The 139,726-nt window shown below is 44.6% G+C and overlaps 1 protein-coding gene across 1 annotated transcript; it reads right to left on the bottom strand.

The window, feature by feature from the left end:
* Positions 1 to 1,353: 1,353 nt before the first annotated feature.
* On the bottom strand, positions 1,354 to 72,951 carry LOC137504747 (mucin-3B-like). The gene is made up of 4 exons (XM_068233332.1): positions 72,802 to 72,951; positions 36,297 to 36,357; positions 20,463 to 35,309; positions 1,354 to 20,333 (listed from the first exon to the last, which is right to left on the bottom strand). The coding sequence occupies exons 1-4, from the start codon at positions 72,949 to 72,951 to the stop codon at positions 1,354 to 1,356; spliced, it is 34,038 nt and encodes an 11,345-aa protein (XP_068089433.1).
* Positions 72,952 to 139,726: the final 66,775 nt, after the last annotated feature.

Genomic DNA, 139,726 nt, shown 5'->3' on the forward strand with positions numbered 1-139,726 from the left:
TACCCTGGTGGTCCCTCGATCACTGGGACCACCAGGGTAGGAGGCAGCCTGTATAACACACTTTGTATACATCACAAATTGTACTATACACTTTGTACAGGGAGATTGGGCTGTTATCAACCCGCCAGCACTGCTAAATGACTGGAGGGTTGACGTCGCGGGTGGGTGGAGACTAATGCCGGCGGATGTGCACGCATCCCTGCGCGCGATCCCCGGCTGCTCAGTCCCCCAGGTGCCGATCGGTGTTACGCGGTCCTGGGGTTGCCACTTTGCCGCTGCCTATTGGTAGTGGGCGGTCGGCAAGTGGTTTAAGAGAACCAGAGGTGGGTTCTAAATATGCTATCAGCACACAGAGGCTGTGTCTGAATATAATGCCCAGCCTTTGTTGCTATACTGCTCCCCCCAGACCCCCCATGCGCTCTGCTATGCCCCCATAAATCACATAGCCATGCTAGTGACACGCAGTGTGTCTCAGTCGGCTGTTTACCTTTTGCAGTGTCAATCTCGCCGCTCCCCCGCCTCCTCTATGTCGCCGCTCCCCACCTGCGTCCCTTCCCTCCCCGCTGATTGGAGGGAAGGGACACAGGTGAGGAGTGGCGCTATGGAGGAGGCGGTTAGCAGCGAGACTGACACGGCAAAGGGTAAACAGCTGGCTGCGACACGCTGTGTGTCGCTAGCACGGCGTTTGTATTTTTGGTGGTACCAAGTGCCAGTTAATGCGCATGGTACTACATGATTTTTTAAAGAAAACCCAAGGTTGTTTTTAAGAATGCTATCAGCACACAGAGGCTGGGTTTGCATATAATGCCCAGCCTCTGTTGCTATACTGCTCCCCCCCAGGACCCCATAAATCACATAGCATGCTAAGGACACGCAGCATGTCTCAGCCGGCTGTTTACCTTTTGCTGTGTCAGTCTCTGCACTCCCCCGCCTCCTCCATAGCGCCGCTCCCCGCCTGCGTCCCTTCCCGCCAATCAGCGGGGAGGGAAGGGACGCAGGCAGTGAGCAGCGACATAGAGGAGGCGGGGGAGTGGCGAGATTGACATGGCAAAAAGTAAACAGCCGACTGAGACACGATGTGTGTCGCTAGCACGGCTGTGTGATTTATGGGAACATAGCAGAGTGCAGGGGGGCCTGGGGGGGGAGCAGTATAGCAACAGAGGCTGGGCATTATATGCAGACCCAGCCTCTGTGTGCTGATAGCATTCTTGGAAACCAGCTCAGATTCTCTTTAAAAAAAAATCATGTAGCATCATGTGCATTAACTAATACTTGGTACCACCAAAAATGCAAACAATTAAATAAACATATAAAAAATGATCTGCATTGAAGAAATAGTACACTGTTTAATTCTCAAGAATGGAAGATACCTGTCACAATAGAAGTGGTAAGAGTAGTTGAACTTGCAGATGATGAAGGCAAAGTCATTGCAATTGGTACAGTAGATGTAGAAGCCAGTGATGAGGTTCTTTCTGCGAAAGACACTGGAAGGTTGATAGTTTCAGAAGTTGCAACAATAGCCGAATTTCCAGTTTCAGTAGAAGACAAAGACTTGCTGTGGGCTGAAGTAAATGAAGCCGGGGTAGTGTTAGTTTTAGTAGTTTTAATGCTGGATGTTGTTTCCTTAGAGGATGGAGGCAAAGAACTCTTCATAATTTCAGAAAGTGGAGTTGAGGATTCAGATGAAGTGACTTCAGGGTTATAAGAAACCAGAGTGCTTGATGATTTCATTATTGCAGAACTAGACGTTTGCTTTGTTTCATCATTAGTGATAAGTAATGTACTTGCAGACGCTGGTGATTGATTCTCAGCTGAATTGACTGGGGCAGTAGAAGTAGGAGCAGATTGACTGTTCATTTTTGAAGAATCTGTTGGATTCTTGTTGCTTATAGCACTTTGAAATATACTAGCTGAATCTACTTGTGGTGTTGATGAGGGAACATTAGAGCTGAGTTCTGAAGTAGATGAAGATATCATAGTTAGTGGCTTAGAAGATATAAATTTAGACACAGTTATTTTCTGTGGTATCAATGATGTAGAGGGGGCCGTTGCTTCTAAAGGTGAGGTCAGTGGATGATTTGATGTACTTTTAGACATTGTTGTACCTTTAGATGTGGAAATGATTGAATTTTCTTGAGATGATGGTGCAGAAGAGACTATTGCTTCAGAGACTAAAGAAGAAGTTAGGGGTAAGGTGGTTTCATGGGGGATAGAAGGTGATGCCGTTAAATGTGTCGATTCTGAAGAATGGAATATACTTGACGTGCTAGCAGTAGTAAGAATGGTTTTACGTGAGGACACTGAAGGGAAAGTTTTAAATGTTGTCATTAGTACAGCAGGTGTAGAAGAAGGTGAGGAGGTACTTTCTGGAAAAGAAACTGGAAGGATACTAGTTTGAGAAGTTGCAGCAACAGAAGCTGAAGTAGTGGTTATTTTAGTAATTTTAAGACTGGATGTTGTTTCCTCAGAGGTTGGAGGCATAGCACTCTCCACAACCTCATAATGTGGAGTTGAGGATACAGATGAAGTAGCTTCAGCAATATAAGAATCCATTGGAGTTGTTGTATTCATTATTGCAGAACTGAAAGTGTGTTTTATTTCACCATCGGTGAGAAGTAATGTACTTGCAGAAATTGGTGACTGAATCTCTGCTGAACTGACTGTGGCAGTAGAAGCAGGGGCTGGTGGACTGTTAGTTTCTAAAGATGTTGGATTCTTGTTGCTTACAGCACTTTCAAATGTACTGGCTGTACTTGTTTGTGATGTTAATAAGGGAACTTTAGAGCTGAATTCTGATGAAAATGAAGCTGAGGTAGTGGTTATTTTAGTAGATTTAAGACTAGATATTGTTTCCTCAGAGGTTGGAGGCATGGAACTCTCCATAACGTCAGAGGGTGGAGATGAGGATTCAGGTGAAGTAGATGAGGATTCGGGTGAAGTAGCTTCAGGGGCATAAGAAACCAGTGGAGTTTTTGATTTCATCATTACAGACGTTTGTTTTGCTTCACCTCTAGTAATAAGTAATGTACTTGCAGACATTGCTGGTTGAATGTCAGCTGAATTGACTGGGGCAGAAGTAGAAGTAGGTGGACTGTTAGTTTCTGAAGATGTTGGATTTTTGTTGCTTATGGTACTTTGAAATATTATGGCTGTACTTGCTTGTGGTGTTGATGAAGGAATATTTGAGCTGAATTCTGAAGTAAATGAAGGTAATGTAACTAGTGGCTCAGAAGATGTCATTTCTGACACTGTTATTTCCTGTGATATTATTGATAAAGAGGTGTCTGTCACTTTCAAAGGTGAAGTTAGTGGTTGATTAGATGTTTCAGGCATAGCTGTAACTTCAGATGTTAATTGTATTGTATGATTTTCAGATAATGGCATGGAAGACACGATTGCTTCAGAGACAGAAGGAGAAATTTGGGATAAGGTGGTTATAGTGGAGCTAGACATTATTTCAGGTAAATGTGTAGATTCAGAAGAATGCAAAGTACTTCTCATGCTTGCAGTAGTTGGCATGCCAGGTAAGGGCTTGAGTGTTGTGATTGGTTCATTGGACGTAGAAACAGGTGATGAGGCATTTTCTACAGAAGTCACCGAGAGGTTTCTGGTTTCAGAAGTTGCAACAATACTGGAAGTGATCCCAATTTCAATAGAAGATGGAAGAGATATATTGTCAGGGGATGTGAAAGAAGATGAGGTGCTTTTCGCTTCAGAAGAATAAATGTTGACTGTTGCTTTCTCAGATGTTGGAGGCATAGAACTCTCCATAACCTCAGAAGGTGAAGAGGGAGATTCAAGTGAAAAAGCTTCAGGGGTATAAGAATTCACTGGAGTTGTTGATGTAATCATTGCAGAGCTAAAAGTTTGTTTTGTTTCACTATTGGTAAGTACAAACATATCTGAAGACATGGGTGACTGAATCTCAGCGGAAGTGACTGGCACAACAGAAGTAGGAGCAGATGAACTGTTTGTTTCTGTAGAAGTTGGATTCTTGTTGGTTACATCACTCTGAAATGTACTGGCTGTACTTGCTGCTAGCGTTGATGAAGGAACATTTGAGGTGAATTCTGAAGTAAATGCAGGTAGCGTAACTAGTGGCTCAGAAGATGTCATTTCAGACACTGTTATTTCCTGTGATATTAATGATATAGAGGTGTCTGTTGCTTCCAAATGTGAAGTTAGTGGTTGATTAGATTTTTCAGGCATAGTTGTACCTTCAGATGTTGATGATATTGTAGGTTTTTCAGATGATGGTACGGAAGATCCCATTGCTTCAGAGACAGAAGGGGAAGTTTGGGGTAAGGTGGTTTCAGGGGAGCTAGACATTATTTCAGGTAAATGTGTAGTTTCTGAAGAGTGGAATGTGCTTGTCATGCTAGCAGTAGTTAGGATGGTTTTACCTGTGGTTAACACAGGTAAGGGCTCGAGTGTTGTTATTGGTTCATTAAATGTAGAAACAGGTGATGAGGCATTTTCTACAGAAGTCAACGAGAGGGTGCTGGTTTCAGAAGTTGCAACAATACTGGAGGTGATCCCAATTTCAATAGAAGATGTAAGAGATATATTGTCAGGTGACGTAAAAGAAGATGAGGTGCTTTTTGCTTCAGAAGTATAAACGTTGGATGTTGTTTTCTCAGATGTTGAAGCCATAGAACTCAGTGAAAAAGCTTCAGGGGTATAAGACTCCACTGGAGTTGTTGATTCAAACAGTGCAGAGCTGAAAGTTTGTTCTGTTTCACTGTTGGTAAGTACTAACGTATCTGAAGACGTTGGTGACTGAATCTCAGCTGAAGTGACTGGCACAGTAGAAGTAGGAGCAGATGAACTGTTTGTTTCTGTAGAAGTTGGATTCTTGTGGGTTACATCACTCTGAAATGTACTGGCTGTTCTTGCTGCTAGCATTGATGAAGGAACATTTGAGGTGAATTCTGAAGTAAATGCAGGTAGCGTAACTAGTGGCTCAGAAGATGTCATTTCAGACACTGTTATTTCCTGTGATGTTAATGATATAGAGGTGTCTGTTGCTTCCAAATGTGAAGTTAGTGGTTGATTAGATTTTTCAGGCATAGTTGTACCTTCAGATGTTGATGATATTGTAGGTTTTTCAGATGGTGGTACGGAAGATCCCATTGCTTCAGATACAGAAGGAGAAGTTTGGGGTAAGGTGGTTTCAGGGGAGCTAGACATTATTTCAGGTAAATGTGTAGATTCTGAAGAGTGGAATGTGCTTGTCATGCTAGCAGTAGTTGGGATGGATTTACCTGTGGTTAACACAGGTAAGGGCTCAAGTGTTGTTATTGGTTCATTAAACGTAGAAGCCGGTGATGAGGCACTTTCTACAGAAGTCAACGAGAGGGTGCTGGTTTCAGAAGTTGCAACAATACTGGAGGTGATCCCAATTTCAATAGAAGATGCAAGAGATATATTGTCAGGTGACGTAAAAGAATATGAAGTGCTTTTTGCTTCAGAAGTATAAACGTTGGATGTTGTTTTCTCAGTTGTTGAAGGCATAGAACTCTCCATAACCTCCGAAGGTGAAGAGGGGGATTCAAGTGAAAAAGCTTCAGGGGTATAAGAATCTACTGGAGTTGTTGATTCAAACAGTGCAGAGCTGAAAGTTTGTTTTGTTTCACTGTTGGTAAGTACTAACGTATCTGAAGACGTTGGTGACTGAATCTCAGCTGAAGTGACTGGCACAGTAGAAGTAGGAGCAGATGAACTGTTTGTTTCTGTAAAAGTTGGATTCTTGTGAGTTACATCACTCTGAAATGTACTGGCTGTACTTGCTGCTAGCGTTGATGAAGGAACATTTGAGGTGAATTCTGAAGTAAATGCAGGTAGCGTAACTAGTGGCTCAGAAAATGTCATTTCAGACACTGTTATTTCCTGTGATGTTAATGATATAGAGGTGTCTGTTGCTTCCAAATGTGAAGTTAGTGGTTGATTAGATTTTTCAGGCATAGTTGTACCTTCAGATGTTGATGTTATTGTAGGTTTTTCAGATGATGGTACGGAAGATCCCATTGCTTCAGAGACAGAAGGAGAAGTTTGGGGTAAGGTGGTTTCAGGGGAGCTAGACATTATTTCAGGTAAATGTGTAGATTCTGAAGAGTGGAATGTGCTTGTCATGCTAGCAGTAGTTAGGATGGTTTTACCTGTGGTTAACACAGGTAAGGGCTCGAGTGTTGTTATTGGTTCATTAAACGTAGAAGCAGGTGATGAGGCACTTTCTACAGAAGTCAACGAGAGGGTGCTGGTTTCAGAAGTTGCAACAATACTGGAGGTGATCCCAATTTCAATAGAAGATGTAAGAGATATATTGTCAGGTGACGTAAAAGAAGATGAGGTGCTTTTTGCTTCAGAAGTATAAACGTTGGATGTTGTTTTCTCAGATGTTGAAGGCATAGAACTCTCCATAACCTCCGAAGGTGAAGAGGGGGATTCAAGTGAAAAAGCTTCAGGGGTATAAGAATCCACTGGAGTTGTTGATTCAAACAGTGCAGAGCTGAAAGTTTGTTTTGTTTCACTGTTGGTAAGTACTAACGTATCTGAAGACGTTGGTGACTGAATCTCAGCTGAAGTGACTGGCACAGTAGAAGTAGGAGCAGATGAACTGTTTGTTTCTGTAAAAGTTGGATTCTTGTGAGTTACATCACTCTGAAATGTACTGGCTGTACTTGCTGCTAGCGTTGATGAAGGAACATTTGAGGTGAATTCTGAAGTAAATGCAGGTAGCGTAACTAGTGGCTCAGAAAATGTCATTTCAGACACTGTTATTTCCTGTGATGTTAATGATATAGAGGTGTCTGTTGCTTCCAAATGTGAAGTTAGTGGTTGATTAGATTTTTCAGGCATAGTTGTACCTTCAGATGTTGATGTTATTGTAGGTTTTTCAGATGATGGTACGGAAGATCCCATTGCTTCAGAGACAGAAGGAGAAGTTTGGGGTAAGGTGGTTTCAGGGGAGCTAGACATTATTTCAGGTAAATGTGTAGATTCTGAAGAGTGGAATGTGCTTGTCATGCTAGCAGTAGTTAGGATGGTTTTACCTGTGGTTAACACAGGTAAGGGCTCGAGTGTTGTTATTGGTTCATTAAACGTAGAAGCAGGTGATGAGGCACTTTCTACAGAAGTCAACGAGAGGGTGCTGGTTTCAGAAGTTGCAACAATACTGGAGGTGATCCCAATTTCAATAGAAGATGTAAGAGATATATTGTCAGGTGACGCAAAAGAAGATGAGGTGCTTTTTGCTTCAGAAGTATAAACGTTGGATGTTGTTTTCTCAGATGTTGAAGGCATAGAACTCTCCATAACCTCCAAAGGTGAAGAGGGGGATTCAAGTGAAAAAGCTTCAGGGGTATAAGAATCCACTGGAGTTGTTGATTCAAACAGTGCAGAGCTGAAAGTTTGTTTTGTTTCACTGTTGGTAAGTACTAACGTATCTGAAGACGTTGGTGACTGAATCTCAGCTGAAGTGACTGGCACAGTAGAAGTAGGAGCAGATGAACTGTTTGTTTCTGTAAAAGTTGGATTCTTGTGAGTTACATCACTCTGAAATGTACTGGCTGTACTTGCTGCTAGCGTTGATGAAGGAACATTTGAGGTGAATTCTGAAGTAAATGCAGGTTGCGTAACTAGTGGCTCAGAAAATGTCATTTCAGACACTGTTATTTCCTGTGATGTTAATGATATAGAGGTGTCTGTTGCTTCCAAATGTGAAGTTAGTGGTTGATTAGATTTTTCAGGCATAGTTGTACCTTCAGATGTTGATGTTATTGTAGGTTTTTCAGATGATGGTACGGAAGATCCCATTGCTTCAGAGACAGAAGGAGAAGTTTGGGGTAAGGTGGTTTCAGGGGAGCTAGACATTATTTCAGGTAAATGTGTAGATTCTGAAGAGTGGAATGTGCTTGTCATGCTAGCAGTAGTTAGGATGGTTTTACCTGTGGTTAACACAGGTAAGGGCTCGAGTGTTGTTATTGGTTCATTAAACGTAGAAGCAGGTGATGAGGCACTTTCTACAGAAGTCAACGAGAGGGTGCTGGTTTCAGAAGTTGCAACAATACTGGAGGTGATCCCAATTTCAATAGAAGATGTAAGAGATATATTGTCAGGTGACGTAAAAGAAGATGAGGTGCTTTTTGCTTCAGAAGTATAAACGTTGGATGTTGTTTTCTCAGATGTTGAAGGCATAGAACTCTCCATAACCTCCGAAGGTGAAGAGGGGGATTCAAGTGAAAAAGCTTCAGGGGTATAAGAATCCACTGGAGTTGTTGATTCAAACAGTGCAGAGCTGAAAGTTTGTTTTGTTTCACTGTTGGTAAGTACTAACGTATCTGAAGACGTTGGTGACTGAATCTCAGCTGAAGTGACTGGCACAGTAGAAGTAGGAGCGGATGAACTGTTTGTTTCTGTAAAAGTTGGATTCTTGTGAGTTACATCACTCTGAAATGTACTGGCTGTACTTGCTGCTAGCGTTGATGAAGGAACATTTGAGGTGAATTCTGAAGTAAATGCAGGTAGCGTAACTAGTGGCTCAGAAAATGTCATTTCAGACACTGTTATTTCCTGTGATGTTAATGATATAGAGGTGTCTGTTGCTTCCAAATGTGAAGTTAGTGGTTGATTAGATTTTTCAGGCATAGTTGTACCTTCAGATGTTGATGTTATTGTAGGTTTTTCAGATGATGGTACGGAAGATCCCATTGCTTCAGAGACAGAAGGAGAAGTTTGGGGTAAGGTGGTTTCAGGGGAGCTAGACATTATTTCAGGTAAATGTGTAGATTCTGAAGAGTGGAATGTGCTTGTCATGCTAGCAGTAGTTAGGATGGTTTTACCTGTGGTTAACACAGGTAAGGGCTCGAGTGTTGTTATTGGTTCATTAAACGTAGAAGCAGGTGATGAGGCACTTTCTACAGAAGTCAACGAGAGGGTGCTGGTTTCAGAAGTTGCAACAATACTGGAGGTGATCCCAATTTCAATAGAAGATGTAAGAGATATATTGTCAGGTGACGTAAAAGAAGATGAGGTGCTTTTTGCTTCAGAAGTATAAACGTTGGATGTTGTTTTCTCAGATGTTGAAGGCATAGAACTCTCCACAACCTCCGAAGGTGAAGAGGGGGATTCAAGTGAAAAAGCTTCAGGGGTATAAGAATCCACTGGAGTTGTTGATTCAAACAGTGCAGAGCTGAAAGTTTGTTTTGTTTCACTGTTGGTAAGTACTAACGTATCTGAAGACGTTGGTGACTGAATCTCAGCTGAAGTGACTGGCACAGTAGAAGTAGGAGCAGATGAACTGTTTGTTTCTGTAAAAGTTGGATTCTTGTGAGTTACATCACTCTGAAATGTACTGGCTGTACTTGCTGCTAGCGTTGATGAAGGAACATTTGAGGTGAATTCTGAAGTAAATGCAGGTAGCGTAACTAGTGGCTCAGAAAATGTCATTTCAGACACTGTTATTTCCTGTGATGTTAATGATATAGAGGTGTCTGTTGCTTCCAAATGTGAAGTTAGTGGTTGATTAGATTTTTCAGGCATAGTTGTACCTTCAGATGTTGATGATATTGTAGGTTTTTCAGATGATGGTACGGAAGATCCCATTGCTTCAGAGACAGAAGGAGAAGTTTGGTGTAAGGTGGTTTCAGGGGAGGTAGACATTATTTCAGGTAAATGTGTAGATTCTGAAGAGTGGAATGTGCTTGTCATGCTATCAGTAGTTAGGATGGTATTACCTGTGGTTAACACAGGTAAGGGTTCGAGTGTTGTTATTGGTTCATGAAACGTAGAAGCCGGTGATGAGGCACTTTCTACAGAAGTCAACGAGAGGGTGCTGGTTTCAGAAGTTGCAACAATACTGGAGGTGATCCCAATTTCAATAGAAGATGTAAGAGATATATTGTCAGGTGACGTAAAAGAAGATGAGGTGCTTTTTGCTTCAGAAGTATAAACGTTGGATGTTGTTTTCTCAGATGTTGAAGGCATAGAACTCTCCATAACCTCCGAAGGTGAAGAGGGGGATTCAAGTGAAAAAGCTTCAGGGGTATAAGAATCCACTGGAGTTGTTGATTCAAACAGTGCAGAGCTGAAAGTTTGTTTTGTTTCACTGATGGTAAGTACTAACGTATCTGAAGACGTTGGTGACTGAATCTCAGCTGAAGTGACTGGCACAGTAGAAGTAGGAGCAGATGAACTGTTTGTTTCTGTAAAAGTTGGATTCTTGTGAGTTACATCACTCTGAAATGTACTGGCTGTACTTGCTGCTAGCGTTGATGAAGGAACATTTGAGGTGAATTCTGAAGTAAATGCAGGTAGCGTAACTAGTGGCTCAGAAAATGTCATTTCAGACACTGTTATTTCCTGTGATGTTAATGATATAGAGGTGTCTGTTGCTTCCAAATGTGAAGTTAGTGGTTGATTAGATTTTTCAGGCATAGTTGTACCTTCAGATGTTGATGTTATTGTAGGTTTTTCAGATGATGGTACGGAAGATCCCATTGCTTCAGAGACAGAAGGAGAAGTTTGGGGTAAGGTGGTTTCAGGGGAGCTAGACATTATTTCAGGTAAATGTGTAGATTCTAAAGAGTGGAATGTGCTTGTCATGCTAGCAGTAGTTAGGATGGTTTTACCTGTGGTTAACACAGGTAAGGGCTCGAGTGTTGTTATTGGTTCATTAAACGTAGAAGCAGGTGATGAGGCACTTTCTACAGAAGTCAACGAGAGGGTGCTGGTTTCAGAAGTTGCAACAATACTGGAGGTGATCCCAATTTCAATAGAAGATGCAAGAGATATATTGTCAGGTGACGTAAAAGAATATGAAGTGCTTTTTGCTTCAGAAGTATAAACGTTGGATGTTGTTTTCTCAGTTGTTGAAGGCATAGAACTCTCCATAACCTCCGAAGGTGAAGAGGGGGATTCAAGTGAAAAAGCTTCAGGGGTATAAGAATCTACTGGAGTTGTTGATTCAAACAGTGCAGAGCTGAAAGTTTGTTTTGTTTCACTGTTGGTAAGTACTAACGTATCTGAAGACGTTGGTGACTGAATCTCAGCTGAAGTGACTGGCACAGTAGAAGTAGGAGCAGATGAACTGTTTGTTTCTGTAAAAGTTGGATTCTTGTGAGTTACATCACTCTGAAATGTACTGGCTGTACTTGCTGCTAGCGTTGATGAAGGAACATTTGAGGTGAATTCTGAAGTAAATGCAGGTAGCGTAACTAGTGGCTCAGAAAATGTCATTTCAGACACTGTTATTTCCTGTGATGTTAATGATATAGAGGTGTCTGTTGCTTCCAAATGTGAAGTTAGTGGTTGATTAGATTTTTCAGGCATAGTTGTACCTTCAGATGTTGATGTTATTGTAGGTTTTTCAGATGATGGTACGGAAGATCCCATTGCTTCAGAGACAGAAGGAGAAGTTTGGGGTAAGGTGGTTTCAGGGGAGCTAGACATTATTTCAGGTAAATGTGTAGATTCTGAAGAGTGGAATGTGCTTGTCATGCTAGCAGTAGTTAGGATGGTTTTACCTGTGGTTAACACAGGTAAGGGCTCGAGTGTTGTTATTGGTTCATTAAACGTAGAAGCAGGTGATGAGGCACTTTCTACAGAAGTCAACGAGAGGGTGCTGGTTTCAGAAGTTGCAACAATACTGGAGGTGATCCCAATTTCAATAGAAGATGTAAGAGATATATTGTCAGGTGACGTAAAAGAAGATGAGGTGCTTTTTGCTTCAGAAGTATAAACGTTGGATGTTGTTTTCTCAGATGTTGAAGGCATAGAACTCTCCATAACCTCCGAAGGTGAAGAGGGGGATTCAAGTGAAAAAGCTTCAGGGGTATAAGAATCCACTGGAGTTGTTGATTCAAACAGTGCAGAGCTGAAAGTTTGTTTTGTTTCACTGTTGGTAAGTACTAACGTATCTGAAGACGTTGGTGACTGAATCTCAGCTGAAGTGACTGGCACAGTAGAAGTAGGAGCAGATGAACTGTTTGTTTCTGTAAAAGTTGGATTCTTGTGAGTTACATCACTCTGAAATGTACTGGCTGTACTTGCTGCTAGCGTTGATGAAGGAACATTTGAGGTGAATTCTGAAGTAAATGCAGGTAGCGTAACTAGTGGCTCAGAAAATGTCATTTCAGACACTGTTATTTCCTGTGATGTTAATGATATAGAGGTGTCTGTTGCTTCCAAATGTGAAGTTAGTGGTTGATTAGATTTTTCAGGCATAGTTGTACCTTCAGATGTTGATGTTATTGTAGGTTTTTCAGATGATGGTACGGAAGATCCCATTGCTTCAGAGACAGAAGGAGAAGTTTGGGGTAAGGTGGTTTCAGGGGAGCTAGACATTATTTCAGGTAAATGTGTAGATTCTGAAGAGTGGAATGTGCTTGTCATGCTAGCAGTAGTTAGGATGGTTTTACCTGTGGTTAACACAGGTAAGGGCTCGAGTGTTGTTATTGGTTCATTAAACGTAGAAGCAGGTGATGAGGCACTTTCTACAGAAGTCAACGAGAGGGTGCTGGTTTCAGAAGTTGCAACAATACTGGAGGTAATCCCAATTTCAATAGAAGATGTAAGAGATATATTGTCAGGTGACGCAAAAGAAGATGAGGTGCTTTTTGCTTCAGAAGTATAAACGTTGGATGTTGTTTTCTCAGATGTTGAAGGCATAGAACTCTCCATAACCTCCAAAGGTGAAGAGGGGGATTCAAGTGAAAAAGCTTCAGGGGTATAAGAATCCACTGGAGTTGTTGATTCAAACAGTGCAGAGCTGAAAGTTTGTTTTGTTTCACTGTTGGTAAGTACTAACGTATCTGAAGACGTTGGTGACTGAATCTCAGCTGAAGTGACTGGCACAGTAGAAGTAGGAGCAGATGAACTGTTTGTTTCTGTAAAAGTTGGATTCTTGTGAGTTACATCACTCTGAAATGTACTGGCTGTACTTGCTGCTAGCGTTGATGAAGGAACATTTGAGGTGAATTCTGAAGTAAATGCAGGTTGCGTAACTAGTGGCTCAGAAAATGTCATTTCAGACACTGTTATTTCCTGTGATGTTAATGATATAGAGGTGTCTGTTGCTTCCAAATGTGAAGTTAGTGGTTGATTAGATTTTTCAGGCATAGTTGTACCTTCAGATGTTGATGTTATTGTAGGTTTTTCAGATGATGGTACGGAAGATCCCATTGCTTCAGAGACAGAAGGAGAAGTTTGGGGTAAGGTGGTTTCAGGGGAGCTAGACATTATTTCAGGTAAATGTGTAGATTCTGAAGAGTGGAATGTGCTTGTCATGCTAGCAGTAGTTAGGATGGTTTTACCTGTGGTTAACACAGGTAAGGGCTCGAGTGTTGTTATTGGTTCATTAAACGTAGAAGCAGGTGATGAGGCACTTTCTACAGAAGTCAACGAGAGGGTGCTGGTTTCAGAAGTTGCAACAATACTGGAGGTGATCCCAATTTCAATAGAAGATGTAAGAGATATATTGTCAGGTGACGTAAAAGAAGATGAGGTGCTTTTTGCTTCAGAAGTATAAACGTTGGATGTTGTTTTCTCAGATGTTGAAGGCATAGAACTCTCCATAACCTCCGAAGGTGAAGAGGGGGATTCAAGTGAAAAAGCTTCAGGGGTATAAGAATCCACTGGAGTTGTTGATTCAAACAGTGCAGAGCTGAAAGTTTGTTTTGTTTCACTGTTGGTAAGTACTAACGTATCTGAAGACGTTGGTGACTGAATCTCAGCTGAAGTGACTGGCACAGTAGAAGTAGGAGCGGATGAACTGTTTGTTTCTGTAAAAGTTGGATTCTTGTGAGTTACATCACTCTGAAATGTACTGGCTGTACTTGCTGCTAGCGTTGATGAAGGAACATTTGAGGTGAATTCTGAAGTAAATGCAGGTAGCGTAACTAGTGGCTCAGAAAATGTCATTTCAGACACTGTTATTTCCTGTGATGTTAATGATATAGAGGTGTCTGTTGCTTCCAAATGTGAAGTTAGTGGTTGATTAGATTTTTCAGGCATAGTTGTACCTTCAGATGTTGATGTTATTGTAGGTTTTTCAGATGATGGTACGGAAGATCCCATTGCTTCAGAGACAGAAGGAGAAGTTTGGGGTAAGGTGGTTTCAGGGGAGCTAGACATTATTTCAGGTAAATGTGTAGATTCTGAAGAGTGGAATGTGCTTGTCATGCTAGCAGTAGTTAGGATGGTTTTACCTGTGGTTAACACAGGTAAGGGCTCGAGTGTTGTTATTGGTTCATTAAACGTAGAAGCAGGTGATGAGGCACTTTCTACAGAAGTCAACGAGAGGGTGCTGGTTTCAGAAGTTGCAACAATACTGGAGGTGATCCCAATTTCAATAGAAGATGTAAGAGATATATTGTCAGGTGACGTAAAAGAAGATGAGGTGCTTTTTGCTTCAGAAGTATAAACGTTGGATGTTGTTTTCTCAGATGTTGAAGGCATAGAACTCTCCACAACCTCCGAAGGTGAAGAGGGGGATTCAAGTGAAAAAGCTTCAGGGGTATAAGAATCCACTGGAGTTGTTGATTCAAACAGTGCAGAGCTGAAAGTTTGTTTTGTTTCACTGTTGGTAAGTACTAACGTATCTGAAGACGTTGGTGACTGAATCTCAGCTGAAGTGACTGGCACAGTAGAAGTAGGAGCAGATGAACTGTTTGTTTCTGTAAAAGTTGGATTCTTGTGAGTTACATCACTCTGAAATGTACTGGCTGTACTTGCTGCTAGCGTTGATGAAGGAACATTTGAGGTGAATTCTGAAGTAAATGCAGGTAGCGTAACTAGTGGCTCAGAAAATGTCATTTCAGACACTGTTATTTCCTGTGATGTTAATGATATAGAGGTGTCTGTTGCTTCCAAATGTGAAGTTAGTGGTTGATTAGATTTTTCAGGCATAGTTGTACCTTCAGATGTTGATGATATTGTAGGTTTTTCAGATGATGGTACGGAAGATCCCATTGCTTCAGAGACAGAAGGAGAAGTTTGGTGTAAGGTGGTTTCAGGGGAGGTAGACATTATTTCAGGTAAATGTGTAGATTCTGAAGAGTGGAATGTGCTTGTCATGCTATCAGTAGTTAGGATGGTATTACCTGTGGTTAACACAGGTAAGGGTTCGAGTGTTGTTATTGGTTCATGAAACGTAGAAGCCGGTGATGAGGCACTTTCTACAGAAGTCAACGAGAGGGTGCTGGTTTCAGAAGTTGCAACAATACTGGAGGTGATCCCAATTTCAATAGAAGATGTAAGAGATATATTGTCAGGTGACGTAAAAGAAGATGAGGTGCTTTTTGCTTCAGAAGTATAAACGTTGGATGTTGTTTTCTCAGATGTTGAAGGCATAGAACTCTCCATAACCTCCGAAGGTGAAGAGGGGGATTCAAGTGAAAAAGCTTCAGGGGTATAAGAATCCACTGGAGTTGTTGATTCAAACAGTGCAGAGCTGAAAGTTTGTTTTGTTTCACTGATGGTAAGTACTAACGTATCTGAAGACGTTGGTGACTGAATCTCAGCTGAAGTGACTGGCACAGTAGAAGTAGGAGCAGATGAACTGTTTGTTTCTGTAAAAGTTGGATTCTTGTGAGTTACATCACTCTGAAATGTACTGGCTGTACTTGCTGCTAGCGTTGATGAAGGAACATTTGAGGTGAATTCTGAAGTAAATGCAGGTAGCGTAACTAGTGGCTCAGAAAATGTCATTTCAGACACTGTTATTTCCTGTGATGTTAATGATATAGAGGTGTCTGTTGCTTCCAAATGTGAAGTTAGTGGTTGATTAGATTTTTCAGGCATAGTTGTACCTTCAGATGTTGATGTTATTGTAGGTTTTTCAGATGATGGTACGGAAGATCCCATTGCTTCAGAGACAGAAGGAGAAGTTTGGGGTAAGGTGGTTTCAGGGGAGCTAGACATTATTTCAGGTAAATGTGTAGATTCTAAAGAGTGGAATGTGCTTGTCATGCTAGCAGTAGTTAGGATGGTTTTACCTGTGGTTAACACAGGTAAGGGCTCGAGTGTTGTTATTGGTTCATTAAACGTAGAAGCAGGTGATGAGGCACTTTCTACAGAAGTCAACGAGAGGGTGCTGGTTTCAGAAGTTGCAACAATACTGGAGGTGATCCCAATTTCAATAGAAGATGTAAGAGATATATTGTCAGGTGACGTAAAAGAAGATGAGGTGCTTTTTGCTTCAGAAGTATAAACGTTGGATGTTGTTTTCTCAGATGTTGAAGGCATAGAACTCTCCACAACCTCCGAAGGTGAAGAGGGGGATTCAAGTGAAAAAGCTTCAGGGGTATAAGAATCCACTGGAGTTGTTGATTCAAACAGTGCAGAGCTGAAAGTTTGTTTTGTTTCACTGTTGGTAAGTACTAACGTATCTGAAGACGTTGGTGACTGAATCTCAGCTGAAGTGACTGGCACAGTAGAAGTAGGAGCAGATGAACTGTTTGTTTCTGTAAAAGTTGGATTCTTGTGAGTTACATCACTCTGAAATGTACTGGCTGTACTTGCTGCTAGCGTTGATGAAGGAACATTTGAGGTGAATTCTGAAGTAAATGCAGGTAGCGTAACTAGTGGCTCAGAAAATGTCATTTCAGACACTGTTATTTCCTGTGATGTTAATGATATAGAGGTGTCTGTTGCTTCCAAATGTGAAGTTAGTGGTTGATTAGATTTTTCAGGCATAGTTGTACCTTCAGATGTTGATGATATTGTAGGTTTTTCAGATGATGGTACGGAAGATCCCATTGCTTCAGAGACAGAAGGAGAAGTTTGGTGTAAGGTGGTTTCAGGGGAGGTAGACATTATTTCAGGTAAATGTGTAGATTCTGAAGAGTGGAATGTGCTTGTCATGCTATCAGTAGTTAGGATGGTATTACCTATGGTTAACACAGGTAAGGGTTCGAGTGTTGTTATTGGTTCATGAAACGTAGAAGCCGGTGATGAGGCACTTTCTACAGAAGTCAACGAGAGGGTGCTGGTTTCAGAAGTTGCAACAATACTGGAGGTGATCCCAATTTCAATAGAAGACGTAAGAGATATATTGTCAGGTGACGTAAAAGAAGATGAGGTGCTTTTTGCTTCAGAAGTATAAACGTTGGATGTTGTTTTCTCAGATGTTGAAGGCATAGAACTCTCCATACCCTCAGAAGGTGAAGAGGGGGATTCAAGTGTAAAAGCTTCAGGGGTATAAGAATCCACTGGAGTTGTTGATTCAAACAGTGCAGAGCTGAAAGTTTGTTTTGTTTCACTATTGGTAAGTACTAATGTATCTAAAGATGTTGGTGACTGAATCTCAGCTGAAGTGACTGGCACAGAAGAAGTAGGAACAGATGAACTGTTTGTTTCTGTAGAAGTTGGATTCTTGTTGATTACTTCACTCTGAAATGTACTGGCTGTACTTGCTGCTAGCGTTGATGAAGGAACATTTGAGGTGAATTCTGAAGTAAATGCAGATAGCGTAACTAGTGGCTCAGAAGATGTTATTTCAGACACTGTTATTTCCTGTGATATTAATGATATAGAGGTGTCTGTTGCTTCCAAATGTGAAGTTAGTGGTTGATTAGATTTTTCAGGCATAGTTGTACCTTCAGATGTTGATGTTATTGTAGGTTTTTCAGATGATGATACGGAAGATCCCATTGCTTCAGAGACAGAAGGAGAAGTTTGGGGTAAGGTGGTTTCAGGGGAGCTAGACATTATTTCAGGTAAATGTGTAGATTCTGAAGAGTGGAATGTGCTTGTCATGCTAGCAGTAGTTAGGATGGTTTTACCTGTGGTTAACACAGGTAAGGGCTCGAGTGTTGTTATTGGTTCATTAAACGTAGAAGCAGGTGATGAAGCACTTTCTACAGAAGTCAACGAGAGGGTGCTGGTTTCAGAAGTTGCAACAATACTGGAGGTGATCCCAATTTCAATTGAAGATGTAAGAGATATATTGTCAGGTGACGTAAAAGAAGATGAGGTGCTTTTTGCTTCAGAAGTATAAACGTTGGATGTTGTTTTCTCAGATGTTGAAGGCATAGAACTCTCCATAACCTCCGAAGGTGAAGAGGGGGATTCAAGTGAAAAAGCTTCAGGGGTATAAGAATCCACTGGAGTTGTTGATTCAAACAGTGCAGAGCTGAAAGTTTGTTTTGTTTCACTGTTGGTAAGTACTAACGTATCTGAAGACGTTGGTGACTGAATCTCAGCTGAAGTGACTGGCAGAGTAGAAGTAGGAGCAGATGAACTGTTTGTTTCTGTAAAAGTTGGATTCTTGCGGGTTACATCACTCTGAAATGTACTGGCTGTACTTGCTGCTAGCGTTGATGAAGGAACATTTGAGGTGAATTCTGAAGTAAATGCAGGTAGCGTAACTAGTGGCTCAGAAAATGTCATTTCAGACACTGTTATTTCCTGTGATGTTAATGATATAGAGGTGTCTGTTGCTTCCAAATGTGAAGTTAGTGTTTGATTAGATTTTTCAGGCATAGTTGTACCTTCAGATGTTGATGTTATTGTAGGTTTTTCAGATGATGGTACGGAAGATCCCATTGCTTCAGAGACAGAAGGAGAAGTTTGGGGTAAGGTGGTTTCAGGGGAGCTAGACATTATTTCAGGTAAATGTGTAGATTCTGAAGAGTGGAATGTGCTTGTCATGCTAGCAGTAGTTAGGATGGTTTTACCTGTGGTTAACACAGGTAAGGGCTCGAGTGTTGTTATTGGTTCATTAAACGTAGAAGCAGGTGATGAGGCACTTTCTACAGAAGTCAACGAGAGGGTGCTGGTTTCAGAAGTTGCAACAATACTGGAGGTGATCCCAATTTCAATAGAAGATGTAAGAGATATATTGTCAGGTGACGTAAAAGAAGATGAGGTGCTTTTTGCTTCAGAAGTATAAACGTTGGATGTTGTTTTCTCAGATGTTGAAGGCATAGAACTCTCCATAACCTCCGAAGGTGAAGAGGGGGATTCAAGTGAAAAAGCTTCAGGGGTATAAGAATCCACTGGAGTTGTTGATTCAAACAGTGCAGAGCTGAAAGTTTGTTTTGTTTCACTGTTGGTAAGTACTAACGTATCTGAAGACGTTGGTGACTGAATCTCAGCTGAAGTGACTGGCACAGTAGAAGTAGGAGCGGATGAACTGTTTGTTTCTGTAAAAGTTGGATTCTTGTGAGTTACATCACTCTGAAATGTACTGGCTGTACTTGCTGCTAGCGTTGATGAAGGAACATTTGAGGTGAATTCTGAAGTAAATGCAGGTAGCGTAACTAGTGGCTCAGAAAATGTCATTTCAGACACTGTTATTTCCTGTGATGTTAATGATATAGAGGTGTCTGTTGCTTCCAAATGTGAAGTTAGTGGTTGATTAGATTTTTCAGGCATAGTTGTACCTTCAGATGTTGATGTTATTGTAAGTTTTTCAGATGATGGTACGGAAGATCCCATTGCTTCAGAGACAGAAGGAGAAGTTTGGGGTAAGGTGGTTTCAGGGGAGCTAGACATTATTTCAGGTAAATGTGTAGATTCTGAAGAGTGGAATGTGCTTGTCATGCTAGCAATAGTTAGGATGGTTTTACCTGTGGTTAACACAGGTAAGGGCTCGAGTGTTGTTATTGGTTCATTAAACGTAGAAGCAGGTGATGAGGCACTTTCTACAGAAGTCAACGAGAGGGTGCTGGTTTCAGAAGTTGCAACAATACTGGAGGTGATCCCAATTTCAATAGAAGATGTAAGAGATATATTGTCAGGTGACGTAAAAGAAGATGAGGTGCTTTTTGCTTCAGAAGTATAAACGTTGGATGTTGTTTTCTCAGATGTTGAAGGCATAGAACTCTCCACAACCTCCGAAGGTGAAGAGGGGGATTCAAGTGAAAAAGCTTCAGGGGTATAAGAATCCACTGGAGTTGTTGATTCAAACAGTGCAGAGCTGAAAGTTTGTTTTGTTTCACTGTTGGTAAGTACTAACGTATCTGAAGACGTTGGTGACTGAATCTCAGCTGAAGTGACTGGCACAGTAGAAGTAGGAGCAGATGAACTGTTTGTTTCTGTAAAAGTTGGATTCTTGTGAGTTACATCACTCTGAAATGTACTGGCTGTACTTGCTGCTAGCGTTGATGAAGGAACATTTGAGGTGAATTCTGAAGTAAATGCAGGTAGCGTAACTAGTGGCTCAGAAAATGTCATTTCAGACACTGTTATTTCCTGTGATGTTAATGATATAGAGGTGTCTGTTGCTTCCAAATGTGAAGTTAGTGGTTGATTAGATTTTTCAGGCATAGTTGTACCTTCAGATGTTGATGATATTGTAGGTTTTTCAGATGATGGTACGGAAGATCCCATTGCTTCAGAGACAGAAGGAGAAGTTTGGTGTAAGGTGGTTTCAGGGGAGGTAGACATTATTTCAGGTAAATGTGTAGATTCTGAAGAGTGGAATGTGCTTGTCATGCTAGCAGTAGTTAGGATGGTATTACCTGTGGTTAACACAGGTAAGGGTTCGAGTGTTGTTATTGGTTCATGAAACGTAGAAGCCGGTGATGAGGCACTTTCTACAGAAGTCAACGAGAGGGTGCTGGTTTCAGAAGTTGCAACAATACTGGAGGTGATCCCAATTTCAATAGAAGATGTAAGAGATATATTGTCAGGTGACGTAAAAGAAGATGAGGTGCTTTTTTCTTCAGAAGTATAAACGTTGGATGTTGTTTTCTCAGATGTTGAAGGCATAGAACTCTCCATAACCTCCGAAGGTGAAGAGGGGGATTCAAGTGAAAAAGCTTCAGGGGTATAAGAATCCACTGGAGTTGTTGATTCAAACAATGCAGAGCTGAAAGTTTGTTTTGTTTCACTGTTGGTAAGTACTAACGTATCTGAAGACGTTGGTGACTGAATCTCAGCTGAAGTGACTGGCACAGTAGAAGTAGGAGCAGATGAACTGTTTGTTTCTGTAAAAGTTGGATTCTTGTGAGTTACATCACTCTGAAATGTACTGGCTGTACTTGCTGCTAGCGTTGATGAAGGAACATTTGAGGTGAATTCTGAAGTAAATGCAGGTAGCGTAACTAGTGGCTCAGAAAATGTCATTTCAGACACTGTTATTTCCTGTGATGTTAATGATATAGAGGTGTCTGTTGCTTCCAAATGTGAAGTTAGTGGTTGATTAGATTTTTCAGGCATAGTTGTACCTTCAGATGTTGATGTTATTGTAGGTTTTTCAGATGATGGTACGGAAGATCCCATTGCTTCAGAGACAGAAGGAGAAGTTTGGGGTAAGGTGGTTTCAGGGGAGCTAGACATTATTTCAGGTAAATGTGTAGATTCTAAAGAGTGGAATGTGCTTGTCATGCTAGCAGTAGTTAGGATGGTTTTACCTGTGGTTAACACAGGTAAGGGCTCGAGTGTTGTTATTGGTTCATTAAACGTAGAAGCAGGTGATGAGGCACTTTCTACAGAAGTCAACGAGAGGGTGCTGGTTTCAGAAGTTGCAACAATACTGGAGGTGATCCCAATTTCAATAGAAGATGTAAGAGATATATTGTCAGGTGACGTAAAAGAAGATGAGGTGCTTTTTGCTTCAGAAGTATAAACGTTGGATGTTGTTTTCTCAGATGTTGAAGGCATAGAACTCTCCACAACCTCCGAAGGTGAAGAGGGGGATTCAAGTGAAAAAGCTTCAGGGGTATAAGAATCCACTGGAGTTGTTGATTCAAACAGTGCAGAGCTGAAAGTTTGTTTTGTTTCACTGTTGGTAAGTACTAACGTATCTGAAGACGTTGGTGACTGAATCTCAGCTGAAGTGACTGGCACAGTAGAAGTAGGAGCAGATGAACTGTTTGTTTCTGTAAAAGTTGGATTCTTGTGAGTTACATCACTCTGAAATGTACTGGCTGTACTTGCTGCTAGCGTTGATGAAGGAACATTTGAGGTGAATTCTGAAGTAAATGCAGGTAGCGTAACTAGTGGCTCAGAAAATGTCATTTCAGACACTGTTATTTCCTGTGATGTTAATGATATAGAGGTGTCTGTTGCTTCCAAATGTGAAGTTAGTGGTTGATTAGATTTTTCAGGCATAGTTGTACCTTCAGATGTTGATGATATTGTAGGTTTTTCAGATGATGGTACGGAAGATCCCATTGCTTCAGAGACAGAAGGAGAAGTTTGGGGTAAGGTGGTTTCAGGGGAGCTAGACATTATTTCAGGTAAATGTGTAGATTCTAAAGAGTGGAATGTGCTTGTCATGCTAGCAGTAGTTAGGATGGTTTTACCTGTGGTTAACACAGGTAAGGGCTCGAGTGTTGTTATTGGTTCATTAAACGTAGAAGCAGGTGATGAGGCACTTTCTACAGAAGTCAACGAGAGGGTGCTGGTTTCAGAAGTTGCAACAATACTGGAGGTGATCCCAATTTCAATAGAAGATGTAAGAGATATATTGTCAGGTGACGTAAAAGAAGATGAGGTGCTTTTTGCTTCAGAAGTATAAACGTTGGATGTTGTTTTCTCAGATGTTGAAGGCATAGAACTCTCCACAACCTCCGAAGGTGAAGAGGGGGATTCAAGTGTAAAAGCTTCAGGGGTATAAGAATCCACTGGAGTTGTTGATTCAAACAGTGCAGAGCTGAAAGTTTGTTTTGTTTCACTGTTGGTAAGTACTAACGTATCTGAAGACGTTGGTGACTGAATCTCAGCTGAAGTGACTGGCACAGTAGAAGTAGGAGCAGATGAACTGTTTGTTTCTGTAAAAGTTGGATTCTTGTGAGTTACATCACTCTGAAATGTACTGGCTGTACTTGCTGCTAGCGTTGATGAAGGAACATTTGAGGTGAATTCTGAAGTAAATGCAGGTAGCGTAACTAGTGGCTCAGAAAATGTCATTTCAGACACTGTTATTTCCTGTGATGTTAATGATATAAAGGTGTCTGTTGCTTCCAAATGTGAAGTTAGTGGTTGATTAGATTTTTCAGGCATAGTTGTACCTTCAGATGTTGATGATATTGTAGGTTTTTCAGATGATGGTACGGAAGATCCCATTGCTTCAGAGACAGAAGGAGAAGTTTGGTGTAAGGTGGTTTCAGGGGAGGTAGACATTATTTCAGGTAAATGTGTAGATTCTGAAGAGTGGAATGTGCTTGTCATGCTATCAGTAGTTAGGATGGTATTACCTGTGGTTAACACAGGTAAGGGTTCGAGTGTTGTTATTGGTTCATGAAACGTAGAAGCCGGTGATGAGGCACTTTCTACAGAAGTCAACGAGAGGGTGCTGGTTTCAGAAGTTGCAACAATACTGGAGGTGATCCCAATTTCAATAGAAGATGTAAGAGATATATTGTCAGGTGACGTAAAAGAAGATGAGGTGCTTTTTGCTTCAGAAGTATAAACGTTGGATGTTGTTTTCTCAGATGTTGAAGGCATAGAACTCTCCATAACCTCCGAAGGTGAAGAGGGGGATTCAAGTGAAAAAGCTTCAGGGGTATAAGAATCCACTGGAGTTGTTGATTCAAACAGTGCAGAGCTGAAAGTTTGTTTTGTTTCACTGTTGGTAAGTACTAACGTATCTGAAGACGTTGGTGACTGAATCTCAGCTGAAGTGACTGGCACAGTAGAAGTAGGAGCAGATGAACTGTTTGTTTCTGTAAAAGTTGGATTCTTGTGAGTTACATCACTCTGAAATGTACTGGCTGTACTTGCTGCTAGCGTTGATGAAGGAACATTTGAGGTGAATTCTGAAGTAAATGCAGGTAGCGTAACTAGTGGCTCAGAAAATGTCATTTCAGACACTGTTATTTCCTGTGATGTTAATGATATAGAGGTGTCTGTTGCTTCCAAATGTGAAGTTAGTGGTTGATTAGATTTTTCAGGCATAGTTGTACCTTCAGATGTTGATGTTATTGTAGGTTTTTCAGATGATGGTACGGAAGATCCCATTGCTTCAGAGACAGAAGGAGAAGTTTGGGGTAAGGTGGTTTCAGGGGAGCTAGACATTATTTCAGGTAAATGTGTAGATTCTAAAGAGTGGAATGTGCTTGTCATGCTAGCAGTAGTTAGGATGGTTTTACCTGTGGTTAACACAGGTAAGGGCTCGAGTGTTGTTATTGGTTCATTAAACGTAGAAGCAGGTGATGAGGCACTTTCTACAGAAGTCAACGAGAGGGTGCTGGTTTCAGAAGTTGCAACAATACTGGAGGTGATCCCAATTTCAATAGAAGATGTAAGAGATATATTGTCAGGTGACGTAAAAGAAGATGAGGTGCTTTTTGCTTCAGAAGTATAAACGTTGGATGTTGTTTTCTCAGATGTTGAAGGCATAGAACTCTCCACAACCTCCGAAGGTGAAGAGGGGGATTCAAGTGAAAAAGCTTCAGGGGTATAAGAATCCACTGGAGTTGTTGATTCAAACAGTGCAGAGCTGAAAGTTTGTTTTGTTTCACTGTTGGTAAGTACTAACGTATCTGAAGACGTTGGTGACTGAATCTCAGCTGAAGTGACTGGCACAGTAGAAGTAGGAGCAGATGAACTGTTTGTTTCTGTAAAAGTTGGATTCTTGTGAGTTACATCACTCTGAAATGTACTGGCTGTACTTGCTGCTAGCGTTGATGAAGGAACATTTGAGGTGAATTCTGAAGTAAATGCAGGTAGCGTAACTAGTGGCTCAGAAAATGTCATTTCAGACACTGTTATTTCCTGTGATGTTAATGATATAGAGGTGTCTGTTGCTTCCAAATGTGAAGTTAGTGGCTGATTAGATTTTTCAGGCATAGTTGTACCTTCAGATGTTGATGATATTGTAGGTTTTTCAGATGATGGTACGGAAGATCCCATTGCTTCAGAGACAGAAGGAGAAGTTTGGTGTAAGGTGGTTTCAGGGGAGGTAGACATTATTTCAGGTAAATGTGTAGATTCTGAAGAGTGGAATGTGCTTGTCATGCTATCAGTAGTTAGGATGGTATTACCTATGGTTAACACAGGTAAGGGTTCGAGTGTTGTTATTGGTTCATGAAACGTAGAAGCCGGTGATGAGGCACTTTCTACAGAAGTCAACGAGAGGGTGCTGGTTTCAGAAGTTGCAACAATACTGGAGGTAATCCCAATTTCAATAGAAGATGTAAGAGATATATTGTCAGGTGAAATAAAAAAAGATGAGGTGCTTTTTGCTGCAGAAGTATTAACGTTGGATGTTGTTTTCTCAGATGTTGAAGGCATAGAACTCTCCATAACCTCCGAAGGTGAAGAGGGGGATTCCAGTGAAAAAGCTTCAGGGGTATAAGAATCCACTGGAGTTGTTGATTCAAACAGTGCAGAGCTGAAAGTTTGTTTTGTTTCACTGTTGGTAAGTACTAACGTATCTGAAGACGTTGGTGACTGAATCTCAGCTGAAGTGACTAGCACAGCAGAAGTAGGAGCAGATGAACTGTTTTTTTCTGTAGAAGTTGGATTCTTGTTGGTTACATCACTCTGAAATGTACTGGCTGTACTTGCTGCTAGCGTTGATGAAGGAACATTTGAGGTGAGTTCTGAAGTAAATGCAGGTAGCGTAACTAGTGGTTCAGAAGATGTCATTTCAGACACTGCTATTTCCTGTGATGTTAATGATATAGAGGTGTCTGTTGCTTCCAAATGTGAAGTTAGTGGTTGATTAGATTTTTCAGGCATAGTTGTACCTTCAGATGTTGATGATATTGTAGGTTTTTCAGATGATGGTATGGAAGATCCCATTGCTTCAGAGACAGAAGGAGAAGTTTGGAGTAAGGTGGTTTCAGGGGAGCTAGACATTATTTCAGGTAAATGTGTAGATTCTGAAGAGTGGAATGTGCTTGTCATGCTAGCAGTAGTTAGGATGGTTTTACCTGTGGTTAACACAGGTAAGGGCTCGAGTGTTGTTATTGGTTCATTAAACGTAGAAGCAGATGATGAGGCACTTTCTACAGAAGTCAACGAGAGGGTGCTGGTTTCAGAAGTTGCAACAATACTGGAGGTGATCCCAATTTCAATAGAAGATGTAAGAGATATATTGTCAGGTGACATAAAAGAAGATGAGGTGCTTTTTGCTTCAGAAGTATTAACGTTGGATGTTGTTTTCTCAGATGTTGAAGGCATAGAAATCTCCATAACCTCCGAAGGTGAAGAGGGGGATTCCAGTGAAAAAGCTTCAGGGGTATAAGAATCCACTGGAGTTGTTGATTCAAACAGTGCAGAGCTGAAAGTTTGTTTTGTTTCACTGTTGGTAAGTACTAACGTATCTGAAGACGTTGGTGACTGAATCTCAGCTGAAGTGACTAGCACAGCAGAAGTAGGAGCAGATGAACTGTTTTTTTCTGTAGAAGTTGGATTCTTGTTGGTTACATCACTCTGAAATGTACTGGCTGTACTTGCTGCTAGCGTTGATGAAGGAACATTTGAGGTGAGTTCTGAAGTAAATGCAGGTAGTGTAACTAGTGGCTCAAAAGATGTCATTTCAGACACTGTTATTTCCTGTGATGTTAATGATATAGAGGTGTCTGTTGCTTCCAAATGTGAAGTTAGTGGTTGATTAGATTTTTCAGGCATAGTTGTACCTTCAGATGTTGATGATATTGTAGGTTTTTCAGATGATGGTATGGAAGATCCCATTGCTTCAGAGACAGAAGGAGAAGTTTGGGGTAAGGTGGTTTCAGGGGAGCTAGACATTATTTCAGGTAAATGTGTAGATTCTGAAGAGTGGAATGTGCTTGTCATGCTAGCAGTAGTTAGGATGGTTTTACCTGTGGTTAACACAGGTAAGGGCTCGAGTGTTGTTATTGGTTCATTAAACGTAGAAGCAGGTGATGAGGCACTTTCTACAGAAGTCAACGAGAGGGTGCTGGTTTCAGAAGTTGCAACAATACTGGAGGTGATCCCAATTTCAATAGAAGATGTAAGAGATATATTGTCAGGTGACGTAAAAGAAGATGAGGTGCTTTTTGCTTCAGAAGTATAAACGTTGGATGTTGTTTTCTCAGATGTTGAAGGCATAGAACTCTCCATAACCTCCGAAGGTGAAGAGGGGGATTCAAGTGAAAAAGCTTCAGGGGTAAAAGAATCTACTGGAGTTGTTGATTCAAACAGTGCAGAGCTGAAAGTTTGTTTTGTTTCACTGTTGGTAAGTACTAACGTATCTGAAGACGTTGGTGACTGAATCTCAGCTGAAGTGACTGGCACAGTAGAAGTAGGAGCAGATGAACTGTTTGTTTCTGTAAAAGTTGGATTCTTGTCGGTTACATCACTTTGAAATGTACTGGCTGTACTTGCTGCTAGCGTTGATGAAGGAACATTTGAGGTGAATTCTGAAGTAAATGCAGGTAGCGTAACTAGTGGCTCAGAAAATGTCATTTCAGACACTGCTATTTCCTGTGATGTTAATGATATAGAGGTGTCTGTTGCTTCCAAATGTGAAGTTAGTGGTTGATTAGATTTTTCAGGCATAGTTGTACCTTCAGATGTTGATGTTATTGTAGGTTTTTCAGATGATGGTACGGAAGATCCCATTGCTTCAGAGACAGAAGGAGAAGTTTGGGGTAAGGTGGTTTCAGGGGAGCTAGACATTATTTCAGGTAAATGTGTAGATTCTGAAGAGTGGAATGTGCTTGTCATGCTAGCAGTAGTTGGGACGGTTTTACCTGTGGTTAACACAGGTAAGGGCTCAAGTGTTGTTATTGGTTCATTAAACGTAGAAGCAGGTGATGAGGTACTTTCTACAGAAGTCAACGAGAGGGTGCTGGTTTCAGAAGTTGCAACAATACTGGAGGTGATCCCAATTTCAATAGAAGATGTAAGAGATATATTGTCAGGTGACATAAAAGAAGATGAGGTGCTTTTTGCTTCAGAAGTATTAACGTTGGATGTTGTTTTCTCAGAAGTTGAAGGCATAGAACTCTCCATAACCTCCGAAGGTGAAGAGGGGGATTCAAGTGAAAAAGCTTCAGGGGTATAAGAATCCACTGGAGTTGTTGATTCAAACAGTGCAGAGCTGAAAGTTTGTTTTGTTTCACTGTTGGTAAGTACTAATGTATCTAAAAACGTTGGTGACTGAATCTCAGCTGAAGTGACTGGCACAGTAGAAGTAGGTGCAGCTGAACTGTTTGTTTCTGTAGAAGTTGGATTCTTGTTGGTTACATCACTCTGAAATGTACTGGCTGTACTTGCTGCTAGCGTTGATGAAGGAACATTTGAGGTATGTTCTGAAGTAAATGCAGGTAGCGTAACTAGTGGCTCAGAAGATGTCATTTCAGACACTGTTATTTCCTGTGATGTTAATGATATAGAGGTGTCTGTTGCTTCCAAATGTGAAGTTAGTGGTTGATTAGATTTTTCAGGCATAGTTGTACCTTCAGATGTTGATGATATTGTAGGTTTTTCAGATGATGGTACGGAAGATCCCATTGCTTCAGAGACAGAAGGAGAAGTTTGGGGTAAGGTGGTTTCAGGGGAGCTAGACATTATTTCAGGTAAATGTGTAGATTCTGAAGAGTGGAATGTGCTTGTCATGCTAGCAGTAATTGGGATGGTTTTACCTGTGGTTAACACAGGTAAGGGCTCGAGTGTTGTTATTGGTTCATTAAACGTAGAAGCAGGTGATGAGGTACTTTCTACAGAAGTCAACGAGAGGGTGCTGGTTTCAGAAGTTGCAACAATACTGGAGGTAATCCCAATTTCAATAGAAGATGTAAGAGATATATTGTCAGGTGAAATAAAAGAAGATGAGGTGCTTTTTGCTGCAGAAGTATTAACGTTGGATGTTGTTTTCTCAGATGTTGAAGGCATAGAACTCTCCATAACCTCCGAAGGTGAAGTGGGGGATTCCAGTGAAAAAGCTTCAGGGGTATAAGAATCCACTGGAGTTGTTGATTCAAACAGTGCAGAGCTGAAAGTTTGTTTTGTTTCACTGTTGGTAAGTACTAACGTATCTGAAGACGTTGGTGACTGAATCTCAGCTGAAGTGACTAGCACAGCAGAAGTAGGAGCAGATGAACTGTTTTTTTCTGTAGAAGTTGGATTCTTGTTGGTTACATCACTCTGAAATGTACTGGCTGTACTTGCTGCTAGCGTTGATGAAGGAACATTTGAGGTGAGTTCTGAAGTAAATGCAGGTAGCGTAACTAGTGGTTCAGAAGATGTCATTTCAGACACTGCTATTTCCTGTGATGTTAATGATATAGAGGTGTCTGTTGCTTCCAAATGTGAAGTTAGTGGTTGATTAGATTTTTCAGGCATAGTTGTACCTTCAGATGTTGATGTTATTGTAGGTTTTTCAGATGATGGTACGGAAGATCCCATTGCTTCAGAGACAGAAGGAGAAGTTTGGGGTAAGGTGGTTTCAGGGGAGCTAGACATTATTTCAGGTAAATGTGTAGATTCTGAAGAGTGGAATGTGCTTGTCATGCTATCAGTAGTTAGGATGGTTTTACCTGTGGTTAACACAGGTAAGGGCTCGAGTGTTGTTATTGGTTCATTAAACGTAGAAGCAGATGATGAGGCACTTTCTACAGAAGTCAACGAGAGGGTGCTGGTTTCAGAAGTTGCAACAATACTGGAGGTGATCCCAATTTCAATAGAAGATGTAAGAGATATATTGTCAGGTGACATAAAAGAAGATGAGGTGCTTTTTGCTTCAGAAGTATTAACGTTGGATGTTGTTTTCTCAGATGTTGAAGGCATAGAAATCTCCATAACCTCCGAAGGTGAAGAGGGGGATTCCAGTGAAAAAGCTTCAGGGGTATAAGAATCCACTGGAGTTGTTGATTCAAACAGTGCAGAGCTGAAAGTTTGTTTTGTTTCACTGTTGGTAAGTACTAACGTATCTGAAGACGTTGGTGACTGAATCTCAGCTGAAGTGACTAGCACAGCAGAAGTAGGAGCAGATGAACTGTTTTTTTCTGTAGAAGTTGGATTCTTGTTGGTTACATCACTCTGAAATGTACTGGCTGTACTTGCTGCTAGCGTTGATGAAGGAACATTTGAGGTGAGTTCTGAAGTAAATGCAGGTAGTGTAACTAGTGGCTCAAAAGATGTCATTTCAGACACTGTTATTTCCTGTGATGTTAATAATATAGAGGTGTCTGTTGCTTCCAAATGTGAAGTTAGTGGTTGATTAGATTTTTCAGGCATAGTTGTACCTTCAGATGTTGATGATATTGTAGGTTTTTCAGATGATGGTATGGAAGATCCCATTGCTTCAGAGACAGAAGGAGAAGTTTGGGGTAAGGTGGTTTCAGGGGAGCTAGACATTATTTCAGGTAAATGTGTAGATTCTGAAGAGTGGAATGTGCTTGTCATGCTAGCAGTAGTTAGGATGGTTTTACCTGTGGTTAACACAGGTAAGGGCTCGAGTGTTGTTATTGGTTCATTAAACGTAGAAGCAGGTGATGAGGCACTTTCTACAGAAGTCAACGAGAGGGTGCTGGTTTCAGAAGTTGCAACAATACTGGAGGTGATCCCAATTTCAATAGAAGATGTAAGAGATATATTGTCAGGTGACATAAAAGAAGATGAGGTGCTTTTTGCTTCAGAAGTATTAACGTTGGATGTTGTTTTCTCAGATGTTGAAGGCATAGAACTCTCCATAACCTCCGAAGGTGAAGAGGGGGATTCAAGTGAAAAAGCTTCAGGGGTATAAGAATCCACTGGAGTTGTTGATTCAAACAGTGCAGAGCTGAAAGTTTGTTTTGTTTCACTGTTGGTAAGTACTAATGTATCTAAAAACGTTGGTGACTGAATCTCAGCTGAAGTGACTGGCACAGTAGAAGTAGGTGCAGCTGAACTGTTTGTTTCTGTAGAAGTTGGATTCTTGTTGGTTACATCACTCTGAAATGTACTGGCTGTACTTGCTGCTAGCGTTGATGAAGGAACATTTGAGGTGAGTTCTGAAGTAAATGCAGGTAGCGTAACTAGTGGCTCAGAAGATGTAATTTCAGACACTGTTATTTCCTGTGATGTTAATGATATAGAGGTGTCTGTTGCTTCCAAATGTGAAGTTAGTGGTTGATTAGATTTTTCAGGCATAGTTGTACCTTCAGATGTTGATAATATTGTAGGTTTTTCAGATGATGGTACGGAAGATCCCATTGCTTCAGAGACAGAAGGAGAAGTTTGGTGTAAGGTGGTTTCAGGGGAGCTAGACATTATTTCAGGTAAATGTGTAGATTCTGAAGAGTGGAATGTGCTTGTCATGCTATCAGTAGTTAGGATGGTTTTACCTGTGGTTAACACAGGTAAGGGCTCGAGTGTTGTTATTGGTTCATTAAACGTAGAAGCAGATGATGAGGCACTTTCTACAGACGTCAACGAGAGGGTGCTGGTTTCAGAAGTTGCAACAATACTGGAGGTGATCCCAATTTCAATAGAAGATGTAAGAGATATATTGTCAGGTGACGTAAAAGAAGATGAGGTGCTTTTTGCTTCAGAAGTATAAACGTTGAATGTTGTTTTCTCAGATGTTGAAGGCATAGAACTCTCCATAACCTCCGAGGGTGAAGAGGGGGATTCAAGTGAAAAAGCTTCAGGGGTATAAGAATCCACTGGAGTTGTTGATTCAAACAGTGCCGAGCTGAAAGTTTGTTTTGTTTCACTATTGGTAAGTAGTAATGTATCTAAAAACGTTGGTGACTGAATCTCAGCTGAAGTGACTGGCACAGAAGAAGTAGGAACAGATGAACTGTTTGTTTCTGTAGAAGTTGGATTCTTGTTGATTACATCACTCTGAAATGTACTGGCTGTACTTGCTGCTAGCGTTGATGAAGGAACATTTGAGGTGAATTCTGAAGTAAATGCAGATAGCGTAACTAGTGGCTCAGAAGATGTCATTTCAGACACTGTTATTTCCTGTGATGTTAATGATATATAGGTGTCTGTTGCTTCCAAATGTGAAGTTAGTGGTTGATTAGATTTTTCAGGCATAGTTGTACCTTCAGATGTTGATGTTATTGTAGGTTTTTCAGATGATGGTACGGGAGATCCCATTGCTTCAGAGACAGAAGGAGAAGTTTGGGGTAAGGTGGTTTCAGGGGACTTAGACATTATTTCAGGTAAATGTGTAGATTCTGAAGAGTGGAATGTGCTTGTCATGCTATCAGTAGTTAGGATGGTTTTACCTGTGGTTAACACAGGTAAGGGCTCGAGTGTTGTTATTGGTTCATTAAACGTAGAAGCAGATGATGAGGCACTTTCTACAGAAGTCAACGAGAGGGTGCTGGTTTCAGAAGTTGCAACAATACTGGAGGTGATCCCAATTTCAATAGAAGATGTAAGAGATATATTGTCAGGTGACATAAAAGAAGATGAGGTGCTTTTTGCTTCAGAAGTATTAACGTTGGATGTTGTTTTCTCAGATGTTGAAGGCATAGAACTCTCCATAACCTCCGAAGGTGAAGAGGGGGATTCCAGTGAAAAAGCTTCAGGGGTATAAGAATCCACTGGAGTTGTTGATTCAAACAGTGCAGAGCTGAAAGTTTGTTTTGTTTCACTGTTGGTAAGTACTAACGTATCTGAAGACGTTGGTGACTGAATCTCAGCTGAAGTGACTAGCACAGCAGAAGTAGGAGCAGATGAACTGTTTTTTTCTGTAGAAGTTGGATTCTTGTTGGTTACATCACTCTGAAATGTACTGGCTGTACTTGCTGCTAGCGTTGATGAAGGAACATTTGAGGTGAGTTCTGAAGTAAATGCAGGTAGTGTAACTAGTGGCTCAAAAGATGTCATTTCAGACACTGTTATTTCCTGTGATGTTAATGATATAGAGGTGTCTGTTGCTTCCAAATGTGAAGTTAGTGGTTGATTAGATTTTTCAGGTATAGTTGTACCTTCAGATGTTGATGATATTGTAGGTTTTTCAGATGATGGTACGGAAGATCCCATTGCTTCAGAGACAGAAGGAGAAGTTTGGGGTAAGGTGGTTTCAGGGGAGCTAGACATTATTTCAGGTAAATGTGTAGATTCTGAAGAGTGGAATGTGCTTGTCATGCTAGCAGTAGTTAGGATGGTTTTACCTGTGGTTAACACAGGTAAGGGCTCGAGTGTTGTTATTGGTTCATTAAACGTAGAAGCAGGTGATGAGGCACTTTCTACAGAAGTCAACGAGAGGGTGCTGGATTCAGAAGTTGCAACAATACTGGAGGTGATCCCAATTTCAATAGAAGATGTAAGAGATATATTGTCAGGTGACGTAAAAGAAGATGAGGTGCTTTTTGCTTCAGAAGTATAAACGTTGGATGTTGTTTTCTCAGATGTTGAAGGCATAGAACTCTCCATAACCTCCGAAGGTGAAGAGGGGGATTCAAGTGAAAAAGCTTCAGGGGTATAAGAATACACTGGAGTTGTTGATTCAAACAGTGCAGAGCTGAAAGTTTGTTTTGTTTCACTGTTGGTAAGTACTAATGTATCTAAAAACGTTGGTGACTGAATCTCAGCTGAAGTGACTGGCACAGTAGAAGTAGGTGCAGCTGAACTGTTTGTTTCTGTAGAAGTTGGATTCTTGTTGGTTACATCACTCTGAAATGTACTGGCTGTACTTGCTGCTAGCGTTGATGAAGGAACATTTGAGGTGAGTTCTGAAGTAAATGCAGATAGCATAACTAGTGGCTCAGAAGATGTCATTTCAGACACTGTTATTTCCTGTGATGTTAATGATATATAGGTGTCTGTTGCTTCCAAATGTGAAGTTAGTGGTTGATTAGATTTTTCAGGCAGAGTTGTACCTTCAGATGTTGATGTTATTGTAGGTTTTTCAGATGATGATACGGAAGATCCCATTGCTTCAGAGACAGAAGGAGAAGTTTGGAGTAAGGTGGTTTCAGGGGAGCTAGACATTATTTCAGGTAAATGTGTAGATTCTGAAGAGTGGAATGTGCTTGTCATGCTATCAGTAGTTAGGATGGTTTTACCTGTGGTTAACACAGGTAAGGGCACAAGTGTTGTTATTGGTTCATTAAACGTAGAAGCAGGTGATGAGGCACTTTCTACAGAAGTCAACGAGAGGGTGCTGGTTTCAGAAGTTGCAACAATACTGGAGGTGATCCCAATTTCAATAGAAGATGTAAGAGATATATTGTCAGGTGATGTAAAAGAAGATGAGGTGCTTTTTGCTTCAGAAATATAAACGATGGATGTTGTTTTCTCAGATGTTGAAGGCATAGAACTCTCCATAACCTCCGAAGGTGAAGAGGGGGATTCAAGTGAAAAAGCTTCAGGGATAAAAGAATCCACTGGAGTTGTTGATTCAAACAGTGCAGAGCTGAAAGTTTGTTTTGTTTCACTGTTGGTAAGTACTAACGTATCTGAAGACGTTGGTGACTGAATCTCAGCTGAAGTGACTGGCACAGTAAAAGTAGGAGCAGATGAACTGTTTGTTTCTGGAAAAGTTGGATTCTTGTGGGTTACATCACTCTGAAATGTACTGGCTGTACTTACTGCTAGCGTTGATGAAGGAACATTTGAGGTGAATTCTGAAGTAAATGCAAGTAGCGTAACTAGTGGCTCAGAAGATGTCATTTCAGACACTGTTATTTCCTGTGATGTTTTTGATATAGAGGTGTCCGTTGCTTCCAAAGGTAAAGTTAGTAGTTGATTAGAGGTTTCAGGAGTAGTTGTACCTTCAGATGTTGATGATATTGTAGGTTTTTCAGATGATGGTACAGAAGATACCATTGTGTCAGAGACAGAAGGAGAAGTTTGGGGTAAGGTGGTTTCAGGGGAGCTAGACATTATTTCAGGTAAATGTGTAGATTCTGAAGTATGGGATGCACTTGTCATGCTAGCAGTAGTTAGGTTGGTTGTACCTGTGGACAATCCAGTTAAGGGCTCAAGTGTTGTCATTGGTTTCTTGGAGGTAGAAGCAGGTGATGAGGCACTTTCTTCAGAAAACAATGGGAGGTTGCTGGTTTCAGTACTTTCAACAACACTGGCTTTGTTCCCAATTTCAGTAGAAGAGGAAATAGATATATTATGAGCTGACGTGAAAGAAGATGAGGTGCTTATTGCTTCAGTAGTATTAATGTTGGAAGATGTTTTCTCAGAGGTTGGAGGCATAAGATTTTCCGTAACCTCAGAAGGTGAAGAGGATGATTTAAGTGAAAAAGCTTCAGGGGTGTAAAAATTCAGTTGAGATGTTGATTTAATTATTGTAGAGCTGAAAGGTTTATTTGATTCACTGTTGGTAAGAACTAATGTACTTGAAGGCATTGGTGATTGAATCTCATTCTCAGCTGAAGTGACTGGGGCATTAGAAGTAGGAGCAGGTTGACTGTTAGTAGTAGTTAGACTCCTGCTGGTTACTGTGCTTGGAAATGAACTGACTGGAGATGTAGAACTGGTGCTTGTATCTAAATGAAAAAAAACAGAAGATATTAAATTGTTAAATGTAAAAGTGACTAGTGATGAGTGAAGATTTTGTGACATGGTTCAGCATGCAAACATGATTGGAATTGGGATTGGCCAACTGACCGGTGAATGCTGGAGGCTGTACCCAGATTACGTGTCATGCAAACTCACAAATCAAAGTGTAAATGTGGGTTGCCTGCTACATTGAAGCTTTCCCAACACTGTTTGCAGCCTCCTTTTCCCTGAACATTGCCTCTCTGTTCCGTCCCCTCCCAGTGATGCCCGCACACTCATTAAGCAGGGAGACAGGCATACATGACCACTGACGGAGCAGAGAATGCTTGGCGGTCTGTAGGTGAGCAGACTGATTGTCTGTAAAGCAGCCAACCAGATTGCTGCTCATATACATACTACTGAACTAGCCTATCCATCCCTTCCTGTATGCTCCCTCTGCACTGGCGGTGACATCAGATTGCCTCCATGTGTGGTGAGTGATGAACAGGCATGACAGGCGGGGAAGGAGCAGAGAGGTTTTGGCTGGGAATCAGGAGCTGGAATAGGCTAAGCTCATGTGGGGCACTTCAACAGATGTAAGTTGAGCCCATAAGGGTTGGATCACACTGCCAGCGCTTTTAGGCTGCTTTCCCACTAGGAAGCTCAATCACACACAAAATAGCGCTGTGACACAACCTACATTTTTCCACCCACCGCGATTATGCCATGAACTGCAGTCTGACTGACGAGTGCGATTTGGGAAAAATCATGATAATGGAAAATGCTAATGGAAAGTGAGCATCACAATTTAGGGAGTGGATAGTGGCAAGTTGAAAGGTAGCCTTAGCACTAGTGAAAGCACATTGCACAAGTAAGAACGCACACATAGCATTACATTAGGAAGAGCTTTTAAAATCACTGGCATTTAGAAAAGTCCTTGCATAATTGAGCATTTGGACACACACACACACACACACACACACACACACACTCACACTCACACTCACACTCACACTCACACTCACACTCACACTCACACTCACACTCACACTCACACTGTGCAGATGCTGACATTATACAACTGTGCATTGCTTTATTAAACAAAATACTATTTTCAGCAAAATAGTGCCAGAGGTGCTATTTACCTGGAAGATTGCTGAAAGCAGTTGCCCGAGAAGCAATAGTTCTGGATTACCAATTTTGCTTTCCATGCATGTATAAAGTTAATCTACTAAATTATTTACATTTCTGTGTGTATGAATATTATTGTGATGATAATAATAATGATGATTATTATAGGTTTCTGTTGCACACTCCCGTTCCTTGGCATTGCTACCTAACAGACAAATGTGGATGCTTGAAGTGGACCTGAACTCAGAACATCCTCTCTGCTCTAAAAGGTAAGCAACAGCATAATATCCATTAAAGCAAAACATTTCTTTGTTACAGCTGATACACTGCAGGATTTGTGTATACCTCCTGCTTTCATGGAAGCAGACATATTGTTAGCATCCTGTATTTACCAATTAGCTCTCTGCTGTGGCAGTCAGCTGACAGCAGAGGGATGAAATTACAACTTGTGCTTAGTCACAGATGAGGGGGAATACATACAGGGTGAATTTTTTTTGTTTTCCTTCTGTCCTGCATAGGAGTTCAGGTCCACTTTAACACATATACAGTAGGTAATTTATGGGTATAGAAAAGAATTGCCTTCTTCAAATATATATTGTAATATCGTATTACATTTCAGCCTGAAATTAAGACATAAAAAATACTTTTATTTTATGTACGCACCCACTTACTTGGTAACAGCTAAGTAATAGAATTTTCTTAAGTTTCTTTGCTAGTCCAGCTAGTGGCTTTGTAATGAACACCATATGGTGCAGCTTCATAGAGATAAAAGTATTTTTATGTGTTGGCTGTCACATTCTCTCATTCACTGCCTAATGACAAGGGGTGAACAAAATTGTTTTTGGAAAGTTTGCAAGATCTTTGTTAAACTTTGTATTGTGAAAATCATGCAAATCAGTTTTGCCCAGCTGGCATTATAATGGCTCAAATGCACTTGTCTTATTTTAACCACTTGCCGACCGCTCACAGCCGATGGGCGGCGGCAAAGTGGACGCCGAAAGGACCGCAATACGCCCAAGGGCGTTGCGTCCTTTCGGCATGCCGGGGGAGCGATCGCGTCATTGACGACGCGCCTTCCCTTGGCAACTGGCTCCGCCCACCCGTGACGACAACCCGCCAGCCGTTCGGAAGCGCCGGCGGGTTGTTAACCCCGCGATCGCCGTTCCAAAGTGTATAATACACTTTGTAATGTATACAAAGTGTATTATACAGGCTGCCTCCTGCCCTGGTGGTCCCAGTGTCCGAGGGACCACCAGGGCAGGCTGCAGCCACCCTAGTCTGCACCTAAACACACTGATCTGCCCCCCCGCCCCCTGATCGCCCACAGCACCCCTCAGACCCCCCCTGCCCACCCCCCAGACCACTGTTTGCACCCAATCACACCCCTAATAACCCATCAATCACTCCCTGTCACTATCTGTCAACGCTATTTTTTAAAAAGTTCCCTAAACTGCCCCCTGGGGACTCCTGATCACCCCCCCCTGTGTACTGTATGCATCTAGCCCCCCTGATCACCTGTCAATCACCTGTCAATCACCCGTCAATCACCCATCAATCACCCCCTGTCACTGCCACCTATCAATCAGCCCCTAACCTGCCCCTTGCGGGCAATCTGATCACCCACCCACACCATTAGATCGCCCGCAAACCCGCCGTCAAATCATCTCCCAAGTGTATTGTTTACATCTGTTCTCTTCTCTAAACACCCACTAATTACCCATCAATCACCCATCAATCACCCCCTATCACCACCTGTCACTGTTACCTATCAGATCAGACCCTAACCTTGCGGGCACCCAATCACCCGCCCACACGCTCAGATTGCCCTTAGACCCCCCTTATCAATTCGCCAGTGCATTATTTACATCTGTTCTTCCCTGTAATAACCCACTGATCACCAGTCAATCACCCATCAATCACCCCCTGTCACTGCCACCCATCAATCACCCCCTGTCACTGCCACCCATCAATCAGCCCCTAACCTGCCCCTTGCGGGCAATCTGATCACCCACCCACACCAATAGATCGCCCGCAGATCCGACGTCAGATCACCTCCCAAGTGCATTGCATCTGTTCTCTCCTCTAAACACCCACTAATTACCCATCAATCACCCCCTGTCACCACCTGTCACTGCTACCCATCAGATTAGACCCCTATGTGCCCCTAGGGCACCCAATCACCCGCCCACACCCTCAGACCCCAGCCCTGATCACATCGCCAGTGCATTGCTTGCATCTATTCCCCCCACTAATCACACCTTGAGACACCCATCAATCACCTCCTGTCACCACCTGTCACCCCCTAGCACACCTACCCATCAGATCAGGCCCTAATTTGCCCCGTGTGGGCTCCTGATCACTCGGCCAAACCCTCAGACCCCTTCTGATCACCTCCCCAGTGCATTGATTGCATCTATTTTCCCCTCTAACCACCCCCTGAGACACCCATCAATCACCTCCTGTCACCCCCCTAGCACTCCTATCCATCAGATCAGGCCCAATACAACCTGTCATCTAAAAGGCCACCCTGCTTATGACCGGTTCCACAAAATTCGCCCCCTCATAGACCACCTGTCATCAAAATTTGCAGATGCTTATACCCCTGAACAGTTATTTTGAGACATTTGGTTTCCAGACTACTCACGGTTTTGGGCCCGTAAAATGCCAGGGCAGTATAGGAACCCCACAAGTGACCCCTTTTTAGAAAAAAATACACCCCAAGGTATTCTGTTAGATGTATGACGAGTTCATAGAAGATTTTATTTTTTGTCAAAAGTTAGCGGGAATTGATTTTTATAGTTTTTTCACAAAGTGTCATTTTTCACTAACTTGTGACAAAAAATAAAATCTTCTATGAACTCACCATACACCTAACGGAATACCTTGGGGTGTCTTCTTTCTAAAATGGGGTCACTTGTGGGGTTCCTATACTGCCCTGGCATTTTAGGGGCCCTAAACCGTGAGGAGTAGTCTAGAAAACAAATGCCTCAAAATGACCTGTGAATAGGATGTTGGGCCCCTTAGCGCCTTAATGCCTTAGCCCTTTAGAAATGTCATATCGCCGTACTCAGGAGAAGTAGTATAATGTGTTTTGGGGTGTATTTTTACACATACCCATGCTGGGTGGGAGAAATCTCTCTGTAAATGGACAATTGTGTGTAAAAAAAATTAAAAAATTGTCATTTACAGAGATATTTCTCCCACCCAGCATGGGTATGTGTAAAAATACACCACAAAACACATTGTACTACTTCTCTCGAGTACAGCGATACCACATGTGTGGCACTTTTTTGCACCCTAACTGCGCTAAGGGGCCCAAAGTCCAATGAGTACCTTTAGGATTTCACAGGTCATTTTGCGACATTTGGTTTCAAGACTACTCCTCACGTTTAGGGCCCCTAAAATGCCAGGGCAGTATAGGAACCCCACAAATGACCCCATTTTAAAAAGAAGACACCCAAAGGTATTCCGTTAGGAGTATGGTGAGTTCATAGAAGATTTTATTTTTTGTCACAAGTTAGCGGAAAATGCCACTTTGTGAAAAAAAAACAATTAAAATCAATTTCCGCTTACTTGTGACAAAAAATAAAATCTTCTATGAACTCACCATACTCCTAACGGAATACCTTGGGGTGTCTTCTTTCTAAAATGGAGTCATTTGTGGGGTTCCTATAATGCCCTGGCATTTTAGGGGCCCTAAACCGTGAGGAGTAGTCTTGAAACCAAATGTCGCAAAATGACCTGTGAAATCCTAAAGGTACTCATTGGACTTTGGGCCCCTTAGCGCACTTAGGGTGCAAAAAAGTGCCACACATGTGGTATCGCCGTACTCAGGAGAAGTAGTATAATGTGTTTTGGGTAGTGTTGGGCGAACAGTGTTCGCCACTGTTCGGGTTCGCCTGGATTTTGGCCTGTTCGGGTTCGGTTCGGCACCGCCCGAACACCTCATGGTGTTCGGGAGGGTGCTCGGCCACGCTGCCCAAACCTGAACAGGCCCTCTGTGTTCGACCGAACACAGCCGTGTCCGGCCGAACAAAGCCCCCTATAGGGTCCTAGCATAAAGGGAGAGCATGCCCCGAGTGCGGGGGGGGGGGGGTCGGAAATGCCCTCCACCCCTCCCCGCTAAGCTCTCCCTTTTGCTGGACCCTATAAAATTAAATAGAAGTCCCCCGAAAGTACCTTGCAGGCTGGCAGGAGGAGGGCAGGAAGAGGGCAGCTGGAGACCCTAGGCGCTAGTACCATCTGGTACTTCCGCCCTCTCTCTGATGCACTTCCTGTTTACATTTGAAGTCACGTCAAGAGAGAGCAGAAGTACCGCGATGACGCGTACGAGGGTACGTGTCATCATGTAGATGACGCGTACCCTTGTACGTGTCATCACGGTACTTCTGCTCTCTCTTGACGTGACTTCAAATGTAAACAGGAAGTGCGTCAGAGTGAGGGCAGAAGTACCAGATGGTACTAGCGCCTAGGATCTCCGGCTGCCCTCTTCCTGCCCTCCTCCTGCCAGCCTGCAAGGTACTTTCGGGGGACTTCTATTTAATTTTATAGGGTCCAGCAAAAGGGAGAGCTTAGCGGGGAGGGGTGGGGGGCATTTCCGACCCCCCCCACGCTCGGGGCATGCTCTCCCTTTATGCTGGGACCCTATAGGGGGCCCCAAAGGGACATATTCGGGGTCCCCATAGACTAGCATTGGGTTCGGGGTTCGGCCCGAACATGCCGAATATCGGGGGCATGTTCGGCCGAACGACCCCGAACCCGAACTTCTGGATGTTCGCCCAACACTAGTTTTGGGGTGTATTTTTACACATACCCATGCTGAGTGGGAGAAATATCTGTGTAAATGGACAATTGTGTGTAAAAAAAATCAAAAAATTGTCATTTACAGAGATATTTCTCCAACCCAGCATGGGTATGTGTAAAAATACACCCCAAAACACATTATACTACTTCTCCTGAGTACAGCAATACCACATGTGTGGCACTTTTTTGCAGCCTAACTGCGCTAAGGGGTCCAAAGTCCAATGAGCACCTTTAGGCTTTACAGGGGTGCTTACAATTTAGCACCCCCCAAAATGCCAGGACAGTAAACACACCCCACAAATGACCCCATTTTGGAAAGTAGACCCTTCAAGGTATTCAGAGAGGAGCATAGTGAGTCCGTGGCAGATTTCATTTTTTTTTGTCGCAAGTTAGAAGAGATGGAAACTTTTTTCCATTTTTTTTTTGTCACAAAGTGTCATTTTCCGCTAACTTGTGACAAAAAATAAAATCTTCTATGAACTCACCATGCCTCTCAGTGAATACTTTGGGATGTCTTCTTTCCAAAATGGGGTAATTTGGGGGGTATTTATACTATCCTGGAATTTTAGCACCTCATGAAACATGACAGGTGCTCAGAAAAGTCAGTGATGCTCCAAAATGGGAAAATTCACTTTTGGCACCATAGTTTGTAAACGCTATAACTTTTACCCAATCCAATAAATATACACTGAATGGTTTTTTTTTTTTTTATCAAAGACATGTAGCAGAATAACTTTCGCGCTCAAATGTATAGGAAATTTTACTTTATTTGAAAAATGTCAGCACAGAAAGTTAAAAAAGTCATTTTTTTGACAAAATTCATGTCTTTTTTGATGAATATAATAAAAACTAAAACTCGCAGCAGCAATCAAATAGCACCAAAAGAAAGCTGTATTAGTGACAAGAAAAGGAGGTAAAATTCATTTAGGTGGTAGGTTGTATGACTGAGCAATAAACCGTGAAAGCTGCAGTGGTCTGAATGGAGCAAAAAGGCTCTGGTCCTTAAGGGGTAGAAAGACTGTGGTCCTCAAGTGGTTAAGTTGAGAATAAAATAAAAAATCAATTATTTATTTTTATCTGGTAAACCAGTAATAAGGATGCCAACCAGGCAATCCAAAAGTTAGTGCTGATTATTTACAGACCCCCCCCCCCCCCCAAAAAAAAGAAAAAAAAAATATATAAAAGGAAAGGAGAGAGTGTACTTCTTTTGGTTCATTTATTAGTATACCATTTAGTAATAATGAGCCCCAAAAATGCCAAATGCTGCAACAATAACCCCAGAGTAGCAAATGCAGTCACTATGATCATTACATATTAAATGCAGCAACATTACCTTCGACAAGTACAATGAGGCAAAAGTTACCTCCGACACATGAAATGCAACAAACTTCACCTACCACAAATGCAATGAGGCAAATGTTACCTCTGACACATCAAATGCAGCAAACAATACCTCCAGTATGTGCAATGAGACAAACATTACCCCCCACACATGTTAAAATAGGGTAAACCTTTCCTCCCACACATGACATGCAGCAAACAGTTGGTGGGTGACACTGGGTGGGAAGGGTGACAATGGGTGGGAGGATGGTGACACTGGGTGGAAGGTGGGTGACACCGGGTGGTGGGTGGGAGGAGGGTGGCACTAAGTAGGAGGAGGATGACACTGAGTGGGGATAGTGACACTGGGTAGGTAGGGTGACACTGAGCAGGAGGAGGGTCACACTGAGTGGGGTGACACTGGGTGGGAGGAAGGTGACACTGGGTGGGAGGAGGGTGAAGCTGGGTAGGGAGGGTGACACTGAGCGGGAGGAGGGTGACACTATGTGGGAGAGCAACACTGAGTGGGATTGGTGATACTGAGTGGGAAGGGTGACACTGAGTGGGAGGAGGATGACAATGGTAAGGAGTGTGACACTGATAGGAAGAGTGTAACACTAAGTGGGGAGGGTGACAATGAGTGGGAGGAGGGTGACATCTGGGTGGGAGGAGGGTGACATTGAGAAGGGAGGGTGACATTGGTTGGGAGGAGGGTGACATTGAGTAGGGAGGGTGACACTGGGTGGTGGGTGGGATGACGGTTACAGTGGGTGGGGTGGGTGACAGTAGGTGGAAGAATGGTGACACTGGGTAGGAAGGGTGACACTGAGAGGGAGGAGGGTGACATTGGGTGTCAGTATAGGTAGCCTGATGACCTCCCATTACAGTTAGCCAGATGACCCCTCTTCCCAGTATAGGTAATCAGATTACCCCTCCCCTCAGTATAGCTAGCCAGGTGACCCCCCACCAAGTATGGAGGGTGCCCCAACACCAGAGTTTACAACAGAGGGAGAATTCGCGAAACAGCTGTAGACAGGGGGCATATGTTTGTACTGAGTGTCGTGGCTGAATAAAGAAGAAATTCAAGGAGTGTGCCGGAGTCCGTCTTCTTTTTTTGCAAATACCTACTAGACTCTCCTCTGTCATCTGCATTATCCAGAGAAAGTGGTCCCTGGAGAAGTGACTCCCCCCTAAGCTGAGTGCGCTCTGCACAATGGCTTGTCTGGCTGTTGCTTTTCCCCTCTCTGCTGGGCATTGATCCTCATGCACCCGTGGCTCTGCTCTTTCACACGGGTCTTCACCCCTTCTCCCGCAGCTCCGCCTCTTTGCCCATAGCTCTGCCCCCTCACCCTGCCGAGCTTTGGAAAAGAACTTTGTCGGGGATCCACCCCTTCAGCCCGGACATCCTGGTGTGGCTCGCACCCCCAGCTCCCACTTGTGACGCCAGTGTTTCTCAGCTTTTATTTTCATTTGCGCAAAATGTGTCCATTCCAAAAGTATTCATATCCTTCTCAATAACCAGTAGAAACACCTTTATTGGCCATTACAGCAATCAAACACTTTCTATAATTGCAGACCAGCTTTTTGCATGTCCTCACGGGTATTTTTGCCCATTCATTTTTAGCAATGAGCTCCAAATCTTTCAGGTTGGAGGGACTTCTTGCCATCACCCTGATCTTTAGCTCCCTCAACAGATTCTCTGTGTTTTGGGCCATTGTCATGCTGAAATGTCCACTGGTGCCCAAGACCAAGTTTCTCTGCAGACTGCCTGATGTCGTTGAGAAACCTCATTGCTCTTTTTCATGGTTCTGTTCACTGTGATTAGGTTCCCTGGTCCATTGGCTGAAAAACACCCCCAAAGCATTAGGTTCCCACCACCATTTTTGACAGTGGGGATGGTGTTCTTTGGGTTGAAGGCTTCTCCTTTTTTATGCCAAATGAAGGACACATCATTGTGACCAAACAATTCAATTTTTGTTTCATCTGACCATAATACAAAAGACCGGAAGTCTTGTTCTTTGTCTAGATGAGCATTTGCAAGGGCCAAGTGAGCTTTCGTGTGCCTCTGGAGAAGTGGCATCCTTTTTGGTCTGCATCTGTGGGACCCAGCAGTGTTTAGTGTTTGTTGGATTGTCTGCCTTGAGACATTGACACCAGCAGAGCCCATATTCACCAGGATGTCCTTGGTGGTGATCATTGGATTCTTTTTCACTTCTCTCACTATCCTCCTGGCCAGCACTGGTTTCAGTTTTGGCTTCTGACCACGTCCTCTGAGATTTTCCACGGTGCAGAACACCTTGTATTTTTTAATGATACTTGCACTGTAGCCACTGGAACTTGAAAACATTGAGTAATGGCCTTGTAGCCCTTTCCTGACTTGTGAGCAGCCACAATGCGCAGCTGCAGGTCCTCACTGAGCTCCTTTTTCTTATCCTTCACTGTCCACAAACCAACTGCAGAGAGCTGCTGTTTTTCACCTGTTGAGTTGATTAAAACAGCTGTTCCCAATTAATCAGGATAATTAGGATGCTTTAGAACGGCTTGGACTATTTGGAATGGTATTGAACTTTCAATTTTCCCACAGACTGTAAAGGTTTGTGAAGGGTATGAATAATTTTGGACTAGACACTTTTTGCTCAAATGTAAATAAAAGCTGAGAAATGTTTTTTTTCCACAGTAATGTCTTTTGTACATTGTCCTATTATCTTTTGGGAAACACCTATGTAATTTCCTATCAAAAAATGACTTGCTGATTGAATAAAAGTAACTTTAAAGGAAACCTTAACTGAGGGGGATATGGAAGCTTCCTTTTAAACAATACCAGTTGCCTGGCAGTCCTGCTGACCTCTTTAGCTGCAGTAGTGGCTGAATCACAGACCTGAAACAAGCATGCAGCTAATCCAGTCTGACTTAATCCAGTAAGAGTGATTAAAATGTGGAATGCATTGCCACAGGAAGTCGTTATGGCAAACTCTATACCTGCATTTAAAGGGGGCTTAGATGCTTTCCTTGCGTTGAAAGACATCCATGGCTACAAATACTAGGTAATGCCTAATGATGTTGATCCAGGGATTCTATCTGATTGCCATCTGGAGTCGGGAATTAATTTTTCCCTTTTTGGGGCTAATTGGACCATGCCTTGTAAGGGTTTTTTCGCCTTCCTCTGGATCAACAGGGATATGTGAGGGAGCAGGCTGGAGTTGTACTTTGTACTGGTTGAACTCGATGGACGTACCGTATTTTCCGCCGTATAAGACGCACTTTTTCTCCCCCCAAAATGGGGAGAAAAAGTCCCTGCGTCTTATACGGCAAAGGGAGGAATCCCCAACTTCCGAACGCCCGCCGATACGAACCGCCGACCCGCCGCCATGTTGGGGATTCCCTGCCTTTGTGTCCACTTCCCCCTTGCGTCTCCTGGTCCCCGTGCTGCAGTACATGGCCGCAACTTACCTAATCAATGCTCCCGCGGCGATGTCCGACCTCTGCACTCCCCCCCGCTCGCCTCCTCTCCCTCCCCCTCGTCTCTCCTGGCCCCCCCTGCAGAGGCGTATCTAGAGGGGTGCAGGCATGGCTCATGCCATGGGCGCCACAGCACTAAGGGCGCAATGCCTGCTCCTGTGTTGCACAACAATGCCTGTCCCTGTGCCTCCCCGTCACTCAGCCCTCAAATCCGATTGATTCTGTCATCTGGGGAACATGACAGAGAGAGAATAGGAAGAGATATTTCCCAAAAAGTAACTTCAGCAATATGCCAAGCCAAAAAATACATTGTGAGAGAGCCTGGGACCCCCGCGGCCCCCCGGTTGTATGGGGGCAATGGGAAGCCTCCTCGTAGTGCCCCTGGATAGTGCTATGTAGCATGAACTAATTCCCGCAGGGCGATTGTTTTGCGGTTTTGGTTTTTGACCCTGCATATTTAGGCATGCGAAAGCAAATGCATATTTGCATGAGCAATGTCTCGTCATTAGCCAATAGGCCAAATTTGCAAAGCCAGATTTGTCAGGTTCACTTGGTTGATGCACACATTTTCTCTCTGTTGTAATTAGCAAAAAATACATTCAACCATAACACATGTACACGGGAAAGGATGCTGTTTTTGGAGTGGAAGGGGGCTGTAACTGGAGGGGGGCACAATATCAGTGTTTGCCATAGGCTCTATATTACCCAGATACGCCCCTGCCCCCCTGTGCTGTGATTTATGGCCGCAGCTTACCTTTCAAGCGCCCGCGGTGAATGCAGACATCGGTCTCCAACGCTACTTCTCGCTCTTGTGTCCAGCTTGTACTGACGTCATCAGTACAAGCCGGACACAAGAGCGAGAAGTAGCATTGGAGACCGATGTCTGCATTCACCGCGGGCGCTTGAAAGGTAAGCTGCGGCCATACATCACAGCACAGAGGGGGCCAGGAGAGACGAAGGGGAGGGAGAGGAGGCTAGCGGAGGGGGGGGGGGGAGCGCAGAGGTCGAAAAACATCGCCGCGGGAGCATTGATTAGGTAAGTTGCAACTTGCGGCTATGTACTGCAGCACGGGGACCAGGAGTCGCAAGGGGTGGGAGAGAAAACATGCCGGGGAGAAGGGGACACATAAAGGAGATAGGGGAAATGTATGGGAGGCACACTGGGCACATGGGGAGGCACACTGGGGACATGGGGAGGCACACTGGGGACATGGGGAGGCCCACTGGGGACATGGGGATGCCCACTAGGGACATGGGGAGGCCCACTGGGGACATGGAGAGGCCCACTGGGCACATGGGGAGGCACACTGGGCACATGGGGAGGCACACTGGGCACATGGGGAGGCACACTGGGCACATGAGGAAGTCCACTGGGCACATGGGGAGGCACACTGGGGACATGAAGGCACACTGGGGACATGGGGGGCACACTGGGCACATGAGGAAGCCCACTGGGCACATGGGGAGGCACACTGGGCACATGGGGAGGCACACTGGGCACATGGGGAGGCACACTGGGGACATGGGGAGGCACACTGGGCACATGGGGAGGCACACTAGGCACATGGGGAGACATATTGGACATATGGGGCAAACATGAGTGACACAGGAGGACACATGGGGGGACTCAGAAGCACACATCAGGACACATGGGGAGACACGAGGACACCATTTGGTCTAGAACATGTACAAGACGCTCCTGGAACATGGACGCATCAGGTTTAGTATGTATATTTTTTTCCCCTGGTTTTTGCCCTCTAAACCTAGGTGCTTCTTATATTCCGGAGCGTCTTTTACGGCGCGAAATACGGTATGTCTTTTTTCAACCAAAATAACTATGTAACTATGACTTCAGTCAGAGCACCTGATCTGCATGCTACATGCTCGCCCTATTGTCTGTCCCTCTGCCATTTTTACCGGCTGTGTTGCACTGCGCTATATTTTTAAGTAGCGCTAGTTGTCAAGGTGACCATCGCCACATGCCAGCCCCGCTCTTTACAGCCCGGCATCTATGTCGCTGAGAGAGCCGATTCCAATTTGGCCTGCAGTGCCTCCTTTCATGAGCACCCATTGGGGTGCTGCCAGGGACACAGAATTTCACTGTGGGAATTTCAACCTGCAACACTGGGACACAGAAGATGGAAAAGGGGGTGGGGGATGCTGGGAGGTGTAGTTCAGTGATGTGGGTACCGCTCCCTGCTTATACTGCATCTCCCTGGCATGTATTATAGCCGCCAGGAACATAGGACATCACTTTGGTTCTTTGGCAAGGGGAGAGATAAAATGGAGGCCTTCATATAGATGGAGGGGGGTGCTACTGAGTGTCTGCTGCACCCTCAAAGCCCACACAATTCACAGACCTCCCTTAACCACTTCCCGACTGCCGTATATACAATTGGCGGCCGGGAAGTGGACCCCGCAAGGACCGCCGTATAGACAAATGGTGGCGGTCCTTGTAGGGGCATGGGCGGAGCGATCGCGTCATCCGTGACGCGATCCTCCGCTGGGGATCGATGGCCGGGCATTTAGCCTCTGCTCGCCGGCCACTTAGCAGCGCCGGCGAGCGGAGGAATCTACAATTCCGGCCAATCAATGTGTATAAGGCACTTTGTTAGGTAAACAAAGTGCCTTATACGTGCTTCTTCCTCGCCTCGTGGTCTCAATGTTCCAGAGACCACCAGCGAGGAGGAAGCTATTGTAAGTCTCTACAGAGCAGTGCTTTTTTTTTTTGTGCCTAGCCCCCCTGATCTCCCACCCCAGCCTTCAGACCCCCCCCTGATCACCCCAGCAGACCCTTGCCAGCACCCTTGCAACCCTATAAAACCCCCACCCCCCACCTGCCACTAACTAGCAACGCTATCCCTTAGTTTAGGTCCCTAACTGCCTCCTAGTCACCCCTGATCCCCCCTACCTTTAGATCACCCCCAGACCCCATCCCAGACTACCCCCCTGTATACTGTATACATCTGTATACAGCTACCTTACCCCCTGATCCCCCTCTGATCCCCCTCTGATCACCTGTCTATCACCTGTCCATCACCCCTCAGCACCCCCACCCATCAGAGCAGACCCTAACTGCCCCGCGGGGGCAACACATCACCTGCCCAGACCCTCGATTGCCCTCATACCCCCCTCCTGATTACATCCCCTGCGCATTGTTTACATCTGTCCTCCCCAGCAATCACTAACTGATCTGTGATCAGTAACCCCTTGTGTCTGCCTCTCATCAGATCAGGACTCAGTCTGCCCCGTGCGGGCTCCTGATCAACCCCCCACCCCCTCAAATCCCCCTCAGACCCCCCCCCCCCCTAATCACCGTCCGAGTGCATTGTATTTGACTGTGCTGTGATTGTATTCGATTGTGCTGCGATTGTATTCGATCGTGTTGCAATTATATTTGATTGTCCCGTGATCTGCTTCGATTGTCCCGTGATTGTTTGATTGCCTCTGAGACCCCACTTCCCAACAACCCCCACCCCACCACCACCCCCACCCCCCATCACCTTCCGAGTGCATCAGATTTGATTGTGCGGTGATTGGATTCGATTGTGCTGTAATTGTATTTGATTGTCCCGTGATCAGCTTCGATTGGCCCGTGATTGTTTGATTGCCTCTGAGACCCCACTTCCCGCCACACCCAACCCCACCCTCCCCCCCACCACCTCCAACCACCACCTTCCGAGTGCATCAGATTTGCTTGTGCTGTGATTGGAGTCGATTGTGCTGTAATTGTATTTGATTGTCCCGTGATTGTTTGATTGCCTCTGAGACCCCACTTCCCGCCAACCCCAATACCTCTCAAATACTCCCTTTTGCTAGGTAGGTGCTCTTTTTTTCTGGGTAGTCTCGGAGGAAAACCCCATAAATTTAGCAATCCACAATGGCAAGAAGGGGGATTTCCGATGAGGAGGTATACAGGTACATGGACCAGTCGGATGAGAGCTTTTGGGAAGACTCATCCGACGAATCATCTGGGTCCGAATTTGAACCTGTGGAAAGCAGTGGTTCCCTGACCAAAAGTGATGACGAGGCTTTGGTCCCGGCTAGAGCCAGGCGTACCAGACCCCATGTCGTTAGACCGCAGGTGGCGCAGGATCCGCCTCAAGGGCAGCAGGGTGGTGCTAGCGCTGATGATAGTTTTCTTGGTGAGGCAGGCACCAGCAGCGCAGCATCTCCAGGACTTAGTACCAGTACTTCTGTAGACCCTGGTGAAGTGGTGAGCTCCAGCATGGAAGTTGAAACTGGTACGGTGGCAAGTGCAGTAGTACCCCCGTCGCAGCCACCAAGAAGAAGACGGGCCCGTAGTACCCATAGACTCCCAGAGGTGCTGGCACATCCAGATTGGCAATCCCCTGATTCCACCGCACCCGTAGTGCCCCCTTTCACCGCCCAGTCTGGAGTCCAGGTGGCGATAGCTCATCTAGGAACGGCCCTAGACTTTTTGCAGCTGTTCATCACCCAGGTTCTCTTGGACTTAATTGTGGTTGAGACCAACCGTAAAGCCACACAATTCATCACCGAGCACCCGGAGAGCAGCTATGCCCAGCCTTTCCGGTGGAAACCAGTCCAAGTTTCCGACATTAAAATCTTTTTGGCCCTTATCCTTCACTTGGGACTAATGAAACAGAATGTATTGCGGTCGTATTGGTCTACGAACCCAGTACATCATGTTCCCTTGTACCCTGCTGCCATGTCTAGGACACGATTTGAGAACATCCTGCGCTTCCTGCACTTCAACGACGACGAAACCTGTCATGAAAAGGGCCACCCTGCTTATGACCGGCTCCACAAAATTCGGCCCCTCATAGACCACCTGTAATCAACATTTGCAGATGCTTATATCCCTGAACAGAACATCTGCGTAGACGAGTCCCTCTTACGCTTTACCGGGCACCTTGGCATCAAACAGTACATCCCAAGCAAGCACGCCCAGTATGGGGTGAAACTGTATAAGCTCTGTGAAAGGGCCACAGGCTATACATGTCGTTTTAGGGTCTATGAGGGAAAAGACTCAAAATTGGAGCCGGTCGGATGCCCTGACTACCTGGGGAGCAGTGGAAAGGTTGTGTGGTACTTGGTGTCACCCTTGTTCCGGAAGGGGTACCATCTTTATGTGGACAACTATTACACAAGTGTGGCCCTCTATCAGCACTTAAAGTTAGAAGGAATCCGATGCTGTGGCACTGCGCGGCCTAGTCGCCAGTTCTTCCCCCAATGGCTCGTTACCACCAGACTTGAACGGGGGCAGAGGGCCGCCTTGCGTACTGACGACCTGCTCGCGGTGAAATAGAGGGACAAGAGGGACGTTTACTTTCTGTCCACCATTCACACAGACACGACAGTCCAAATTCAACGGGCAACTGCGGTCATTGAAAAGCCCCTTGTCGTCCACAAATATAATGTCAACATGGGAGGGGTGGACTTCAATGACCAGAGGTTAGCGCCCTATTTAGTTTCCCGGAAAACAAGACGCTGGTATAAGAAAGTGTCTTTTTATATTATTCAATTGGCAGTTTACAACAGCTTTGTTCTCTACAGTAAGGCTGGGAGAACTGGATCTTTCCTTCAATTTCAGGAACAGATCATTCTGGACATCCTGTATCCAGGAGGGGCCAGCCCCCCCCCCCTCCCCCCTGCCCCCCGATGCAACTAGCCAACTGCATGGAAGGCATTACGCCTATCACCTACCAGATTCCGTGTGCCCCAGGTCAACGCATCCGAAGAAAACGTTGTCGTGTCTGCAGCAGTTTTTATTGTCCCAAATGTCCTGACCAGCCTGGCCTATGCATAGGGGAGTGCTTTGAGAGGTACCACCAGAGCCGGATTAAGGCTAAATGGGGCCCTAAGCAAAGTAACTGATTTGGGCCCCCCCATCATGTCGTAATAGAATCAGAAGATGCAGCTGCACAGCAACATGCCGCACACACCGGGGCAGCTGAGCTACTGGTTGCAATGGGCAACAGCCCGCTTTCCTCTGTGGGTGCACAATGCAGGGAATAGCAGCGGCAAAATGCAAAGTGAGAGATGAATGGCTGGGACATTTGCACTCAGGGGCTGGGGCACCCCTGTGAAGAGGGTGCCAGATATCACAGCAGCAGCACTTTCCCCCTGCATCTCCAGCCTGCAATAGCAGAAAGCTCTGGACACTGCCAAACCGGAAGCCATTCCCCAGACAGCATTACATAACCACCCCCACCACCGAACAACCAATTTTCTCCCAAACTAGACAGCCACCATGCAGCCTCCATCCCAGTGAATACAATAGTCCAGCAGAGAAGGCAGCCGCAGCGGGGGAGAATGACAGCACCAGATGACTCACATTCACCTATTGCGATCCAAGCAATAGAGTTCCCGTCATCCAGAGCCTATCTGTCTCCTCTAGAGTGCTGCCGCTCTATTACTACTACTATTACTACTTCCTACTTCCTGTCTGATCTGAGAATCAGGAAGTTCAGAGCGAGCGGCTGCACTGTAGAAGAGACAGATGGGTTTCAGATAACGGGATCTCTATCGCTTGGATCATGGATAGGTAAGTGAGCGTTTGCCATCTGGTGCTATCATTCTTGCTGCAGCTGTGGTTCTCTGTGGGAAGGGAGGGAGGAGTGGGCAGTGGCAGAGCACACAGTAGCAGAAGGGGGACCTAGGAGGAGAGCCTGGCTCTGAAGACAATCAGCAGCGCACGGAATCATTTGACAAGACAAATAACATTTATATCACGCTTTTCTCCTGGCGGACTCAAAGCGCCAGAGCTGCAGCCACTAGGACGCGCCCTAGGCAGTAGCAGTGTTAGAGAGACTTGCCTAAGGTCTCCTACTGAATAGGTGCTGGCTTACTGAACAGGCAGAGCCGAGATTCGAATCCTGGTCTCCTGTGTCAGAGGCAGAGCCCTTAAAGAGACTCCGAGCAGTGCCTGTGGGTATGCCTTTAAGCATACCCACAACTAATTAATTACATCCTCACAGCATGATGTTTGTAATTATATCCCCCTGGGTTCCTTATATTTCATTGCATTGTGCTGAATCGAGCTGCCGACTTTGGAGAAAAGTCGTCCTGTGTAATACAATGTAACTATGGAAAGATGAATATCATTTTGAAGCTCTCTTTCTCCTCTTTCCAATGATAGATAAACTGCAACCCTACGCCTTTTAGTTGTCGCTATTATCGCTATGGACATTGCTGTGGTCGCGATTTCGATTGCGAAAATAGCGAAAACTAAAATACATAGGGCGGCGGTTTATATATCATTGGAAAGAGGAGAAAGAGAGCTTTAAAATGATATGCATCTTTCCATAGTTACTGCACTGCTCAGAGTCTCTTTAACCATTATACCATCCAGCCACCGCTGACAGGATGGCGAGGGCTGGTTTATGTGCTGATGGGGCCCCTTTGACTCTGAATGGGGCCCCAAGCGACTGCTTTTGTTGCCTGGTTGGTAATCCGGCCCTGGGTACCACGAGCAGGTACACTATTAGAACCTAGGGAACTCCAGACACAGGAGTAGGCACACACTCAGTGGTCTTTCGCACATTGTCCCAGGGGGAGGAGAGGTAAGCTTGAAAACCAAACAGGTAAGCATAAAAGTCGGAAGAAGGATCGGTTTCCATGCTTGATATTGCTGATCTGTCCTGGGCTGGCGATATAAGACGGCATGTTTGAATTTCCCTTGAGTGTGGACACCCCCGGTTTATATGTGATTTACTTTGGGCCTATGATGATGCTTTAATGCCACACAGAGTCATCTCTATTGGCAGGCATATTGCTGTATACTACATGTATAATGCTGTATACTAAAGTTCTGAGCCCCAGTCACATAAGTTGGTGGCTCACCCTGAGTGCAGGGTGGCACGGGGTGTCTCTCTCCTGAGGTTAACACTGCCATTGATGTGGAGGAAGATCTGCCATTGATGTGGAGCAAGGTATGTTTGCCGTTCATTTTTCCTTTCAGCCCAGAGTGCATTACCCGTATAACCAATATAAGGAGTATAGCAGAAACTCCTAATACTGGCCATACATGTAACGATTGCAGAAACCCTAAAATGCCAGGACAGACTCCACAAATGACACCATTTTGGAAAGAGGACACCGTAAAGTATTATGTGAGGTGCACGGTGAGTTCATAGAAGATTTTAGTTTTTGTCACAAGTTAGCAGAATTTTTTTTTTTTTTTTTTTTACAAAGTGTCATTTTCCGTTAACTTGTGACAAAAAACAAAATTTTCAATGACCTCACCATTCCCCTCATGGAATACCTTGTTGTGTATTCTTTCCAAAATGGGGTCATTTGTGGGATTTGTTAACTGTCCTGGCAAGTGGGCGGGGTGCTAAATTTTGAGCACCCCTGTAAAGCCTAAAGGTACTCATTGGACTCTGGGCCCCTTAGCGCAGTTAGGGTGCAAAAAAGTGCCACACATGTGGTATCGCCGTACTCAGGAGAAGTAGTACAATGTGTTTTGTGGTGTATTTTTACACATACCCATGCTGGGTGGGAGAAATACCTCTGTAAATGACTGACAATCTTTTGATTTTTTTACACACAATTGTCCATTTACAGAGATATTTCTCCCTCCCAGCATGGGTATGTGTAAAAATACACCCCAAAACACATTGTACTACTTCTCCCGAGTACGGCGATACCACATGTGTGGCACTTTTTTGCACCCTAACTGCGCTAAGGGGCCCAAAGTCCAATGAGTACCTTTAGGATTTCACAGGTCATTTTGCGGCATTTGATTTCCAGACTACTCCTCACGGTTTAGGGCCCCTAAAATGCCAGGGCAGTATAGGAACCCCACAAATGACCCCATTTTAGAAAGAAGACATACCAAGGTACTCTGTTAGGAGTATGGTGAGTTCATAGAAGATTTTATTTTTTGTCACACGTTAGCGGAAATTGATTTGTATTGTTTTTTCTCACAAAGTGTCACTTTCCGCTAACTTGTGTCAAAAAATAAAATCTTCTATGAACTCACCATACTCCTAATGGAATACCTTGGGGTGTCTTCTTTCTAAAAAGGGGGTCATTTGTGGGGTTCCTATACTGTCCTGGCATTTTAGGGGCCCTACACCGTGAGGAGTAGTCTTGAAACAAAATTTCTCAAAATGACCTGTGAAATCCTAAAGGTACTCATTGGACTTTGGGCCCCTTAGCGCAGTTAGGGTGCAAAAAAGTGCCACACATGTGGTATCGCCGTACTCGAGAGAAGTAGTACAATGTGTTTTGGGGTGTATTTTTACACATACCCATGCTGGGTGGGAGAAATACCTCTGTAAATGACAATCTTTTGATTTTTTTACACACAATTGTCCATTTGCAGAGATATTTCTGCCACCCAGCATGGGTATGTGTAAAAATACACCCCAAAACACATTAAACTACTTCTCCCGAGTGCGGCGATACCACATGTGTGGCACTTTTTCGCACCCTAACTGCGCTAAAGGGCCCAAAGTCCAATGAGTACCTTTAGGATTTCACAGGTCATTTTGAGAAATTTTGTTTCAAGACTACTCCTCACGGTTTAGGGCCCCTAAAATGCCAGGACAGTATAGGAACCACACAAATGACTCCATTTTAGAAAGAAGACACCCCAAGGTATTCCGTTAGTAGTACGGTGAGTTCATAGAAGATTTTATTTTTTGTCACAAGTTAGCGGAAATTGATTTTTATTGTTTTTTTCACAAAGTGTCATTTTCCGCTAACTTGTGACAAAAAATAAAATCTTCTATGAACTCACTGTACTACTAACAGATTACCTTGGGGTGTCTTCTTTCTAAAATGGGGTCATTTGTGGGGTTCCTATACTGTCCTGGCATTTTAGGGGCCCTAAACCGTGAGGAGTAGTCTTGAAACGAAATTTCTCAAAATGACCTGTGAAATCCTAAAGGTACTCATTGGACTTTGGGCCCCTTAGCGCAGTTAGGGTGCAAAAAAGTGCCACACATGTGGTATTGCCGTACTCGGGAGAAGTAGTATAATGTGTTTTTGGGTGTATTTTTACACATACCCATGCTGGGTGGGAGAAATACCTCTGTAAATGACAATCTTTTGATTTTTTTTACACATAATTGTCCATTTACAGAGTTATTTCTCCCACCCAGCATGGGTATGTGTAAAAATACACCCCAAAACAGATTGTACTACTTCTCCCGAGTACGGCGATACCACATGTGTGGCACTTTTTTGCACCCTAACTGCGCTAAGGGGCCCAGAGTCCAATGAGTACCTTTAGGCTTTACAGGGGTGCTCAAAATTTAGCACCCCCCAAAATGTCAGGACAGTAAACACACCCCACAAATGACCCCATTTTGGAAATTAGACACTTCAAGGTATTCAGAGAGGGGCATGGTGAGTCTGTGGAAGATTTCATTTTTTTTTGTCGCAAGTTAGAAGAAATGGAAACTTTTTTTTTTTTGTCACAAAGTGTCATTTTCCGCTTACTTGTGACAAAAAATAATATCTTCTATGAACTCACCATGCCTCTCAGTGAATACTTTGGAATGTCTTCTTTCCAAAATGGAGTAATTTGGGGGGTATTTATACTATCCTGGAATTCTAGCCCCTCATGAAACATGACAGGGGTTCAGAAAAGTCATAGATGCTTGAAAATGGGAAAATTCACTTTTTGCACCATAGTTTGTAAACGCTATAACTTTTACCCAAACCAATAAATATAGGCTGAATGTTTTTTTTTTTTTTACCAAAAACATGTTTGTCCACATTTTTTGCGCTGCATGTATACAGAAATTTTACTTTATTTGAAAAATGTCAGCACAGAAAGTTAAAAAAATAATTTTTTGCCAAAATTCATGCCTTTTTTGATGAATATAATAAAAAGTAAAAATCGCAGCAGCAATCAAATAGCACTAAAGAAAGCTTTATTAGTGACAAGAAATGGAGCCAAAATTCATTTAGGTGGCAGGTTGTATAAGCGAGCAATAAACCGTGAAAGCTGCAGTGGTCTGAATGGAAAAAAAGTGCCTGGTCCTTAAGGTGGGTAAAGCCCACGGTCCTCAAGTGGTTAACGGGGTTAGTTTGAAAAGTTTCAAAAAATTGGTGCATAGTTCCACAGGAGGCACTAGATACCAGGGAACTGTATGGGGAGCATACACAGCACTTGTTAAAATGGAGCGTGGTTAAAGGCATGGTAGGGGCAGTTGTTAGCATCCCTTCTCCATGGCTCCATAACTTGGGAGGTATGTGCAAGTCTGACACAGGCAACAACCTGTGACCTGGGGGGGGAGGGGGGGGCGCAACTGGGCAGTCCAGCCTCTGTTGGTGTTGGACCTTGTCCCGGCCCTGTCTGCATGCCTGTTGAGGGGCTGTGGTAAAAGTATTAGAGACACAGGATCAGCAGGAGAGTCAGGCAACTGGTATTATTTTAAAAGGAAAAATACACATCCTTCTCAGTTTAGGTTCCCTTTAAGTCAAAGTTTGCCAGTGGTATGAATATTTATGGGCAGAATTGTAACTAATGCAGCCTGATTGGCTGAAGCCTGTTTCCCCCTCCCACAGCTCTGTTCCTCTCTGATTAGCCAATATTTTTCATGCTGAGATAATGCACTTTCTAATTTTCTATTGTAGAGCTGAGTGGGAGTGCCTGAAGACTGTGAAGGGGGTGGACAATACATACACAATCAGGCAGAGGAGTGTAAGGGAGGAAATGACATCAGGATTGGCTTCAAGATAGACACAGTAAAATGGAGAATTCTATGAAGGATTTTCTCTTTTTTTACTATAGAGAAATCACTAAAATCAAAATGTAGACTGTGCAATATATATGTTATATAAGTAGAGCAAGTATCTATCTATCTATCTATCTGTCTGTCTGTCTGTCTGTCTGTCTGTCTGTCTGTCTGTCTGTCTGTCTGCCTGTCTGTCTGTCTGTCTGTCGGTGTGTGTGTGTGTGTGTGTGTGTGTGTGTGTGTGTGTGTGTGTGTGTGTGTGTGTGTGTGTGTGTGTCTGTGTGTGTGTGTGTCTGTGTGTGTGTGTGTGTCTGTGTGTGTGTGTGTGTACGTGTGTGTGTGTGTACGTGTGTGTGTGTGTGTGTACGTGTGTGTGTGTGTCTGTGTGTGTACGTGTGTGTGTCTGTGTGTGTGTGTGTGTCTGTGTGTGTGTGTGTACGTGTGTGTGTGTGTCTCTGTGTGTGTGTGTGTGTGTGTGTCTGTGTGTGTGTGTGTGTACGTGTGTGTACGTGTGTGTGTACGTGTGTGTGTGTGTGTGTGTGTGTGTGTGTGTGTACGTGTGTATGTGTGTCTGTGTGTCTGTGTGTGTGTGTGTGTGTGTGTGTGTGTGTGTGTGTGTGTGTTTCTGAGATAGAATGACTAACAGCTCCTCTTTAAGTAGCATAAGTACGATGAGCTGTGTGCATTATGCTCTTTATTGTGTATTTCTGAAACGCTGACATTTACCACAGTACTTTTACATAGTGAATGAATGAATCATGTCACTAACTGTCCTTCACAGGAGCTCACAATTTAATCCCTAACATAGTCACACATTATCTCATGTTCCCATTGTAGTTTAACACCTTTTGTGTTTGTTTATGGTATGTGGGACTCAGAGGAAAGAAACTGGTGTACCTGGAGGAAACTAACACAATCATGGAGAGAACATACAAACTCCATGCTTGCAGATAGTGTCCATGAAGCAGTATTATTTTTTCATACTTCCAAAAATTGCATATTGCATTATAAGCATATTCATCTGATTGGCTCTTTGTAGAAGTGGTTAAAGGGGAACTGAAGTAAGAGGTATACGGAGGCTGCCATATTTATTTCCTTTTAATCAATACCAGTTTCCTGGCAGCCCTGCTGATCCTCTGCCTCTTATACTATTAGCCATAGCCCCTGAACAAGCATGCAGCAGATGAGGTGTTTCAGACTTTAAAGTCACATCTGACAAGACTAGCTACATGCTTGTTTCTGGTGTTATTCAGATACTACTGCAGAGTAATAGACCAGCAGGGCTGCCAGGCAACTGGTATTGATTAAAAGGAAATAAATATGGCAGCCTCCGTATACCTCTTACTTCAGTTCCCCTTTAAGGTGTACTTCGGCACCACTATACTCATTTCCCAGGCATATGGGGGTCCCCAGAGCAAAGAAGTTCCTCCTCTAGGGCACCTCCTAGAGCCCCATATTATGAATCATGCAGTCTGGTATAGCTCATGGTGTGGAGCCCCACACAATGTGGGCCCTGCATTCTGACTATACCAGCCTGCGAGGGAAACAATTTTTGTATTATTGCAGCTGTATAGTAATCCCTGATAAAAATCGTTGTAATTTGCCCCAATGACCACCAGGAAAATTCACTGCAGTTTCTGGGGATGTATGAACATTTTTAACCACTCTCACTGTGAAGGATCCCTTTCTAAATAGATGGCAAAAACTTTTTTTCTCCATATGCAAATCATGTCCTCTTGCCCATCGTACCAACCTAGAGACAAAAAGCTCATCTGCCAAGCTTTTGCATTGCCCTCTGATGTATTTATACGTGTTAATCAGGTTGACTTTTTTCCAAGCAAAATAAGCCCAGTTTGTCCAACCTTTCTTGGTAAGGCCCCGTTCACACTGCACGCGTTTCCAGCCGCGTTTTGGAAACGCGTGCAGGTGGCCGACACGCATGACATCAGACATTGCATAGAGTGCAATGTCTGATGTTCACACTGCATGCGTTCCGGACCTGTGCGGTCCGGGAACGCATGCTGCACGCATTTTTTGCAAAAACGCATGGCTGTCCCATTCACTTTTCAGTGATGGGATCAGCCACGCAACGCATACAAACGCGGATGGCGTGCGTTCGTACGCGTTGCGTTTCGTGTGCGTGCCCGTCCGCGTTTGTAATGTGAACGAGGCCTAAGTGAGATCTTCCATCCCTCTCACTAATTTAGTTGTCCGTCTTTGTACCCATTCCAAAGGGTCAAAATCCTTTCTAAATTTTGGTGCCAAAAACTGTATTCCATACTCCAGATGTGGCCTCACAGGTGATTTATACAGAGGGATTAGTATACTAGCCTCTTGAGATATTATTTCCCTTTTTATGCATCCCAGAATTTTATTTCCTTTAGCTACCACTGTTTGGCATTGTATACTGTTTGGCATTGTATACAATTACCTAACTTGTTATAAACCAGTATTTCTAAGTCTTTCTCCAAGTCTGATGTTCCCAGCTGTATGCCATTTATTTTTATGATGATCTACCAATGGTATGTCCAAGGTGCATGATTTTACATTCATCAACATTAACTTTCATCTACCACGTGCCTGCCCATATGGCCATGTTGTCAAGGTCCCTTTGTAACATGTCACTATCTGTCTTAGTGTTAATAAGTCTGCATAATTTTGTATTATCTGCAAAGATGGCTACATTACTCTGTTTATTGTTTAACCTCTTGCCGACCGTGTCACGCCGATGGGCGTGGCCGCGGCGGCAACCCCAGGACCGCCTAACGCCGCATCTCCTGCTTGGGGGGCGGAGCTCCGCCCTGCCTTCAGTCTCCGAGCGGCTATTGCCGCTCGGGAGACTGTTAGATGGCGTGATCGCCGTCTATTTACATGGTGCAGCGCTGCGATCAGCAGCAGCGCTGCACTGGGGGCAGCTGTGTGACACGGCTGTCCCCCTGGGGGACAAGAGAGCGATCGGCTCTCATAGGGTGAAGCCTATGAGAGCTGATCACTATGATTGGCTGGCTGGGGGGAGGGAGTGAAGGGAATTAAAGAAACAGGCTTTTTTTATAGAAAAACAAACAAAAATATTTGTAAAAAAATAAATAAACATGGGGGGAGCGATCAGACCCCACCAACAGAGAGCTCTGTTGGTGGGGAGAAAAGGGGGGAAATCACTTGTGTGCTATGTTGTGCGGCCCTGCATCTTGGCCTTAAAGCTGCAGTGGCCAATTTGACTAAAAATGGCCTGGTCACTAGGGGGGTTTAGCCCTGCAGTCCTCAAGAGGTTAAAGGGGGGAAAGGAAAGGTCGCCCAGATAACAGCCCCACTCCAAATATATTCAAAAGTATCCAAAAAGTTTATTGAACATCACAATGTAGTAATGTATATATACTGTATATCAAGCCAATAAATAGTACAATCAATAATGGCTATTGGCGAACTAATAGTGACACATCAGTGTGTTCAGATTTTAACACACCATATCGTCAGAACCCGGGTTCTGCATAAGGTGCAATATTAATCAGGACCATAACAGTGCAATAACAGTGCAATAAGCAGCAACAAATCTCTGCAAATACATGCAAAAAAAAAAAAGTTAAGAAAAATGACCAAACAAGCAAATAAATAAACAAACAATGGTAGATAAACAGTGCATATTTATGGACAATAACCCATAAGATATATTGCCATTAGACCACCTTCTACTTGTACCTAAAGTTATAATTCTCATAAGCGCAATATAACTAAGATGCTGGTGTGCAGCATGGGACTAAGGAGTGAGTGAGCAATGGAAGGATATACATCACCCAGAGTTGAGGCACCAAATAAGCCAGGCACTGACATAGGAGAGGACAATAAAGAGATCAAATCACCAGGGTGGACTACTCCACCGGTTCCGTCGCTGTGACTCCGCTTTCTCAAAAGGTGAACCCACATTACATTACTCTGTATTCCATCTACTAGATCATTAATAAATACTGTACATTGAAAATAATTGGACCAAGTACTGACCCTTGTGGTACCCCACTGCTAACAGTTTCCCTTAACTAGTTCTCTATCTCTATTCACATACACACATTTTAATCAAAATGAGTTATAGACTACAATACATGTTAATGTGTCTTACAGCTTTTTTTCTGATACCCTGACTCTTCTGAGGCTCTGCAAACAAAGAATGGTGCTGTAACAATTAGTGCAAAAAAAAAAAAAATGGCCTGCAAAAAAAGACAAATGCGCACCTTGAGAGTAATTGCCGGTTTCCACTAGTGTGGTGTGATTCCACTGCGGAAAACACAAAAACGAATTTGCACGCGGATGCAAATTCATATGTGATTGTATGCAAATTTTAACACAAAAACGCATTAAAATTCACATCTGTTTGTAAGTATGTGAATTTAAACATGTCAGTGCCTGTGTGCTTTTACATTGATTTTAAGCAAAAACATACGCGAATTCACATGGAAAATTTGCATAACGAAAACACAGGCAAATTTCCTATTAAATACATTACAACATCTGCACAGTCCACCACACAGAATTTCTGACAAGTGGAAACATGCCCATTTATATTGGTTATGCGAATCTGCATGCAGAAAACACATGCAGATTTGCTCTAGTGGAAACGGGCACTAAGGGATTGCTGTGTATCCAGTTTGATATCAAACGAGACATATATGACCTCATTTTAATCCAAATGAGTTGTAGAATAAATGTTGGTGTGTCTTATTACATACACCCATGTAACATAAAATAGGTAGGGACAAACTCAAGCCATCATTCAAAAAAAAATAAAAAATCTAAATTATGATCATACTTAAGAAATTTCAGCAAAGCTACACAAGTCAGAAATTTTACAAAGTTCCTACTTTTGAATAGCTCTGGTTGTCAGCTTTCCATAATGGTGAGATTTGTGGCCTTTTTCTGCTATCCAGACTCATCAGGGGCCATGCAAACAAAGAATGGCTCTAAAATACTATGTGCAAAAAAAATGGCCTGTAGAAAGCCACATGCGCACTTCAGAGTTAATAGCCTGCTAAATGTCCAGCTAGCTATCAAATGAGACATATGTGATATCATTTTAACTGTGATAAGTTCAAGAATAGATTTTAGGATGTTTTAGTATTGGGGTCTATGTCTTGTGAATTATCTTTAGTGACAAACTGAATCAAAATGAATAACAGTGTTATTTTCATTTATTCTGAACCCAAACAAAAAAAAACAATTACACCATTCTTTCCAAATAAAACATTGCCACCATACATTGTACTAGGAACATAATTTAAATGTTTTGATAACAGGACAAATAGGGAAATAAGATGTGTGGGTAGTATTATTTATTCTAATTCTAAAATTCTAAAACTAAAATGGTTGAAATTGGAGACATAGCATATTTTTCCTTTTTTTTTTCCCTTTAAAGTGGACCTGAACCCTTGCACAGGACAGAAGGAAAGTATAGAGAAATACGGAAGCAGGAAATTTGGGCGCATGAGGCAGGTGGACAAAAAGGGCGCCGCCATTCACTCCCATAATAAATATCGTTTAATCGGCGCCCAACAGGAAAAAAGGGCGCCGGAGAAAAATAACGTTTTAAAAGCGGCGCCCGGAGACTTTAAATGTTTTATAACTGCTTCTCATGATTACACGTTATTTAATGATTTATAATTTTCTAAACATTATTTTTTAAAACATTATTTATAAACGAAAAACCGCACAATATTTTTTAAAACGTTATTAATGCTTATCACAGGGGGTCTTAGGTTTAGGCACCAACAGGGGGGTCTTAGGTTTAGGCACCAACAGGGGGGTCTTAGGTTTAGGCACCAACAGGGGGGTCTTAGGTTTAGGCACCAACAGGGGGGTCTTAGGTTTAGGCACCAACAGGGGGGTCTTAGGTTTAGGCACCAACAGGGGGGTCTAGGGGTTAGGGGTAGGTACAGGGAGGGTTACTTAGTATTTTTTTTTTAAAACGTTATACGTTTCACTTTTTAAACGGAAGATTAACGTTTTTATAATTGTCGATTTCATACACATTATTTAATGATTTATAACTTTATAAAACATTATTTTTAAACGAAATATAGCACAATTTATTTTTTAAACGTTATTCATGCGTATCGTTTAAAACCGTGCGCCCTTTTTTCCCGGCGCCCTTTTTTAACGTACGCGAGAAATACACCCTGCATGTATTTAGAGAGTTTAGCCTGTCTAGTCCCCCCTTATCTGTGACTAAACACAAGGCAGGGAGCTCATTTGTAAACACAGGATGTTAACAATATGTCTGCTTCCATGGAAGCAGGAAATAGACACACTGCAGATTTATTGCAGGATTTGTATCAGCTGTTACAAATATTTTTTTTTTGTTTAAAGGTGATTACGTTGTTGCTTATGTTTTAGAGCAGAGATGAAGTTCTGAGTTCAGGTCCACTTTAAAATGCATAGAAAATAAAGTAATAACAGAAAAAAATATCACCCACAAAAAAGCTTTATTTTTTTGGGGAAAAAAAACAAGATATAGATAATTTAGATGTGAGAAGCAGTGATAAAGTTATGGCCAAATTAATGGAAGGAGCGCTGAAAGGTGAAAATGGCTTATGGTGGGAAGGGTAACCAAGCAGTTCAGGGTGACCCAAAACCACAGGGAGAGTATTGGGGACTAAAAGAGACCAAAAAGCTCTCCTACTAAAAAGCAATGCTTATAAAGGCAAACCAACCTAAAGGTGGCCATACACTGGTCGATTTGCCATCAGATTCCACCAACAGATAGATCCCTCTCTGATCGAATCTGATCAGAGATGGATCCTATGGCCACCTTACTGCAAACAGATTGTGAATCGATTTCAGCCTGAAACCAATCACACTCTGTGGAGCTGCCACTGCTGCCGCCCCCCCCCCCCCTTCCCTGCATACATTACCTGTTCTGGCCGGCGCGAGTCCCCTGGTCCCAGCTGTCTTCTTCTCCGCTCAGGGCTTTAGACCGTTCCTGCAGCTACTGAACTTCCTGTCCAGGGGAAGTTTAAACAGTAGAGGGTGCTCTACTGTTTAAACTTCCTGCCGGGACAGGAAGTTCTGTGTAGCAGCTGGTCCGGAACCCAGCGTGGAAAGAAGACAGCGAGGACCAGGGGACTCGCGCCGGCCGGAACAGGTAATGTATACCCGCTGTATTGCGTCAGTAGTCGGGCATTCGAACGCTGCTATCGATGCACTCCCGACCCGCCGGCAATCGAGAGAAATCATCCGCACGAACGGATCGACGGTAACGATCGATTTCGGACGGAAATCGATCGTTCTGTCAGCGATGTGCGCGCCGATTTCACAGCCGATTCCATCACTGTGATCGAATCGGCCGTATATCTGCGGGAAAATGGTTAGGTGTATGGGCCCCTTAACGTGGGAAGAGTAAAATAGCCTGTGGGGTGAAGTGGTTAAAGATAGATATTGATAAATGTCAATAGATGAATCCCCAAACAATGACAAAAGATCTTGTGACATGGCACATTGTACTATATGTAACATCCTCATCATGTCCATGTGGACCACACTAAATTAACCTCAAAAGTCCACAAACAATAAGATTAACACTAGTCTTTGTTGCCCACTTTGTGAACTTAAGGCATGGATAGATTTAGACTCCATAAATCAGTTTTCACGGTTTCTGGCAATTTAGCAATCTTTTCCAAGGTGTATTGTATTGTCCTAAGCTACTAATTAGTGGAACTGCTACAAACAAGTTGTGTAACTGGAAACTTTTAGCCTATTGTTAGAGATTCAGTCTCATGTGTCACTGCATAGTGTTTTAAATGTTTGATTATATCTTTGCAAAAAAAAAAAAAAAGTTCGCTGTTAAATATTTTTTTCTAAAAAACAGGGCCTGTATGTGTTCATTTATTTCTATTGGTAGAAACTACTCACTAGACATGTACATCAGTAAGGAGTTTATATATTTAGACCCCCTAGCACTTCCTCTTGTAACAGGGAAACATCAACTTGTTAAGCTGGTAACACAGCAACATTGCCTACAGGCATACATTCTGATGTAATTTTCTACAGGAGCATCTGAGGAAAGGGGTTGGTCATAGCTTCCTAATCTCACTAATATTATAAATGCAAAAGTTTGGATGTTTGGAATGTTTGCTCAATCCTGCAACACTGGCTGAACAGATTTGGATGAAATCTTGCACACACGTAGTGCATTACCTGGAATAACATATAGGATACTTTTTATCCCCATAGCCAAAAAGTGGGGGGAGACAAATACAAATTTCACTGGGAAAATGTAAACGGCAGCCATTCTTACACTGTTAATGGCAGGGTTCTCAAACTTTGCACAGTTGGTCACTGGGTGACTGGGATTAAGGTTCAGAAAAGTTAGTGGAGCCTGAAAAAGTCAATCAAAATTTACCTATTGATTTTCAAGGGGAATATTTAATTCCTGCCATCAGGCCCGGATTTACTTCACAGGAGCCTACAGGCACACATGTACTGGCACCTAAGACACTCTCCATGAATCTATACCGAACCATGCTACAAGTGTGCTGGCTGACCCAGCTGTTGCTTCACCCTTACTTCCCTTGCCCGTCATAGCTACAGATATCCCGTAGTATTAGGTAGCTAGAGGAACCTCAGTATTAAGTAGCTAGAGGTGCACCCAACTGAAGGGACATCTTGTCAGTGGAATGCCAGGAGCTGGGTGAGTAACCTCTCATTTACTCTCTGCTTGGGACTCTGTATAGGGATGGAGGCACTAGGGGAGTGAGACGCCCTTCCATCATCAGGCGCCTGTAAGCACGTGCCTACAGTGCCTTATGGTAAATCCGGCCCTGGCTGCCATTCTTGCACTGTTAATGGCACAAGCCTCAAACCTGGTACAGATGGTCATTGGGCAACTGGGGTTTAAATTCATAAAAGGGGTTGGAGCCACAAACAGACAATCAGATTTGTTTCATTTCAATGCAAATGATTGATCCCAAAGACCACACAGCTCACACACTTGATCATTGAGTAATTGAGTAATTGTGTGTTAGGGTTAGAAAAAGTGGGCAGAGCCAACACCAGCCAAATACATACCTGGACAATGCCAGGTCATCAGTGGGTGGAGACAAATACACATTTTACTGGAAAAATGTAAACTGCAGCCATTTTACACTGTTTATGGTAGGATTCACAAACCTTGCACAGTTGGTCACTGGGTGACTGGGACTAATATTCAGAAAAGTGGGTGGAGCCTACAAAAGCCAATCAACATTCATCTATTGATTTTCAAGCGGGATATTTAATTGCTGCCATTCTTGTACTGTTAATAGCAAACCTGGTACAGTTGGTCATTGGGTGACTGGGGTTCAAATTCAGAAAAGCGGGTGGAACCACAGCCAATCAGATTTGTTTTATTTCAATGCAAATTATTGATGCCAAAGACTGCAAAGCACACAAACTAGGTCATTGAGTAATTGAGTAGTTGTGTGTTAGGGTTAGAAAAAGTGCGCAGAACCAACACCAGCCAGATACATACCCTGGCAATGCCAGGCCATCAGCTACAAATTGTATAAAGGGGAATTGACAAGGCTAGATACATAGATACAGCCCTGTCTGTTGCTGCTGGCCCTTGAAGTACTACTGTGCCAGGCCCAGCACACTGTATTACCACTGTGCATACCTTTCCACTGTATTTGTGTGACAGCACACCCTATTATACCAGTGCATACCTTTCCACTGTATTTGTGTGACAGCACACTGTATTATACCAGTGCATACCTTTCCACTGTATTTGTGTGACAGCACACTGTATTATACCAGTGCATACATTTCCACTGTATCTGTGTGACAGCATACTGTATTATACCACTGCAATCCTTTCCGCTGTATCTGGGTGACAGCACACTGTATTATACCAGTGCATACCTTTCCGCTGAATCTGTGTGACAGCACACTGTATTATACCAGTGCATACCTTTCTGCTGTATCTGTGTGACAGCACACTGTATTATACCAGTGCATACCTTTCTGCTGTATCTGTGTGACAGCACACTAGTGGAGAAAGATGCCACAAGGAATAGCTTCCATCTATCCATCCATACTATCCTTATGTGGAAGCTGAAATGCTTCTAAGTAGCAGCGGCAGGGTCAGAATGAATTTATGCTGGCCACAAAGCCTGTCACTGTCTGAACGGGACAGTGCATGATTGACCTTGTGGAACTAGTGGAGAGAGATGCCACAAGGTACAGCTTTCATCCATCCATACTATCCTGATGTGGAAGCCAATGAAAGACTACACAGAAGTAGCAGTGGGTCAGAATGTATTTTTTGGCCCCACACAACAAAGCCTGTCACTGAACGGGAACAGCGCATGATTTACCTTGTAGTACTTCTGGACAGCCATCACTACACAAACATTGCCATTTGCCACCGAGAGGACTGACATTTTATGTCCTGAGAGTGTCAACTAATGACAACCCTTTGCGGCTGTTTGTGCCGGTGCGTTAAACAGTGAGGTTGGTCTGTCAGTGTGAAGCAGTACACTACTTACACTACCTGATCGATGTATACACACACATGATGTGTTAAAGCACTTTATGAATCCAATGTAGGAATGCAATGTGATTTTTGCCCTTTAGGGATTGTAACCCTACTCTGCGTCAAATACTTAATTTTTCCAGGGTCTTTTGGCATGTATCCCACTCTGGCATGCCCCCCTCCAGGTGTTAGACCCCTTGAAACAATTTTTCCATCACTTTTGTGGCCAGAAACAAACTTTGTAGGTTTTAAAATTTGCCTGTCCATTGAAGTCTATGGCAGTTCGCCTGCGTTTGCCTGTTTGCGAACTTTTACGGACTTTCGCGTCCATGGTCCTTGGACCCAACATCTGAGGTTCGAGCCATCTCTACTGAGGATTTCCAACAACCCATCACACCATGGCCACTGCTTCTTCAGTTCGCTGCAATCAGGTTGTAGGTTCTGGGCCATCTCCACCAGAACTTCAAGACATAAGAACTAATTTTCCCCTCTGCAGTCAAACTCTTGAACTACCTCTATGCCCTCCCACCTCCATCGCTTACCCCCCCACGTTCTTCCTTCCCTAAGGTTGAGAAATGGATGGACTGTCTAGTGAAATGCTGTTTTTGTAATTTTACTGTGCTTTGTTGTACTGTTACTGTGCTTTGTTATACTATTACTGTGCTTTGTTTTACTATTCCTACCTCTACTCTGACCATGCAAGTGCCAAATCCAATTCCAGGCACTACCCATCTGAATAAAATGTTTCTGATTCTGAGTCACCAGGGGCAGTGCTGCTCATCCAGATTCCGGATATCCGGGTAACCCGGATATCCAACATTTTTTCAGCTATCCGATTCTGATTCAGATTCCGGATTTCTGTGGAAATCCGGATAGCTATCTGCGGATATTTGGTCGCATACCCGGATATCCATGGATATCCGGCAGATATCCGGATCCGAATACTGTAACTAAGGAGATGACATCATTGAACCAATCAGAGGGCTCCCAGCAGAAGCCCTAGCAACCAATCACAAAGGGGAACCCTGGCCAGCCCCAACTGACCTCATTAAGCCAATCAGAGGGCTCCCAGCCTAAACCCTGGCACCCAATCACAGAAAGGAACCCTGGCCAGACCCCCCTGTATAATAAGAAGGGCTGCCATGATGAGAAATATCATCCTTGCTTGTGAATGCTCACTGAGATACATGATCCAGTGCTGCTGGCCTAGCAAGTGCTGTACACAGTGATAAACCTAAAGCTGTTCAGTGAGTAACCCCTTCACTATCACTACACTATTGTTATATTGTTAATTAGCTTGATTTGATTGTGTGACAGTCAGGGTGTGTGCTGCAGCTGCTATGTGTCTGTGTGTGTTCTGTGCACAGACCAGGCCAGCTTCTGCCTGCTGCCCAGCTATTAGCCTTAGCTAGCTACAGTATAGGTTAGGTTAGGGATTAGGGAATAGGATTATTGTGTTATTGTGTAGTTAGTACTGTAGTACTGCAGTCAGTGCTAGTAGTTGTTAGAGTAGTAGTACTACTGTGTTAGCTTACTACAGAACTGCTGTGCTGCTGAGCAGTGCCAGTGTGACAGTTAGTGTCTTCTCCTCTGCGGTCTGACTGTCACTCGGCATGTGGCACTTGGCACGTGGCCATTGGCACGCGGCACTTGGCATGTGGCCTGTGGCACTTGGCACTTTGCACTTTGCACGTGGCACTTGGCACGTGGCCCTTGGCACTTGGCATGTGGCCCTTGGCACTTGGCATGTGGCACTTTGCACATGGCACTTGGCACTTTGCAAATGGCAGGTGGCACGTGGCAGGTGGCATGTGTCACGTGGCATGTGCAAAGTGCCACGTGCAAAGTGCCACATGCAAAGTGCCACATGGCACGTGCAAAGTGCCATGTGCAAAGTGCCACGTGCCACGTGCAAAGTGCCATGTGCCATGTGCAAAGTTCCACGTGCCAAGTGAAAAGTGCCACGTGCCAAGTGCCAAGTGACACATGCCAAGTGCCAAGTGCCACGTTCCAGGTGCCAAGTGCAACGTGCCAAGTGCCACGTCCGGCATGCTCCTGGCAGACGTTACACCTGCTGCTGTTGCATTGCCCTGCCCCTGCTGCCTTTGCTGCTCCCACTGCCAGGGTGCCACAGGCCACTGCTGCTGTGCTGATACCACCTATATTTAACCCAAAACACAATTGCTGCGTAAAAAATGGCTGTAAATTAACATCAGGACTAGGTTCCAGACAGCGGTCTTTGCAGCCCACATTGTGTCCAAAGTCCAACCGCACATCTGGGACATGACAGTTTTCAAATCAAGAAAAAGAAGAATGGACTCCGGGCACCTTCCGTCCAGTGCTTTTATTGCAGGTGATAGCAGACAATATTCTGGGTACCATACCCGACAGATACCTCCATCTGGTGGTCTTCAGTGGTGATGGTGTGGTGGAGGTGGGGGAGCCAGGGCACTAAGTGGGACTGGTGACGGCCGTTTCGCGTCTATCCAGACGCTTGGTCACGCTGCGTACCACTGTCACAGTGGTACGCAGCGTGACCAAGCGTCTGGATAGACGCAAAACGGCCGTCGCCAGTCCCACTTAGTGCCCTGGCTCCCCCACCTCCACCACACCATCACCACTGAGGACCACCAGATGGAGGTATCTGTCGGGTATGGTACCTAGAATATTGTCTGCTATCACCTGCAATAAAAGCACTGGACGGAAGGTGCCCGGAGTCCATTCTTCTTTTTCTTGATTTGAAAACTTGAACCTACACTTTCTTCATCCGCAAAGCACACGTCCCAGCAGAAGACAAGGGTTACCACAGATGGTATGGTGAGAACATATTGCTTTCACATGCACTGCTTGTAATTGCAGATTAGGGAGTGCCACTCTTTCATTTTCTTTTTCTTTATTTACAAACATGACATTTTCAGCTCAGACACCTCCAAAAAAATTACACAGCAATTGTGTTTACATAGTTCACCATGGCACCTAGTGTTGGTACCATGGCACAGTTAATACATTAGGAGAGGTTCGAGGAAGCTTCCGTACTGCCACAGTTGGGGCCTCCCCACAACTCGGACAGCACAGACACCTCCCAAAAAATTACACAGCAATTGTGTTTACATAGTTCACCATGGCACCTAGTGTTGGTACCACGGCACAGTTAAAACATTAGGAGAGGTTCCAGGAAGCAGTCGTACTGCTGCAGTTGGGGCCTCCCCACAACTCGGACAGCACAGACCCCTCCAAAAAAATTACACAGCAATTGTGTTTACATAGTTTACCATGGCACCTAGTGTTGGTGCCACGGCACAGTTAAAACATTAGGAGAGCTTCCAGGAAGTGGTCGTACTGCCGCAGTTGGGGCCTCCCCACAACTGGGACAGCGCAGACACCTCCAAAAAATTTACACAGCAATTGTGTTTACATAGTTCACCATGGCACCTAGTGCGTTGGCACCACGACTGTAAAAAAAAAATTTGAACCAGGCTTATGACTCAAGTCAAGACGGAGCCTGGAGGTTGTGGTGGTAAAGGGAGGTAAGGCAGGCCTAGTGATTTCCAGCCACTTCATTTCCCCCTCTTGCCAACAACAGGGGCCAGAAATTCACCAACCACCCAAGCCTGGTTTATTTTGAGAAACGTCAGTCTGTCCACAGACTGGGTGGACAGACGAGAGCACTTCTCGGTGACTGAAGCACCTTTCAGACAGCACGCTGGAAGGGGGGCAAGTAAGGACTTCCAGGGCGTACTGCGCCAGCTCTCTCCAAATATCCAGGTGCTTGACCCAGTAATCCAAGGGGTCCACAGGGGTGTCACTGTCAAGCCCGCTGTAGGACCCCATGTAGTCTGCCACCATCCGGGTCAGGCACTGGTTCTGGCTTTGATAGCCACATGCTGCTGCAGGCACCTCCTCAGTCGGCAGCTGTACTGGCGTGGCGTACAGCGCCTTTGTGAGAGACAGCAGATTTGATGGGCACCTGCTGCTGATGGACGCAGGCACCTGCTGCTGTGCTGGCTGGACTGTGACAGCGGGGGGGGGGGGGGGGAGTCTGGGGGAAGGCTTCTTCCAAACACCGAACCAGGGACATCATTTGGCGCACAGGGTCTCCTCCTGCAGGCAGGAACAGATGCAGCTTCCCCCTTAGCCGTGGGTCCAGCATCAGGGTAATCCACATGCCCTCCCGAGCACGCATCTGCTTGACCCTTGGGTCACTGCGCAGGCACTGCAGCATGTGTGCTGCCATGGGGAAGAGGGCTGCCATCTCTGCTGACACATACTCTTCGTTACCCTCAGTGCTGTCCTCCTCCTCTGATTACTGAGCCTCCCCTGCTCTCTCCACCCGCACATCACTGCAGCTGCACTCGGCTGTGCCCTCTCATCTTCAAGGTCAGGGACCTCCAACTCCTCCAAGTCCTTCAACTCCAAGTCCTCAACTTCCTCCTCCTGACGCACAGAGGTGGACTGTGAAGGTTGCTGCTGCTGCTCCTGCTGGATCAAGGCCGCCTCTCCCACTTCCAGAAGAGCATCGAGGGCCTTGTCCAGCATGCACACCATGGTCACCCACTCACACAGCGACGCACGGTCCCGGCTGACCATGTTGGTGGCCTCCAGGAAGGGTGCCAGTACCAAGCACACCAGCTGCATTTTTTCCCACTCTGCATTCAGGATGATGTCCTGGAGGTGGGTGGTGCCGGTCCCGAACACGGTGGCATCCACGGTGGCTCTGGCCAGGTATCGGTTGACAGCCTGCCTCTGATCAACCAGACGCTCCAACATGGCCAGTGTGGAGTTCCATCATGTTGCAACATCAATAATGAGCCGGTGCCGTGGGAGGTTCAGCTCCACCTGCACGGCTTCCAGGGCCGCTGAGGCACCATCCAAGTGGTGGAAATAACCCACCGTTTTCCGAACTGCTTTCAAAAGTGCCTCCATCCCCTGGTAGGTGCTCAGAAATTTCTTCACCACCAGAAATTCAGGACGTGGGCCAGACAGGGGATGTGGGTGAGGTCTCCCTGGTGGATGGCAGCTACCAGGTTGGCCCCATTGTCGGACACCACCTCTCAGACTCTGAGGCCTCTGGGAGTCAGCCAACTTTTCTCCTGGTCTCGGAGTTTGGCCAGAATGTGATCTGCCGTCAGTCTCTGCTTTCCCAGGCTGACCATCTCCAGCAGTGCTTGGCAGTGGCGGGCCTTCACACTGCTTCTGAGGCGGGGGCGTTTGGCGGCGGTGGATTTGCCGGAGGGTGGAACCGGATCTGAGGAACCTGCTGCACTTCCCCTGACCCTGCTGCGGGGTGGCACCACCCACTGGATTGCTGCTGTGCCCGAGGCTGCTGTCCCCTCCTCACCCCCTTCCACCAAACTGACCCAGTGCGCAGTGAATGAAAGGTACCGGCCTGTCCGGAACCAGCTTGAGCATGAGTGCATGATCACATGGACCCGCTCACCCACTGCATGATCCAGCCCACGCTCCACATTGGCCATTGCAAAGCAGTGCAGTGCTGGGATGGCCGTTGCTGAAAAGTAGTGCCGGCTGGGTATTGGCATGTCGTTACCCTCCTGCACAAAGGAGTACAGGAGGAGCTGGGAGGACATGGCCCGTGCAAGCAGGCCGTTCAGCTGGCAGATGCGACGGCTGCTGGGAGGCTGAGCCCTGACCACAAAGGACTCGCTCAAAAGGGTCTGGTGGCGTTTTTTGGTTGCACGGGAAAAGGAGGAGGGAGCAGAGGAGACCACTAAAGGGGGACTGGCTGCCGGAACAGGCCTCAGTGTTGGCAGGAGTGGCAATGGTAAAGGGGGTTCTGGTGGTGCTTTTGGTCGGAGGAACACTGCCAGCGCCACCTTCCTTTAGCCTCTTGAACTCCTCATGCTCGTGATGATGTTTGTTGGCCAGGTGGTTGATGAAGCTGGAGGTGCCGTAGTTGTAGGGGTTGCAACCTCTGCTCAGCTTCACCTGACACACGTTACAAGTCACAAACTTGCTTTCAAATGAGGGCAGATAAAAAAAACGCCATATTGGGGATAAAAAATTTCCCTTACGCCCTGATTGGGCTGCTGCTGCTTTTTTTCTCCCTGCGGTGGTTGGCCCTGCAGTGGTTGGGGCCTGGGGTTGAGTGGTGCGGCTGGCAGAAGATGAAGCAGCAGGCTGTGGGTCCCGCATTCCATGCCCACTGCTGCTCCTGCCAATGTCAGCGATGCTAATCCTCCGTGCCAGACCCACGGGTGCATCCTCCTCCTCAGCAGAGCCGGATTAAGGCTAAATGGGGCCCTAAGCAAAGTAACTGATTTGGGCCCCCCCATCATGTCGTAATAGAATCAGAAGATGCAGCTGCACAGCAACATGCCGCACACACCGGGGCAGCCGAGCTACTGGTTGCAATGGGCAACAGCCCGCTTTCCTCTGTGGGTGCACAATGCAGGGAATAGCAGCGGCAAAATGCAAAGTGAGAGATGAATGGCTGGGACATTTGCACTCAGGGGCTGGGGCACCCCTGTGAAGAGGGTGCCAGATATCACAGCAGCAGCACTTTCCCCCTGCATCTCCAGCCTGGCAATAGCAGAAAGCTCTGGACACTGCCAAACCGGAAGCCATTCCCCAGACAGCATTACATAACCACCCCCACCACCGAACAACCAATTTTCTCCCAAACTAGACAGCCACCATGCAGCCTCCATCCCAGTGAATACAATAGTCCAGCAGAGAAGGCAGCCGAAGCGGGGGAGAATGACAGCACCAGATGACTCACATTCACCTATTGCGATCCAAGCAATAGAGTTCCCGTCATCCAGAGCCTATCTGTCTCCTCTAGAGTGCTGCCGCTCTATTACTACTTCTATTACTACTTCCTACTTCCTGTCTGATCTGAGAATCAGGAAGTTCAGAGCGAGCGGCTGCACTGTAGAAGAGACAGATGGGTTTCAGATAACGGGATCTCTATCGCTTGGATCATGGATAGGTAAGTGAGCGTTTGCCATCTGGTGCTATCATTCTTGCTGCAGCTGTGGTTCTCTGTGGGAAGGGAGGGAGGAGTGGGCAGTGGCAGAGCACACAGTAGCAGAAGGGGGACCTAGGAGGAGAGCCTGGCTCTGAAGACAATCAGCAGCGCACGGAATCATTTGACAAGACAAATAACATTTATATCACGCTTTTCTCCTGGCGGACTCAAAGCGCCAGAGCTGCAGCCACTAGGACGTGCCCTAGGCAGTAGCAGTGTTAGAGAGACTTGCCTAAGGTCTCCTACTGAATAGGTGCTGGCTTACTGAACAGGCAGAGCCGAGATTCGAATCCTGGTCTCCTGTGTCAGAGGCAGAGCCCTTAAAGAGACTCCGAGCAGTGCCTGTGGGTATGCCTTTAAGCATACCCACAACTAATTAATTACATCCTCACAGCATGATGTTTGTAATTATATCCCCCTGGGTTCCTTATATTTCATTGCATTGTGCTGAATCGAGCTGCCGACTTTGGAGAAAAGTCGTCCTGTGTAATACAATGTAACTATGGAAAGATGAATATCATTTTGAAGCTCTCTTTCTCCTCTTTCCAATGATAGATAAACTGCAACCCTACGCCTTTTAGTTGTCGCTATTATCGCTATGGACATTGCTGTGGTCGCGATTTCGATTGCGAAAATAGCGAAAAATAAAATACATAGGGGGGCGGTTTATATATCATTGGAAAGAGGAGAAAGAGAGCTTTAAAATGATATGCATCTTTCCATAGTTACTGCACTGCTCAGAGTCTCTTTAACCATTATACCATCCAGCCACCGCTGACAGGATGGCGAGGGCTGGTTTATGTGCTGATGGGGCCCCTTTGACTCTGAATGGGGCCCCAAGCGACTGCTTTTGTTGCCTGGTTGGTAATCCGGCCCTGCTCCTCAGACTCAGAGCAACATCCCCCTCCTGTGGTTGGTGGTCACGGTCCTTCATCTCGTCATCATAATTATCACCAGCATCATACTCCCCCCCTCCTCAAACAATTGCTGGGATGTTGATGACCTCCCCAAACTCCTCTTCTGCTGACACCTCAGGCAACGAATCCCCCACAAAAATCACAGTCACCATCTTTGACTCCTCCACAAACCCCAGTGCGCCCAGAATGTCCTCCTCAAAGTCAGTGGTAACAGCTTTGATTGCGCTCGCGGCGTCTGGACTACAGTGCATGCTAACTGAGGGTAGGCTGCCCGCTGGGGTCGACATGATGACCGACGAGTCCCCATGCACTGCTGGGCGGTTGCTGCTGCTCCTGCGAACAGGAGTGGTGGTGGGGGTGGAGGTGTCTGTTTTAGAGTTGGCGGTGGCCTGCTCATCCACCATCAACTGCATCACAGGCGTCTTTCTCCTCCAATCTGCGGCGCCGACCCTGCTGAAAAATGGGCGCCACACTCTACTGCACCTCTGCAGCGTAACTCCCCCTATCAGCTGGGTGCCCAGTACGTCCACGGCCAGGGGTGCTCGGATACCACTTTTTAAAATCCGAACTGATCCGAATCCAAACATTTAGACATCCGCGTTCATGCGGATATCCAAACGCATTATCCGGGCTATCCGGGCGGAATCGGATATCTGGATAGAAAGAACGGAAATGCCCTTTAAATTGCTTTAAAAAACGTTTTTAAGGGTAAATGAGGCATGTAGCATCATTATTTTTTAAAGGGGAACACTAATTGATGATTGGCTCCAGGACGTCATCTCCTTAGTTACAATATTTTGGATCTGGATATCCGCAAAATCCACGGATTTTCGGGTTATGCGGCCAAATATCCGCAGATAGCTATCTGGATTTCTTAAGAAATCCGGAATCCGGAATCCAATCCGGATAGTGTAAAAATGTTCGGATATCTGGGTTACACGGATATACGGAATCCGGATGAGCACCCCTGTCCATGGCCAGTGGCTAGCGGCGGAATGGACACTGGTGCCGCAGAACTGCTGGCGGTGACGGTGCCAGCAATGTTCCCTCTCTTCTTGCCCTTGATGCCCTTCCCCCGGGTGCCAGTGCCAGCAGACATAGTGCAAGTTTGTGTGATGATGATGTCACCAGATGGATGTGGGGTACTTGCACTTTATTGAAATCGGTGTTGATGAATTAGCACGGGGGGGTGACAGACAACTGAGTAGAAGAGCAAGACAGTGTGCACACTAACAGACGGTCTATCTGTCACACACACTGACAACAATCAGCAGCACAGCAGAAATGCAGTGATCTGTAGTAGTAAGCTAACACAGACAGTACTAGTCTCTAACAACTAAGCACTGCAGTACTAAAAAATAGAGATGCGCCGAACCTCCGATTTTAGGTTCGCGAACCTACCGCAAAAGTTAGGTTAGCGCGAACTTTCGCGAACCGCAATAAACTTCAATGGAGAGGCGAACTTGGAAATTTAGAAAAAATTATGGGGGCCAGAAAAATGATGGAGATGTTTCAAACGGTCTAAAACCTGGACAGAGACATGGTTGAGTGGGATACACGTCAAAAGTCTCAATAAAAAATCTAGATTTGATACAAACCACTGTTTTAAGGTCAGAAATCTCATTGAATGTTGAATTGCAGGCCAAAACTGCTTTACAACATCAGGAAGTGTAATCCTCCTCCCTTCCTCCTCCAGAGGAGGGTCTTGTCTTCCAGGGAATTGTAGGATTTCAAAAGCCAGCTCACATACATTGGCCAGGAATCAAACCCAGGTCTAGTGCTTGGTAGGCAGCTCTCCTCACCACTATACCACCACCAACACTACATGCTGAAGTCAGCCTAGCATGTACCATTATGATATATCCAAGAGAAAAATGAGCTTGCTTAGGGATTTTTAGGATGTCAAAAGCCAACTCACATACATTGGCCAGGAATCGAACCCAGGCCTACTGCTTGGTAGGCTGCTATCCTAACCATTATACCACCAACACAACACACTACAATGCTACATGCTGAAGCCAGCCTAGCATGTACCATTGTGATACATCGAAGAGAAAATGAGCTTGCTTAGAGATTTGTAGGATGTCAAAAGCCAACTCACATACATTGGCCAGGAATCAAACCCAGATCAAACTGCTTGGAGGGCAGCTATGCTCACCACTATTCCACCAACACTACAGGCTGAAGTCAGCCTAGCTGGCCTGGGAAGGATGAAAAGCTAGGTGGCCATGCAACCATTCCTGCTAACCTAAAGCTTACTTGTGTCTTTTACAACACATTGGCTTAAGACTTTACCAAATCCAATGCTCCAATATGGGGAAGCTTCTCTGTTTGCTGTTTTTTGGTTTTTTTTTGTTTTGTTTTTTTTAAGTGTGGCGTCACAGTTCACTCATCTCTTCCACTACAAGAAAGGCCCAGGAGTAGTCTTAGTTACCGTAATATCTATGTTAAGGCAGGACCCTTATTACACTTTCTCTTACAGGGCTATGGAAACCGTTTTGCCCATGCAATAAAGCGAGGTGCAAAAATGAAATTATGCCTAGCAGAGGTTGGTTTTGATCCATCAACCTCTGGGTTATGGGCCCAGCACACTTCTGCTGCGCCACTCTGCAGTCTGCTTACATTTGAGGGCTCTCCCCTCTGCGCTCTCCTCTAGCGTTGAATAGTTTGTGTATGCAGGCGTTTGTGTATCTGTGCGCTCCAGCATGGACGTTCCTCTCTCTAGCCTCTGACGCGACTTCCTGTTTATACAGGAAGTCGCATCAGACACTAGAGGGAGAAACATCCGCTCTGGAGCGCACGGAAGGTATGTATCTGCCGCTGCCCGCCGCCTGCATACACAAACTAATCAGCGCTGGAGGGGAGCACAAAGGGGAGAGCCCGAGGTGAGGAAGGGGGGGACCGTCCCCCCTCCCCGCCGAAGTGCAGCATGGCTTTCCCCTCATGCTGTGACCCCTTCAGTCCCCCAAATGGGCCCCAAGAGGGCCCCATGGGGGGGCCCGGGCCCCCCACGGGGGCAGGGGCTGCAGGCCCTATTGTTACGCCAGTGACAGTTACAAGTTTTTTTTGGCAGCTAAACTTAATTTAACAGTCATTGAGTATGAACTTTTGGATTGCTGTCTATTTATGCATGTCTATTTATACATAGTTATGGGCCGAACATCAAACTTAAGATTCGCGAACAGGCAAATCTGGTGAATCGCCATAGACTTCAATGGGCAGGCAAAGTCTATAACCTACAGGGACTGTTTCTTGCCACAAAAGTAATGGAAAAGTGGTTTCAAAGGGCTTAACACCTGGACTGTAGCAAGTCGGAGGGGGATCCATAACAAAAATTACGTAATTTATGCAGAGTCGTGTTTTTTGTGTTTTCATCTCTAAAGGGCATACATTCCTAAATTGGTGGAATAAAGTGATTTAAAACATCCAGTGTCTGTACACGTCCATCGGGTAGTGTAAGGGTTATGCCCGCTTCACACTGACAGATGAAACACCGTGTTTAAAGCACTGTAGTCCGCAAACAATTGCTATGACCTTTAGTGATTGCATCAGGCGAGCGTATCTTTGTTTTTACTAATTGACACCTCTGGGACATAAATGTTAGTCCTCTCGGTGGGAATGCTAGTGTAGTGATGTGTAGTGGCCACTGTGCTTGTGTGCACAATCGTGGGAGTGCAGGCGATCACAGTTTTCCAACCTCTATGGTCAGGCTGAGGTATTCCAATGACAGTTAACTGACCAAAAAAATACTGATTCTGCACTGAGGCCTTATACCGGAGGCAGTAGTGAATACTAGAGGCCTGTAGTGGTGGTGAAGGATTATTGGGTTATGGTCGGTGCACTACTAGGACCACCAGACCTGTCTCCAACACCAGTGGTGGATACTAGATGCCAGTAGTGGTGTGAAGGATTATTGGGTTATGATTGTGCACTACTAGGACCAGCAGACCTGTCTCCAACAGCTAACTTGTGCACTGACCACAGAAGAGCAATACAATAGCAAGAAAAACAATGTATCAGCCCTAAGAAGGGCTTAGTTGTTCAGACCAATGTGGTAGCAGCAAGAATCTGCACTGAGGACACAGAACACAGGCCTACCTAACTCTCTCCCTGTCAGCAGAACACTGTCTCTGATCTGCCTAAAAGAAACCAAACACAGACTGCAAAATGGTTTCTGTGCTGGCTTTCTAATAGGTGTGTGTGTGTGTGTGGGGGGGGGGGGGGGGGGGGGTATTGGAGGGTCCAGGTGGTAGGGATAGCTGATTGGCTGCCATGTGTCTGCCATGTGTCGGCAGAACAGTTTGGCCCATCTCTATTTATACATTGCTTAAATAAAAACAAACGCTGGGCTCTTACCAATTCTATACATGTAAGCTTTTGATTACAGTTATTATCATTTTTAGTATTTACATATATATATATATAGCACTGACATCTTCTGCACCACTTTACAGAGTATATATCATAGTCATATGTCTATCGTAATCTAGGGCAAATTAAGTTATCTTAATGTTTTTGGGATGTGGGGAAATAAACAAATGTGGGAGGAAACTCACTCAGATACAGGGAGAACATACAAAATCCATACAGATAGTACCCTGGCTGGGATTCTAACTGGGACCCAATGCTGTATGTAAAGCGAGAGTGTTATCCACTACGCCACTGTGCTGCCTAATTACAAGCTGTGATTACTGCTGACTATAAAAAATGTGCTACTAATAATGCATGTCTAAACGAGATAATTAAAATTCATGTTTGCCTGGAGTACTTAATTAGTGGTTTTCCTAGAGATGCCTGGTATTTGTTTACAAGTCTCTCAGTTAGCAACTGTGTATCATATACAGTCTCCAGCTTCAACAGGACAATGCTGCACAATGACAGGTTGCACGAAGCCTTGGGACACACGTGTAACAAACCTGAGGCAGCATACACTTATTTCCTCTGTACTAGAGCATTGGTAACGTAGCTATCACAAATAAATATTGTGGATTACATGCAATAGTGTTTTAGAAAACTAGAAATTCTATCTTAACACCAATTACATAAATAAATATCTGTCAGGGTGAATTTTATTTCTTAAATAGGAAACAAAATTTCTATTAAAGAGGAACTTTACTGAATATAATATAATGAATAGAGTTGCTTATTTTCTACAATATCCTATATAATAATCCCCCGTGTCTCTGCGTCCCTGTGTTTGTGTCCGTGCTTCTTGCTACTGCGCATGTACTGCATGGACAGCCTTGGGAAAGGGAGCAGGACGGGACTTGGGGCTGGCCGGCTGGACAGGCGTGTGCGTGCGTGGCGCGGCGGCGGCGCTCACAGGGGAGGCAGGGGAGAAGGGTTCCGACACAGACCTAGAGCCCATTTTTAGACGGGCTTAGGTCTGCTAGTTACTTTATAAATTATTTAGTCAGTGTTTGCCCATTGTAAAATCTTTCCTCTCCCTGACATTATTAGTGCTGGCAAGGAGAATCACATTGGAATGATTGTTTGTTGTGAGTTCCAAAGAGAGCAAAGACAACACCTGGGCCCATATGCAAATCATTTTTTTCACCTAGGTGATATTTTCACAACTTGTTAATAAAAAGCATTTGAAACCGCCAGCAAGCAAGAAACCCCTCAAAATTATTTTGATAGTAGTTTTACAATTACTTTTTGTTACTTTTTCAATTGGAAAATGATAAAAAGAAAAATTATCTCCTAGGAGAAAACTCAGTAAAAAAAGTTAATTGCATATGGGCCCTGGTCTCAAAGAGTACACTGGGGGGAGACGAAGGCTGCATAATATGTTCCCTAGGATAAATATTACTGGGAGGGAAGGGAATATATAGATATAGGAAGTGTTTCTGATGCTGAAACCAGAATCTTTAACGTAAAAATGGGTATCCTGAATAATTTACTAAATTCGACTATATGTCACTGGAGTTTTTTTTTTTTTTAATTGGGCATATACTTCAAAATGTGGCTGGCAATGCACTTTAACATAATGCATGGAAGAGCATGATCTCAGCATTTCTATCCATTTTTTTCACAGGCCACATTTAATAATGAAGACATAGGCAATGCAAAGAACTTCACAGAAATGGGCACAGACAGCAATGCATTTAGAAGATATTTTGAAATGTATTTAGGCAAACATCAGACATTGCTTCCTATGCCATGTCAAGTGTTCTAGAGGACTTTCAAATGCATGCGTTGCTAAAACTGCAATCCATTACAAACAGTGGAAACAAACCCTGAGAGTACCGCAAGACAAATAACATTTATATTGTGCTTTTCTCCTGGCAGACTCAAAGTGCTTGTGCTACAGCCACTAGGGCATGCTCAGTAGGCAGTAGCAGTGTTAGGAAGTCTAGCCCAAGAACTCCTTACTGAACAGGTGGTGGCTTCCTAAACAGGAGGAGCTGAGATTTGAACCCAGGTCACCTGTGTCAGAGGCAGAGCCCTTTACCATTACACTATCTAGCCATAAAAATTACTATCCATCAAACCATCAGTTATTAATATAGAGAATTGGAGAAGATGAACCAGCCTATGGTTAACAATAATGATAAAATATGATTGATAATTGATTAGCATTTTTGACTTGCAGCTCTAGATTCCAAGATTTTAACTCTACCAAGGAGTCTATCTAATAGAAAGTACCGGTAGTAGCTTTTCTCTGTGATAGTGGTAAGTTTCCTTTGGTTTCTCCAGTTTCCTCCCACAGCCCCAAGACATTACAAGTAAGCTAATTGAAGTCTCCCAGATTTGGCCATACAGTTTGGTAGGGACATTAGATTGGGAGCCCCCTCTGAGAAACAGTTAATGAAGTGAACTGTTAAGTGTACGCAATTGCGTAAAACTACCTAATAATCAAAGGATTATGGTATTTGATGGGATTAACATTTCTAGCTTCCATAGCTTGGAAAGTTGTATCTAAACTTTAAACAATGATATATATATTTATATAGAGCAAATCTGAGTGACCACAAGTGCCACATTAGATTTAATGTCATGTTATACAGGTTACTAATATTATCTCCACACTTTATTGATTAAAACAAAATAAGTATAACAACATAAGTGATTAACAATTCTGAAGTCTTACCTGCAGTTGTATCCTGGCATAATGTCTGAGCCCAGCAAGAACACATTAGCAATAACATAAACTTCATCTTTTTATGCTTTTTCTTCATTCTGTTCCCACCTTTCTAGCAATGCATTGTGTAAAGCCAAGCAGTGCTGTGCAGGTGGAAAATACACAGTGGGACTGATGCTTTGTAAACGGTTGCTTGGCTGATTAGTGATTTTACCTGAAGGTGTAGGAGGAGGAGGAGGGGAGTTCTCTATTCACTGTCTATTGTATATGTGCACCTGACTGCATGTCAGGTCAGCTCATGGTCTTTCTCAGGTACTTTGGATATGACCTAAAGTTCACTGTATTTTTCTATAGTACAGCCATTACTTTATAGATCAATTAAAACCACTGGCATCAATAACAAAGGTTAAATAATATTAACTAAGTGCACTATATGCCTAAGGCCTGTTACCCACTACAGCGTTTTTTCAAGCATTTAGGGATCGCTTTTAATCGCTAGAGATTTCCCTATATGCTTTGCTAATGTAAGTGGATGGGACTGATTCCACTAGAGCAAATGCGATTAGGCAAATCACAATTGCAGAACATGCAGGATTTTGAGAGTGTTTCCATTCTAATGTATTCTATAGTAGCAAGGAAATCGCTCCCAAAATCTCTTGCAAAGCACTACCACAGATCTCTAGCGATTGCGATAACTCTTTGAAGCGGGTCCCAGGCCTTACCCTAGATTGTTTTACCCTAGATTGTTGTTTCCATTACAAGATCGTTTAGGCAGCAGCATACAATTATTGTGGTCTTAGAATAAAGAAATGAATCCCAACTAATGGAAAGCAGTACATTATAGTGGGCTGGTGAGGCATCCATGATTAAAACACCTTTACTGTAAAAAAAAGAAGAAGAACAAGAAATAGAAGGTAGAATAACCATAATTTCACAAAAGGTGAAAGCTCCCTATCTAGCATTTCCTCCGAAACACCTCTAACGGTTTTTGAAAAAAAAATGCAAAACTCACTTATGGATTTGATTTCCAATTTAGCAATCTGTAAAAACTCCACTCCATCTTTACCACTGAGGATTACAGTAGGTCTGTAAACTTTTTAACATTTTTGCATTACATTATTTGTTCTATGAAATTATTTATGGATTTTGGGGGTGGTTAGTGGTTTCCAGAACCCTGGAATGACTCTGTACACCACATTAAATGTGAAATGTCTGACCTTTTAGATGTGCCTGTTGGTTGACCAATACTATGAAAAACACAGTCCGCAGGTCCAGTGAGATCTTATTTCATCTGTGTTTTTATAATTGCAGGTAGACACAGGCTATAAAACCTGCAACCTCCACAGCCTCTCCATTGGGATCCGTTGGATTTGGTCCTCGATAGACTGTAATGTTGCAGTGCGGTCATACAGTGCCAAGATGGTGAGTTGGATACCCAAACCTGTAGTGATAGCTGATTGTCACTAGTTTGGCTACTACTTTTTAGGTACTACTAGCTAATCAGCTATTACTAGTTGACTAACTAGTATTTCAGCTATCACTGGAAGGTAATACTAGCTGATCAGCAGCCACTAACCAGACTGAGAGTAGTGTGGCTAATAGATTGGGTACCTTGGGCACCAGAGTAATGGGGAGGGGGGTATTATTGGCTAGAGTAAAGAAATAGGAACGGGGTTAGTTTTTGGACATTAGGCATTAGGAGTTTGGCTAGTTTTAGAATAGAGGCCTAATTACCAATCTTTTAACTGTTGGCCGTCATGAAAATGGTGCCTAACTGAACAGGCAGCACTATAATATGTACTCTCTCCACCACAATCAGAAATACTTGGATATATTGTATTACGTGTGATACAGATTTTTGTATCACTTAGCTATATAAATGATATTTACAAAAGCCATATGAAGCAACTAAAACATCTTATTTTTACCACTAGTGAGATTTCTTCTATCTTACATTCAGAACATTACAAGCCTGTATACATTTGAGATACATCAGAATCAGAATCAGAATAGTTTTATTTCACCAAGCATGACTGGGTCATGCCCGGAATTGGGTTTGGCATAATACATAGCTCTGAAAGGTACATAGGCAAAGGAGAGCATCACAGATACAGTGCAATACAAAAGGACAAACAGTAAAAACATCGTACTCAGGAATATTGCACTCAAGAAAGAGGAAATGTATGTACACAAATATACATTCAGCAGAGGTAAGCATTATTCCAGGACACTACTGGAGTCTACCCAGGGTGCAGGAACAAAGTAAGTATTTCTTTATTATTAAAATGTAGTTCAGCAGGGTTGAAACCACTGTTGCATGTTATCCAGTTTTTGGTTTTTTTTAATTACGGTAAGTGCCTGAGCTTCTCTCTTAATTCCCCAAGAGAATTTCATTTCAGATTCATTGGGGCAGATTTATTTAAAGCTGTGTAAGAAAATTGAAAAAAAAAAAAAATTGAGCACACGATAAGGTACAGTATGCTGGTTAGTCACTTTGAGGAACCGCTTTGCTGTTGCTCAAGTTTTGCTCTAATGTTCCTTGCACTGTTTTTGATAAACCTGACCCATATTTCTCTTATCTTGTATTGAGCTACATATGATCACTTTATGTTCGACATGATGACAATAGCCTGTTGCTTTCCATGCTATGTACATTAAATCACAAAATAGAAAAAATAATATCTGAATTAGCAGGAAATTAATGTTTCTAAAAAAGCTGGTTTCAGATATGGCAAGGCTATTTGGAAGAGTGGTCTGTGAACTTCATTATGCCAAATTATCACCAAATCAGCACTAGATTTATCCAGTTATGTGCAGTATGAATGTACTGTATATTTACAGAATGTATATTTGTAAAGTTAAAGAGCAGACACTGTTCCTGCTTAGTGGGTGGTGGTGCAGATCTACCTGGGAGTTGTAGCTGTTACTGCTGCCTCTGCTTTCCTCTCATTACAGTGCATATATGTAATAATTCTGACCTATAATTGGTCTTGGCCATCAATCCTAATACCAACCATACTAGTTCCTGGCATAGCCTTCTATGCCTCCTATGCTTTTTGCCCACAAAGCCCTTCGTAAATGTCCCCTTGACATAATATGTTGGCGCTTTATAAATACAATAAATAAATAAAATAAATAAATAAATGTGTGCCCTCTTTTTAAAATGGCAATGGAGACATGGTGGGCAGGGATGAGCAGAAACTATGCCAGTGCAAATTTACACATCGTAGTTCGCATCTACGCATCGTAGTTCGTGGGGGAATTTTCAAAACTACGCTTACGAATTTACGCGTAGCGAAGTACTGATATGCGTAGCTTACGCCCACTATGCGTAGTTAACAAGTGTATTGCGTAATGAACTATGAATGCATTACTTGCGTCTAATTTTCCGCATGCGGTTGTATGCTTACATTTTTACGCATTGGAAAAGGGAATGTACGCATAGAACAGTTCCTGTTACGCTTCGCACTACGCGTAATTGCGTATTTTAACGCGTATTCTACGAAATGCACACAAAACGAATATTTGATTTCGAAGGCGTAGTTTGGCAAAACGTAATTGCGTAAAACTACTCATAGTTCCAGCGTAGCGAAGTTGGCTGACTACGACCATCCCTGATAGTGGGTGCCCCATGTTATTTTGGTTCCATTTGTTAATATTGCAGCACTCCAGGGGGCATGACAAACTACCAGAATACTTTCTCCATTGATTTCAGTTATGTTCAGATCTGGGTTGTATTGAAAGCCAAACATTTTCACCTGTTCAGCTGAATTACATATGTTCAAGCAATGTTACATATCATGCTTAAAATATTAGAAGATTTTTCTTCACATGTATTCCCCAAAACAAACAATCCCAGAATTAATGTGAACCCTGAAATTAATACAGTCATCCCTGCCAGTCCACCACAGAAAAGGCTGACATAATGTCCATTGTCACTGCTGGATTGCATTTTAAGCATGTAGACGGGTTCTTCCTTTTTGCACACTTGCCTGGTTGGGTATTTTTATGGTTTTGTGTCCTCTAGAATTGAGAACTATGTTCAGGCTTTATCTATTATTGGCAGTGTGTGAGTGTGCTTAAACTTTACCATGTGTTCACATATTGCATATATTTGCTATGAATTTTGAGAATATAAATAAAAACGATGTTAGGGTTGTTTCCTTTTATTGCTGTGTTGATTTCAGAAAGAAAGGATTTTTTTTAATGTAATTTGATCAAGTGGCTTTTTTCCATTGTTTTACAGTATGTTTTGGATATTCAAAGGACTGCTAAGACAGCTCTGCTTGGATGTTTGTGGTCTTTCAGTGAATTCTCCACTGGCTTATGCATAATCCTGCATTCATAGAAGTTATGCTTGCTTCTATATTCAGATACAAAAGAATGTAGGGAAATAATTGTTTAGCCTCTTCCTGTCCTGCAGGTTCTGCTATAGAAATGATCATGTAGCATTTTTCCCACAGTCCGCTGAAGATAATCATATATATTACTGTGAGTGACCAATAACATATACCCTACATAGTGGAAATCAATTTTGAAAAAAATACCTTACTACCTGAGAGTGAGGACATCTGCTAGTAGTCAACCTGGACATTTATGACCATAGACTAAATGCAATACTGGATTCCAAAGCAGAATTTCTTGTTTGGAGTTTCATACGTAAACATGATATACACAAATATCAAGTCATTACAATGACAAATAACCAGCAGCTAAATGTTAAAAAGCAAAATATATGATTAATGTATGTCAGCAAAACACTTGCTGACATACATTAAGTTGGCAAAAAAACAAACAAACAATAAACATAGTAGTAACTAGTGTAAAATATATTTTATCAGTAATATTTAGCCAACAGGTTTGCACTAGAAATATTTGCTAAAGCCCCCCTCCCTTCCCCAACACACACCATCCTGGAGAAATTGTGAGTTCATCATTATCCTAAATAAATAAAAGGCACAAATTATCTAAGCCTCATATTGACCAGATAATTATTAGTAAGAACCTGGAACTCCTCAAACTTCCCAAGCACAGATTCCTTATTTTGCTTTATCAACAAAATATAGAGTATGAAATGAATGATTAATAAAACATGTCAAGATACTGTACACTGCACTTTATAGAAATTTGGTGAAAAGGACATAAACAACAGTCAAAATAAATTGGCTATATAGTCAAATCATGGGGAGAGAAACCTGCAATATTATATAGAGACTGTATAAAGAACTTCATATTTCTTTACATTCTGCTTCCTCCAACTCAGGGCAGAGGATATTAAAGAGAGGTTAACAATAGTGAAGCACCACTTAACAAGGGCAATTAGGTTGCTAGTAGTTCAATCCATTTTTGTCATTATCATGACATTAGCAAGAATGTTGTGTCAATAAGGTCTTTAAAAATAAGGAGACGTATTGGCAAAACTAAAGGTGTGAAGATATGCTCTTTTCAAGTAAAACAAACATTGTTAACATAACTAAATTCAAATGTGATATACAAGAAACATTATATGTAATACAAAGTAATCATGAGATGATGTAAGAAGAAAATAACCTGTGCAAAACATTGTATATTATCTTTAAAATGTAATAATAGACATTGACCTCAATCCTCTAAACAGCGCTGCTATAGCAGCGCGAGTTGAAAACAACTTAGGAGCGGTGTACACGCTACGTGCGGTAGTGCTGCGTAGCATGCCTTCCTCAGTTATGCATGCTGTTTACATAGCACACTAATATTTAATTAACATAGCAGCAGCTGGGCTAGTGAAGTATCATAGCAGCACCCGGCATTTAAAGGAGAAATCTGCTCCACTCAGGTACATGACTGTAAAAAACAAAAAAGCTCATTAGATTTCCTTTAGTTACAACATTGACATAGTGTCGTGGGGGTTTAATAAGAATCTTTATTTCCATCTTGTGTAATTTTCTTAAATACTTTTTTTAATGCCTTTTATGCGTCATATGCCTGATGACGGCATAACGCCGAAACCTGGTAGGGAAGGAGAGACGGGCTATCTCTACTGGGAATAATCGTATGTTATAAGGTGCACTTGGACTTTGAGTCAGTGCAGATACCTTATAGGCTTGTTGATGCAGTGAGGGTCCAGTTTGCATGGACCCACAATGTAAGTGGATTGTTTTTAATGACTGTGATTTACAAATAAAGTTGTCAACTCCCTGCTTTTAAATATACTAAGCCTGGCTTGTGGATTTATCCCTTTGGTGGTGGTCACTATACCAATAAGCACTGGGTGACTGCAGGCTTCAGCAGTGAGAGCGACAACTGCAAACAGCGCTGAGGAGTAAAGATATATAGAAATTTTAGTGACAATAGAATGTTCCGAGGCTTCATCTCCCTTTAGAATTTTCCCTGTTCCCTGTTTTCCCTGAACCCTTTTTGTGTGAAACTTTCTTTGCTCAAAAAATTGCAAACTTTGTAAAATGCAGCTGATCATCTCGAATACCTACAGTGAAAAATTCTGATAACTGGTGTACATGTGAAAAATAACTGTGACAATGCTTAACTAATCTAAAACTATGAGATGAGAAGAATTGTGAAGATTCAAAGTGTTCTTTATTCAGCCTCTTGTACTAGATGGCCTCCAGGTACAAATGCATCCTGACACAGTCTTTCCTGCATTCGACAGTATGTGAAAAAACATAATTCTTCTTTGCGAACAGTATTTTACACTGGTATTCCATCTGTATGAGATCCATTTATTTGGTCTCACATATTTCATTCTTATTATTTCATACAAATATCATCTAAGACTTAACAATGTATGATTGTGAATTTCATGTTGGGCCTCTACGGGAACACAGCATATTGGGCTGCAAAACTTGCGACAAAAAAATAAGTTTAAACCTTTTCTTTTTACCTTTCTTTTTTTGCTAATCTGGCTATCGAAGTGTCATATCTTCAGTGTTGCCCCATGAAAATATATAATGAAATATTTACTAAAATATGAGAGGTGCACCCACTTTAGTAATACTGCATTGTTTTTGTTTGTTTGTTTGTGTACAATGACTAACATATCAGACCTATAAATGATCAGAATCAGTCTGGGAGAGGACAATGAATTTAAGTACTGTGCATTAATCCTTGTAGTCAGATTAAATGGACTGTAGACGACATGTTACCTGAGAACACAGATGAAGGGATCCTGCACTTCTTGTTCTTTGTGGTGGCATTTTTTAGACGTCACAGATACTCTGGAAATGCGCAATAATAAAGGCTCATAGGGAAATCAGATAAGCATTGTTAAATTGTAAAGCTTTTGTTTACCATCCAGTTTTGAACTTAATATTAACTGGCTCTAGGGGTGAAATGTTTAAATTAATTTATATGAAACTATTTGAATGTTTACAATATTGATAATGTATACTGAATGTGAAGGAAGGGAATGATGTTTGTAGGATTAAAACACTTTAACACCTTTCCACTGGTGCCTAGTAAATGAATTTTCTCACAATACAATCCCTGTTTTGGGGGAACAATAATTTAGCGATTGAGTGCAAAGGGATGTATCCACTAACTGCTGACAGAGTTGTCATCCTCAAAGAGAACAACAGTAATTTTACAATTACTTAGACTGAGTAAGTTATGCAAGTAGCACGATCCTCATTACCTAGGTAAAGCGAGTGTCACTAGGGTACTTGTGTACTTCCTGTTACCCAAGTAATGCCTGAATTACCTAGGTAACGTGGGTTGTGCTAATTGCTCAATGCATACTATTCCTTCAAATTAAGTAATGGTAAGATTGTCATGTACTTCCTGTCCACTGCAACTTTACTGACAGTTAGTGAATACATCTCTAAGTTTCTGGCCACTTTGTGTGCACACCTTTCACTTGCAGCCTGTTCAGAGACCAAACAGTGTGGTCTCCAATCAAATGACTACTATGATTAGAATTATAAGCCCATTGTGGCTATGAAAGTGAAAGTTTTTGTTTAGAAACAAGAGGCCCAGCCATTCCTTGGTACCCTGGAGTTAGGGGTAACTAACCCTAGGCATGTGCAGGTCCTAGGAGGGACTTCTGGTGGAATCTGGGAGCCCCTTTTAATAATAAGGAGACTCTGAGAAGTCTACTTACATCCAAGTGAATAGGTAAAAGGGGTTATTTTTGACCCCCTACCTACTTATAAAAATGGTTAAGTAAGAAAAAAGTTTATTAGAAATGCATACACAAAAATATATCTGATTAAAATCCTTCTTTTTCATTTGTATCCTCCTTTCCGGGATGCTCATCCGGATCCCGGGTATCCGACCATTTTTCCGCTATCCGATCGGATCCGGATTCCGGATACCTGGGCCCAAATCCGGATAGCTCTATGCGGATATCTGGCCACATAATCCGGATACCTGCGGATATCCGACGGATATCCAGATCCGGGTACTGTAACTAAGGAGATGATGTCATTGAGCCAATCAGAGGGCTCCCAGCCAATCAGAGGGCTCTCAGCAGAAGCCCTAGCAACCAATCACAGAGGGGAACTCTGGCCAGCCCCCCCCCCCTCCCTGACCTCATTGAGCCAATCAGAGGGCTCCCAGACTAAGCCCTAGCACCCAATCACAGAAGGGAACCCTGGCCATCCCCCCTGTGTAATAAGGAGGGCTGGCATGATGAGACAGATCGTCCTTGCTTGTGTGGCTGGCTGGCTGCTCACTGACAGACTTGCTCCAGTGCTGTTGGCTTAGCAAGTGCTGTATACAGCGATAAACCTAAAGCTTTGAGTGCTAAACACCTTCACTACACTATTGTTCTATTGTTTTTTTAGCTAGCTTGTAATTGTTTGATTTCATTCACTCAGTTAGGTCCTGTCTGTGTCTGTGTGTGCTGTGCAGGCCAGCAGGACAGTATAGGTTAGGGAATAGGATTACTGTGGTATTGTATTGTATATAGTTAGTACTGCAGTTAGTTGTTAGAGAGTAGTACTGTGTTAGCTTACTACAGATTACTGCAGTGCTGCTGTGCTGAGCATTGTCAGTGTTACAGTTAGACAGATAGTGGGCACTGTCTGTCCACTACTCTGCGGTCTGTCACTCCGTGCTGATTTGATTTAAAGTCCAACCCCGATTTCATTAAAGTAAAATTCCCCTACATCATCTGGCGACATCATCACGTATAAGTTGTACTATGTCTGCTGGCACCGGCAGCCGGGGGAGGGGCAGCAAGGGCAAGAGGACATGGAGCAACATTACGGCCACCCTCAGAAGGTCTGCCATGTCAGTGTCGACCCCAGCGGGCAGCCTACCCTCAGTCAGCGAGCTTTTCGCTCCAGGCACCACAATTGAACTCAGGGCTATTAGCCGCAAGGAGTTTGAGGAAGATGTTCTGGGTTTTGAGGAGGGGGGGTATGATGTTGATGATGGGATGAAGGACCGTGACTACCATTCACAGGAAGGGATGTCAGCTCTGACTCTGAGGAGAAGGATGTGTCGGTGGGTTTGGCACGGAGGATCAGCATTGCAGACAGTGGCCGTGGAATGCGGGATCCACATCCTTCTGCCGCTACCACCAGCCGCACCACTCAACCCCCAACCGCCACAGGGAGAAAGGCAGCAGCATCCCATTCAGGCTGCAGGGGAATCTTCACTTCCCCAATCTGGCGGTTTTTCACTCTGCCCTCATTGGACAGCAAGTTTGGCATATGCAATGTGTGCAAACTACAGATGAGCAGAGGTTGTGACCCCTACAAGTATGGCACCTCCAGCTTCATCACCCATCAGGCCAAAAAACATGTTGTTGAGCATGAGGAGTTCAAGAGGCTGAAGCAAGCTGGCGCTGGCTCCCACTGCCACGGTGCCACAGGCCACTGCTGCTGATACCACCACCTATATTCAACCCAAAACACAATTGCGGTGTCATTTTTTGGAGGTGTCTAGGCTGAAAACTGTCATGTCCCAGTTGTGCGATTGGACTTTGGACACAATGTGGGCTGCACGACCGTTGACCGCTATCTGGAACCTATCCTGATGTTAATAATTTACAGGCCTTTTTTTTTTTCATTTTATGTCAACCAAATCATAAATTAGTGTATCCCTTTAAAAAAACATGATGCTACATGCATCATTTACCCTAAAAACCCCTTTTAAAGCTATTTAAAGGGCACTTCCGGTTTTTGTATCCGGATACCTGAATAGGTCGGGTATCCGCAGGTAATTTGGTCGGATATCCCAGTTCATGCGGATATTCGCAAGGTCGGATCCGGATATCCGAATCGGATCCGGAGATCTGAGTACCCGGATCCGAATACATTCGGGTATTAACAGGGCCGGATTTGTACTTTTTACCGCCCAAGGCCAACTATACCGTCTGTATGGTTGTTATCTCTGTGTGCCCCAATGAGAATTCTACTTACTTTCCATCATTGGATGTCACAGACAATAACTATTTTAGTAATACGTGTATAGATTATTAGTTATGTTTTCCTTAAGAACTTTTATGTTATGTTTGCCATATAATTAATGATGGACCCATTGTGTCACCATGAGAGTTAGGCTGATGTGTACCTGCAGGATAGAGCTTACAGGTCTTGCAGGGACGACACAAGTACAGGACAGATAGTTCAAAGGATAAAGCTGTCTTTGTAGATAGGGATGGCTGCATAAAACAACTTTACTGCCCCTCACTGAGCCGCCCCTAAATTTCTGGTGCCCTAGGCCATGGCCTATGTGGCCTTGCCAGAAATCCGGCCCTGGGTATTAAAAAGTACTACCCGAGCATCCCTGCCTCCTTTCCCAATAGCTGTATACTTCTTTCTTCAGGTCAGTTTTGTTCTGTATACATATACAATGTTCTTGCATTTTCATCTATTTACTTTATTCTTCTGTAAATATTCTGTAATTCTTCTGTATTCTGCATTCTATCTTACTTTTTTGTCTTTCTATTCTATTTTGTAAATGCAAAAATTCATTTTTATTTTTCAGCAGCAATTGTATAAACCAGACATGGGGAAAAAGGCTTGAATATTGGATCTTAAATATTGTATAACTGTCACATTGAATTATAACTAGATTTCACAATATAAAGGTTGCTTGGGTCCATCTTTTCATGCTTTTGTTTTGTTCTTTATCTTCAATACCAATACAGTAGACACAAGACTCTAGAGAAACCAGTTTGTGAACCTCAAGCTATTCAGATCTGTCAAACAGCAAGGGTTTTCCCAGCACCTATGCTAAGCACACTGTGTATTTCCTCTTTTGAACAATGTTCACATTTAGTAGCCTATCAAAACCATACTTTACCCTCCCACAATGTACATTATTAGAAAGGTTAGTAATGGAGGGGGGCTAAACCATGGCATACACAATTTTCATATTTGATGCAGCTGTTTCAGAGAATGCCTTTAAAAAGTCAGTCATGTGACACAGAATTCTGCACATAAAGTCTAGACCTGCCAGCAGAGTGTGAGTTTCTTCTTTTGAACAGGACAATCACCTGGCTCCTCCTTCCTCTCCCGTTCAGTGTTTTCCATAAGCACTGTTTTTCCTAGCTACTCCACTGTCTTTATTGGAGGTGCTTCTGTTCTCTGTTACTGTTAGTGTACTACAAGCAAATTTACATTTGACAGATCTTATATTCACATTATTAAAAGGATTATCTAGCAACAGAATGTACGTTGATTCGCTGTAATGGATCACTCCGTAAAGTGAAGAAGAAGAAGAAGAAAACACCAAGGATACCAATACATACTGTATACGCACACACAGACACATGCAGAACATTTAGCTTGGGGTGGAGGGGCAAAACAAACCATCAAGAGGTTCAGATAAGGAGACAGGCAACAAATGTAGTGTTGCCATAGATTGTGTTCTAATGAGCTGCAGATTTCCAGTGCCCCATACTGCCCATACTGTGTTTCAGCTTTTAATATCCTCATAGTATGCCCCAGCTCCCCCCCCCACCCCCCAAAAAAAATGTTCCTTAAATTTGTTCTACTTTTCCAGTTCACCACACAGGGGGCCATATGCAACTGACTTCTTCACCTGAGTTTTTTCCCAGGTGATATTTTCACTACTTCTAAATAAAGTGCCTTTTAAACCTCTAGCAAGCAAACAAAAACTCAAACTAATTTTGACAGTACTTTTTCACCTATCTTTTCATACTTTTTCCATGGCAAAGTGCTAGAAGGTTATTTTACATTTAAAATGAAAAATTATCTCCTAGGAGAACATTCAGGAGAAAAGTGAATTGCATATGGGGCAGTCTGAGCCAGATTATGTAACAGGCATCAGAAGCAGTTGCTTTGATCTAGTAAAAGGTCAGAGGCCCTGTGGCCCCCTAAAAAATTTATTGCCCCTGTTCATGTAACTCTTTATGGTCCATTAAAAATAAAGTCTGCAGTAATGCTCTCTGTAACATAGATAAGACATATAGGACCATATGCAATTAACTTTTTCTCCTGAGTTATCTCCAAGGAGATATATTTCATCTTGTTTTTAAATTAGCATTTCAGCATTTTGCAATTGAAAAAGTTCCCAAAAGTTGGTGAAAAGGTACTATCAAAATTATTTTGAGTATCGTCTTGCTTGCTAGTGGTTTAAAAGCCATTGTATAACAAGGGCCCATATGCAATTATTTTTTCTCCTGATTTTCCTACTAAGTGACATTTTCAAAATAGTCAATAAAATCCCCTTTTAAGCCACCAGCAAGCAATAAAACACTCAACACAATTTTAATAATACTTTTCCATCTCCTTTTTGGTACATTTTCAATTGTAAAATGCTGAATAGTTATTTTAAATAGAAACTGAAACTTATCTCCTAGGAGAAAACGCAGGAGAAAAAGTTAATTGCATATGGGCCAAGGTGTGAAACTATCACTTAGGAGAAAACTCAGGAGAAAAAGTGAATTGAATATGGGCCATAGGCCCATATGCAATTTGCTCGGATACCTCATTATCCTATTCGAGTTTGGTCAAATTCGGATAGTAAACTATCCGAATTTAATCGAAGTCGGATATCCGATGTAATCGAATATCCGATTCGACCTCGGATATCCGACGTCACTATCCGAGTCTGTATTCGAGTAAAATATTCGAGCTGGCCTTAAATAGCTTGTAAAACTTGTATAGGAGGTCAATGATGCATGAAACCACCTTTTTTATGAAGAAAAACATCAAGTGTTTATGTGGTGATGTAGTAGTTATAAAAAAGGTCTCAAAAAAAGTAAATTAACTTCATGAAAAGTGTTTGCATGAGAAGGTGTGTCCAAAATGGTTGTTGTAACAGTCTTCATTTACGTCGTCTTCATCTTCTTCTTCTATATCTTCTTCTTCTTCTATATCTTCTTCTTCTTCATCTTCTTCTATATCTTCTTCTTCTATATCTTCTTCTTCTTCTATATCTTCTTTTTCTTCTTCTATATCTTCTTCTTCTTCTTCTATATCTTCTTCTATATCTTCTTCTTCATCTTCTTCTTCTATATCTTCTTCTTCTATATCTTCTTCTTCTTCTTCTTCTATATCTTCTTCTTCTTCTATATCTTCTTCTTCTTCTTCTTCTTCTTCTTCTTCTTCTATATCTTCTTCTTCTTCTATATCTTCTTCTTCTTCTTCCATATCTTCTTCTTCTATATCTTCTTTTTCTATATTTTCTTCTTCTATATCTTCTTCTTCTTCTTCTATATCTTCTTCTTCTTCTATATCTTCTTCTTCTATATCTTCTTCTTCTATATTTTCTTCTGCTATATCTTCTTCTATATCTTCTTCTTCTTCTTCTTCTTCCATATCTTCTTCTTCTTCTATATCTTCTTCTTCTATATCTTCTTCTTCTTCTATATCTTCTTCTTCTTCATCTTCTTCTTCTTCTATATCTTCTTCTTCTATATCTTCTTCATTTCTTCTATATCTTCTTCTTCTTCTTCTTCTTCATCTTCTTCTATATCTTCTTCTTCTATATCTTCTTCTTCTATATCTTCTTCATCTTCTATATCTTCTTCTTCTATATCTTCTTCTTCTTCATCTTCATCTTCTTCTTCCTCTTCTTCTATATCTTCTTCTTCTTCATCTTCTTCTTCTTGATCCTCTTCTTATCATTATATCATTATATTATGTGTCTTGGTTTTCCTTTCTTTTGTAATATTTTTTTTACTTCATTTGTGGAAATATTTTATTTTAATAACACCATAGTTATATTTGTGTTGATGGCATAATAGGTAGGTAGTGGCACATTGCAAGCCACAGCGCCTTTTTCTGTGTACCCTGGCGTTGGTAAAACACAGACATCAGCAGGAGGAGGAAGTAGTTGCAGGCTTGCAGCTATTTGTAGTGTGTGGTAAAAGTCGGTACTCGGTAGGAGAGTGGGTGGGCAGGTGGCAGCAGAAAATAGTTCTTCTTCTGTTCTCCCTGGCAGTGGTAGCAGCACACAGACAGCAGAAGCTCAATGCAGCTACAGGAGGAGGAGTAACGTGTGTCAGGCAGTGTGATGTGACTGACATAATAGGCCCTGGTACCTAGCAGTGGTACTAGGGCCATAAATGAACACCATGAGGTTCCAGACAGCGGTCGTGAAGCCCACATTGTGTCCAATACACAATTGGGACAGCACAGTTTTCAACCCGGACACCTCTAAAATAATTACAATTTTTTTTTAAATTATTGTAGCTATTGTTGAGCGTAATAGCTGGTGGCGCTTGGGCAGCAGCACCTTGTAATGTGTTCCCTGGCAGCGGAGAGAAAACACAGACAGCAGGAGGAAATATAACAGCAGGCAGCGTGAGGAGGATAAGTGTGTGTGGCAGACTGGCATTTGGCAGCAGGCAGGAGGGCAGGCAGCAAGACATAGTAGGCCCTGGGTCCTAGCGGTGGTTCCAGGGCCATAAATGAACAGCATGAGGTTCCAGACAGCGGTCGTGAAGCCCACATTGTGTCCAATACACAATTGGGACAGCACAGTTTTCAACCCGGACACCTCTAAAATAATTACAATTGTTTTTATTTTATTTTTTTTTCAAATTAATGCAGCTATTGTTGAGCGTAATAGCTGGTGGCGCTTGGGCAGCAGCACCTTGTAATGTGTTCCCTGGCAGCGGAGAGGAGACACAGACAGCAGGAGGAAATATAACAGCAGGCAGCGTGAGGAGGATAAGTGTGTGTGGCAGACTGGCATTTGGCAGCAGGCAGGAGGGCAGGCAGCAAGACATAGTAGGTCCTGGGTCCTAACGGTGGTTCCAGGGCCGTAAATGAACAGCATGAGGTTCCAGACAGCGGTCGTGAGGCCCACATTGTGTCCAATACACAATTGGGACAGCACAGTTTTCAACCCGGACACCTCTAAAATAATTACAATTTTTTTTATTTATTTTTTTCAAATTAATGCAGCTATTGTTGAGCGTAATAGCTGGTGGCGCTTGGCCTGCAGCACCTTGTAATGTGTTCCCTGGCAGCGGAGAGGAGACACAGACAGCAGGAGGAAATATAACAGCAGGCAGCGTGAGGAGGATAAGTGTGTGTGGCAGACTGGCATTTGGCAGCAGGCAGGAGGGCAGGCAGTGAGACATAGTAGGCCCTGGGTCCTAGCGGTGGTTCCAGGGCCGTAAATGAACAGCATGAGGTTCCAGACACCGGTCGTGAAGCCCACATTGTGTCCAATACACAATTGGAACAGCACAGTTTTCAACCCGGACACCTCTAAAATAATTACAATTGTTTTTATTTTTTTTTTCAAATTAATGCAGCTATTGTTGAGCGTAATAGCTGGTGGCGCTTGGGCAGCAGCACCTTGTAATGTGTTCCCTGGCAGCGGAGAGGAGACACAGACAGCAGGAGGAAATATAACAGCAGGCAGCGTGAGGAGGATAAGTGTGTGTGGCAGACTGGCACTTGGCAGTAGGCAGGAGGGCAGGCAGTGAGACATAGTAGGCCCTGGGTCCTAGCGGTGGTTCCAGGGCCATAAATGAACAGCATGAGGTTCCAGACAGCGGTCGTGAAGCCCACATTGTGTCCAATACACAATTGGGACAGCACAGTTTTCAAACCGGACACCTCTAAAATAATTACAATTTTTTTTTTTTTTTCAAATTAATGCAGCTATTGTTGAGCGTAATAGCTGGTGGCGCTTGGGCAGCAGCACCTTGTAATGTGTTCCCTGGCAGCGGAGAGGAGACACAGACAGCAGGAGGAAATATAACAGCAGGCAGCGTGAGGAGGATAAGTGTGTGTGGCAGACTGGCATTTGGCAGTAGGCAGGAGGGCAGGCAGTGAGACATAGTAGGCCCTGGGTCCTAGCGGTGGTTCCAGGGCCATAAATGAACAGCATGAGGTTCCAGACAGCGGTCGTGAAGCCCACATTGTGTCCAATACACAATTGGGACAGCACAGTTTTCAACCCGGACACCTCTAAAATAATTACAATTTTTTTTATTTTTATTTTCAAATTAATGCAGCTATTGTTGAGCGTAATAGCTGGTGGCGCTTGGGCAGCAGCACCTTGTAATGTGTTCCCTGGCAGCGGAGAGGAGACACAGACAGCAGGAGGAAATATAACAGCAGGCAGCGTGAGGAGGATAAGTGTGTGTGGCAGACTGGCATTTGGCAGCAGGCAGGAGGGCAGGCAGCGAGACATAGTAGGCCCTGGGTCCTAGCGGTGGTTCCAGGGCCGTAAATGGACAGCATGAGGTTTCAGACAGCGGTCGTGAAGCCCACATTGTGTCCAATACACAATTGGGACAGCACAGTTTTCAACCCGGACACCTCTAAAATAATTACAATTTTTTTTTATTTTTATTTTTTCAAATTAATGCAGCTATTGTTGAGCGTAATAGCTGGTGGCGCTTGGGCAGCAGCACCTTGTAATGTGTTCCCTGGCAGCGGAGAGGAGACACAGACAGCAGGAGGAAATATAACAGCAGGCAGCGTGAGGAGGATAAGTGTGTGTGGCAGACTGGCATTTGGCAGCAGGCAGGAGGGCAGGCAGCGAGACATAGTAGGCCCTGGGTCCTAGCGGTGGTTCCAGGGCCGTAAATGAACAGCATGAGGTTCCAGACAGCGATCGTGAAGCCCACATTGTGTCCAATACACAATTGGGACAGCACAGTTTTCAACCCGGACACCTCTAAAATAATTACAATTTTTTTTATTTTTATTTTTTCAAATTAATGCAGCTATTGTTGAGTGTAATAGCTGGTGGCGCTTGGGTAGCAGCACCTTGTAATGTGTTCCCTGGCAGCGGAGAGGAGACACAGACAGCAGGATGAAATATAACAGCAGCAGCAGCAGCAAGTGTATGTGTGTGTGCCAGTCGTCACTTCATGTACCCCTCTCGCCGACAACAGGGGCCATGAATTCGCCTTCCACCCAAGCCTGATTCATTTTGAGAAATGTCAGTCTGTCCACAGACTTGTGAGACGGACGAGATCGCTTCTCAGTGACGACTCCACCGGCTGCACTGAAGCAACGCTCTGACAGTACGCTGGAAGGGGGGCAGGAGAGCACTTCCAGGGCGTACTGCGCAAGTTCGCTCCAGATCGGCAGGTGCTTGACCCAATACTCCATGGGATCAACAGGGGCCACGCTGTCAAGCCCTCTGAAGGACCCCATGTAGTCAGCCACCATGCGGGTCAAGCGCTGCCTGTGACTGGAGAAGGATGCTGCTGCAGGCACCTCCTCTCTAGTCCTTGGCAGCTCTACACTCATGTAGAGCTCTTGGGTCAGAGACAGCAGGTCTGTGGTGCGCGAGCGCTTGCTGCTGGTGGATGCAGGCACCCTCTGCTGCCTCTTTGCTGGCTGGACAGTGGGGGTGGATGTCTGAGGGAAGGCTTCCTCCAAGCGCTCAACAAGGGACAGCTGCAAATCCCTCATTTGTTGCGCACGGTCTCCTCCTGCAGGCAGGAACTGGCTGAGCTTCCCCTTCAGACGTGGGTCCAGCATCATGCAGATCCAGATGTCCTCCCTCTGCTTCATCTGGATCACCCTTGGGTCCTTGCGCAGGCACCTCAGCATGTGCGCTGCCATTGGGAAGAGTCTGGCCACGTCTGTTGGCACATCATCGGCATCCCCAGAGCCGAGAGTGCTGTCCTCCTCTTCCTCTGCCCCCTCCACCTCATCCTCTCTCCACCCCCGCACCAGTCCAGCTGCGCTCTGCTGCTCCCCCTCATCAGCAGCAAGGTCAGGGACCTCCACCAACTCCGAGCCCTCCTCCTCAGAGGTGGCCTGTGAGGCTGCCTGCAGCTCCTGCTGGTCCAAGGCTGCCGCTCCCTCTTCCACCAGTGCATACAGGGCCCTGTCCAGCACACACACCAAGGGGACCCACTCGCACACCATTGCATGGTCCCTGCTCACCATGTTGGTGGCCTGCAGGAAGGGTGCCAGGACTGAGCACACCTGCTGCATGTGCCCCCAGTCCTCCGTGGAGATGATGGACGGGAGGTTGGTGGCGGCACGCCCAGTTGCAGTGAGGGAGGCAACTGTTGCTCATGCAACGTACTGGCTGACAGCCTGCCTCTGTTCAACCAGATGCTCCAACATCACCAGGGTGGAGTTCCAGCGAGTTGGAACATCGAGCATGAGCCGGTGCTGTGGCAGGTGCAGCTCCTTCTGCACCTCTTCCAGAGGCTGCAGGCGAGTGCCGGAAGTGACGCACAACCTTCCTTGCCGCCTCAAGGAGTCGGTCCATCCCCTGGTAGGTCCGCAGGAACTTTTGGACTACCAGGTTCAGGACGTGCGCCAGGCAGGGGATGTGGGTCAGGTCTCCCCTGCTGATGGCAGCGACCAGGTTTGCCCCATTGTCGGACACCACCTCTCCGACTCTGAGGCCTCTGGGGTCAGCCAATTCCTCTCCTGCTCTCTGAGTTTGGCCAGGACGTGGTTCGCCGTCAGTTTGGTCTTTCCCAGGCTGACCAATTCCAGCAGCGCTTGGCAGTGGCGGGGCTTCATGCTGCTGCTGAAGCGGGGGGTTTGGGCTGGTGTGGCGGAGGATGGAAGCGGATCAGAGGAACCTGCTGCTGTTCCGCTGACCCTGCATCGTGGCACCACCCACTGCGTTGTTGGTGCTGCTGCTGCTCTGGCAGTTCCGGCCGATGCTGCTCCCCCCTCCTCACCCCCTTCCACCAAGCTGACCCAATGCGCGGTGAAGGACAGATAGCGGCCTGTCCCAAACCGGCTGCTCCACGAGTCCATGGTGACGTGGACCCGTTGACCCACCGCGTGCTCCAGCCCTCTCCCGACATTGGCCATCACAGAGCGGTGAAGTGCAGGGATGGCCGTGCGTGCAAAATAATGTCGGCTGGGGATTGGCCAATCGGGGGCTGCACACATCAGGAGTGCACGCATGTCGCTCCCCTCCTGCACAAGGGAATAAGGCAGGAGTTGCGAGCACATGGCCCGTGCCAGCAAGCCGTTCAGCTGACGCACGCGACGGCTGCTGGGAGGCAGAACCCTGACCACCCCCTGGAAGGTGTCGCTGAGCAGGGTCTGGCGAGGTCTTTTGCTGGCACGGGAAGCAGTGGAGGGAGCAGAGGAGGCCACTGAGGACTGGCTGCCAGAACAGGCCTCAGTGTCGGCGGCAGGAGTTGCAGAGGGAGGAGGAGCAGTGCGTTGCTGACGCACTCCTGCTGCCGACGGCTTCGCAGTGGTGGCGGGTCTGCCACTGCCAGCTTCCTTCAACTTCACGAACTCCTCATGCTCGTCAAAGTGTTTCCCTGCAAGGTGGTTGACCAGAGAGGTGGTACCAAACGCAGAGGGCTTTTTCCCTCTGCTGAGCTGCTTGCGGCACTGGTTGCAGGTGGCATACTTGCACTCCAAATATGGAAGGGTGAAAAAATTCCATATTGGGGAGGTGAAGTTGCCCCTTCGGCTGGAAGGTGCTGCTGCCGCTGGTCTCCCTGTGGTGGTTGAGGGGAGGGGGTTCTTGGTGCGGCTGGTGGTGGCACTGGCAGAACTCGTCTCCTGATCTGCACGCTGTGTGGCCTGCATACCACGCCCACTTGTGATCTTGCCCATGCCTGTGATGCTGATCCTTCTAGCAAGGCCCGCAGACGCATCCTCCTCCTCCTCCTCAGAGCTGATGACATCCCCACTCCTAGGACCTGGTGGCAACCAGTCTTTGTCCTTCACAATGTCATCATCATCCTCCCCCTCCACAAACATGTCCTGCTGGGATCCCCCAAACTCCCCTTCTGCATGCATGGACGGATGGACAGTCACCACTGTCTGACTGTCCAAACCATCATCCCCCAAAGTGCCCATCAGCATTTCTTCCTCCTCAAAATCTGCCGCAACAGCACTCAATACCCTCGCTGTGTTTGGGGTAAAGAAGGTGCTGAGTGACAGGGTGCTGGTGTCGCCCGCTGGGGCTGGAGAACTGCACTCCTCCTCCTGCTCCCCAGGCAGTGCTGGGCGGCTGCTGCTGCTCTTGCGAACAGGAGTGGTGGCGGGGGTGGAGGACTCTGTTCCAGAGCTAATGGTGGCCTGCTCATCCACCATCAGTTCCACCACAGCGTCTGCGTCCTTCTCCTCAATAGGACAGCTACGACCTGGCGGTGGGAGGAACATCTGGGCCACACGCTGCTGCTGCTGCTGCTGCTGTGTCTCTGCAGCATGACTCCCAGCTGTTGGGCGGCCAAGGCGTCCACGGCCAGTGGCTAATGGCGGAATAGCCACTGGTGCAGACGCAGAACTGCGCATGGTGGCGCGGCTGCCACGCCCACGACCTCCTCTCTTGGCAATTCCCTTGCTGCCCTTGCTGCCCTTGCCCAGACCGCGGCTGCCAATGCCAGACATTGTATATTTTTAATATTATACAAATGAAAAAAAAACTTATGTATGTAAAGGTGGGTGGGACAAGTGGGGTACTTTAATGGGGTGGGACTGGTGGTGGTGGGTGTGTGAGGTGACGGACAGGTGTACTCTACAGCAGAGATCGGTGTAGCGCTAACGAGAGAGTGCGCACTGCGCACACAAAGACCCTAGCTGACGCTGACTGACAGTGTCCCTATACACAGACTACAGTACAAGTCAGCAAATACACAATAGAAGTTATAAACAATAGGACGGGTGTAGAACTAACGAGAGGGTGAGGACAGCGCAGACGTGCACTGACTGCGCACACAAAGACCCTAGGTAACGCGGTGACGGACGGTACCTATACACAGACTACAGTACACTACAGTACTAACTAAACAATAGAAGAATCTAGCTAAACAATACAACAGGTGTGACTAGATTACAGAGAGCAGATACAGCAGGACAGGTATAGCAGTAAAGCTGGGCCTTGCTAACTATAAAATAGTATAATATCTATCTAACACAGAAGTAGTACAGTAAGGACAGGTGAGAGCACAGGTGAGGTGAGGTAACTAGAGACTAGAGCAAGAGCACAGAGCAGGGCAGGCACAGGGCCTAGCTGCTGGCTGCAGGCCTGCAGCAGCAGCACCAGTGACAGACTCTCCCTCCCTAGTCCCTAATCACACAACCTAAACTGCCTAAAATACAATCTATCTACAATACAAAGCAATACAGTTGAAGATCAAGTGTTGGAGTGTACAAATGCTAGGTTTAGAACAATAGCAATGCACTTGCACACAGACAAAAAGCACTGGAGCAGTCTCTCAGTACAATCAGTCAGTAAGTCGCAAGCAGGACGAGTGAGGCAAGATGGCGTCCGCTATTTATAGAGGGGGGCTTGGCCAGGCTCCCCCTCTGTGATTGGCTACAGTCAGAGGGCTTGGAGCCCTCTGATTCGCTTGTGAGGACTCGAGGTGACGTCTGTCGTGACGCTATCCGAGCTCGGATAGCTAGGATATCTCCGGATAGCTGCTTGCTATCCGAGTGCGCTCGGATAGCACAGCCCGGATAGTTAATACTATTCGAGCTCTGTATTCGAGCTCGAATAGTGAAAAAAGAGCTAGGATATCCGAGTCAGTGCTGGTCGTAATGGAAAAATCTACGCTTACGGATCATTCCGCGTAATTTTACGCTATTACGCATTACGCAATTACGGTTACGGCGCAGGAAATTATCTACGGTACATCACTGTAATTACGCGTAAACTTACGAAGTTACGCGTAAGGATACCGTAAACTTACTCATTGAACTTCGCATCTCCGCGTAGCTATCGTAGCCGTATGCGTAACATTATGCTCGCATGCGGATTTTCTTTACGCGTTAGCCGTGAGTGTACCGCGCATGTGCGCACCGGATTGCCAACGATGCGTATGGTGTAGCCGGCAAGCGTACAACCTTCCGTATCTGCTCTGTAACTACTGCGCGCGCGCATGCGTACTTTGCCTCCGTACGCGTACGTACACGCGTACGTCACAAGCGGAAGTTTTGATTGGCTGATGCGTAGAGACAGGAAGTTGGCCAGAGCAGGCACCGGCAAACGCGTGGAGAGGACGCATCACACGCATCACACACACAGCACTGCCAGTCTGCCATCAAGATGCCTCCCAAAATCCCCCTCAGGATGAAAGTCATGCTAATTGAGGTAAGCAATCTATTAACAGAATGTATAGTTTTTGGCTACTGTTTCTGACTGCATTTCTCTAATCTTTATATGTCCCATCATGTAAAAGGATATCATAGGTGTTGTAGTAGAGAATTGTTTTTAGTTTATCTCTGTAACTTTGCATTTGTATGTTTTTTCTGTTTCCAACCTGGGACAAGTGAAGGTGGGGGGTGGGCTGTGGACGGCTGGGGAGGGGGTCGCAGCGCGCCGGAAAACGGGCCTGGGGGGCGTGTGCGGCGCGCATAGTGCGGGGCGCACTATGCGCGCCGCACACGCCCCCCAGGCCCGTTTGTTTTCTGCTAAAATGTGGCCTAAATTGCGTTTGTTTTCTGCTAAAATTTGGCCTAAATTGCGTTTGTTTTCTGCTACAATGTCTATATTTGCTGCTTTGGGGTTACGGTTACGCTCCGCCCATACAATGTCATGACCACGCCCATTTTTTGGCGCCCCGCCCCAAAATGGGTGTGGTCATGACATTGTATGGGCGGAGCGTAACCGTAACCCCAAAGCAGCAAATATAGACATTTTAGCAGAAAACAAACGCAATTTAGGCCAAATTTTAGCAGAAAACAAACGCAATTTAGGCCACATTTTAGCAGAAAACAAACGCACTTTGGGCCACATTTCAGAAGAAAATGAACGCACTTTGGGCTGCATTTCAGCAGAAAATAAACGCAATTTGGGCCACATTTCAGCAGAAAGTAAACGCAATTTGGGCCATATTTTAGCAGAAAACAAACTCAATTTGGGCCACATTTTAGCAGGGAAAAAAATCGCAATTTGGGCCACATTTCAGGCAAGCATCACGCAAGGCCTTTCAGCCCGCACGACATCCCCAATCCAACCAAAAACAGTATTGCCAGGCACAACAGCCAGTAGAGGAGAATTGAGAATCCAGGTGAGAGGTGTCTACCATATTAAGGGGGCATTCTGCCTATTTATGTGAAATCCTGTCTATTTATGTGCCTCATGACTGCTGAATTTGTCTTGTTGGGGGCCTCATGATTGCTGAATTCGTCTTGTTGAAGGCCTCACGATTTTTTGGGGGCCTCAAGATTGCTGAATGTCTTGTTGGGGGCCTCATGATTTGTTGGGGGCCTCATGATTGCTGAATTTGTCTTGTTGGGGGCATCATGATTGCTGAATTTGTCTTGTTGGGGGTCTCAAGATTGCTGAATGTGTCTTGTTGGGAGCCTGATGATTTCTTGGGGGCCTCATGATTGCTACATTTGTCTTGTTGGGGGCCTCTGGGAAAAGCTGAATCATTATCCTATGAGACAATAGCATTAAACCTACATTTTTGCTTTTGAAAACGGAAAATAAAACTGTGAGGTTCTAAAAAACGAATACATTTTCAGGAGTAGGATGAAAGAAATTGTTTATCTTCACAGTTTATTTGCAACTTGGATTTTCAATAATGTTCATGTATGAGTTAAAACGTTTGTATGAAGTTTTAAATTGCTGTTGCCACTTTGCGATAGATAAATTGACTTTTGGGTTGCAGTTTGGGCACTCGGCCTCCAAAAGTTTCGCCACCACTGTCCTAATCTAATGTCCCACATTGCTAAGTAAACGAAAATTTGTCGCCACCCATGGCCACACCCACATTCTGGTCCATGGCCGCACCCATTTTTGGGGGCGGCGCGTACGTGCGCCGCACAACATAACCCTCAGGTTTTTCGGCGCACACATCTTCTCTAAAATTTGCGGCGCACCACTTCTTCCCTGCCTTTTTGCACCCCCCCCCCCCCTGGAAAATTTTGTGCGGACGCCCATGGCTATGAACTGGCACAAAGTCTATAGACGCCGCGGCCAGTTCATGGAATCCATTCGATTATATATTTGATGCTTGCTGTCACAGGATCTTCTCTGTCAGTCCAATCACACATGAAATGAAATGATGTAGTTATTATGGCTAGCAATGTCAGCAGTTATAGGTGGCACTAGTCATCGTTGATCCCTAGTATCTGCCCGAAGTCATAGTTGGTTGCTTCCCACAATTTTTGAAAACTGTCATTATGAATAATATTATAATCTTTTACATTATGCTGTAAGTAAGAAGATTCTTAATTAATGAAGGTATAATACAGTGGTCATTAATACTGTAATATTTATTTTCCAGGAATTTACAAGAGGCCGTTATGACCTCACCACCGCGAGGGAGAAACGGGACGTGGTGAGAAGGGTGCAGGGGATCCTGAGGGCCGAGTACCGGCGGGACCTCACCACCAAGCAGGTCCAAATGCTCTGGAGCGACCTAAAGAGGAGGGACCAGGACCTGCTCAGGCGGGTGGTTGCTCAAATTGGATGTAAGTCAGCAAACTATTAGTTTATGTATGTCTATTTTGGGTTTTATATGCTGTATGTATTTATCCTAAAAAATAATTCCATGGGCTGAATACTATAGAGTTGTGCAGTATGTACAGTTAAAGTATATATCCGTAAGGTATTCACAGTGCAGCACTTTTCCCACATTTTGTTTTGTTAGGGGCTTATTCCAAAATGGGTTAAAACATATTATTTTGTGCTCCTGTGTGGGCATAGTGATGATATTTGTGCAATATGTACTGATTATACTGCATTCATGCAAATAAAGTTATTAAAAAAAATGGGCCCCTAGGCTTAACATTGGTTTTTGATAACCACTGATGATCAATTAACTTTTTTTTTTTTTTTAGAAAAATTTGATAGGTGCTGTCGTCCATCTGGACCCTATATCCTCTCCAGGCCCTAGGCAAGTGGCTAGGTTTGCCTTGTGGATGGTCCGGCTTTGTTGCACAGCAATTTTTTTAAAAGATCTCTCCAGAGCTATTCAATCGTATTGAAGCCTAAGCTCTTGCTGGGCCACTCAAGGACATACACAGAGTTGTCTCGGAGCCACACCATTGATATCTTGACTGTGTGCCCAGGGTCGTATTCCTACTACAAGATGAACCATTGCCCCAGTCTGCGTTCCAAGTGCTCTCTTTAAAGTGATCCTTAAGCCTGTAAAAAAAAAAAAAGATTTTGACTCAACTGTGGCTTCCCTGAGCCCCCTGCAGTCGATCGGTGCCCTCGCCGCCTCGCTCAGATCCTCCTGGACCCCACGGCGACCACTTCCGGTTTCGCTGTCAGGAACCGACAGGCATTGGGAACGCGAGTGATTCTTCGTGTTCCCAGCAAAAATATCGCCCCCTATGCTACTATTACGTCCCGGAGGCCGCAATAGCCGCAAAGGATCACTTTAAAGCCTATCCTAGTTTTATTTTACTGTATTGAAGAGTCATATTCTTTCATGTATAATAAATACATTAAAGGAATAAGAATATGATTTTTTGTTCTGTGTTTAGAGTAAGGTCCTTATCAAAGTTCACTTGAAAATAGAAATAAAAGTAATTGTAGTTCAAACAATAAAGTTATTACTTTGTATCCATTTTATCATATATTTTGATTAAATTGTATTATTCATTACTTCTTACTACAGCTGCAAGTGGTTCCCGCACTGCCCGGCCCCGGGGATCCTCTGCACCCAGGCCTCCTTCTTCGTCAAGGGTCTCCTCACCTGGCCCCAGCCATCATAGCCAGAGGGCTTATCTTAGTCGAGCCAGGACACCGCTTTATGGTAAAATTCTCTTACTGTATGATTAACATTGCATACTATGGAAAAGCAAGTAAATGCTATGTTATATGTATTACATTACAGGTTCTTAATTTTAGGGATGATCAATGAGATTGAAATATGTACAAGTTGATGGATTGCTGGGTTTACCTATTTTGCACATTTTTTTCTACAGTTCCTCTATCAACATATACGAGGCTGAGGGGCCAGGTGAGGAGGCTGACGAAGACCAAGAGGAGGCATTAGCGGGAAATCCGCATACTAAAGCAGCAGATGCTGGAGATGCGCCAGCATATGGCGAATGTGGAGGAGGAGGTCCGCCAATTGAAGGGGACAGGGGGTAGGGTGGACTGAGGGGTTTTTTGTTGTTGTTTTTTTTGTTTATTATTGTTTAACATTTTTACTGCTGGCAGGTGATGTAGCTGCTGCATGGTTTTTTGGCAGTTGGAAACAGCTGTAAACAGCTATTTTCCACAATGCAGCAAGGTTCACAGACAGGAAAAAAATCGACTCAGCAGCACTTAAAAGGCCTGGTGTTTCTTTAACAGTTTCACAGCATCAGAACTTTGTTTCTCTTATACAAGCCTCATTTTTAGCTGTACAGAAGAAAACTGCCCTGGCATTTTTCCCCTGAATCCGGGCAAAGCATGATGGGATTTCTGATGTTGTTGTTCTCGTTCTGCTGTTTTGGTGCAATTTTTTTTTTTTTTTACATTTTGAATTTGACATTTGAAGCCTAGGGTGTGCAGCTGGGAGGGGTGATCAGGACACAGGACAGTTGGAACTGTGTCTCCTGCTCCCTGTCACCTCCTTTCAACCAAAAAGATGGCTGCCCCCATGACAAAGATGGCTGTCCCCATGAATCACAAACATTTGACTGTTCTTTTAAAACAGGGTGGGTAAGAGATTATATTACCTATCTATTCTAATTAACATAACTAATGTAACTTAATGACAGTATATTTGTTTAGGCTGAAGTTCCCCTTTAAGAAAAAAAAAAAAGAAAAGAAAAACTTTTCACAAAAAAATAAATTTTTTTCTTAAAAAAGGATAAGTTTCTTCTCTTTTGTTGTACGATCTCTGACACTGACACATTGTGTTGGACTAAATAATCGCAAAAGAAATGCAATGACATTGTTAATACAATGCATTTCAAAAACGTATATTTATGCAGAATACTTAGTTGTATGTGTCACATTGCTTGTGTGATGCAATCCCTTAATTTTGTAGATCTTCTTCTGTGTCCAACACAAAGCACCAGTGTGCAAAATAGACATTTAAAGTGTAAAGAGTATATGTAGCAATTATTCATTGCTTTTTAGTTCTCTTTTACAGCGCATGCAGGTTCAGGCTACTCTACTTTCTTCCTCCCCTCCTCTCTGTGGCACGCGTCATAGTGCACGGAACTATGATGCGCTGCAGAGAGTCGGAAAATAATTCGAGGAGACAGAGACTGCGCATGCGCTGTAAGGACCCACAGACATCATTTTTCATGTTTCAGCTCTACTTTCTGTAGGAGCCATGTTTTCAATAGCATTGAGAGTGGGCATACCGGGATGGAGAGGGATTAAGAGAGGAAGTGTATACACTTCATATACACTTGGGTATACTTAAAGGGACTCCAAGATCAAATTAAACGCAAAATGTGAACTTACCCGGGCTTTGCTGTAGCCCAGTGCTGGTCTGTAGTTCCCACGACGTACCTCCGGGTCTTCTCCCAATGCCTCTTCAGAAATGGTTGGCCGGCGGATCCTGGCGACACTCGGGCCGATTGTCGGGCTCCTTCTTCCGCATACATCACGCGTAACGTCATTACGGCGTCCGGCGTCACAGTACGGCGCATGCGTGGTTTAATCGCGCATGCGCCGTACTGTCACGCCGGCCACCGTGATGACGCGAGGCGGCCGGCGTAATGACGTTACGCGTGATGTATGCGGAAGAAGGAGCCCGACACTCGGCCCGAGTGTCGCCAGGATCCGCCGGCCAACTACAGACCAACACTGGGCTACAGCAAAGCCCGGGTAAGTTCACATTTTGCGTTTAATTTGATCTTGGAGTCCCTTTAAAAACATACCCTGTGCCCCTGCTCAGTGTCCCTTTCAGGGGTTATTTCTTTAGGGTGGGGGAGAAGAATTTGGGCCAGGTTTGCAGGCATTACAAAATACTTACCGAGCCTCCAGCGGCGTTTTGTAGCCTTCCTGAAGCTCCTAGCATGCTCCTATTGGCTTTCCGACGTACTCTGTTCACGGCAGCAGGCGTATCACTCGACTCTAGGCAGGTCAGGTAACACGCCGGCTTCCATGCAAGGAGGATGGCAGAAAGCCGCTAGGAGTTTCAGGAGGGCTGAAAGATGTTGCTGGAGGTTTCAGTGAATATTTTGGAGCAGGTTTGCGTTTTTTTCTGCTGGTGGTTCAAGTAAGCAACCGACAAGCACATGAATACGGCTTCAAGTGATCACAGCTGGTGGATATTGGGGACATATGTATATACAGTATATGTATAAATAAAAAATAAATAAATATATATATATATATATATATATATATATATATATATATATATATATATATATATATATGCATCTGATAATAAATCTCCATGCATGTATATCTGATACACATATAAATAGAGGTAGCCAGACCTCTCCATCCAGTTAAATATAGGTAGCCAGACCTAATCCCCCACCCTCCCAAGTAATTCATAGGTACCCAGACCTCTCCCATCTCCCCCCAGTAATTCATAGGTAGCCAGACCTCTCCCCTTTCCCCCCAGTAATTCATAGGTAGCCAGACCTCTCCCCTCTCCCCCCCCCAGTGATTCATAGGTAGCCAGACCTCTACCCTCTCCCCCCAGTAATTCATAGGTACCCAGACCTCTCCCCTCTCCCCCCAGTAATTCATAGGTACCCAGACCTCTCCCCTCTCCCCCCAGTAATTCATAGGTAGCCAGACCTCTCCCCTTTCCCCCCAGTAATTCATAGGTAGCCAGACCTCTCCCCTTTCCCCCCAGTAATTCATAGGTAGCCAGACCTCTCCCCTCCCCCCCCCCCCAGTGATTCATAGGTAGCCAGACCTCTACCCTCTCCCCCCAGTAATTCATAGGTAGCCAGACCTCTCCCCTCTCCCCCCCCTAGTGATTCATAGGTAGCCAGACCTCTACCCTCTCCCCCCAGTAATTCATAGGTACCCAGACCTCTCCCCTCTCCCCCCAGTAATTCATAGGTAGCCAGACCTCTCCCCTCTCCCCCCCCCCAGTGATTCATAGGTAGCCAGACCTCTACCCTCTCCCCCCAGTAATTCATAGGTAGCCAGACCTCTCCCCTCTCCCCCCCCCCCAGTGATTCATAGGTAGCCAGACCTCTACCCTCTCCCCCCAGTAATTCATAGGTACCCAGACCTCTCCCCTCTCCCCCCAGTAATTCATAGGTAGCCAGACCTCTCCCCTTTCCCCCCAGTAATTCATAGGTAGCCAGACCTCTACCCTCTCCCCCCAGTAATTCATAGGTACCCAGACCTCTCCCCTCTCCCCCCAGTAATTCATAGGTAGCCAGACCTCTCCCCTTTCCCCCCAGTAGTTCATAGGTAGCCAGACCTCTCCCCTTCCCCCCAGTAATCCATAGGTAACCAGACCTGAACCCCTTCCACCCTCCCCCCAGAAATTCATAGGTAACCAGACCTGAACCCCTTCCACCCTCCCCCCAGAAATTCATAGGTAACCAGACCTGATCCCCTTCCACCCTCCCCCCAGTAAATCATAGGTAACCAGACCTGAACCCCTTCCACCCTCCCCCCAAAAATTCATAGGTAACCAGACCTGAACCCCTTCCACCCTCCCCCCAGTAAATCATAGGTAACCAGACCTGAACCCCTTCCACCCTCCCCCCAGAAATTCAGTTTCAGTATATTTTATTTTTTTTGGGAGTGCTCCATGACAGTGGGAACACTACTATCTATAATCAAAAGAAGGTGGTACATTATAATAAAAAGTGTGGAGTACCCTAACGGTGGGGACACCCAAGAAATTAAACTGGAACAGGAGAGTATTTTTTTTTTTTTTTTTTTTTGTGGAGTGCTCCCTGACAGTGGGAACACTGCTATTTATAATCAAAAGAAGGTGGTACATTATAATAAAAAGTGTGGAGTACCCTAACGGTGGGGACACCCAAGAAATTGAACTGGAACAGGAGAGTATTTTTTTTTTTTTGTGGAGTGCTCCCTGACAGTGGGAACACTGCTATCTATAATCAAAAGAAGGTGGTACATTATAATAAAAAGTGTGGAGTACCCTAACGGTGGGGACACCCAAGAAATTGAACAGGAACAGGTGATTTTTTTTTTTTTTTTTTTTTTTTGTGGAGTGCTCCCTGACAGTGGGAACACAGCTATCTATAATCAAAAGAAGGTGGTACATTATAATAAAAAGTGTGGAGTACCCTAACGGTGGGGACACCCAAGAAATTGAACAGGAACAGGTGATTTTTTTTTTTTTTTTTTTTTTTTGTGGAGTGCTCCCTGACAGTGGGAAAACTGCTATTTATAATCAAAAGAAGGTGGTACATTATAATAAAAAGTGTGGAGTACCCTAACGGTGGGGACACCCAAGAAATTGAACAGGAACAGGTGAGTTTTTTTTTTTTTTTTGTGGAGTGCTCCCTGACAGTGGGAACACAGCTATCTATAATCAAAAGAAGGTGGTACATTATAATAAAAAGTGTGGAGTACCCTAACGGTGGGGACACCCAAGAAATTGAACAGGAACAGGTGTTTTTTTTTTTGTTTTTTTTTTGTGGAGTGCTCCCTGACAGTGGGAACACAGCTATCTATAATCAAGAGAAGGTGGTAAATTATTTAAAAAAGTGCGGTGCACCCTAACGGTGGGGACACCAAGAAACTGAACAAGAAAAAGGTGAGTTTTTTTTTTTAAGTCAGCAGAAGCCTTTTTGGTGGCAGGTAGTAGGCAAAGTCCTAGCTTGTGGCCCTGAGAGGAGCAGCGGCTCAGTCATATAGTAAGTTGACCATCACCCTCAGTAAGCCCAAGCCATTTTGGTGGCAGGTAGTAGGCAAAGTCCTAGCTTGTGGCCCTGAGAGGAGCAGCGGCTCAGTCATATAGTAAGTTGACCATCACCCTCAGTAAGCCCAAGCCATTTTGGTGGCAGGTAGTAGGCAAAGTCCTAGCTTGTGGCCCTGAGAGGAGCAGCGGCTCAGTCATATAGTAAGTTGACCATCACCCTCAGTAAGCCCAAGCCATTTTGGTGGCAGGTAGTAGGCAAAGTCCTAGCTTGTGGCCCTGAGAGGAGCAGCGGCTCAGTCATATAGTAAGTTGACCATCACCCTCAGTAAGCCCAAGCCATTTTGGTGGCAGGTAGTAGGCAAAGTCCTAGCTTGTGGCCCTGAGAGGAGCAGCGGCTCAGTCATATAGTAAGTTGACCATCACCCTCAGTAAGCCAAAGCCATTTTGGTGGCAGGTAGTAGGCAAAGTCCTAGCTTGTGGCCCTGAGAGGAGCAGCGGCTCAGTCATATAGTAAGTTGACCATCACCCTCAGTAAGCCCAAGCCATTTTGGTGGCAGGTAGTAGGCAAAGTCCTAGCTTGTGGCCCTGAGAGGAGCAGCGGCTCAGTCATATAGTAAGTTGACCATCACCCTCAGTCAGCCCAAGACATTTTGGTGGCAGGTAGTAGGCAAAGTCACCGGAAAGGTGGAAGACCAATAAACAAAACAGCAGCAACATCAGGGACAACAGTAAACATAGCAGGACATAGCAGTGCTCCATGAGGGTAGGAACACTGAAATACTTTTGCAGCAGGAGCAGAAAAAAATGAAATTGTGCAGTGCACTGTAACGGTGTGAGCAACAATATCAATAAAAGGTTTTTTTTTTGGGGGGGGGGGGGGGGGGGGGTTTAACCATAGAGCTCCACAAAAGTGGGAAGACTGCTGTACCTTTGAATCAAATTGTGCAGTGCACAATAATGTTGGGAACACAATTGAACATTAAATATTTAATGTTATCTTATAGACACATAGGTATATCAGAGGGAGTTGAAAGCGATCTCATTCAGTTTCTGTCTCTGAGGGCAGGGGCTGAGTATTCACCATCAATCCAGGACTGATTCATTTTTAAGAAGGTCAGTCTGTTCACTGAATCTGTAGACAAACAGGATCGCTTTTCAGTAACCACCCCACCTGCCGCACTGAATGCACGCTCAGAAATGACGCTGGAAGCCGGGCATGACAGAAGTTGAAGCGCATACTGCGCCAGCTCGGGACAGGTTTCCAGTCTGGCGGACCAAAATTCCATAGGGTCCTCTGTGCGCATACTGTCAGATGCACCAAGTGACCCCATGTAATCACTGACCATGCGGCTCACCCGCTGGTGAAAACTTCCTTCTACTGTTCTTGTTGTTATTGTTGGACGCTCAGAGAAGTAAAAGTTTCTCATTGCTCCAAAAAGGTCTCCAGGAAGAATGGGTCTGCTAGGCTCAGCTACTTGCTGGGTGCGATGAGTGGGGATAGCTGTGATCTCAGACTGTGGAAAGGCCTCCTGCACATGACGTATTAGGGCCTGCTGCAGCTCCCGCATCCTCTCCTCCTGCCGGCTTGCTGGAATGAACTGACCCAGTTTCCCCTTGCATCGAGGGTCTAAAAGGGCGGCCAACCAGTAGTCATCCCTCTCCTTAATGTTTTGGATCCGGGGATCTCTGCGTAAGCATTTCAACATATAAACAGCCATGGGGAAGAGATGAGCCTGCGCCTCCAAATCATCTGGTCTGCTCAACACATCAAAATCCTCTGACTGCTGCTGCTGCTAGTCCTGCCTTCCAATGTCTACCCACCCATGAACCACAGATGCCGCACTGGCCTGCTCTCCCTCCTCACAATGGTCAGGCACCTCAAGTAAGTCCCGCGTGAAAGTAAGCTCCTCCTCCTCCTCCTCATGTGCCTGAGTTTGGGTGGCTTGGAGCAAGCTTTGTTGTTCAAGCTCATCAAGCGCATCCTCCCCAGCTGCCATCAGGCTACTCAGACTCTCGTCCAGCATGTACACGAGAGGGATCACTTCGCTGATGCAGACTTGTGCCCCACTTACGAATGTTGTAGCCTGATCGAATGGGGACAAGACACGGCAGACTTGATACATCAGCCGCCACTCTTCCTGGGTGAATCGGGCAGGTGCGCCCTGGGTGCCATGTCCTCCTCGGAGGTACTCTGCAACCGCCTTTTTCTGCTCGCACAACCTATTCAGCATGCGAAGTGTGGAGTTCCACCGTGTTGCACTGTCTGCAATGAGCCTATGGGGGGGCAGGCCATGTTTCTCCTGCAATTTAGACAGCGAATCTTTGGCATTTGAAGAATAACGTAACTTCGATACAACTCTTCTTGCATGCTGCACCACATCACTCAAACCTGGGTAGGTGCGTATAAAGCGCTGCACCACCAGGTTGAGTATGTGGGCAAAACATGGCACATGGGGGATGTTGCCCTGATTCAGGGCGGCAATCAGATTTGCTGCGTTGTCACATACAACATGACCAGCCTGGAGTCTTCTTGGGGTCAGCCACTTCTGCACCTGTCCGTTGATAATGGCCAGGACATTTGGTGCAGTAAGTCTCTGCTGCTCAACGCTGACTAAGCCCAGAACCGCCTGACAGCGTCGATGTACCACTCTGCTGTGGCCAGTCCCACGGGCACGCTTACTGGGGGCCTCAGCTGTAGCGGTTGCGACATGACTAGAGGCAAGTGTGGAACTGTTCCCCTTGACACCACGGGGCGGCGCAACCAGCTCATTGGCCGCCCCAGGACTGGAACCCTCCTGTTGACATTGGAGGGTGACCCAATGTGCCGTAAAGGACATATAACGTCCCTGGCCATGACTGCTGGTCCAGCAATCCGTCGTGAGATGTACCCTGTTGCCTACAGAATAGTCAAGGGACAGGGTCACATTATCCACAGTGTGGCGATACAGGTCAGGTATTGCTGTCCTAGCAAAAAAAATGGCGGCTGGGGATCCGCCATTCTGGTATGCCAAACCTCAGCAGCTCGCGAATGGCTGTACCCTCCTCTACAAGACTGTAGGGCAATAACTGCTGGACCATAGCCTGTGACAGCAGCCCATTCAGCCTCCGGATCCTGCTGTGATGGGAAGGCAGTGGCTTTGTCGACCTTATCGACTCAGTAATTAAGGGCTGGGTGCTGTGAGCCACTGACGAGAAACGTGCAATTGAGGTAGCTGACATGTGGCCTCTACTGCCAGACTGTGTTGCGGAGTGAAGGCAGGGGGAAGGGGTGCCGATGTCAGAACCTGAATGGGAAGAAGGATGGGGCACTGTGCGGGGTCTTTAACCCATTGCTTCCTGAACAAGCTGATTTTCTCTCTTATGCTTTTTTATGTGGGAGAGTGGTCCACCTGTGCCCGCTCTTGACAAGTCCTTTCCTAAACGCACCTTATGACCACAAATGTTGCATATGGCAATGTGGGGATCAGATTCATCAACGGTAAAGTACTTCCAAACTGGGGCTTTCTTAGATGATTTTTTAACAGTTTTTTCAGTCTCAGGCACAACAATTTGGGAGAGGGTGCTTTCAGATGCAGGCTCAGGCTGTGGCTGCTGCCTCGTTTGAAAAAGCCTACCAGAGGAGCCACTGCTTCCACTAGGTCTCACGGTATGCTGATGCAGCCTCTGCGGCTCTGAATCATCTGAGCTGGCATCATCGTGATGTTCAGGCGGGGCATAGTCCCTATCCAGATCATCGTCACTACATCCCTTATAAGAACCCAGCTCATCATCATCAGGATAATTGGGAGAAAGAAGGTTGGGAGAGCACTCATCCTGGATGTTATGTTCTCCCATTGAGGACTGAGACTGATCGCGGGCATGGTACAAGTTGTCATCATGATCATCACCTGCCAATCCCTCATCGATAACATTCTGAGGTTCATTAAAAAAATTCTGGGCATCAGACTCTAGGTTTATGTCGGACTGCGAAAGAGCTTTGTCCACAAGGTCTGCAATATGTGCAGTATATGGAAGTGAAGGCTCATTTTGGATGTTGGTGGCAGATCTTTGAGCAGGCATGGGTGTGCTGCTGGTACTGCTGCTACTCTCCAGGGCCTGAAGATTGGGGGACTGAGAACCGCTATCTCTCGTCACAAACTCCACAATATCATCAGCCTGGCTCTCCCTAATGGGGCGTCGTGGGCCCTTCATCATCATAGAATCGCGCGTAAGGTTGTAGACTTTTTTTGGAGTTACATCTTCACTCCTCACTGTGCCTGTTGAGGATTGGCCACTACCTCGCACTGATTGTCCACTACCAACTGACTGTCCCCTGCCAGTTTTGGACTGACCCCTGCCGGGTACAGTGCATCCCCTGCTTGGTGCAGAGCGTCCCCTTCCTGCTGTGAAATAGGGATGTACTTTTTGGGCTGCTGGTTCTTGATCACTGCCTGTCAAGGTGTCAAACAAACATCTTTTTGCAGTGGTTTCAATTCCTCGGCCACGGGCACGGCCTGCTCCACCTCTGCCAGACATTGTAGGGAATATGTTCAGCAAGTGCCAAACGTTAGTGTTTTATTGAAATGTAGGGGAAAGTGACAAATGATAAACGTATAAAATAAAATAAAAATAAATCAAATTAAAATTTCAATGTAATGAGGGAGGAGAGGACTGGAGAGCTAGTCCAAATTATACATCAATTGCTTTTGGACAACGCACTTGAAATAAATCCCCCCACAAAAAAAAATGAAAATAAAATTCAATCAAATCAAATAATTAAAATGATAAAAAAAAAAAAAAACACAAATACAATTCACTCTCAGCACACGATCCCTGAATCTAACTGATTTCACTCTATTACATATCACAGGCCCTCTCTTGTCTCTACAATCTACACGCTTTCACTGTTAAATCACAAGCCCTATAATCAGTTTTCCCTGCCTCACTAAACAACAGAATTCTAACCCTAAACAAAGCCCTAACTACAATAATCAACTTCCTAACACAGGCTTACAATCACACAGATCAAAGATGTAAGAAAATGCAATAGAATTGCAATTAATATGGATGTGTAACTGTATAACTCTCTGTCTCACTCCTTCTCCTCAGAAAGTGAAAGCAACCCACAAAGAACACAGATCATGGCTGACAGCTTATATACTGAAGGGCGGGAGAAGATACTATTGGTTGCTTAGGATGTAGCTCCCAAACAAACTTGATAACTGATTGGCTACTCCTAGAAAAGGGGAGTTGTGCCTACGAAATTACGCGTAAAATTACGCGTAATTTGCCGTAAAATTACGCATGCCTACGCTATTACGGTAGCCGGCGTAATTACAATACCGCTTTACGACTTACGCGTACATACTTACGCGTAAGACCGTAAATTACGCGTAGCGCTTACACGTAAAATAGCGGTAAATTACGGTGCGTAATTACGCGCGTGCGTAATTTCGGCCCAGCACTGATCCGAGTAACTCGGATATCCTAGCTCAGATGAGCACCACTACTCCTGAGTTTTCTCCTAGGAGATCATTTTTCATCTTTAATCTAAAGTAACTTTTCAGCACTCTGCAATTGAAAAACATACCAAAAAGTAGGTAAAAAACTACAGCCAAAATTATTTTGAGTATTTTCTTGCCTGCTGGTGGTTTAAATGGCATTTTATTGACAAGTTTGAAATTATCACCTAGTAGAAAACTCAGGGGAAAAAGTTAATTGCATATGGGCCATACAGTGTTCCTCTCCCTCCTGCATCCTCCACCCCCCTCTCCTTAGCTTGTAAAGCTGTCAGACACAGGCTGGGAATTGACTAATGTTATCTGTGTGATCTCTGTCCAGGGTTCAAACAGCAGAAGCTGCTTTCTAGCGAGGAAGGATACAGGTACATCTGTAGTTAACTTTTCTTCCATGATAGCATCATCACAAACTGCTCTGCTAAAAAAGTCTTTGGCTGGGAGCACATTGGTCTGTCAGTTTTCTGTATGTGCTTTTCTGCATGCGTTTATTTACACACCACATGCGTCTGTACGTGGGAAAATGCAGGCATTTTTTCACAGAAACTACTTTAATTGATATAGAAAATCCACACTTTGCTTCACTGCTGTCAGATTTTTTTCAGGATAGGACAAACACCTTGAGGCCTCTTGCACACTGCACATCCGATTCAGATTCAGATTCAGATTCCGCTTTTCAAAATCCGATTCCGATTTTTAATCTGAATCTGTTTTTTGTTTTGCAGTGCGATTTTTATATCCGATTCCGATTCCGTTTTTAACTGTGCTTAGCTACAGTGCAGATTAGTTGTTGACTAGGGCATAGTTTTTTTCCCCCAGGCAAAACATTGAATTTCATTGGCTGCACAAATAGAAAGTGTACACCCACTTAGAAACTTAATATGCCATTACCTGGTAGGGAGGGCGGGCTATATGCCATTGCCTGGTGGGGAGGGCGGGCTATATGCCATTGCCGGGTGGGGAGGGTGGGCTATATGCCATTGCCTGGTGGCTGGGCTATATGCCATTACCTGGTAGGGAGGGCGGGCTATATGCCATTGCCTGGTGGGAGGGCGGGCTATATGCCATTGCCTGGTAGGAGGGCGGGCTATATGCCATTGCCTGGTGGCCGGGCGGGCTATATGCCATTGCCTGGTGGGCAGGGCGGGCTATATGCCATTGCCTGGTGGGCAGGGCGGGCTATATGCCATTGCCTGGTGGGCAGGGCAGGGTATATGCCATTGCCTGGTGGGTGGGTAGGGTAGGCTATATGCCATTGCCTGGTGGGTGGCCAGGGTGGGCTATATGCCATTGCCTGGTGGGTGGGTGGCCAGGGTGGGCTATATGCCATTGCCTGGTGGGTGGGCTATATGCCATTGCCTGGTGGGTGGGCTATATGCCATTGCCTGGTGGGTGGGCTATATGTCATTGCCTGGTGAGTGGGCTATATGCCATTGCCTGGTGGGTGGGCTATATGCCTTTGCCTGGTGGGTGGGCTATATGCCATTGCCTGGTGGGTGGGCTATATGCCATTGCCTGGTGGGTGGGCTATATGCCATTGCCTGGTGGGGAGGGTGGGTTATATGCCATTGCCTGGTGGGTGGGGAGGGTGGGTTATATGCCATTGCCTGGTGGGTGGGGAGGGTGGGCTATATGCCATTGCCTGGTGGGTGGGGAGGGTGGGCTATATGCCATTGCCTGGTGGGTGGGGAGGGTGGGCTATATGCCATTGCCTGGTGGGTGGGGAGGGTGGGCTATATGCCATTGCCTGGTGGGTGGGGAGGGTGGGCTATATGCCATTGCCTGGTGGGTGGGGAGGGTGGGCTATATGCCATTGCCTGGTGGCCTATATGCAAATGCATGCCGGGGGTGGTGATTACTTTCCCCTCTCCCTCACCTCGGGCACTCCTCCTCCTGTCAGCGGCTGCAGAATATTCTTCTACAGGCTCCGGGCTCCAGCAGATGACAGACCTCCAGCCGCTGGCGAACAACATTGCAGACTGCAAAAGAGGAGACAGCTTGGACCAGGCGGCTGGAGCTCTATCATCTGCCGGAGCCTGTAACTGAATCTTCAGCCGCCGCCCACGCACTTGACAGTAGAGGTGCCCCGAGGTGAGGGAGAGAGGAAGGGGTCAGAGTTGGGTCCTCTGGAGGGGAATTAGTGTAAAAAATAAATAGCCGCATGTCCTTAAGCGCTCCTTACCCTCTCCACCACGAACGCCGCACACTTTCCCTCTTGCCTCGGACGGAGGAAGTGACGCGTACAACGCGTGACATCACTTCCTTACTTCAAATGCTGGCCAATCATCTCTCTGCTCTGAGGTCTGTGTGCGCGGGAACAATACAGCCGGCGAGAATCGTAATCGCAAACGTATTTACATGCGTTTACTACACTTATTGAACCGATTTCCGATCCAATTCCTATACTTTGCATTGAATCGGAATCAGATGAAAAACGCAGCAGCAGTAACGATTTTAAAAACAAAAACGCAATCGTAATAAAAAACGGCATGGTGTGCAGTATACCATTAGGTATACTGTGCTAATGCGATTTGCGTTTTTCAAAATCTAAATCGGAATCGAAAATCGGACATAGTGTCAGGGGCCCTGAAGTGTTCACTGGCCCGCCATTGATTTACATTGATTCTCAGTTTTCCTGGGCAGAAAAAAGCAGATATTTTAAAAGTGTTTGCACATATTTTAAATTTTACAATTTCTCACCGTAGTTCCCTTTTAATCACCTGAGTTATACCTGAGCATGGCCACAGCCATGGTTGTCTGGCTATCCATACTGAGGGGGAATCTGGCTACCTATACTGTGGAAATATCGGGGCAGCCTATATGGGGTGGGGGGGGGGGCATCTGGCTACCTGTAAAGGGGGATCATCTGGCTACCTATACTGGGGGGTGACAGCTGGCTATCTGTACTTGGGGGTCATCTGGCTACCTATACTGGAGGGGGGTGACAGCTGGCTATCTATGCTGGGGGGTCATCTGGCTACTTATGGTGGGGGTTTCGGGAGGGTCACCTGGCTACCTATACTGGGGGAAAATCTGGCTACCTATGCTGGGGGGTTGTCTCACTATCTATTCTAAGGGGACATCTAGCTACTACCTATAGTAGGGGGAATTGTGACTACCTATACTGCAGGGACATCCAGTCACCTATACTCGGGGGACATCCTTTCAACAGGGTGGCGTGTGTTATTTTGATTCACAGCAGCACGTCTCCTGACTGCTGTGACGAGGCAGAAGCAGGAGAGCGGCTTCCTGTAGTGGTGATCGCCGTTACCAGGGGAACCGCTTTCCTGCTTCTGCTTCATCAGAGCAGCCGGGAGAGGCGCTGCTGTGAATAAAATTAACACACGCGTAAGAGGGCATTATAAGAGAGTAAGCGGCCGCCAGCTAAGGTAACAGCAGCGGCCGCCGCGGGGGGTGGGGGAGCTATACTGGGGCACTACCTACCCATACTGGGCACTATACTAGCTATACTGGGCACTATACTAGCTATACTGGGGCACTACCCACCCATACTAAGCTCTATACTAGCTATACTGGGCACTATACTAGCTATACTGAGGCACTGCCTACCCATACTGGGCACTATACTAGCTATACTGGGCACTATGCTAGCTATACTGGGAACTATACTAGCTATACTGGGGCACTACCTACCCATACTGGGCACTATACTGAGCACTATACTAGCTAAACTGGGCAGTATACTAGCCATACTGGGCACTATACTAGCTATACTGGGCGCTATACTAGCTATACTGGGGCACTACCTACCCATACTGGGCACTATACTATCTAAACTGGGCAGTATACTAGCTATACTGGGCACTATACTAGCTATACTGGGCACTATACTAGCTATGCTGGGGCACTACCTACCCATACTGGGCACTATACTAGATAAGCTGGGCACTATACTAGCTATACTGGGCACTATACTAGCTATACTGGGGCACTACCTACCCATACTGGGCACTATACTAGCTATACTGGGCACTATACTAGCTATACTGGGGCACTACCTTCCCATACTGGGCACTATACTAGCTATACTGGGCACTATACTAGCTAAACTGGGCACTATACTAGCCATACTGGGCACTATACTAGCTATACTGGGGCACTATACTACCCATACTGGGGCACTATACTAGCTATACTGGGGTAACTATACTAGCCATATTGGGGCAACTAAACTCCCTATGCTGGGGCAACTATGCTAGCTATGCCGCTGCACCCCAGCCCCCCCCCCCCCCCCCCCCCCGTATCCCGCTGCGCACAACACTGTCCACTATTACCTAGTAGAATGTGTGGCAGAATGTGGAGAAGAGGGGAGCCCCCTCTTCTCTCCCTCTTGTCCACTGCTATATAAAACAGCGTGCGGTCACACAGATGCAGTGAAAGGTATGCAATGACTGGTATATAAAAACAGCATGCGGTCACACAGATGCAGTGAAATGTATGCAGTGACTCCTATATAAAACAGCGTTTGGTCACACAGGTGCAGTGCAAGGTATGCAGTGACTGGTATTATAATACAATGTGCAGCAGTCACACTAGGCACTGCATGTGCTGGGCCTGGCACAGTATAGCAATTAGCAAGAACCAGCTGCAACAGACAGGGCTGTCTGTATATGCAGTGTCAGTGGGCCACACAAAGAAAACACATCACAAGAACATTAGCTCTCAAAAGAGCTGTTTTGGTGGTGCTTTTCAGCAACAAATATCAGCAAGGAGCAAGCTAACAGACCTCCTAACTATCTCTTTCCCTATCTCTCCAATGTCTCTCCCTTCTCTCACTAATACATCAGCACACAGAGTGATAACATGGCCGACGCTGCTGCCTTATATAAGGTAGGGGGCTCCAGGAGGGAGTGCAGCCTGATTGGCTGCCATGTGTCTGCTGACTGTGATGTAGAGGGTCAAAGTTTAGCCCAATGATATAGTATAGGGGGCGGGTCGAACTTGCGTAAAGTTTGCGATTCGATGCGAACGCAAACCCGCATTGTTTGCGCAAATAAGTTCGGGTGCGAACCTTTTAGGACTTCTCTGCACCAGGGTAGGGTTCTGTGTGAGAGTAGGGTTGGGTATTGTTGAATTACGTAACAATTTTTAACGTTAATATATTTTCGTTATTATTTCCCGTCTGTTTAACCACTTGAGGACCTACCCCAGCCGATGGGCGGCGGCAAAGACCAGGCCCAAACGACCGCAATATGCCCATCGGCGGGGGCGGCATCAGCGGTGGCTGTGCGGCGATCGCGTCATCAATGACGCGATCGCCGCCGGCAATAGGCTCCGCCCACCCTGCTCGGAAACCCGACGACCAATTAGCAGCGCCGGCGGGTTTCAAATGCGGCGATCGGGCCAATCAGAGGAGTATAATACACTTTGTTATTGTAACAAAGTGTATTATACTGGCTGCCTCCTCCGCTGATGGTCACTCGTCGTGCGACCATCAGAGAGGACAGGCAGCCCACAGATAGGTAAAAAAAAAACACTTTCACCGACACAGACCCCCCGATCGCCCACCCCAGCCCTCAGAACCCCCCCTGACCACCCCAGCACACCAGTATCTGCACCCCACCACTCACCTAAAAAAACCATCAATCACTCCCTGTCACTATCTAGGGACGCTATCCCCTAGGTTAGGTCCCTAACTGCCCCCTAGGGTCCCCTGATCATCCCCCCTACCCTCAGATCCCCCCCAGACCCCCCTCCCAGACCACCCCCCTGTATACTGTATACAGCTATATAGCTGCCTTACCCACTGATCACCTGTCTATCACCCATCTATCACCTGTCTATCACCCCTTGTCACCACCACCCATCAGCGCAGACCCTAAACTGTCCCTTGGGGGCACCTGATCACCCACCCAGACCCTCAGATTGCCCTCAGACCCCCCCTCCTGATAACCTCCCCAGTGCATTGTTTACATCTATTCTCCCCTGTAATCCCTCACTGATCTCCTATTGTCACCCCCTGTGTCTGCCACCCACCAGATCAGGACCCAGTCTGCCCCGTGCGGGCACCTAGTCAACTCCCCACACCCTCAGATCGCCCTCAGACCCCCCCCCAATTACCTTCCCAGTGCATTGTATTTGATTGTGCTGTAATTGTATTTGATTGTGCTGACATTCAATTTCATTGTGCTGACATTCAATTTGATTGTGCTGTAATTGTATTTGATTGTCCCATGATTGCCCTGTGATTGCCCTGTGATTGGCTTTGATTGGCCTGTGATTGGCTTTGATTGTCCCGTGATTGCCCTGTGTTTGGCCTGTGATTGGCTTTGATTGGCCTGTGATCAGCTTTGATTGTGCCGTGATTGGTTTGATTGTCCTGTGATTGGCCTGTGATTGGCTTTGATTGGCCTGTGATTGGCTTTGATTGTCCCGTGATTGGCTTTGATTGTGCCATGATTGGTTTGATTGCCCTGTGATTGGCTTTGATTGTCCCGTGATTGGCTTTGATTGTCCCATGAATTGAGTGCCCTGTGATTGGCCTGCGATTGCCCTGTGATTGCCTTTGATTGTCCTGTGATTGTTTCTGATTGCCTCTGATTCCCCACTCGCCACCACCCCCATCACTATCCTAGTGATCTAAAAACAGTGATCAGTGAAAACTGTCACTTTTTTAGTATCACTAGTGTTAGCAGTTAGGCCAGTTAGCTAGGCCCCTTTGTAAGTGTCAGTTAGTGCTCAGCCCACTGTACCACAGTCACTAATTAGCGTCATTACTGTCGCTAATCAACATTGGTACTATATAGTATCTGTAAGTGATCATTACTGATCGCAGTCAGATCTATTAGGGACACTAGGATCCACACAAAAAACGCAGTGTTTGCCCGATCAGGCCTGATCGTTCGCCTGCACTTGCGTTCAGTCCGCCCCACCGCAGTGACAGAATTTTTTTCTGATCACTGCAAAAAACACTGTACAATAGCTGTGGCACTGTAAACCTCAGTTTTGATTTATTTTTTTATCAAAACTTAGTGACCACAGCTTTCTACCTCTCAAATACTCCCTTTTGCTAGGTAGGTGCTCTTTTTTTTCTGGGTAGTCTCAGAGGAATACCCCCTACATTTAGCAGCCCACCATGGCAAGAAAGGGGTATTCTGATGATGAGGGTCTCAGGTACATGGCCCAGTCGGATGAGGACGATTGGGACACCTCATTCGACGAATCTTCCGGGTCAGAGTTTGAACCTGAATTGAGCAGTGGCTCACTGACCGATAGTGATGATGAGGTTGAGGTCCCGGCTAGAGCCAGGCGTACCACACCCCATGTTGTTGGACCGCAGGTGGCACAGGATCGGCCTCAAGGGCAGCAGAGTGGTGTTCGTGCTGGTCTGAGATTTCATGGTGGGGCAGGCACCAGCAGCACAACATCTCCTGGACCTAGCACCAGTACTTCCGTAGACCCTGGTGAAGTGGCGAGCACCAGCATGGAAGTTGAAACTGGTTCGGTGGCACGTGCAGTAAGATCCCAGTCGCAGCCACCAAGAAGACGGGGCCGTACTACCCCTAGTTTACCAGAGGTGCTGGCAAACCCAAATTGGCAATCCCCTGATTCCGCCGCACCCGTACTTCCCCCTTTCACCGCCCAGTCTGGAGTCCAGGTGGAGACAGATAATCTAGGATCGGCCCTAGACTTTTTCTATCTGTTCTTCACCCAGGATCTCTTAGACTTAATTGTGGCAGAGACCAACCGTAAGGCCACACAATATATAACCGCCAATCCGGAAAAGTTCCTTGCCCAGCCTTTTCGGTGGAAACCAGTCCAAGTTTCAGAAATTAAAATGTTTTTGGGCTTTCTCCTTCACACGGGACTAGTAAAGCAGAATGTGTTGCGGTTTTATTGGTCTACGGACCCAGCATATCATGTTCCCCTGTACTCTGCTGCCATGTCCAGGACACGATTTGAGAACATCCTGCGCTTCCTGCACTTCAATAACAACGAAACCTGTCATCGAAGTGACCACCCTGCTTTTGACCGGCTCCACAAAATTCGACCCCTTATAGACCACCTGTCATCCAGATTTGCAGATGCTTATACCCCTGACCAGGACATCTGCGTAGACTAGTCCCTCATACGTTTTACCGGGCGCCTTCGCATCAAACAGTACATCCCAAGCAAGCGCGCCCGGTATGGGGTGAAACTGTATAAGCTCTGTGAAAGGGCCACAGGCTATACATCTTATTTTAGGGTCTATGAGGGAAAAGACTCAAAATTGGAGCCGGGCGGATGCCCTGACTACCTGGGGAGCAGTGGAAAGGTTGTGTGGAACTTGGTGTCACCCTTATTCCAGAAGGGGTACCATCTTTTTGTGAACAATTATTACACAAGTGTGGCCCTCTTTCAGCACTTAAAAATAGAAAAAATCCGATGCTATGTCACCGTGCGGCCTAGTCGCCGGGGCTTCCCCAACGGCTCATTACCACCAGACTTGAACGGGGGCAGAGGGCCGCCTTGTGTGCTGACGACCTGCTCGCGGTGAAATGGAAGGACAAGAGGAAGGTTTACTTCCTGTCCACCATTCACGCAGACATGACAGTTGAAATTCAACGGCGAACTGAGGTCATTGAAAAACCCCTTGTCGTCCACGAGTATAATACTAACATGGGAGGGGTGGACTTCAATGACCAGAGGTTAGCGCCATATTTAGTTGCCCGAAAAACAAGACGCTGGTATAAAAAAGTGTCTTTTTACCTCATTCAATTGGCAATTTACAACAGCTTTGTTCTCTACAATAAGGCTGGGAGAACTGGATCGTTTATTCAATTTAATAAACAGATTGTAATGGAACTCCTGTATCCAGGAGGTGCCGTGGCCCAACCCCAAGATGCAACTAGCCGGCTGCATGGAAGGCATTACGCCTATCCAATTCCAAATACCCCAGGTCACCGAATCCGAAAAAAACGTTGTCGTGTCTGCAGCAGGGCTGGAATAAGGCGTGACACCACTGTTTATTGTCCCACCTGTCCTGACCAGCCTGGCCTATGCCTAGGGGAGTGTTTTGAGAGGTACCACGAGCAGGCACACTATTAGAGAGTAGGGAACTCCAAACACAGCGGTAGGCACACAAGGGTCTCTCAGTGCTATTTTACACTGCTGTGATGCGTTAGGGCAAAATGCCTAGCGAAAGTCACACTTTGCGGTCCCCCCCTACGCCGGAAGTGCTTGACTTAACGCTAGTGCATGCCTACGTTACTGCGTGGCTTCTGTGGCCATATTGATTGGCCCGGAAGTCATGTTAGTCTATAGCGACGCAGTTCATTACTAGGCCGAATGCTACTCTTGTGGTATTCCCTGAAGGTCTGTTTTGGACGATACGGTGCGGCGGGCTCGACACACCGGATTTGTCAATATGCAGTGTGAAACCAAACATCTGGTTTCGAGAGATCGTAATACACAGGGCTGCCAGAAACCTCTCCTTTCACTTGGGACAAAATGCGTAATGTACTTCGCCACAACGCTGTGCGATTTGCACGTCGCACATTGTCCCATGGGGGGGGAGAAATTTGTCCCCGGGAGGTAAGATAAAAAAAAACAAAAAAAAAACAAAAAACAGGTAAGCAAAGAAGTTAATGTTTGGTTTGCAATGTTAAGGTTTTTATTAAAAAAGTTCAAAGTTTATTAATGTTAATGAAGTAATTGCTTTGCTGCTTGCTTGTTTTTTGTTTTTTTTTGTATTTTTTTTTCTCTTTTTCCATCCAATAACCTTCCAGGTGGACCGAGCGAACGACTAACCAGCTGCAGCACTGATGGTGCATCCTGACAGAACATTACGCGTCTGTCAGCTTACACACAAGTCGGTGCATGCAGCGCTGCAGGACGAGATTTCTCCTCCGCAGTCAAAAAGATACGTTTGCCGAGGTATATGGGCCGAGGAGTGGTGTTGGGGTTTCATATGCTTTGGCAAGCACTTTGTATCAAAAAAGAACTCTGGCAATGATTTGTTCATCCACATCGATCGGTGTGAATGGATAAATCAGGTTTGCCAGGGCATACGAGCTGGTGGGTTTGGATTTTTGGGGCGGCAGCTCCTATGTCCTGGCAGACGCCTTCCCCTCCTTTTTGTATTGTTTTGTCTTTTTACTTCTCTCTTTTTTCTATCCAAACCGACCAATCAGCTGCAGCACTGATGGTGCATCCTGACAGAACATTGCGCGTCTGTCAGGTTACACAAAATCGGTGCATGCAGCGCTGCAGGACGAGATTTCTCCTCCGCAGTCAAAAAGATACGTTTGCCGAGGCATATGGGCCGAGGAGTGGTGTTGGGGTTTCATATGCTTTGGCAAGCACTTTGTATCAAAAAAGAACTCTGGCAATGATTTGTTCATCCACATCGATCGGTGTGAATGGATAAATCAGGTTTGCCAGGGCATACAGCTCGTGGGTTTGGATTTTTGGGGCGGCAGCTCCTATGTCCTGGCAGACGCCTTCCCCTCTTTTTTTTTTTTCCAAATTTTTTTGGCAGATATTTTTTCATCCACATTGATTGATTGATTGTTTGATGTTCATTTTTTCCTTTCAGCCCAGAGTGCATTACCCTTATGCCCAATATAAGGAGTATAGCAGAAACTTCTAATACTGGCCATACATGTAATGATTGCAGAGACCCTAAAATGCCAGGACAGACCCCACGAATGATGCCATTTTGGAAAGAGGACACCCCAAAGTATTCCGTTAGGTGCATGGTGAGTTCATAGAATATTTAATTTTTTTTCACAAGTTAGCAGAAATTGTGGTTTTTTTTTTCACAAAATGTAATTTTCTGCTAACTTGTGACAAAAAATAAAATTTTCTATGAACTCACCATGGCCCTCATGGAATACCTTAGCGTGTATACTTTCCAAAATGGGGTCATTTGTGGGGTTTGTTAACTGTCCTGGCAAGTGGGGGGGTGCTAAATTGTAAGCACCTCTGTAAAGCCTGAAGGTGCTCATTGGACTTTGGGCCCCTTAGCACAGTTAGGGTGCAAAAAAGTGCCACACATGTGGTATTGCCGTACTCAGTAGAAGTAGTATAATGTGTTTTGTGGTGTATTTTTACATATACCCATGCTGGGTGGGAGAAATATCTCTGTAAATGACAATTTTTTTATTTTTTTACACACAATTGTCCATTTACAGAGAGATTTCTCCCACCCAGCATAGGTATGTGTAAAAATACACCCCAAAACACATTAAACTACTTCTCCCGAGTGCGGCGATACCACATGTGTGGCACTTTTTTGCACCCCAACTGCGCTAAGGGGCCCAAAGTCCAATGAGTACCTTTAGGATTTCACAGGTCATTTTGAGAAATTTCGTTTCAAGACTACTCCTCACGGTTTAGGGCCCCTAAAATGCCAGGACAGTATAGGAACCCCACAAATGACCCCATTTTAGAAAGAAGACACCCCAAGGTATTCCGTTAGTAGTACGGTGAGTTCATAGAAGATTTTATTTTTTGTCACAAGTTAGCGGAAATTGATTTTTATTGTTTTTTTTTCACAAAGTGTCATTTTCCGCTAACTTGTGACAAAAAATAAAATCTTCTATAAACTCCCCGTACTACTAACGGAATACCTTGGGGTGTCTTCTTTCTAAAATGGGGTCATTTGTGGGGTTCCTATACTGTCCTGGCATTTTAGGGGCCCTAAACCGTGAGGAGTAGTCTTGAAACGAAATTTCTCAAAATGTGAAATCCTAAAGGTACTCATTGGACTTTGGGCCCCTTAGCGCAGTTAGGGTGCAAAAAAGTGCCACACATGTGGTATTGCCGTACTCAGGAGAAGTAGTATAATGTGTTTTGGGGTGTATTTTTACACATACCCATGCTGGGTGGGAGAAATATCTCTGTAAATGGACAATTGTGTGTAAAAAAAACAAAAAATTGTCATTTGCAGAGAGATTTCTCCCACCCAGCATGGGTATGTGTAAAAATACTCCCCAAAACACATTAAACTACTTCTCCCAAGTGCAGCGATACCACATGTGTGGCACTTTTTTGCACCCTAACTGCGCTAAAGGGCCCAAAGTCCAAAGAGTACCTTTAGGATTTCACAGGTCATTTTGAGAAATTTCGTTTCAAGACTACTCCTCACGGTTTAGGGCCCCTAAAATGCCAGGACAGTATAGGAACCCCACAAATGACCCCATTTTAGAAAGAACACACCCCAAGGTATTCCGTTAGTAGTACGGTGAGTTCATAGAAGATTTTATTTTTTATCACAAGTTAACGGAAATTGATTTTTATTGTTTTTTTTCACAAAGTGTCATTTTCCGCTAACTTGTGACAAAAAATAAAATCTTCTATGAACTCCCCATACTACTAACGGAATACCTTTGGGTGTCTTCTTTCTAAAATGGGGTCATTTGTGGGGTTCCTATACTGTCCTGGCATTTTAGGGGCCCTAAACCATGAGGAGTAGTCTTGAAAACAAATGTCTCAAAATGACCCTTGAAATCCTAAAGGTACTCATTGGACTTTGGGCCCCTTAGCGCAGTTAGGGTGCAAAAAAGTGCCACACATGTGGTATCGCCGTACTCAGGAGAAGTAGTATAATGTGTTTTGGGGTGTATTTTTACACATACCCATGCTGGGTGGGAGAAATATCTCTGTAAATGGACAATTGTGTTGTAGGTTGTATGAGCGAGCAATAAACCGTGAAAGCGGCAGTGGTCTGAATGGAGAAAAAGGCTCTGGTCCTTAAGGGGCGAAAAGACTGTGGTCCTCAAGTGGTTAAACAATGGTATTTATTGTTAACAAAAGTTTGACAACGATGTTTATCGTTATCAGATTTAATTATCCACCCACACCATTTCGTTATCAAGCCAAGCCCTTTTTTCACTGCGCCCTTTTTTCATGCACACTTTTATTACTACCGGTACTTATCACAACAAAATGATCTATATTTAGTTTTTTTCGCCACAAATTAGGCTTTTGTGGGCTAAACTTGAAAAATACACAATTTCTCCAATCCCATCCCCTATAGTTTTAAAATAAGCAATGTTACTGTAAGTAAAACCCACACATTTTATTTGCCTGTTAGTCCCACCTATTACAACATTTAAATTATGTTCCTAGTACAATGTATGGGGATAAACTATTTTTGGGAAATAAAGGTGTATTTTTGTTTTTTTTTGTGTCAATAATTAGAAGCTCTTATTTACTAAAATAACAGTAGTATACCCTCAGGACATACATATTAACATAACTATTAATGATTTTTTTTTTATAATGCTATCATTTAGAAAAAAAACACAAATGTTTTATTTTGGTAACAATAGTGAAGGGGGAAGTAAGGGGTTAAAATTAATGGGGTCGGGGGATTTAAAAAAAAATCTTTTTCATTGATGCCAGATGATTATTCACTACTGGGACTCTGATCTGTGAATGGGAACACATTCTCTACTACTCTGCCGCGCGGGAAGTTGCGGGCCCATTAGAAGCAACAGACGAATATCTATGCCCCTGGAAAAGAAAGTTAAGTACTGCAGGGCTTAACTATACTGTCTGTAAAACAATAAGTAATTTATCCAGGAATTGTCATTGAGATGTAAGTCATTCCAGGCTTCAAATTTGGTATTCCCCAGCTCTCTCAAGAATCAACTGTCACATTTCTTCTGCTGGTTTTCCTGAAACCTTTTTCTACCAGGTGCTACTACCTCTTATTCTAAATCCCAGCAATGCTGCTGTCATGTAATAATAGCACCTGCCATGTAATAAATTATTATTATTATTATTTAGTATTTATATAGCGCCAACATCTTACGCAGCGCTGTACAGAGAATATAGTGTTGTCACTAACTGTCCCTCAGAGGAGCTCATAATCTAATCTCTACCATAGTCATATGTCTATGTATGTATTGTGTAGTGTATTTATTGTAGTCTAGGGCTAATTTAGGGGGAAGCCAACTAATTTATCTGTATGTTTTTGGGATGTGGGAGGAAACCGGAGTGCCTGGAGGAAACGTACACAAACACAGGGAGAACATACAAACTCCTTGCAGATGTTGACCTGGCTGGGATTTGAACTGGGGAGGACCCAGTGCTGCAAGGCAAGAGCGCTAAGCACTACGCCACCGTGCTGTCATGTAATAATAACACCAATAATAGCACCAATAAACTTTGGTGGGGTGTGACAGATGTCATATGTTCAGACTGCCCAGTAGTGAAGTCTGTGTCCTGCAGCTCAACTTACTGTTGTCCTCTATCACTCTGCTCCAAAGAATGTGATGATTTAGTTGACATCACTCAACTTTTAATAATGTTGTTTGGATAAAAGACCGGGGTTCGAATGCAATTAACTTTTTCTCCTTAGTTTTCTCCTAGGTTATATTTTCAAAATTATCAATAAAATGCAATTTAGGCCTCAATTCACGGAGCATTATCAAACGTTTATCAAACACTTTATCAAACGTTTGATAATTTACCTCATGGGTAAAATCTCACTAAGGTGTTATATATTTGTTGAACGTTTTATCAGTAAAACATTCGATAAATATATAACACTTTAGTGAATTTAAAATGAGATTTTACCCATGAGGTAAATTATCAAACGTTTGATAAAGTGTTTGATAAACGTTTGATAATGCTCCGTGAATTGAGGCCTTAGTCCACCAGCAAGCAAGAAAACACTCAAAATAATGTTGATAGTGCTTTTTTAACTACTTTTTGGTACTTTTTAAATTGCAAAGTGCTGAAAAGCTATTTTAAATAGAAGATGAAAATGTATCACCTAGGAGAAAACTCAGGAGAAAAAGTTAATTGCATATTGGCCCTGATGTTATAAAGAGAGAGAAAAAAATCACTTTGCTTGTTTTAACTTTAGAAAACATGATCAGGTTTAAAAGTATTTAACAAAGAATAATCCACTTTTCATGAATCTAGATATTTAACACAAAAATAGGCAACATTCCTTCATAGGGTCCTGAATCATGAAATTTTTCTGCTTAGTTATGTCACATGAGAAAGTGAGAAAAAGGTAAGATGTTAAACCTCATGAGAAAAGTTTTCATTCATCGGGGTCAGTGTTATATGTAAAAGGAATAGATTCTTAGCATAGTAAAACTGCTGTTTCCCAATCTTTTGAATTTGTTTAGCTGAAAAGGCTATGGCTCATTAGATTTGTTAGAGTATCGATGACACGCTCTATTAATTGCTTCTTACTTGACATTTGCTTTCCTTTTATCCAAGAATAGCTTTATTTTTTCTCACACTACACATTTTCAATAGTCTGTTTGAGCTATAATAAACAGCACAACAACACTTTCCATTGAAAAATGTTTGTGATTGTTTTATGTTGTGCAAATTGATGTAATGTACACTGACTTATGCAGGAGAACTTGTCCTGAATTTAAAGAATCAAAACAAACAAGAAAAATATCTATACTTCTAGGGCAGTTTGATGCTTTGCAACCACTAAATGGCATTTTCCAATTGCACCAATGCTTTACGACTTACTAGATGGCATTTTTCAATTGCAATGATGCTTTACAATTAGGGATGATCAATGAGATGTAAATACTTCCAAAATTATGCAATTTTTATGCATATATATATATATATATATATATGCAGCTTAAAAAAGGAGCAATCAATTTAAACCTGGGTTTAAATTGACTGATCCATTTTCAAGCTGCATACATTTGCATAAAATTTGCATACATTTGCATCAATTTAAAACAATTTTCATATCTGTGATCATCCCTATTTACAATCACTAGATGACTTTACCAATTGCAATGATGCTTTACAATCACTATAAGGCTTTTCCAATTTCAATGATGCTTTACAACCACTAGATGGCAACCAAATCCAGATTATAAACTTAATTGTTTTAGTGTTTAATGGTGTTTCCACTGGATGGCAGTGTTGTTTTATTACCATTGATAACCTGTCTGAACATTCTTTGATTGCATTTTTTTCTATATTGCGTGCACATTTAGAGTAAGATACCAGAATACTTTAATATATAAAGTGGTCTTCCATCCACCCCATAATATTGTTTGGCACTGAGATTATGGTATTTAGCCGTGTTTTTTTAACCTATGATATTGATTGGCATTTATATTATGGTACTCAGCTATGCATATTTTAACAAAGTGTTACACTGGATTTGTAATTGCTTACCTAATGCAATGATATGCATAAAGCACTTTAAATAGCACAATGTCACTTTTTGTACTCACAGAGTAAAATAGATCAATCACTACATGCATTAGGTATTTTTATTACTGACTGGGTACAAAAATTATACCATTGTTTGGATATCCTTGATACATTGGAATTTTTATTAACTTGGCAACCATTGTCACTTGCTACAGATTTATGTGTCAAACATTTTTTCTTGCACGCGCTCAGTCAGAGTGTAATAACTTTCAGACCAGTATGCACGTAGACCATATGGTTTTTAAGTTTAATAAAAATGTAATACAAATTTAAAATTTAATACAAAAATAAATAAAAATCGCAGGAGCAATCAGATCTGACCAACAGAAAGCTCTGTTGGTGGGCAGAAAAGGAGACAAGATTCATTTGGCTGCTAAGTTGTATGACCGAGTAATAAACTGTTAAAGCTGCAGAGTGCAGAATTGTAAAAAAAATCGCCTGGTCACTAAGGGGGTATAAATCTGCGGTCCTCAAGAGGTTAATATGGACAGCTGAGGATGTGCACACTGGACCCCATATTCCAGGGACTCCTGCTGAGATCCAAGTACCAGATCCAAGCCCCTAGTGGCACACTGTGAGAAAGCGCGGAGGAGCCGCCGCCATGAGCCGGCGGCGGGCGGCTCCTTCCGCACTCAGCCTTGTCTCGCACGGAGAGGCAGCCGCCTCCTCGCATCATGAGGCGGCTGCCTCCGTGCATGAGGCCGCAGAACGCGGCGAAACCCCTGCGTTGGGTGCGGCGAGTAGCCCGCCGGTCCCCGCTGCGGAGTCACCGCTGAGCGGGGCTGCGCTGGCTGGGACTCGTAGTCCCTCAGTATTCAGAGTGACGCGCGCGCGCGCACTCAAGGGAGATTTATGACAGGTAGAGGGGAGTCAGCTGACCCGGATTCTGCACCTCATTGGCTCATCACTGAGGGAGGTGCTGGGGGAACATTTGAGTATATATACTGCCGGCTGTTCACTTCTCTGGGGTCTGGCGTTGCGTTCACATACGTGGGAGCACCCAGATCCGTTAGTCAGATCCGTTAGTGTGCCGGGACCAGCTGGAGCTGTAATCCTACACTAAAGCTAGATTTGTTGATAGCTTAAAGTACTAGTTTGATTGTGATTATTTGTTACGACTTCTTGCCTGCCTTGACTACTCTTCTGAACTTTGATCTTGTACCTCGTTATTTCTGATACACCGTTGCCGAACCCCGGCTCGCTCCTAGACTCTGTGTCTGCCTCCTGATTCTGTACCCCGATATATCTGATACCCCGTTGCCGAACCCTGCCTGTACTTTGACTACGCCTCTGCCTCTCGATCTTGTACTTTATCTGTCTGTGTGTGTACGACCTGGCTTGTCCGACCTCGAGAACCGACCTCATCATTGGAGGAGGTTCTTCGTTCTGTTAGTAACCCTTCCGCCTGAGGGTGACTTTCAGAAGATACTTCTTGCTAGCAGTCTGACTCCTCCCGTCTTGGAGAGTTCAGGGGTGCGGAAGTAATCTGTACGGTACGTCTTACTGTACTGAGGTCTAGTCCTCTAAGTGTTACTGTTACACCAAAACACTACACTCTACTCCGGTGAACAGAGGTTAGCTGGTATATTGGATTATCGGTGATACTGCAGATCACATATAATCTGGTATACGTCTGTATTCCCCGTGACGCTGCAGGTCACCGGTAATCAGACCTCTCTGTGCTTCACCGAGCGTTACAGAACGCCAGACCAAAACACTGATGGAACGCACTGATCCTCTGACTATGCTTGCCACTTCGGTGGATAGCATTCATCAATCATTAAGCCAGCACAAAGCCTTAATTGATGCCTTATCAGGCTCTGTGAGAACCCTCCAGACATCAGTTGATTCAGTGCGATCCCCTCATAGTGATGACATACGCATGCCTGTGCCTGATAAGTTTTCCGGCCACAAGTCTGACTTCCGGAATTTCAGGAGTAGAGTGTTGTCGTATTTTGAATTGAGACCCCGATCCTCGGGGACTGAGGCCCAACGGGTCATCTTTATTAAAACCTTGTTGACTGGGGACTCCCAGTCCTGGGCATATAACTTGCCTGCTACCGATACCGCTCTGACTTCGGTAGACGAGTTCTTTAAGGCCATGGCCATAATCTACGACGACCCTGACCTTGCTGTGACCTCAGAGCGGAAACTCAAGCTTTTGCGGCAAGGCAGAGGGTCGGTCGAGGATTATGCGGCAGAGTTCCGTAGGTGGTCGGTCACCTCGAGATTTGATAATTTTGCCCTCATGGACTACTTCCTGTCTGGGTTGTCGGAAGAGGTTTCCGACCTAATGTTGACTGTGCCCGAGCCCAAGACAGTAGACGAGGCCATATCGTCGGCCATACGAGTAGATCGCAGGCTACGTCATCAGAGGCAGGCTAGGAGTAGTCACCGGGTCAGGGTGACCTCGTATACTGTACCGGCTGTTGCATCGCCAGTAACAATAACTCCGCCTGTCTCAACCTCTCCGGCCTTGCCTCCACCAGAGCCAATGCAAATTGGTCGGTCAAAACTGACCCAGGTGGAGCGGAGGAGGAGAATGACGGAACAACTGTGCCTATATTGTGCAGAGGCAGGGCATAGGGTGCGAAACTGTCCTAACAGGTCGGGAAACGGGTCTGCCTAGGAGTAGTGGGGGGTGACACCCTAGGCACACAATTTTCACCCCTTAAGGAGAAGAAACTGCTTCTCCCCTGTACGATTACATGGGAGAATAAGTCAGTAGCCACTGAAGCATTTATTGATTCCGGCTCAGCGGCTAATTTTATGAATTTTGCATTTGCTCAGGAGTTGGGTATTCCCCTCATTTCAGTGAATCCCCCCATTCAGGTCACGGCGGTGGACGATTCCCCGCTGCAACGGGAGCACCCGCTGTCACAGACCCCAGAGGTGAAAGTCACTATAGGGGTACTTCATGGGGAACAATTATCATTTTTTGTATTGCACATGTCAACCTCCACTATCATCCTAGGCATGCCCTGGTTGCAACTCCACTCACCTCAAATTGATTGGGCCACAGGGCAGTTAACCACTTGGTCACCTCGTTGTTTTCAGCAGTGTTTGGGGAAGTTGACCCTGGGGCAAACCAGAGTTCAGGTGGAAGGGGTACCTGACCAATATTCCGAGTATTCCGACGTGTTCTGTCCCAAAGCAGCAGACAGGTTGCCCCCACATCGCCCTTTCGATTGTCCCATTGACCTCCGTTCAGGATGTGTACCTCCCCGGGGTCATTTGTACAACCTGTCGGGACCCGAAAAAGTAGCCATGCAGGATTATATACGTGAAAACTTGGCCAAAGGGTTCATTCGGCCGTCTCGGTCACCTGCTGGAGCTGGTTTCTTTTTTGTTAAAAAGAAAGATGGAGGCCTGCGACCCTGCATTGATTATCGCGGCCTTAACAAAATTACAGTCAAGAACCGCTATCCCCTGCCACTGATAGACGATTTGTTCACACAAATTACAGACGCTAAAATCTTCTCTAAACTAGATTTGCGGGGCGCGTATAACTTGATACGAATAAGAAAGGGCGATGAGTGGAAGACGGCCTTTAATACACCAGACGGGCATTACGAGTACCTGGTGATGCCCTTCGGGCTCTGTAATGCCCCGGCCGTCTTCCAGGAACTCATTAACGAGGTATTCAGAGAGGTGTTGGGGAAATTTGTTTTAGTCTATCTTGATGATATTCTTATCTTCTCCAACAACCTCTCTGAACATAGAGACCATGTGAGGTTTGTTTTGAATCTGTTGAGGCAGAACTTCTTATATGCAAAACTTGAAAAATGTATCTTTGAAGTAACGTCCGTCGCCTTCTTGGGGTATATAATTTCCACCACAGGCCTG

Source organism: Hyperolius riggenbachi, chromosome 4 (genome assembly GCF_040937935.1).
Source record: "Hyperolius riggenbachi isolate aHypRig1 chromosome 4, aHypRig1.pri, whole genome shotgun sequence".
Lineage (NCBI taxonomy): Eukaryota > Metazoa > Chordata > Amphibia > Anura > Hyperoliidae > Hyperolius > Hyperolius riggenbachi.

Bases quoted from the DNA above. Each gene is read 5' to 3' on its own strand.
- LOC137504747 (XM_068233332.1), bottom strand. From the start codon at position 72,951: ATGTTGGAGCGTCTGGTTGATCAGAGGCAGGCTGTCAACCGATACCTG. The intron at 36,358-72,801 runs GTACTGGCACCC...GCATCTGCACAG, and splicing joins AAATGCAGCTGGTGTGCTTG to TGTGAGTGTGAGTGTGAGTG. The intron at 35,310-36,296 runs GTGAGTGTGTGT...TTTTTCATTTAG, and splicing joins GTGTGAGTGTGAGTGTGAGT to ATACAAGCACCAGTTCTACA.